Raw genomic sequence first — 144,179 nt, forward strand, 5'->3', positions numbered from 1 at the left:
AAGGCCACATCTAGGCCGAAACGCGTTGACAATTGGTGAGCTTATTTCTTTTAGTTTACATGTTTTTTGTACATCTACACTATGTTTTTATTTTTGGTTTTCTAGGATTTTTTGATACATGGTAAATTTATAAAGAGGAAGTCAGAGGACCACAGGACCTCATTGGAGAGTTAACCATCACAAGAATTTTAGATTTATATATATATATATATATATATATATATATATATATATATATATATATATATATATATTTTGTGCACACTTCAAGTTTTTGTTTTCATTTTTCACTATCCACCAAATGTTTCACATTTTTGGCATTTTCATTTTTTTTCATTTTTTCCTTTTGGATAATCATTTGAACCACAACACATCTTTGAAGATTTATTGACACTATTGACACTATTTTCACTTTGGACTTTTATGTTGGACTTCTATGCACTTTACTTGAGATAGCATTCCTCATTCCTGTTTGGTTATTTACCATCATTTGTTTAATTATGTACCATTTATGATCTTAAATTCATATCTATTGGCCAAGATTTTCATTTCATTCTTTGGATGTTGTAAGAGCTTTGAAATATTATGTTGAAGCTACTAAAAATTTCAGGAATACTTCTAGTCCTTGTTGTCTTCTCTGGTTCTTTGACAGGGCAGAAAGCTTCTGCCATTTCTTTGGCATCTTGGTTGAAGCTTTTGATTCATGAAGCTTATTTGGAGGCGGGACAGTCCCCACCTCAGAGGATCACAGCTCATTCTACTAGATCTACTGAAGCTTCATTCTTAAAAGCCCAAGAAGTGGAGACTGATCAGATTTGAAAAGCAGCAACTTGGTCTTCTTTGCATACATTTACACATTTTTACCATTTTGATGTATTTGCTTCTGCTGAAGCAGTCTTTGGTAGAAATGTTCTTCAGGCAGCTGTTTCAGTTTGATTCTTCTGCTAATGTTTTAAGTTTCTTTCTATTTTTGAGAAAAACTTATTTTTTGTGGATTTAATTTTTTCAGTGGAAAATGGCTGTTTTATTTTATCCCTCCCTCTCTAGTGACTCTTCTGTGGACTTCCACATCTTGGGTATTTCTATCCCATACGTCACTAGCTCATGGACTCTTGCTAATTACATGAAAGAAAACATAATTTATGTAAGAACTTACCTGATAGATTCATTTCTTTCATATTGGCAAGAGTCCACAGGCCCACCCTGTTTCTGGTGGTTATGATTTTTTGTATAAAAGCACAATTATATTTCCAGTTCCTCTTTTTTGTATGCTTTTTTTACTCCTTATTTTATCACCCCACTACTTGGCTATCCGTTAAACTGAATTGTGGGTGTGGTGAGTTGTGTATTTATCGGCATTTTGAGGTTTGGGAAACTTTGCCCCTCCTGGTAGGATTGTAAAGTTCATACGTCACTAGCTCATGGACTCTTGCCAATATGAAAGAAATTAATTTTATCAGGTAAGTTCTTACATAAATTATGTTTCTTTTATGTAATTGGCAAGAGTCCATGAGCTAGTTACATATGGGATATACAATCCTACCAGGAGGGGCAAAGTTTCCCAAACCTCAAAATGCCTATAAATACACCCCCTCACCACACCCACAATTCAGTTTTACAAACTTTGCCTCCTATGGAGGTGGTGAAGTAAGTTTGTGCTAAGATTTCTACGTTGATATGCGCTTCTCAGCATTGTTGAAGCCCGATTCCTCTCAGAGTAAAGCGAATGTCAGAGAGACGTGAAGAGAGTATCACTTATTGAATACGATGATTTCCCTAACGGGGGTCTATTTCATGGGTTCTCTGTTATCGGTCGTAAAGATTCATCTCCTACCTCCCTTTTCAGATCGACGATATACTCTCAATTTACCATTACCTCTACTGATAACTGTTTCTGTACTGGTTTGACTATCTGCTATATGTGGATGGGTGTCTTTTGGTAAGTATGTTTTTTATTACTTAAGACACATCAGCTATGGTTTGGCACTTTATGCATTTATATGTATTGTACTTATATTTGCCATGAGTCAGGTTCATATATTTCCTTGTGCAGACTGTCAGTTTCATATTTGGGTAATATAAACATCTTTTATAGAAATTTTTTTCTTACCTGGGGTTTAGTCTTTTTTCAATTGACTACTTCTTGCAAATTGCGGGTGGCATTAGGCCCGCGTGTGCGTCAAATGCTAAACTTTATTGCGTCATTCTTGGCGCGAAAATATTTTTGGCGCAGATAAATATGTCTATGACGCAACTTCGTCATTTCCGGCGTCATACTTGACGCCGAGACCTTTCACACGGTTGCGTCATTAGTGATGCGAGTGTGTCATTTCCGGTTATTTTTTGGCGCCAAAAAGTTTACGTTATGTTGTGCGTCATACTTGGCGCCAAACTTTTTCATTATTTCAATACCCCATTGATGTTTGCCTCTTGATTTTTTCTCTATCAGAGGCCTATGCTATTTGCTTTTTTTCCCATTCCTGAAACTGTCATATAAGGAAATAGATAATTTTGCTTTTTATGTTGTTTTTTATCTTACATTTTGCAAGATGTCTTTATCTGATCCTGCCTCAGAAGTTTCTGCTGGAACATTGCTGCCTGACATCGGTCCTACCAAAGCTAAGTGCATTTGTTGTAAAATTGTTGAAATTATTTCGCCGAATGTCATTTGTAATAGTTGTCATGATAAACTTTTACATGCAGTTAGTGTATCCATCAGTGAGAGCACATTGCCAGTTGTAGTTCCTTCAACTTCTAATGTGCATGATATACCTGTAAATTTTAAAGAATTTGTTCTAATTCTATTTTGAAGGTTTTGTCTGCATTTCCACCTTCTAATAAATGTAAAGATCTTTTAAAACTTCTCATTTAGTTGATGAAATTTCAAATGACTAACAACATAATTTATCCTCTTCTGATGAGGATCTATCTGATACAGAAGATCCTTCCTCAGACATTGACACTGACAAATCTACTTATTTATTTAAAATAGAGTATATGCATTCTTTATTAAAAGAAGTGTTAATTATTTTGGATATTGAGGTAACCAGTCCTATTGACGTTCAGTCTAATAAACGTTTAAATGCTGTTTTTAAACCTCCTGTGGTTTCTCCAGGGTTTTTTTTTTCCTATTCCTGAGGCTATTTCTGTTATGATTTCTAGGGAATGGAATAAGCCAGCTACTTATTTTATTCCTTCTTCAAGGTTTAAAAAATTGTATCCTTTACCAGCAAAATCTATAGAGTTTTGGGGAAAAATCACCAAAATTGATGGGGCTATTTCTACTCTTGCTAAACGTACCACTATTCCTACTTCCTTTTAAGCATCCTTTAGATAGGAAGCTTGAATCTTATCTAAGGAAGGCCTATTTATATTCAGGTCATCTTCTCAGACCTGCAATTTCTTTGGCTGATGTTGCAGCTGCATCAACCTTCTGGTTGTAGAATTTAGCGCAACAGGAATTGGATTCTGACTTATCTAGCATTATTCGCCTATTGCAATATGCTAATCATTTTATTGTGATGCAATTTTTGTTATTATCAAAATTGATGTTAGATCCATGTCTTTAGCTATTTTAGCTAGAAGAGCTTTGTGGCTTAAATCTTGGAATGCTGATATGACATCTAAATCTACATTACTATCTCTTTCTTTCCAAGGTAATAATTTATTTGGTTCTCAGATGGATTCTATTATTTTAACTGTCACTGGGGGAAGGGAGTTTTCTCCAACATAGGTGTGTCCGGTCCACGGCGTCATCCTTACTTGTGGGATATTCTCTTCCCCAACAGGAAATGGCAAAGAGCCCAGCAAAGCTGGTCACATGATCCCTCCTAGGCTCCGCCTTCCCCAGTCATTCTCTTTGCCGTTGCACAGGCAACATCTCCACGGAGATGGCTCAGAGTTTTTTGGTGTTTAAATGTAGTTTTTATTCTTCTATCAAGAGTTTGTTATTTTAAAATAGTGCTGGTATGTACTATTTACTCTGAAACAGAAAAGAGATGAAGATTTCTGTTTGTAAGAGGAAAATGATTTTAGCAACCGTTACTAAAATCGATGGCTGTTTCCACACAGGACTGTTGAGAGGAATTAACTTCAGTTGGGGGAAACAGTGAGCAGACTTTGGCTGCTTGAGGTATGACACATTTCTAACAAGACTTGGTAATGCTGGAAGCTGTCATTTTCCCTATGGGATCCGGTAAGCCATTTTCTTAATTTTCAATATAAGAATAAAAGGGCTTCACAAGGGCTTTAAAGACTGGTAGACATTTTTCTGGGCCAAAACGATTACTTTATAAGCATATTTAATGGTTTATAACTTTGGAGAGTTATTTTAATCTTGGGAATTTTATTAAAAAAACGGCAGGCACTGTATTGGACACCTTTTTCACTGGGGGCCTTTTCTAGTCATAGGCAGAGCCTCATTTTCGCGCCACTAATGCGCAGTTGTTTTTGAGAAGCAAGGCATGCAGATGCATGTGTGAGGAGCTCAGATCCACTGAAAAAGCTTATTGAAGGCGTCATTTGGTATCGTATTCCCCTCTGGGCTTGGTTGGGTCTCAGCAAAGCAGATACCAGGGACTGTATAGGGGTTAAATGTAAAAACGGCTCCAGTTCCGTTATTTTAAGAGTTAAAGCTTTCAAATTTGGTGTGCAATACTTTTAAGGCTTTATGACACTGTGGTGAAATTTTGGTGAATTTTGAACATTTCCTTCATACTTTTGCGTATATTCAGTAAAAAAGTGTGTTCAGTTCAAAATTTAAAGAGACAGTAACGGTTTTATTTTAAAACGTTTTTTGTGCTTTGTTATCAAGTTTATGCCTATTAACATGTCTGAACTATCAGATAGACGATGTTCTGTATGTTCGGAAGCCAAGGTTCCTCTCCATTTAAATATATGTGTTGAATGTGACAAACAAAGTAGGGACAATGATGCCACTGATAATAATGTTGCCCAAAATGATTCCTTAAGTGAGGGGAGTAAGCATGGTACTGCATCATCTCCTTCTATGTCTACACCAGTCTTGCCCACTCAGGAGGTCCCTAGTGAATCTAGTGCGCCAATCCTCCTTACTATGCAACAATTAACGGCTGTAATGGATAATTCTATTAAAAACATTTTAGCCAAAATGCCCACTTATCAGCGAAAGCGCGACTGCTCTGTTTTAGATACTGAAGAGCATGAGGACGCTGATGATAATGGTTCTGACATGCCCTTACACCAGTCTGAAGGGGCTAAGGAGGTTTTGTCTGAGGGAGAAATTTCAGATTCAGGAAAAATTTCTCAACAAGCTGAACCTGACGTTATTACATTTAAATTTAAATTGGAACATCTCCGCGCTCTGCTTAAGGAGGTGTTATCTACTCTGGATGATTGTGACAATTTGGTCATTCCAGAGAAATTATGTAAGATGGACAGGTTCCTAGAGGTCCCGGTGCCCCCTGAAGTTTTTCCTATACCCAAGCGGGTGGCGGACATTGTAAATAAAGAATGGGAAAGGCCCGGCATACCTTTTGTCCCTCCCCCTATATTTAAGAAATTATTTCCTATGGTCGACCCCAGGAAGGACTTATGGCAGACAGTCCCCAAGGTCGAGGGGGCAGTTTCTACTCTAAACAAACGCACCACTATCCCTATAGAAGATAGTTGTGCTTTCAAAGATCCTATGGATAAAAAATTAGAGGGTTTGCTTAAAAAGATGTTTGTTCAGCAAGGTTACCTTCTACAACCAATTTCATGCATTGTTCCTGTCACTACAGCAGCGTGTTTCTGGTTCGAGGAACTAGAAAAGTCGCTCAATCAAGCATCCTCTTATGAGGAGGTTATGGACAGAGTTCAAGCACTTAAGTTGGCTAACTCTTTTACCTTAGACGCCACTTTGCAATTAGCTAGATTAGCGGCGAAAAATTCAGGTTTTGCTATTGTGGCGCGCAGAGCGCTTTGGCTGAAGTCTTGGTCAGCGGATGTGTCCTCCAAGAACAGATTGCTTAACATCCCTTTCAAGGGGAAAACGCTGTTTGGCCCTAACTTGAAAGAGATTATTTCAGACATCACTGGGGGAAAGGGCCACGCCCTTCCTCAGGATAGGTCTTTTAAGGCTAAAAATAAAACAAATTTTTGTCCCTTTCGCAGAAACGGACCAGCCTCGAATTCTACATCCTCTAAGCAAGAGGGTAATTCTTCTCAAACCAAGCCAGCCTGGAGACCGATGCAAGGCTGGAACAAAGGTAAGCAGGCCAAGAAGCCCGCTACCGCTACCAAGACAGCATGAGATGCTGGCCCCCGATCCGGGACCGGATCTGGTGGGGGGCAGACTCTCTCTCTTCGCTCAGGCTTGGGCAAGAGATGTTCAGGATCCTTGGGCGCTAGAAATAGTTTCTCCTGGAATTCAAGGAACTACCCCCAAGGGGAAGGTTCCACAGGTCTCAATTGTCTTCAGACCAAATAAAAAGACAGGCATTCTTACATTGTGTAGAAGACCTGTTAAAAATGGGAGTGATTCATCCTGTTCCATTAGGAGAACAAGGGATGGGGTTTTACTCCAATCTGTTCATAGTTCCCAAAAAAGAGGGAACATTCAGGCCAATTTTGGATCTCAAGATCCTAAACAAATTTCTCAAGGTCCCATCGTTCAAGATGGAAACCATTCGGACAATTCTTCCTACCATCCAGGAAGGTCAATTCATGACCACGGTGGATTTAAAGGATGCGTATCTACATATTCCTATCCACAAGGAACATCATCGGTTCCTAAGATTCGCCTTTCTGGACAAGCATTACCAGTTTGTGGCACTTCCATTCGGACTAGCCACTGCTCCAAGAATTTTCACAAAGGTACTAGGGTCCCTTCTAGCGGTGCTAAGGCCAAGGGGCATTGCAGTAGTACCCTACTTGGACGACATACTGATTCAAGCGTCGTCTCTACCACAAGCAAAGGCTCATACGGACATTGTCCTAGCCTTTCTCAGATCTCACGGGTGGAAAGTGAACGTAGAAAAAAGTTCTCTATTCCCGTCAACAAGAGTTCCCTTCTTGGGAACAATAATAGACTCCTTGGAAATGAAGATTTTTCTGACAGAAGCCAGAAAATCAAAGCTTCTAAGCTCTTGTCAAGTACTTCATTCTGTTCTTCTTCCTTCCATAGCGCAGTGCATGGAAGTAATAGGTTTGATGGTTGCGGCAATGGACATAGTTCCTTTTGCGCGAATTCATCTAAGACCATTACAACTGTGCATGCTCAGACAGTGGAATGGGGATTATACAGATTTGTCCCCGACGATCCAAGTAGATCAGAGGACCAGAGATTCACTCCGTTGGTGGCTGACCCTGGACAACCTGTCCCAAGGGATGAGCTTCAGAAGACCAGAGTGGGTCATTGTAACGACCGACGCCAGCCTGGTGGGCTGGGGCGCGGTCTGGAAACACCTGAAGGCTCAGGGTCTATGGTCTCGGGAAGAATCTCTTCTCCCGATAAACATTCTGGAACTGAGAGCGATATTCAATGCTCTCAAGGCTTGGCCTCAACTAGCAAAGGCCAAATTCATAAGGTTTCAATCAGACAACATGACGACTGTTGCATATATCAACCATCAGGGGGGAACAAGGAGTTCCCTGGCGATGGAAGAAGTGACCAAAGTAATTCAATGGGCGGAGCTTCACTCCTGCCACTTGTCTGCAATCCACATCCCAGGAGTGGAAAATTGGGAAGCGGATTTTCTGAGTCGTCAGACATTTCATCCGGGGGAGTGGGAACTCCATCCGGAAATCTTTGCCCAAATAACTCAATTATGGGGCATTCCAGACATGGATCTGATGGCGTCTCGTCAGAACTTCAAGGTTCCTTGCTACGGGTCCAGATCCAGGGATCCCAAGGCGACTCTAGTAGATGCACTAGTAGCGCCCTGGACCTTCAACCTAGCTTATGTGTTCCCACCGTTTCCTCTCATTCCCAGGCTGGTAGCCAGGATCAATCAAGAGAGGGCTTCGGTGATCTTGATAGCTCCTGCGTGGCCACGCAGAACTTGGTATGCAGACCTGGTGAATATGTCATCGGCTCCACCATGGAAGCTACCTTTGAGACGGGACCTTCTTGTTCAAGGTCCGTTCGAACATCCGAATCTGGCATCACTCCAACTGACTGCTTGGAGATTGAACGCTTGATTTTATCAAAGCGTGGGTTCTCAGATTCTGTCATTGATACTCTTATTCAGGCTAGAAAGCCTGTAACTAGGAAAATTTACCATAAAGTATGGAAGAAATATATCTGTTGGTGCGAATCGAAAGGATTCCCATGGAACAGGGTAAAAATTCCTAAGATTCTATCCTTTCTACAAGAGGGTTTGGAGAAAGGATTATCTGCAAGTTCTTTGAAGGGACAGATTTCTGCTTTATCTGTTTTACTTCACAAGAAGCTGGCGGCTGTGCCAGATGTTCAGGCTTTTGTTCAGGCTCTGGTTAGAATCAAGCCTGTTTACAAACCTTTGACTCCTCCTTGGAGTCTCAATGTAGTTCTTTCAGTTCTTCAAGGGGTTCCGTTTGAACCCTTACATTCCGTAGATATTAAGTTATTATCTTGGAAAGTTTTATTTTTGGTTGCAATTTCTTCTGCTAGAAGAGTTTCAGAGTTATCTGCTCTGCAGTGTTCTCCTCCTTATCTGGTGTTCCATGCAGATAAGGTGGTTTTGCGTACTAAACCTGGTTTTCTTCCGAAAGTTGTTTCTAATAAAAATATTAACCAGGAGATAGTTGTGCCTTCTTTGTGTCCAAATCCAGTTTCAAAGAAGGAACGTTTGTTGCACAATTTGGATGTAGTTCGTGCTCTAAAATTCTATTTAGAGGCTACAAAGGATTTCAGACAAACATCTTCCTTGTTTGTTGTTTATTCTGGTAAAAGGAGAGGTCAAAAAGCAACTTCTACCTCTCTCTCTTTTTGGCTTAAAAGCATCATCAGATTGGCTTATGAGACTGCCGGACGGCAGCCTCCTGAAAGAATCACAGCTCATTCCACTAGGGCTGTGGCTTCCACATGGGCCTTCAAGAACGAGGCTTCTGTTGATCAGATATGTAAGGCAGCGACTTGGTCTTCACTGCACACTTTTACCAAATTTTACAAATTTGATACTTTTGCTTCTTCTGAGGCTATTTTTGGGAGAAAGGTTTTGCAAGCCGTGGTGCCTTCCATCTAGGTGACCTGATTTGCTCCCTCCCATCATCCGTGTCCTAAAGCTTTGGTATTGGTTCCCACAAGTAAGGATGACGCCGTGGACCGGACACACCTATGTTGGAGAAAACAGAATTTATGTTTACCTGATAAATTACTTTCTCCAACGGTGTGTCCGGTCCACGGCCCGCCCTGGTTTTTTAATCAGGTCTGATGATTTAATTTCTCTAGCTACAGTCACCACGGTATCATATGATTTCTCCTATGCAAATATTCCTCCTTTACGTCGGTCGAATGACTGGGGAAGGCGGAGCCTAGGAGGGATCATGTGACCAGCTTTGCTGGGCTCTTTGCCATTTCCTGTTGGGGAAGAGAATATCCCACAAGTAAGGATGATGCCGTGGACCGGACACACCGTTGGAGAAAGTAATTTATCAGGTAAACATAAATTCTGTTTTTCTGCCTCAGGATTAAAAACCTAAGGAGTTTCATTCCTTTCGTCAGAATAAGGAACAAAAACTCAATCTTCCCCCCAAGGAGTCTGCTTCCAATTGGAAGCCTTCCTCAAGTTGGAATAAATCCAAGCCATTTAGGAAACCAAAGTCAGCCCCTAAGTCCGCATGAAGGTGCGGCCCTCATTCCAGCTCAGCTGGTAGGGGGCAGATTAAGGTTTTTCAAAGATATTTGGATAAAATCTGTCCAAAATCAATGGATTCAGAGCATTGTCTCTCAAGGGTATCGAATAGGATTCAGAGTAAGACCTCCTGTGAGAAGATTTTTTCTCTCACGTATCCCAGTAAATCCAGTAAAAGCTCAGGCTTTCCTGAAGTGTGTTTCAGACCTGGAGTCTTCAGGGGTAATCATGCCAGTTCCTCCTCAGGAACAAGGTTTGGGGTTTTATTCAAATCTATTCATTGTACCAAAGAAGGAAAATTTATTCAGACCAGTTCTGGATCTAAAAATTTTTGAATCGTTATGTAAGAGTACCAACTTTCAAGATGGTGACTATAACGACTATTCTGCCTTTTGTTCAGCAAGGACATTATATGTCCACAATAGACTTGCAGGATGCATACCTTCATATTCCGATTCATCCAGAACACTTTCAGTTTCTGAGATTCTCTTTTCTAGACAAGCATTACCAATTTGTTGATCTTCCATTTGGCCTAGCAACAGCTCCAAGAATCGTTTCAAAGGTTCTGGGTGCCCTACTCTCTGTAATCAGAGAACAGGGTATTTCGGTGTTTCCTTATTTGGATGATATCTTGGTACTAGCTCAGTCTTTAAGTACTGCAGAATCTCACACGAATCAACTAGTGTTGTTTCTTTGGAAACATGGTTGGAGGATCAATTTACCAAAAGTTTCTTGATTCCTCAGACAAGGGTCACCATTTTAGGCTTCCAGATAGATTCAGTGTCCATGACTCTGTCTCTAACAGACAAGAGACGTTTAAAATTGGTTGCAGCATGCCGGCACCTTCAGTCTCAGTCATTCCCTTCAGTGGCTATGTGCATGGAAGTTTTAGGTCTCATGACTGCAGCATCGGACGCGATCCCCTTTGCTCATTTTCACATGAGACCTCTACAGCTTTGTATGCTGAATCAATGTACAACACTCTCTGACATGGTGAATAGATCACCATCGTTTAGTTCAAGGGGCATCTTTTGTTCGGCCAACCTGGACTGTGATCACAACAGATGCGAGTCTTTCAGGTTGGGGAGCTGTTTGGGGATCTCTGACAGCACAAGGGGTTTGGAAATCTCAAGAGGCGAGATTACCAATAAATATTTTAGAACTCCTTGCAATTCTCAGAGTTCTTCAGTTTTGGCCTCTGCTAAAGAGAGAACCGTTCATTTGTTTTCAGACAGACAATATCACAACAGTGGCATATGTCAATCATCAGGGTGGGACTCACAGTCCCCAAGCTATGAAAAAAGTATCTCAGATACTTGTTTGGGCGGAATCCAGCTCTTGTCTAATCTCTGCGGTGCTTATCCCAGGTGTAGACAATTGGGAGGCGGATTATCTCAGCCGCCAGACTTTACATCCAGAGGAGTGGTCTCTCCATCCAGATGTGTTTTCTTAGATTGTTCAGTTGTGGGGTCTTTTAGAGATAGATCTCATGGCCTCTCATCTAAACAAGAAACTTCCCAGATACCTGTCCAGGTCCAGGGATGTTCAGGCAGAAGCAGGGGATGCGCTGACACTTCCTTGGTGTTATCATCCTGCTTACATTTTCCCGCCTCTAGTTCTCCTTCCAAGAGTGATCTCCAAAATCATCATGGAACAATCATTTGTGTTGCTGGTGGCTCCAGCATGGCCACACAGGTTTTGGTATGCGGATCTGGTTTGGATGTCCAGTTGCCTGCTTTGGCCACTTCCGTTCGGCCAGACCTACTATCTCAAGGTCCGTTTTTCCATCAGGATCTCAAATCATTAAATTTGAAGGTATGGAAATTGAACGCTTAGTACTAAGTCATAGAGGTTTCTCTGACTCAGTGATTAATACTATGTTACAAGCTCGTAAATCTGTTTCTAGTAAGATTTATTATAGAGTTTGGAAGACTTACATTTCATGGTGTTATTCTCATGAATTCTCCTGGCATTCTTTTAGAATTCCTAGAATTTTACAGTTTCTTCAGGACGGTTTAGATAAGGGTTTGTCTGCAAGTTCCTTGAAAGTACAAATCTCCGCTCTTTCTGTTTTATTTCACAGAAAGATTGCTATACTTCCTGATATACACTGTTTTGCACAGGCTTTAGTTCTTATTAAGCCTGTTATTTAATCAATTTCTTCTTCTTGGAGTCTTAATTTGGTTCTGACGGCTATACAGGTTCTTCCATTTGAACCTAAGCATTTTTTGGACATTTAACTACTTTCTTGGAAAGTGTTGTTCCTTTTGGCCATCTCTTCTGCTAGAAGAGTTTCTGAGTTATCTGCTCTTTCTTGTGAGTCTCCTTTTCTGATTTTTACATCAGTATAAGGCAGTTTTGCGGACTTCTTTTTAATTTTTACCTAAGGTTGTGAACTCTAACAACATTAGTAGAGAAATTGTTGTCCCTTCCTTGTGTCCTAATCCTAAGAATTCTTTGGAAAGTTCCTTACATTCTTTGGATGTGGTAAGAGCTTTGAAATATTATGTGGAAGCTACTAAAGATTTCAGGAAGACTTCCAGTCTGTTTGTTTTATTTTCTGGTCCTAGGAAAGGTCAGAAGGCTTCTGCTATTTCCTTGGCTTCTTGGTTGAAACTTTTGATTCATCAAGTTTATTTTGAGTGGGGTCAGGCCCCGCCTCAGAGAATTACAGCTCATTCTACTAGATCAGTCTCCACTTCATGGGCTTTTGAGAATGAAGCTTCAGTTGATCAGATTTGCAAAGCGGCAACCTGGTCCTCTTTGCATTCATTTACTAAATTCTACCGTTTTGATGTATTTGCTTCTTCGGAAGCAGTTTTTGGTAGGAAAGTTCTTAAGGCAGCTGTTTCAGTTTGATTCTTCTGCTTTTGATTTAAGTTTTTTTCTTTCAAATGAAATAAACTTATATTTTTGGGTTGTGGATTAATTTTTTTCAGCAGATTATGGCTGTTTTTATTTTATTCCCTCCCTCTCTAGTGACTCTTGAGTGGAGATCCACATCTTGGGTATTGATATCCCATATGTCACTAGCTCATGGACTCTTGCCAATTACATGAAAGAAAACATAATTTATGTAACAACTTACCTGATAAATTCATTTCTTTCATATTGGCAAGAGTCCATGAGGCCCACCCTTTTTATGGTGGTTATGATTTTTTGTATAAAGCACAATTATTTCCAAATTTCCTTTGTTGATGCTTTCTACTCCTTTCTTTATCACCCCACTGCTTGGCTATTCGTTAAACTGAATTGTGGGTGTGGTGAGGGGTGTATTTATAGGCATTTTGAGGTTTGGGACACTTTGCCCCTCCTGGTAGGATTGTATATCCCATATGTCACTAGCTCATGGACTCTTGCCAATATGAAATTAATTTATCAGGTAAGTTCTTACATAAATTATGTTTTTTCTTCTAAAGGAGGTTCTGTCGACATTAGAGGTTCCAGAGGCCAAGTTGCCTGACAAACCTGTGATACCTAAACAGAGTGTACAAGGACAGGGTAGCCCTGCTAACTTTTCCTGTCCCTGTAAAAATGGCAAATAAAAACGAATGGGATAGCATTGGATCTTCTTTTTCCTGTTCGTCTGCCTTTAAAAAATTATTCACGGTCCCGGACTCTCAGCTGGAGTTGTGGGGTTCCGTCCCTAAGGTGGATGGTGCTATCTCCACATTAGCTAAACGTACTACTATCCCTCGTGAGGATAGCTCGTCTTTCAGAGAGCCGATGGATAAAAAGATGGAAATTTTTCTCAGAAAAATGTTTCAGCATACAGGATATTAATTTTAAACGGCAGCAGCTGTTGCCTCAGTTGCTGGAGCTGTGGCCTACTAGGTATTAGGAGCTCTCCTGGCTGTTGCGAGAACCCAAGGTATAGCAGTAGCGCCCTACTTGGATAACATTCTGGTTCAAGCACCATCCTTTCGGCTAGCAGAGGACCATTCGGTATCTCTTCTCTCTCTTCTTTGATCACATGGATAGAAGATCAACTTTGAGAAGAGTTCTCTTATTCCAAGCACCAGGGTAGAATTCCTGGGTACTATAATAGATTCAATATCCATGAGGATATTTCTAACTGACCAGAGACGGTGCAAGCTAGCTTCGGCATGTCTTGCCCTCTGGACCTCCTTAAGGCTATCTGTGGCTCAGTGTATGGAGGTAATTGGTCTCATGGTGTTCAGCATGGACATAATTACTTTTTGCAGGTTCCGTCTCAGACCGCTACAGCTGTGCATGCTGAGGCAGTGGAACAGTCTCAACAGATTTCCCTGGACAACCGGTCGAGAGAATCACTCTCTTGGTGGCTCTCTCCAGACCATCTGTCCCGAGGGACATCCTTTCTCAGACTATCCTGGGAGATTGTGACTATGGACGCGAGCCTCTCAGGATGGGGAGCTGTTTGGGGTGCCAAGAAGGCACAGGGCCTGTGGCCTCAGGAGGAACGCTCCTTCCCGATCAACATTTTGGAGCTTTGAGCAATCTACAATGCTCTGAAGGCTTGGCCTCTTCTGGGTTCGTCCCGGTTTATCAGATTCCAATCAGACAATATAACCTCGTGGCTTACATCAACCATCCTGGGGAACAAGAAGCTCCCTAGCATTGAGGGAAGTATCTCGGATTCTGGAGTGGGTGGAGGCCCACAGCTGTTCACTGTCAGTGATCCACATTCCGGGTGTGGACAACTGGGAAGCGGATTTTCTCAGCAGACAATCCTTTCATCCGGGGGAATGGTCTCTCCATCCCGAAGTGTTTGGGGAGATATGCTACAGGTGGGAGAGGCTGGGAGGTTTCTGTCCTCCCTGAGCTCGCCTTAGGACACCTGCATTACAGTTTGACAGATGTACCGCGTCTCTCTCTCGAGTGCAGGGGCGGTCCTGCATGGCACTCCATGTAACCAGGTTTGGCCTCTAACTTCCTCTTTCTTGACCTGCGTTCAGAGGAGATGAAAGCTGTTTCTTGTCCGGGTCATAGGAGGTGGTGAGTGCCCCAGTCCTTGGGATATAAAGGTGCCATTTATTTTTTAGATCAAGTCTGTAATAAAGGTGCAAGCTAAGGAGGACTCTGATATGTTAGAGGATACTCCCTCTTTATCTAAACCTATTAACTGTGTATATTGTGAGGAGGTTCCAGTCAACTCACCTACGCAACTCTGTTCCACATGCTTTGACAATATTGTTATATCCAAGTAGAATAAAGTATTTAGTACGACTGAGCCTTCCACCTCTGAGGGTTCTCCGCCCCATGAGGTGCGTTCCCTACAATCATCTCCGTTTACACAAGCAGTTCCCCAGGGCACTACTAATCCTCTAGCAAGAGGGGCCCTTTGGCCGCCACACTTTGCTGATCAGTTACAGACGGCAGTTTCTGAGGTCATTAATGCGATGCCTCACCCTACTAAGCGCAAGCGGAAGGTACGGCACTGCTATCCGTCTCAGGGGTCTTCGACTCCGCTGGATGTCTCAGGTAGATTATCCGCTGAGGAGGACAACTCAAGATTATCGGAGGATGTCGCTTCTGGGTCGGAATCGGGTCTAGGCCTCCTTCCACGGAGGAACCAGATTTTAAGTTGGAGTGTTTGCGCTTTCTGCTGAAAGAGGTGCTGGTTATGTTAGAGGTTCTGGAACCAAAGCTACCAGAGGAACCTTCGATCCCTTAACTGGATAGGGTTTACAAGGACAGGGTAGTGCCTCAGGCCTTCCCGGTTCCAGTCAAGATGGCTAACATTATTAAGAATGAATGGGAGAAACTTGGTTCGTCCTTTTCCCCCTCTTCTTTTAAAAAGCTTTTCCACGTGCCGGACACGCAGCTTGAACTGTGGGGAACCGTCCCTAAGGTGGATGGTGATATCTCCACACTCGCTAAGAGAACGACTATTCCGCTAGAGGGTAGCTCCTCTGTCATGGAACTCATGGATAAAAAGATGGAGTCCATGTTGCGTTAAATATTCCAACTCACGGGGTTCATTTTTTTAAACCGGCAGCGGCGTTCGCTGCGGTGACTGGTGCGGCTACCTACTGGTGTGACGCTCTATCAGCAATGGTCGAGGTGGAGACTCCCCTCGATGAGATTCTAGAAAGAATCAAGGCTTTAAGGGTAGCACATTCGTTAATTTGTCATGCTAACATGCAGATTATTCGCCTGAATGCTAAGATATCAGGTTTTTTTGGTTTTAGCCCGCAGGGCTCTGTGGCTAAAGTTGTGGTCTGCTGACATGACTTCCAAGTCTCGCTTGCTTTCCCTCCCATTTAAGGGGAAAGTTTTGTTTGGCCGGGGCCTGGATTCTATCATATCTATGGTCACGGGTGGCAAGGGTGCCTTCTTGCGTCAGGAGAAGAAGGCCAAACCTAAGGGGTCTACTTTTCTTCCCTTTTTCCTGCCGCAAAGTCTGAGCAATTCAAAGGATTTTGGAAGCTAGCTAACTCTTGGAACAAGTCCAAGCAGAAAAAGAAGCCCGCCGAGTCAAAGTCGGCATGAAGGGGCCTGGAGAAGAGACATTATAGACCCTTGGGTTATGGAGGTCGTAGCCCAGGGTTACAGGATAGGTTTCAAGTCCCATCTGCCCAGAGGCAGATTCCTCCTGTCAAACATATCTTCAAGACCAAAAAAGAGAGATGCCTTCCTGGGGTGTGTGTGGGATCTCTCATCTCTCGGGGTATTATTCAAACCTTTCGTGGTCCCAAAAAAGGAGGGCACGTTTCATCCAATTCTGGACCTAAAGGCCCTGAACAAGTTTCTGTCAGTTCCATCATTCAAGATGGAGACAATCATGTCAATTTTGCCCCTGGTTCAAGAGGAGCAATTCATGACAACTATAGACCTGAAGGATGCTTCACGTTCCAATCCACAAGGATCATTTCAGGTTTCTAATATTCGCTTTTCTAGACCAGCACTTCTAGTTTGTGGCCCTTCCGTTTGGTGTGGCGACCGCCCCATGAGTCTTTACAAAGGTTCTGGGAGCTCTTCTTGCTGTAGCGAGAGCAAGAGGGATTGCAGTGGCTCCTTATTGGGATGATATCCTGGTCCAGGCTCCGTCCCACAATCTTGCGGAGGATCACTCGAGGGCTCTTCTCCTTCGGTCCCGCGGGTGGAAGATAAACAAAGGAAAGAGTTTGTTGGTCCCCAGCAACAGGGTGGAATTCCTGGGAACGATAATCTCTCAGCAATCCACATTGGACAACTGGGAAGCAGATTTTCTGAGCTGACAGACGTTTCATCCAGGGGAATGGTCTCTCCATCCCGAGATGTTCGCGGAAATCTGCAGCAGATGGGGGATGCCGGCGATAGACCTCATGGCATCCAGACTCAATTGCAAGCTACCCAGATACGGGTCACGATCCAGGGATCCCCAGGCGGAACTGATAGATGCCTTAGCGGTATCCTGGGACTTCAACCTAATATACATATTTCTACCGTTGCCTCTTCTACCTCGTGTAGTGGCCCCTATCAAGCAGGAGCAAGCTTCAGTTATTCTGATTGCTCTGTCGTGGCTGAGGAGGATGTGGTTTGCGGATCTGGTGGGGATGTTGTCATCTCCGCCGTGGAAGTTACCTTGTTGCAGGTATCTGCTGGTTCAAGGTCCTTTTCTACATCAAAATCTCGATTCTCTGAGGCTGACTGCGTGGATATTGAATGTCTAGTCTTAGCCAAGAGAGGATTTTTGGAAAAAGTGATTGACACTCTCGTTCAGGCCAGGAAGCCGGTCACGTGATGCATCTATCACAAGGTGTGGAGGACCGACTTGTCCGAGTGTGAGGAACGAAGATATCCCTGGCATATGGTCAGGGTATCCAGGATTTTGGCTTTTCTCCAGGACAGTCTGGAAAAGGTAAGGGTCTTGCCACCAGTTCCCTAAGGGGACAGATCTCGGCTTTATCTGTACTGTTGCATAAGAAGCTTGCAGAGATTCCTGACATTGTCTTTTGTTTAGGATCTGGCCTATCTTCAGGAATCCGGCTCCTCGTTGGAGCTTAAACTTGGTTCTTAAGGTTTTGCAGAGGGCTCCATTTGAGTTGGCGGTCTTGCAATGGGAGCGACCTTACTTAGTTTTTCATGTAGATAAGGCTGTTATTCGCACTGGATTGGGATTCCTTCCCATGGTGGTGTCAAGTCGTTACAACAATCAGGAAATAGTTGTTCCTTCTTTGTGTCCTAACCCTTCTTCTTCGAAGGAGAGGTTACTTCATAATCTGGACGTGGTTCGGGCTTTGAAGTTTTATCTTCAGGGCATGAAGGAGTTCAGACAGACTTCGTCCTTGTTGTGTACCCAGGGAAGCGCAGAGGGCAAAGGGCCTCTGCCACTTCTTTATCTTTTTGGTTGAGGAGTATGATCCATCTGGCATATGAGACAGTGGGACACAAGCCTCCTCAGATGATTATGGCTCACTTGACTAGAGCTGTGGCCTCTTCTTGGGCCTTTAAGAATGAGGCTTCTATGGAGCAGATTTGCAAGGCTGCCACTTGATCTTCCTTACATACTTAAGCAAAATTTAGTAAATTTGATGTCTTTGCGTCAGCGGAAGCAGCTTTTGGGAGAAAGGTTCTGCAGGCTGTGGTGCCCTCAGTTTAAGGTCCACTTCCTTTTGCCCTCCCGTTTTTTTTCATTCAGTGTCCTCTAGAGCTTGGGTATTTGTTCCCTCTCCTCCCATTAAGATGGAAAACATAAATTATGCTTACCTGATGATTTCATCATCTCCATCTGTGGGAGGAGAGTCCACTGCCCCCACCCGTTTCTCTGGTGGGCGTACCTAAATTTAGTTTATTCTTCTAGCACCATTTATACCCTGATATTTCTTCTACTGTTCCTTGTTCCCTTGGCAGAATGTCTTAGGGATGAGGCGAGTGGGGGAGGTATTTAAGCCTTTGGCTAAGGTGTCGTCCTTGTGGCCAGGTTCTTAATTCCCACAAGTAATGAATGAAGCAGTGTACTCCCACAGATGGAAATGAAATTATCAGGTAAGCATAATTTATGTTTTTCCTTGGCATAAAGTTAAGGTTGCCAGGATTCTGCTGTTTCTCCAGGATGGTCTGGAAAAGGGACTTCTGGACAGTTCCTTGAGGAGACAGATTTCGGCCTTGTCAGTTTTACTGTACAAGAGGCTCTCTGAGTTTCCAGATATTCACTCTTTTGTTAGGGCTCTGATTAGGATTAGACCTGTGTTCAGATCTTCGGCTCCACCTTGGAGTCTGAATTTGGTTCTTAAAGTTTTGCAAAGGGCTCCGTTTGAGCCTATGCATGAAATTGATATTAAATTGTTGTCTGGGAAAGTTATCTTTCTAATGGCTATTGCCTCAGTGTGCAGAGTACCTGAGATTGCCGCCTTGCAATGTGACCCTCCTTATCTGGTGTTCCATTCGGATAAGGCTGTTCTACGTACTAAGTTAGGGTTTCTCCCTAAAGTTGTGTCAGACCATAACATCAATCAGGAGATTGTGGTCCCTTCTTTGTGTCCTAATCCTTCTTCTTCAAAGGAACGTTTGCTTCATAATTTGGACGTAGTTCATGTTTTGAAGTTTTATCTTCAAGCTACTAAGGAATTTAGACAAACTTCTTCCTTGTTTGTGGCATATTCTGGGTAGCGTAAGGGTCAAAAGGTCTCTTTGACTTCCTTTTTGGTTGAGATGTCTTATCCGCTTAGCTTATGAGACAGTGGGACATATGAGAATTACGGCTCATTCTACTAGAGCAGTGGCTTCCTCTTGGGCCTTTAAGAACGAGGACTCTATGGAGCAGCTTTGTAAGGCGGCTACCTGGTCTTCCTTACACACTTTTTCTAAATTCTACAAATTTGATGTTTTTGCTTCTGCTGAAGCCGCCTTTGGGAGAAAGGTTTTGCAGGCTATGGTGCCCTTAGATTAGGGTCCGCCTCTTTTTGTCCCTCCCATTATTCAGTGTTCTCTAGAGCTTGGTTATAAGTTTTCCTACAGTAAAGAATGAAGCCATGGGCCCCTATTTATAAAGGTCTTGCGGACCTGATCTGACAGTGTGGATCAGGTCCGCAAGACCTTGCTAAATGCGGAGAGCAACGCCGCCCCCTGCTGACTAGGGCGGTGTCAATCTACCCAATCGTTCTCAATCGGGTTGAATTGTGGCGATCTTTGTCCGCCTGCTCAGAGCAGATGGATAGGTTATGGAGCAGCGGTGTTTAGACCGCTGCTTCATAACTGGTGTTTCTGGCGAGCCTGCAGGCTCGCCAGAAACACAGGGCCTCAAGCTCTATCCGGAACTTGATAGATAGGCCCCATGGACTCTCCTTGTATTAAGAATGAAAACATAAATTATGCTTACCAGATAATTTAATTTCCTTTTGTACAAGGAGAGTACACGGCTCCCGCCCATGTTTCTCCGTTGGGCGGACCCCTAAATTTTTGTGTTTTTTTCTGGCACCTTTTATACCCTGATATTTCTCCTACTGTTCCTTGTTCCCTCGGCAGAATCACTGGGGGATAGGGGAAGTGGGGGAGGTATTTAAGCCTTTGGCTGTGGTGTCTTTGCCTCCTCCTGGTGGCCAGGTTTAGTATTTCCCAACAGTATGGAATGAAGCCTTGGACTCTCCTTGTACAAGAAGGCAATGAAATTATCTGGTAAGCATAATTTGTTTTATAGACCTTTGACTCTGAAAAGGCAAATATTTCTTTCCAATTAGTAGTGGAAATATCACTCCTGGCCAGCAGGAGGATGTAAAGAGCACCACAGCAAAGCTGTTAAATGTCACTCCCCTTTCCATAATCCCCAGTCATTTTCTTTGCCTCTGTTAATGGATGAGGTGAAGTTCTGGTGTCTGAAATTTTTTTTGAACTACAAGCAAGTTTTTGGGTTAGCTGTGTCCACATCAATCTCTTCAGTAGAGTAGTGGTGGCTTTTAAGCAGTTAGAAAGTTGTGAGGTAGTCCTTGCTTGGTTTTCTAACATATTGCTGCCCTTGGTATAGAAAGCCAGAGTTGGTTATTCTGCTTTTTCTACAGGTCTCTGTAAGGAGTATGTGTCCTTTCATGCCTTGTGAGCTTTCTACCTGCCGGACAGCTGGATTTGTGGGTAAGTGCTTTTGTCTTCTAGGTCTGGGAGACTTGCACTTAAGAAAATGTATCTGCATATTATTGGGGACATATTGAATCATTGGTTAAAGAGTTTAATTTTGGCAGTGTGCAGGTGCATCAATTGTATGTGAATTGAGACTTAAGGGTTAATCCTTCATTATGGTCATGAAGGAGTTAACCTTATTTATGTTGCTCATTCTTTATTCAAGCAATAGTATTCCTGGGGTCATTATTGTTTTTTATTACTCTGAGGTGTTTATTATATGCAATGAGTGCCGGACTTTGAATGTTCAGGAGTAATGGTTTCAAAGGGTAGGCAGTTTCAGTCTGAAACAATGTCATGTAACGAAGCATATTATTACAGTCTTATTTGCTGTTTGTTTTGCTCAGCTTTGTCATACTCTTTTCTTATTTGCGCAATTTACTTTTGGCCGATCACATGACCTACACGCTTCTGCTCTCAAGATTTAATTCGAGCGGTGTCAACTGTGCCTGCTAGACCGGAAATATTTCTCCTGATATAACCCTGTGTCTGAGTAGATTTTCTATACTCTGAAGGGGCAAATAGGCACCTCAGTTCTGCTGAGGTGTAGAGGTCCTTAGTTAGGGGTATCATTTTGATCACAATTCCGCTTTAAAATATTTAAAGAGACTGTCATTTAAAAAATAATATATATATATATATATATATATATATATATATATATATATATATATATTGTTTGTTTGTTTCTTGTCATTCTGGGGAATACTGTGTTATATGGATATGGAGCAGGAGTCTGTTGCTATGGGCAAATGCTTATTGTGTCTAGAGAACCAGATTGTGTTGCCTATGCAATTTTGTACCTCTTGTCTAGATAAAACTTTAAAATTTAGAGATAACATTTTTATTTCTGAGCCTAATGTCTCTCAGGGTGATGCTGTTCAGGCTATGCCACAGCTTTCTCCTCAAACGTCCCAAGCCTCTATGGTGTCACATACAGTGCCCTGCAGTTCCTCTCAGCCTCCTGAAGGAGTTAATTTGCCTGCAGATTTTACTGCACAGGTATCTTCTGCGGTATCTGCGGCATTATCTGCTTTTCCTATGCTTGGAAAATGCAAGATGAAAATTAGACTTTCAGATAGTAAGTTTTCTGTTCCATCTACTGATACGCTGGTTGCCCTCCCTCATAAGTCTGATGAGGAGAATATGTTGGTAGCCTATGAGGGTGAAATCTCAGATTCGGACAGTATAATTCCTTCATCTGATACTGAAGAAGTAATCTTCAGATTTAAGCTTGAACACCTTTGTGTACTGTTAAAGGAGGCTTTGGCTACTTTGGATGACTCTGATACTTTTGTCATTGTCAACCCCAAGAAGTCTAGTAAACTTAATAAATACTATGATGTTCCTTCCTCTGTGGAAGTGTTTCCTGTTCCAGACCATGTGACAGAGATTATTTCACAGGAATAGGATTTTTCCCGGGCTATTTCTACTCTGGCTAAGAGAACTACGGTCCCTATAGAGGATAGCTGCTCCTTTAAGGATCCCATGGACAAAAAGCCTGGAGGCTTATTTGAAGAAGATGTATGTTCATCGAGGTCTTCAATGGCAACCTGCGGTTTGTATTGCTACAGTGGTGAGTGTAGCATCTTATTGGTGCAACGCCTTGTCTGAATTTATTTTAGTAGAAACTCCATTGGAGGAGATTCAAGATAGGATTAAGGCTCTCAAACTAGCCAATTCCTTTATTTCTGATGCTAACATGCAAGATATTAGACTGGGAGCCAAGATGTCTGGCTTCACTGTCCTAGCCTGCAGGGTGTTGTGGCTAAAATCTTGGTCAGCAGATGTTACCTCTCAGTCCATGCTTCTGGCTCTTCCTTGCAAGGGTAAAACCTTGTTTGGACCTGGTCTGGCAGAAATAATTTCTGATATTACTGGTGGAAAAGGGTCTTTTCTACAACAAGACAAGAAGAACAGACTTAAAGGACGTCAAAGTAATTTTTGTTCCTTTCGTAACTTCAAAGGAAAGTCTTCCTCTCCCTCTTCCAAGCAGGAGCAGTCCAAGTCCTCTTGGAAGCCCTTTCAGTCTTGGAACAAGAGGAAGCAATCAAAGAAACCCGGAGCTGAGTCTAAGTCGGCATGAATGGTCCGGCATCGGATCAAGTGTGGGGCAGACTTTTCCCTGTTTTGTCAAGCTTGGATAGAGATGGCCCAGAACCTTGGGCTGTGGACATAGTATCTCAGGGTTACAAAATAGAATTCAAAACATTTCCTCCCAGGGGCAGATTCCACCTCTCAAGATTATCTGCAGACCAGGTAAAAAGAGTGGCAATCTTGAACTGCAATCAAGATCTTTCCTCCCTGGGAGTGATTGTTCCAGTTCCTGTAAGGGAACAGGGTCTAGGATTCTATTCAAATCTGTTCGTGGTTCCCAAAAAAGAGGGAACTTTTCGACCCATTTTAGACCTAAAGTGCCTCAACAAATTTCTCAGGGTTCTGTTCTTCAAAATGGAAACCATTCATTCCATTCTTCCTTTCGTCTGAGAGGGTCAATTCATGACAACCATAAACCTGAAGGTTGTGTATCTTCATGTTCCCATCCACAGGGATCATCACAAGTTCCTGAGATTCGCCATTCTAGACACTTTCAGTTTGTGGCTCTTTCGTTTGGCCTTGCCTCAGCACCCAAATATTTTCTAAAAGGTTCTGGGGGTTCTCTTAGCAGTGATCAGGTCTCGGGGAATTGCAGTAGCACCATACCTGGATGACATATTGGTTCAGACGCCATCTTTTCAACAAGCAAACTCTCATACAGAGATCTTGTCTTTTCTACGTTCCCATGAAGTGAATCTGGAAAAGAGTTCTCTTGTTCCAGCTACAATGGTGGTTTTCTTAGTGACTATAATAGATTCCCAATCTATGAAATTTTTTCTTACGGAGGTCAGAAAGTCCAAACTTCTCTCCTCTTGCCTCTCTCTGCAGTTTACTATTCGGCCATCAGTGGCTCAATGTATGGAGATAATTGGTCTGATGGTCGCTTCCATGGACATCATTCCATTTGCTCAATTCTATTTGAGAGCTCTGCAGTTATGTCAGGGTTTTTTCCCTGTTGTTTGCCATGTGCTGCTGGCAGCCATTTTACTCACCTCTCTTCCTGACTATGGTGCATTGTGGGGGATACTGCTCATTTCCTACACTTCCTTTTATGGCCAGACTGGTGTGCATCATCCATGTGAGACAGGATGCAGTCTCAGAATTGTGATGTCATCACTTATTATTTAAAGGGCCTCTGTTCAGTATGCTTTGCCTTTGCATTGTCTCAGACCTGTTTGTGAGAGTTCAAGTGTATTACCTGGCTGCCTGACGTCCTTCCTGGTTCTTGATCCCTGGCTTGTTCCTGACTCTGCTGTTTTCCTTGTTCCTGATTCCAGCTCATCTGACTATTCGCTTTGGCTCCCGACTCAGCTCGTCTGACTACCAGCTATGGTTTTGACTCCTGGCTTGTTATTTCACTTGTGGACTTTTTATTATTTTTTGCTATGAATAAAGGTGTGATGAATCCTGATGGCCATGAATCCTGATGGTGCTAATAATCCACCTTTACCTGCCATCATTTCCAGGATGGATGAACAGGATCACCTCTTGGATCAATTTGCACTAGCCCTGCAAACCCTGCTGACTCGCACTGCACATTTGGACCAAAGTCCAAGTTATGGCTGCTCCTGTTTCTGCTGCTGCACCTATGCCTACCAGGAGCATGTCCGGTTCTGCACCTCTACCTCAGCAATATGGAGGCGATCCAATTCAGTGCAGAGGGTTTTTGAACCAGGTGGGCATTTACTTTGAGATGTTACCTCAGAAGTTTCCCTCTGACAGAGCTAAGGTGGGATTTCTCATTTTGTTACTCTCTGACACAGCTCTTGCCTGGGCTAATCCCTTGTGGGAGACTAATAAACCTGTGATTTCAAATTACCCTGAATTTGTGGCCTCCTTTCGAAGGGTATTTGATTTTCCGGCTCTCTCCTCCTCTGCTGCTAAACGACTCATGTCCATTCAGCAAGGTACAAAATCTGTTGCTCAGTAATGCTATTGAGTTCTGTACGCTTGCCGCAGAGGTAGGTTGGAACAATGAAGCCCTTGTTGCCGCCTTCTTTCATGGGCTCTCTGATGCGATTAAAGACGAAGTTGCTGCCAGAGATTTACCAGAGGATCTCGAGGCATTGGTGTGTCTTTTGATCCTAATTGACATCAGACTCAGAGAGAGGCCCACTTTCAAGGAGCGCTTGCAGAAGCCTCCTGTTCCGTTGTCTCCTACGTGTTCGTTCCCACCCATGCCTCCCTCTCCTCCCATGCCTCCTGGTCCCGAGTCACCAGGTACTGCTGAGCCGATGCAGTTGGGATTCACGTGTCTCTCCGCGGCGGAGAGGGCCTTTAGGAGGAGGGAGGGGCTTTGCCTCTATTGTGGGTTACAGGGTCACCTTTTGAAGTCTTGTCCTACACGGCCGGAAAATGCTCACACCTAAGGTCCTGTCGGGGGGCAGACCTTGGGTGGTTTATCCTTGTCCCTGGAACCGCTTAAGGAGAAATCTTTTGTCACGGTTGTCCTTTTCTGGGTGGACTCCTCCATAGTCACTCAGACTCTTGTTGACTCCGGTGCTGTGGGCTATTTCATTGACAGTGCTTTTGTATCAAAGCACTCCATTCCTGTTTTGCCTCGGTCCGTTCCGCTTGCTATTGAGGCCATTGATGGCAGGCCCCTTCAGCCCGCACTTGTTACTCACGAAACTGCTCCGTTGTCCATGGCTGTTGGGGCTCTCCATTTTGAAACCTTCCAGTTCCAGGTGATAAACTCTCCGCAATCCCAGTCTCGACTGGCACAGGTCCGAAATGTTGTTGTGGTCCCCGCAATGTATTTCCGCTTGTCTTCGGAAACCAGTTAAAGTCTTGTGCACTTCTTCGGTATCTCAATTGCCAGAGGAGTACCGAGAGTTCCTAGACGTGTTTGACAAGGTGCGTGCCGGTACGTTGCCTCCTCACCGGTCTTACGATTGTGCCATAGACCTGCAACCCAGAGCCATTCCTCCTCGGGGCCCTCTGTTGCAGAGAATTATGCTATGGAGTATGTTGCCGATGCTCTGTCGTGGGGAATCATCCGCAAATCCTGCTCTCCTGCAGGGGCTGGCTTCTTCTTTGTGAAGAAAAAGGGTGGTGAGTTAAGACCATGCATCGATTATAGGGGTCTTAATTATCTTACCATTAAGAATGCTTACCCTATTCCGCTCATTACGCAACTCTTTGACCACCTCAAGGGAGCTACGGTCTTTACTAAACTTGATTTGAGAGGAGCGTACAATCTGGTTAGGATTAAGGAGGTTCACGAATGGAAAACAGCATTTAACACCAGGAGCGGGCATTATGAGTATCTTGTAATGCCCTTTGGCCTGTGTAATGCTCCTGCTATTTTTCAGTAATTTATTAATGATGTCCTATGACATTTGTTGCAAAAGTGTGTTGTGGTGTACTTAGACAACATCCTCATACACTCACTCACACTTGAGGCTCATCGTTCTGATATTACACAGGTTTTTCAGAGACTACGTGAGAACGGCCTGTTTTGTAAACTTGAGAAATGTGAGTTCCATCAGACTCAAGTAACCTTCCTAGGTTATGTTATCTCCGTTGCAGGGTTCTCCATGGATCCTGACAAGTTATCTGCAGTTCTGCAGTGACCTAGCCCAGTTGGTCTTCGGTCTATTCAACGTTTTTTGGGGTTCGCCAATTACTATAGAGAGTTTATTAAAAACTTTTCTTCCTTGGTCAAACCTATCACAGACATGACCCGTAAAGAGAATGATCCACTCCATTGGTCACCTACTGCCATTAAGGCCTTTGATAGTCTTAAGGCTGCCTTTGCTGCCGCTCCAGTTCTGGCTCATCCTAACCCTGTCCTGCCTTTCGTTCTTGAGGTTGATGCCTCTGAGACTGGAGTAGGTGCCCTCTTGTCTCAACGTCCTACGCCTGATGGTTCCTTGCATCCGTGTGGTTTCTTCTTTAAGAAATTGTTTCCATCGGAGTGCAATTATGAAATTGGCGACAGGGAATTACTGGCCATAATTTTGGCACTCAAGGAATGGAGGCATCTTCTCGAGGGTACTAGCGTGCCAGTGCTCATTCTTACTGACCACAAGAATTTAACTTATCTATCTGAAGCAAAACGTTTGTCGCCCGACAGGTCAGATGGGAGCTATTTTTGTCTTGGTTTAATTATGTGGTCTCCTACCTGCCTGGTAGTAAGAATGTTAGGGCTGATGCCCTCTCTCGACAATTTTTGCCTCTGTCCAAGGAGGAGTCTGTACCTACTCCTGTTATACCTCCTGACCATATTTTGGCTACCATACGTACTAATTTGACTTCTCCCTTGGGGGAGGAGATCCTGGCTGCACAAACCAATGCACCTCCTTAGAAACCTAGTGGTAAGTGTTTTGTTCCTGAGAATCTTCAAACTAAACTTTTGCACACTTACCACTATCCTAAAGCCGCAGGTCACCCAGGCAAGAAACAAATTATATGGTCTGTCACTCGACAATTCTGGTGGCCAGGTCTTCGTTCTGATATTGCTGCGTATGTTGCCTCCTGCTAAGTTTGTGCACAGAATAAGACTCCTCAACGTCTTCCTGTGGGTCTTCTTCAACCTATTGCTAATGGTGAGCGTCCTTGGACACATCTTTCCATGGACTTCATTGTCGAGCTCCCTGTTTCCAATGGCAATACTGTTATCCTTATGGTGGTTGACTATTTTTCTAAAATGTCACATTGCATTCCCTTGATGAAGCTGCCTACCGCTCAGGAGCTTGCTTTGATTTTTGCCCGGGAGGTCTTCCGTTTACATGGGTTACCCAAGGAGATAGTGTCAGACCGGGGTAGCCAGTTTGTCTCCAGATGTTGGCGTTCCTTTTGTGCTCAAATGGGGATCCAGCTTTCCTTCTCCTCGGCATATCACCCTCAATCCAATTGGGCTGCAGAATGGTCTAATCAAGCTCTGGAACAGTTCCTCAGTTGCTATGTCTCAGATCACCACAATAATTGGTCTGAAAGGTTACCTTGGGCAGATTTTGCTCGTAATAGTGCTATTAATGCTTCCTCCAAGTTATCCCCGTTCATGGCGAATTATGGGTTTCAAGCATCCTTGTTGCCCGATTCATTCATGTCTCAGGGTATTCCGGCTTTGGAGGAGCATCTCCGGCAACTCCGTTCCACGTGGGTGCAGATTCAGGATTGCCTTCATTGTTCTATGCAGCGCCAACAGATCCATGCTGATCGTAGGCGTCTGCCCGCACCTTCCTACCAGGCTGGTGAGTTTGGCTGTCCTCCCGCAACTTGAACCTTTGTGTGCCTTCCAATAAATTGGCTCCCCATTATGTTGGTCCTTTTCGAATACTCCAACGGGTTAATCCTGTGGCCTACGCTCTTGACCTTCCTCCAGCTATGCGCATCTCCAATGTTGAAACCATTGGTTTGTAATCGGTTTACCACTGTGTTACCTCGTCCCCGTCCTATCTTTGTTGACAACCATGAGGAGTATGAGGTCATCAGCATTATTGACTCTCATATGTCCAAGGGCCATGTACAGTATTTGGTTCACTGGAGGGGCTACGGTCCGGAGGAGCGTTCTTAGGTTCCCTCCTCTGATGTTCATGCTCCTGCCCTCCTCCGTGCCTTCCATGCCCGTTTCCCCAATAAGCCTTTTGTCCTCTCGCAGGGGAGGGGTCGTTGAGGGGAGGGTACTGTCAGGGTTTTTTCCCTGTTGTTTGCCATGTGCTGCTGGCAGCCATTTTACTCACCTCTCTTCCTGACTATGGTGCATTGTGGGGATGCTGCTCATTTCCTACACTTCCTTTTATGGCCAGACTGGTGTGCATCATCCATGTGAGACAGGATGCAGTTTCAGAATTGTGATGTCATCACTTGTTATTTAAAGGGCCTCTGTTCAGTATGCTTTGCCTTTGCGTTGTCTCAGACCTGTTTGTGAGAGTTCCTGTGTATTACCTGGCTGCCTGACGTCCTTCCTGGTTCCTGATCCCTGGCTTGTTCCCGACTCTGCTGTTTTCCTTGTTCCTGATTCCGGCTCGTCTGACTATTCGCTTTGGCTCCTGACTCAGCTCGTCTGACTACCAGCTCTGGTTTTGACTCCTGACTTGTGGACTTTTTATTATTTTTTGCTATGAATAAAGGTGTGATTATTTTTGCACTTCTCGTCTCAGTCTGATTCCTGGCACCCTGACAAGTTATGCATGCTCAGACAATGGAACAGAGACCATTCAGATCTGTCTCACAGGATAGATCTAGACTAGTCAACAAGAGACTCTCTGCCTTGATGGTTTTCTCAGGAGCATCTGTCTAAGGGCACATGCTTCCGGAGACCTGCTAGGCTGGGGAGCAGTCTGGGAATTGGTAAAGGCACAGGGACCATGGTCTCGGGAGGAGTCTGCTCTTGGCCTTAGTTGTCCTTAGCCCGGTTTATCAGGTTCCAGTCGGATAACATCACCTCAGGTGCTTACATCAATCACCAGGGAGGAACTCAGAGTTCCTTAGCCATGATGGAGGTGTCTCAGATTATTCAGTGGGCGGAAGCTCACAATTGTTGTCTGCCATTCACATTCCAGGAGTGGACAACTGGGAGGCAGATTTCCTGAGCAGACAGACTTTTCATCCCAGGGAGTGGGCTCTCTATCTATAGGTGTTCTCCAGGTTAACCCTCAATTGGGGGGTGCCGAAGTTGGATCTGTCGGCGTCTCAGCAGAACGCCAAGCTTCCAAGGTACGGTTCAAGGTCAAGAGATCCTCGGGCCACTCTAATAGATGCTCTGGCGGTTCCTTGGGACTTCGGTCTGGCATACCTGGCCTCGCAGGATCTGGTATACAGACCTAGTGAAGATGTCATCTCTACCTCCTTGGAGGTTGCCGCTAAGGAAGGATCTTCTAACGCCGTGTCCATTCCTCCATCCAAATATTGTTTCTCTGAAGCTGACTGCTTGGAGATTGAACGCTTAGTTCTGTCTAAGCATGGTTTTTCTGAGTCGGTCATTGAGACCATGATCCAGGCTCGCAAGCTTGTTACTCAAAAAAATTTACCATAAGGTATGGTGTAAATACATTTATTGGTGTGAATCCAGGGGCTACTCTTGGAGTAGGGCCAGGATTCCTAGAATTTTGTCTTTTCTTTAGGAAGGTCTGGATAAAGGATTGTCAGTCCGTTCTTTGAAACGTCAGATGTTCATTCTTTTTGTCAGGTCCTGGTCAGAATCAGGCCTGTGTTTAAACCTTTTGCTCCTCTTTGGAGCCTTAACCTTGTTCTTAAAGTTTTGCAGCAGGCTCCGTTTGAACCAATGCATTCCATAGATATAGAGGCCTATTTATCAAAGGTCTTGCGGACCTGATCTGACAGTGCGGATCAGGTCCGCAAGGCCTCGCTGAATTTCGGAGAGCAATACTCTCTCCGTATTCAGCATTGCACCAGCAGCTGCTGGTGCAACGCCGCCCGCTGCAGATTCACGGCCAATGGGCCGCCAGCAGGGTGTGTCAATCAACCCAATCGTACTTGATCGGGTTGAATTGTGGTGATTCCTGTCCGCCTTCTCAGAGCAGGCGGACAGGGTTATGGAGCAGCGGTCTTTAGACCGCTGCTTCATAACTGCTGTTTCTGGCGAGTCTGAAGACTCGCCAGAAACACGGGCCCACAAGCTCCATATGGAGCTTGATAAATGGGCCTCATTAAGTTATCTTGGAAGGTTTTGTTTCTTATTGCTATCTATTTTGCTCAGAGAGTCTCGGAACTCTCGGCTTTGCAATGTGATTCGCCTTACTTTATCTATCATGCTGATAAGGCGGTTCTTCGTACTAATTGAGGTTTCTCCCTAAAGTGGTTTCGGATAGAAATATTAATCAGGAAATTGTTGTTCCTTCTCTCTGTCCTAATCCTTCTTCTCATAAGGAACGTCTGTTGCACTACTTGGATGTTGTGTGTGCTCTAAAATTCTACCTACAGGTTGAGAAGTATAATTCATTTTGCTTATGAGACTGCTGGTCAGCAGCCTCCTGAGAGAATTACAGCTCATTCCATTAGGGCTGTCTCCTCTTCTTGGGCTTTCAAGAATTAAGCTTTTGTAGAACAGATTTGCAAGGCTGCAACTCCTCTTTGCATACTCTTTGCATACTTTTTCCAAATTTTCCAAATTTGATACTTTTGCCTTGGCTGAGGCCTCGTTTGGGAGAAAGGTTCTTCAAACAGTGGTGCCTTCTGTTTTGGTCTGCCTATCTTGTTCTCCCTCCCTATTCATTCCATGTCCTCTAGCTTGGGTATTGGTTCCCACTAGTAATTGCAATGACGTTGTGGACTCTCCATATCTTAGGAAATAAAACAAAATGTATGCTTACCTGATAAATTTCTTTCTTTCAGGATATGGAGATATGGAGAGTCCATGACCCCACCCTTAGTTAAAGTGATGGTAATGTATGACTAACTCTAGTTAGCGATCATAATTGAAGTAATAAAATAATGTGACTTTCATTCATGATATACCCATATTCATTGTAATTACATATATATTGATGATTTTTATTTAACCTTTTTTATATCCATCCTCCTCCCGTCGATCGTCCGCCATTGTTTTAGAGCGGTCACGTGTTTATATCATCCAATGACAGAGCAGGCCACTCGGCGACTCACCCCTAACAAAATACGCCCTTCCTGAATTCTGCGCATGCCCTAGCTCGGGAATCTCATCATAACTATTCTCTACCCGCGATTTTTGCGCATGCTCAAGATCAAGCTAAGAAAATTTGGTACATTGTACTCCGGACCACATTTGCTGCAACATTGTATACAGCAAGTTTTTTACTTATTCTTTTCACTGGAATCGTTTATTACACGCTATTTTTAAAACCATATTGTTCTTATATCGTGCTGCAGCTTTATTTAACATTTACTCAACATCTAGAAATACATATAAATAAATAAATAAATATAAAGAATTAATATTTATTAGTATTATTTCTAAAATTCAATTATAAAATTTATACTTTCGATGTTAAAAACCATATTTCATATAATTTTATTATTACATTCACTCAATAACGTTTGTAAGTATTCTAAAATGTTATTTTTTATTTGTTATTAACTTAAACAATATAATATATGACTTTCAAACAATAAATACAATTTCATTAAAGTACTTTTTGATAAAACTTAATAATTTTTTTAATTTGATATATAACTTAATAGAATTGTATACTACTTTTAAAGAATAAAATTACAATTCAAGTTAATCAAATAATTAAATTCATTTATAAATATTTTAGTCTTTATTTAAGTGACTTTTTCTCTAATACACTTTTGATAGGAATAACAAATAACCATTAATTATTAATAGCTAATAGTATTATTTTTAATTTATAATTAAAATTAAATGTATTAATTATATTTGATTTTTCTAATCCATGTGACCGTTGTGAATATGCGCTAGTAAATTTGGCCATTCTTTATGTTATTAATTTCAAGATGATTAATCATCACAACATGTACCCCGCTTCTCTGTTCAATGGTACATTGATAGATGTTTGTAGCATAACCACAATGCCACAGCTCCATATATTGTATCACATTACAATAATTATGTAAAATGATAAATGTTGATATCGAATTATACTTATTCATCATTGTAAGCTCTATTTTCAATTTATTTTACATGATGATATTACAATTTAAAAATGTCTATGGTTAATACAATATTTTAAATGATTACATTTTATTTAATGTTTGATAATAAAGAAGAAACTGATAATCTGATATCCCAATATAAAATAACATAGAATTTAAAAATTATTAGTCTACTAATTAGTCAGTTTCATTCAAAAATATAGCATGCTCTACCTTTATTATCAACTTATATATTGACATAATATGTATGACATAGAATTTAATTTATCCTTTACTTGGATCGTTTTAAAATATGTATGAACAAAAATGTAATAGAATTCATAATGATAAGCTTTTAAATGAATTATAAGATGTATTTATTTATTTATAAAATCAAGTTTAGGTATCAATTATACATTTTATAAACAATAGAGGTCTTTAGTTAATGTGTATCACATAGATAACATTGAGCTAATGCATGTGAATCTCCTAGGATTCGGCACTGATAGTGTTAAATGCAATTTTTTTTTATAAAAAAATTAAAATAAGGTTGCAGTTTTCAAAGCCTTAGATACAATGTCATTACAGAGGTACAATGTATATTAATATTACATTATCGTTTATGCAAAAATGAGTAATGTTTAATAAAGGTATTTTATATTTTTAGAAAAATCAAAAATTTTGGTCTTGATTTTCCCTTTAACACTATTTAGAATGGATCTCAAATGAGCTTCACATGTTGTCAATATATACATTTTTCAATTCTTCATTGAAAACCTAATGTAGTGATTTGCTGTTATAGAAATTGTACTTCTGCAACTTTTTTTTAAAAGTTTTTAACATATGTTAAATATGGTGTATGTTCTGGAGACATGTTTGTCATGTCCATCAATTGTAGACTCTGTTTATTTACAAAGGGAGAGCTCATCTTTGAGGACTTTTAAGGCTCGTTAACATTTTTTAATACAGACATGATTTACATTCTTCAAAATGAGGGTATCATGCTCTTCTTCATTTCACAATAATTGTTGGCATTCATGTGGGCCTCAAAGAACTGTATCTCCCCAGTGGCGACAGCACACATGCAGACCAAGATCATGACACTCCCACAAACATGCTTCAATTTAGTCAAGACACACGTCTTTGTACTCCACACACACACAAAAAGCCAGCCCACACACACACACACACACACACAGCCAGCCCCCCCACACACACACAGCCAGCTCCCCCACACACACAGCCAGCCCACACACACACACAGCCAGCCCACACACACACAGCCCACCCACACACACAGCCAGCCCCCCTCACACACACACAAGCACACAAACACAGTCAGCCCACACACACACACACACAGCCAGCACACACAGACACACACAGCCCCCCCCCACACACACACACACAGCCAGCCCACACACACACAGCCCACCCACACACACACACACAGCCAGCCCACACACACACACACAGCCCACCCACACACACAGCCAGCCCCCCTCACACACACACAAACACACACACACACACAGTCAGCCCACACACACACACAGTCGGCCCCCCCACACACACACACAGCCAGCACACACAGACACACACAGCCCACCAATACACACACACACAGCCAGCCCCCACACACACACACACAGCCCACCCACACACACAGCCTGCCCACACACACACACAGCCAGCCCACACACACACAGCCCACCCCACACACAGCCAGCCCCCCCATCACACACACACAAACACACACACAGTCAGCCCACACACACACACACACACACAGCCAGCATACACAGACACACACAGCCCACCCCCCCCACACACACAGCCAGCCCACACACACAGCCCACCCACACACACAGCCAGCCCACACACACACACACACACACACACAGCCAGCCCACCCACACACACAGCCCACCCACACACACAGCCAGCCCCCCTCACACACACACACAAACACACACAGTCAGCCCACACACACACACAGTTGGCCCACACACACACAGCCAGCACACACAGATACACACAGCCCACCCACACACACACACAGCCATCCCACACATACACACAGCCCACCAACACACACAGCCAGCCCACACACACACACACACACACACACAGCCCCCACACACACACAGCCAGCCCCCCCACACACACACAGCCAGCCCACATACACACACACAGCAAGCCCCCCTCACACACACACACACACAAACACACATACAGTCAGCCCACACACACACACAGTTGTCCCACACACACACACACACAGCCATCCCACACACACACACAGCCCACACACACACACACACACAGCCCACACACACACACAGCCAGCCCCCCCCCACACACACAGCCAGCCCACATACGCACACAGCAAGCCCCCCCTCACACACACACACACACACACACACAAACACACACATAGTCAGCCCACACACACACAGCCGGCCCACACACACACACACATACACAGCCCACACACACACACATAGCCCACACACACACACAGCCCACACACAGCCAGCCCACATACACAGCCAGCCCACACACACACACAGCCCACCCACACACACACACAGCCCACATACACAGCCAGCCCACACACACACACAGCCCACACACACACACACACACAGCCCACATACACAGCAAGCCCACACACACACACAGCAAGCCCCCCTCACAAACACACACACACAAACACACACACACAATTAGCCCACACACACAGCCGGCCCACACACACACAGCCAGCACACACAGACACACACAGCCCACCCACACACAGCCAGCCCACACACACACACACACACATCCAGCCCACACACACACAGCCAGCCCACATGCAAACAGCCAGCAAACACACACATACACAGCCAGCCCACACACACACAGCCAGCCCACAGACAAACAGCCAGCACACACATACACAGCTAGCCCACACACACAGACAGCCCACATATTGCAGCAAAGTGTCATTTGTTCAGTCTTGTCACATAGAACGATATAATTTTTTTTTATTAAATGTGTGGCAAATTTTTTGGTGTGGCACCCCTAGTGTTGCAGAATGGGCAATTTATGATCAATAACAGACAATGAAAAAGACTGACCGACGGTAGGTGTTTGATGATCTTTCAGTGATATATACAGAAAACAAGAGTGGCTATATGGCCTACTATTGTTTAGACAAGAGAGTTATAATACAGTAAAAATACACTCGCAAGTAGTAGAGCACCTCCCTTGGTACAATAGAAGTGTAATGGTTTTCAACAAAGTCAACCAATAGACTGATATCCGCAAATCATTAACTACCAGCAATCCATAGATGGGGTGTAGTTAGAGATATTAAAATAGTACATAAAAAAGTGGTAAGTGTATAATACTTATTTATTAAAAAATTATCAATTATTATCAAATATTTTCTCATCCAACCAGTGGCTGTTTCACGTGGAGCCTAATGAAACAGACACTGGTTGGCTAATAAATGCGTTGCTATTAATTTTTAAAAAATAAATAAAAATAAAGTTATAAAAAATTAAAACTTTCTGCCGTACATTATTATATCTCTACCTACACCCCATCTCTTGATTGCTGTGATTAATTTATTTCTGGATATCAGTCTACTAGATTAATTCTTTGAAAACAATTCTACATCTACTGTACAAAGGGATTTGCTATACTACTTTTTAGTGTAATTTTAATGTATTATACCTCGCTTGTCTAAACAATACTAGGCCATATATACACTCTTGTTTTCTGTATATATCAACGAAAGATTATCGAACACCTACCGTAGGTCATTTGTCTTGTTGTCTGTTATTGATCCGTAATTGCCCCTTCTTCACCAATAGGGTTGCCACAAAGAAAAGTAATGTATCTATCACATTTAATTTACTCATTGTATCAAAAAATATTGGCCCATGTGGTGCTTCTGTCTTCTTATATTGTATACAGATCATTCATCCTGGATTGTGGCCTTGATCCTTTCACAGACAGCTACCTTGACCTGCACTAACATTCACTGGTCACATCAACACATTTAACTGTATTTTATCACTGTTATAGTCATTGATAAATATTGAATAATAATTCTAATATTTTTTTTTTTCAATAGGGCTTATAGGAAACTTGCGTACAGAGCATACACATGCTTCATTCATGATTACCTTGGTCCGAAAAACCGCATACCTATACCCTCTTGTGTGGTCAATAGTATAAGAAGGGCATTTCCTGCCCCTCATAACATTTATGTCGAATTCCATTATCCTGAAGATGATGGACCAGCTTTTGAAATGATTGTTGATTGAAAAAAAAAGTTACAATACCTATAGTTTAGATTTTCTTCTTATCTGTTTTTTATTTTTTTATGTTAAAAAATGTATTTAGATATTTATTATGCAAAGAAAATTATAATTGTTCAATGTTTTAAAGAATAATAATGTTAGTTTTATTTAAAAAAAAATAGTTATATCTTGAATTTCAAAATTATGTGATGTGTGCATGACATTTATTGAATGCATGTCTGGGTTGTATTACGGCAATAAAAATAACAATTACCTAAGTATAGACTCCTTTTTTTTCAATCTATTTTCATTGAATAAAATTGATATAATATGTAAAGTTCATTCAATAAAGTTTGAATTAAATAATCAATCATTAAGTAAAGAACGTTAAAGTGACACGGAACACAATTGTTTTCTTTCATGATTCAGATAGAGCATGCAATTTTAATCAACTTTCTAATTTACTACTATTATCAATATTTATTTGTTCTCTTGCTTTCTTTATTTGAAAAATAAGGCATATAAGATATTTGTTGCGTTATGAACCCTGGAAAGCACGTGTTCATTGGTGGATGAATTTATCAACCAATCAGCAAGAAGAACCCAAGTTGTTCAACAACAATGGGCCGTCATCTAAACTTACATTCTTGCATTTCAAATAAAGATACCAAGAGAATTAGAAAAATTGATAATCGTAGTAAATTAGAAAGTTGCTTAAAATTGCATGCTCTATATGAATTACTAAAGAAAAAGAATGGTTTCAGTGTACCTTTAAAAATATTAACAGAAAGATAATATATGAGAGTACTATCTCTTTTAAAAATATTAAATAAATAAATGAACATAAATAAATAGAGCAAATAAATATTAATCGTTCAGAAAAACATATATTTTAATAGAATTTTTCTTTTTTAAAAGTTTTAAATGTCAAATGTTTTAATTTCAAACATTAACCAAAAATTAAATTAAAAAAAAATACAGATAACAATAATAAAGTTTAAGTATTCAACCAAAAACAAAAACAATATGGTTTTATTCAATTTTTTTTTGCAAATCTAGTTTTTTTTTTTTCTCTAAAAGTTCTTTTTTAGGTGTTCTCGGAGTTGATGGAATATTGGGTGGCATGGTTAAATTTTTAGAAACCTAATCATGATCAATTGACCCATCAACCAGATCAAGTACATAGGTATTCATTTAAAAAATATGACTCATGTCCATTTCCTCATACACTGGTCTTAGAAGCCATTCCTTTACTTTTTGGAAAATAAAAATTATACCTCAATTCTCCAAAACTTTCACTTTTTTCATTTGGATAATTTACTCTTGCTTGTACCCTAGATGAGTTCTTATTGTGAGCAATTGCAGCTAGTTTAGTTCTGACATCCATTTTAAAATGGACACGTTTGGTTCTATATTTCAACACAAAGCTATGGAAAGCTTCCAATGATCCAGTGTGGCAAAAAAAATGCAGATGGTATAAATCTTTATCAATTTGATCATTACTAATTTTTGTAGTTCATGGAACACCTCAGCATTTTTTTTAAGCCACTTTCTTTCCCGTACCTCATTATTATTTATAGTGTCGTGAAGGCAACATTTCTCATCCTCACCTTCCTTCCAAGAATGGAGGTTGATGACATGATATAAAGTCGATTTCCACATCTGCGTCAATTTTGAGATATCTCATTTGTATAACATGCAACATGTCCAAAGATGATTGGCCAATGAATTAATCCATGGTAAAAGTCCCTTGCATTTTTATTTTGGTGCTGATGTTGATAATTTTTTTCTTTAAACTTTTAGTATAATGCCACATATCATATTGATGATGGATCTTTGTATATTCTTCTCTTAGAATCTTGCGAATACTCACATGTCTGTCTGTGGCCATTATAAAACAGAATATTCCTTCCATCAACAGACTATTTAAAGACCTTCTAAAAGCTTGGTGAGGCCTGTCTGTGCATGTCTATATCTGTTACTTCTTGTTTGTGCATGTTTATATAGGTTTGTGCATGTATGTACATGTATATGTATTTTAATGGCTGTTTGTGCATGTATCAGTCTTTTACTGCCCGAGTGTACCCCTAACTTGGTGGCCGGTTACACTGCCCTGGACCAGGGTGGCCATGCTGTGTCATCAACCCCTCGGCCCTCGTGTTCCCTACCTGAACTCCTTCAATATGGCGAACCTACTACTAGCTGCTACAGTGACCGAGCTGATTATGAGGTGGGCACAGTTACGGAGGCTGTGATGGAAGATTGCCCTGATAAGCCTGCTAAGCTAGACATCGGAAAAGACTGCACCTCAATCCCGAACACACACACAGCTGCGGGATACACGGTGATTGCAGCCGGCAGCCATGTGTGGAGAGCTCCCCTCTTGCTCAATACCGCAGCTGATGAAATGAGCAAGTCTATACTTACTAATCTAACTGCAGGCCATCCTGTGCACACAAACGGTAAACGACTTCTGCCAGAAAGGTATACGAGGGAGACTCATTATGAAAACACTGAGGCCAAAAACATGGAAACACTGGGTTCCGTACTTACTGGGAAGCTAGCCTTTCACAGGTGGGGCTTGATTGATCTGACAGGCATCGGTTAGTCTAACCATCGTTTCAGAACCCACAGCAGGAGAATTTTTTGGGGTTACAGAGACAGATCGAAGACTCGCATTGCATAGGTACCCAGCCCTAGCTCATGAATATATATTGCTCATATGTTTTAATACCCACTACAGATATATATGTATCCTATGTATCCCACCATCCTGCTGTCTAATAATGTGGTTATAGAGACATTCCAAAGACTTGCATTGCATAGGCACCCAGCTTTAGCTTATGTTTCTATGTTGCTCATATATCTGGACACTCACTACAGATCTTCTAATGGCCCATGATATATCAAGTATGCAGGATACTACTACCGTTGTTACAGCTACCAGACTTTACTTATTTATCTCCAAGAACTGCATCCTTGACTTAACGGTCACTTTATGATAGTCAATAGACTCGAAAACAATGCAGCTGTTTTGAATATTGAAATTTGCCCACAATTGAGCTAAAGGATATTTGTTCCTGCTTGTCTTTTTGCTGATTTTTATCCCTCACAGGTTTCTCTTAGAAGTGGAGATACTCTTATAGTCACATACAATAAGGCTTATATTCAATTTGCCACTTGCATTGTAGAAACTTCCCTATCAGATAGCACTCTAACAGCTTTGATATCTATTTAAATTGCTCAATGACCCTATATATACATGTATCTAGGTAACTCCTGTTGGGTTCACAATATGCTATAGATTAGCCCTCTCCTGGCACACTATATAACTTTTCTAAGTCAGCAGCTACGTGCGCTATCTTACACACATAGATAACCCCAACATAAAACCTTTCTAATAATCAGGCTAGAGACATGGAACAGCTTTTTATTTGGTCCTACCTACCTCTTTATTTAACTGATTTACCTGCTCGGGGGCATAGGGCCCATGCCCAGGTGCAGGTTCTCATAAGGTACTACTGTCTTACATGAGCTAATTTCGAAAGTACAGCTATTTTCCAGTTGGGATGCTTTCTATGTCCCTATCTGCCCTTGTGGAAGGTTGCTGCAAAAGTTTAATTTTTCTTTTTCATTCTCTTTATTTCAGTGAGAGCTTAGAGAAACCCTACTGTGCACATGTAGTCCTGTAGTCATGTATATTCCTAACCCCTACAATAAACACAAACTGTGTGGCTATAGAATCACACTTAGGTTATTATTGGAGTTACATGGATACTATGTCTTTGCATATTTTCCATCCCACTCGTCAACACACCATGACTTTTGTAATTATGCCCTGAGGGTTCCAGTATGAGCACATTGGAAAACAGCACTAGAGAAGGCTGGCCCTACACTGGTGCTATTATGTATAGTTCTCTTCATCATAACTTTATTAATGAGCTACTCAATCGTGGCCAGGGCTACCACCATGGATTTATTGATTCTCTTATGTAAGGTGCAGTATTGGCCCCTCTGTTAATGAACTTGTTCCAATATATTTCCGGATCATCCAGGAGCCCTTAAAATTTTTCAAATAGACATGGCGTTCTGACTACAAATCTGCTTACCATCTACAAAATACCACCTTCTCCCCCCACTCTCTATAATGTATCCCCTAGTTTTAGGAGAACTAAATACGCGGTTTTTCTTATCCATATCGCACCTTTCACTACTTCATTAGTATTTTCTCCCTCTCCACATAACATCACAACATATCTATATAACATCACAACAAGGATCCCATCTATTTCATTCAGACCAGTAGGTCTGCTTAAATAGTTCCTACTAAGTCTTTCTCCCCACAACATATTTTAGGGGCTTTTATGAGTCCAGACCAACAGCAGCGAATGCCTTGAGGTAGTGGGGGGTAGGCTCCACTGTGGATCCTACTTACTATTAAGGGAGTCCAGAACATATTATGATACACTATTTTACCTTGATTTTGATATTTTACATATATTATGTTACCTTGTTTGGATTCAAATTATTATTAAGGGAGTTTAGAACATATTATAATATACTATTCTACCTTGATATTGATATTCTATACGTATTATGTTACCTTGTTTACACAATTCAATGTGCATAAAAAAAAAAATGTGGTTTCCTGGGAGACCCAAGAGCGGTCTACCTTGTTTCAGATATACCTTCTATAACACTAGAGTTTTCACCAAGTTGGGAGGTCCAAGAGAGGCCTCATGAGCCTATGGGGTAGGTATACCATAATATCTGGCAAACATTGTCTTTTACTTCTCTTATTTTATGTCATGTAAGGGAGCTTTATATACATATCTCTTCTTTTTATCCTAGTTATGATGTTAGCTTTGAATATCCTTTTGTTCTTGCATTTTTTGTAACTAGAATCATAATGACATTCAAATCTGTATGCCTGTTTTAAAACCACAATAAAAATATTTAAAAAAAAAAAAAAGTGTTTTTAAAAAATATTATGATATTGTTCGTTCCCAGTTTGATCACTTTTCTCATTTTTTTAATTTAAAATATAAAAATATTACTTTTTATTAGTGCATGTCTAACTATGAGTGAATGTGTGTGCATATCTCTGCCTATTACTGTCTGTGTGTGCATATTTATCTCTGTTATTGCATGTGAGTGCATGTCTATGTGTATTACTGAGTGTGAGTGCATGACTGTCTATGACAGTCTGTGACTGCATTTTGCTCTCTATTACTGTCTGTGATTGAGTGTTGCTGTCAATAACTGTCTGTGAGTGCATATCTCTGTCTATTACTGTCTATGTGTGAATTTCTCGGACTATTAATACCTATATGTATTCTATATATTAAAAATCAACATTTCTAACATTAAAAAACAAATTTTTTAAAAAAAAATATAATAATTTAGATAAATAATTGTTATAGAAACCAACATATCTTTCAAATAAACATTTATAAAAAAGAAATCCTTTCTACAATGTTACATGATTCATTTTTTAATAAGTTCAACTGTAAATTTTACTTGAATTGTTGGACATACATTTTGAATAAGAATGTTAATGGATTGATATGCATTAAACAAAAAATTATTCATAGATATAATTATAAGATACATTTTATTGCAAATAGTAAAATATATAAATAATTTTTGTAGATAATATGAACATATTTTTCAAAAACATTGTAGGAGATAAATAAGACATTAAAATTTATAAAAATGAATTATGTATAAATATAACATTTTTAGGAGTATTATATTAAAGGGACAGTCTACACAATAATTTTTATAGTTTTAAAAGATAGATAATCCCTTTATTACCCATTCAACAGTTTTGCATAAGCAACCCAGTTATATTAATATAATTTTAAACCATGGCATTATGTTATATCTAAGCCTCTGCAAACTGCCTCTTAATTTCAGTTCTTTTGAAAGACTTGCAGTTTAGACAATCATTGCACGCTCATAGATAACTTCACGTGCACGAGCACAGTGTTATCTATATGAAACACGTTAATCAACACCCAAATGTTAAACTGCATTCTCACAAGAGGTGTCCTTCAAGGTCTAATAAATTAGCATATGAACATCCTAGGTTAAGCTTTCAACTAAGAATACCAAGAGAACAAATCATAATTGGTTATAAAATTAAATTTATAATTTTTTTAACATTACATGCTCTATCTGTATAATGAAAGTTTATTTTTGAATAGACTGTCCCTTTAATATTTTTTTCTTGGTATCCATTGTTGGAAAGCATTTTAACATATCCTTAAAAGAAAAAATACACTACTATGATCAAATTGGTGTTTGGACGCAACACAAATATTTATTTGGTCTTTACTTTATCCAGATGTGTTCAGCTATGTCCCATTAGTGCACTGCTACTTTTGATATGATCTCTAAATGACAGAGTGACTTGCAATGTATAGGATATTGCAATTTATAATCTGTGATTGTGGTACATGATTTAATTTTGAACAGGTAGCCATCTTATCTATAAAAATTCACTGACCTCAAGTGTCTATTCAATTGGCTATACACTTCTCAAACTATGTTGACTCATAGTGTAAACATATATATTTTAATTAATTTAAATATCTATGCTATGATGATGACACTACAAAAAAATTATAAAATTTTGATATATAGTATTAATTTTATTTTTTAGATTTATAAACGTAACTAGAATCATGTATGGACTGTTAAGAATTAAAAATTAACATATCACAATATAATATTCTTATAATCAACTATTGTAATTAGACTGTATATTTTAAACAACATTCTTATTTTTTGCAGCATTTATTTTATTAAATTAATAATCATTAAATAAGATTTGCACTTATCAAACAAATAAATATATTCATTAACACCTTTGCAAAATAAATATAATTATATTCATGTTTATAAACATAGAGTTCATATTTTATACAAGGTACTGGTACAACTATTAACAATGATTATTAGTTATAAATGTTTATTGTTTGTTATTAGTGGGTTGTGGTTTATTGATTTGTTAGCCATAGTCATAGTAGGATCCTATTTTATTCATTTATAAGTAATAAAGCATTCTCTCATTCTTAATCTTATGCACTTTTAATTAGAAACTAATGTTATAAACTACATAATAATTTTAAAATCATTCTTTTTGCTGTATCTATAACACTTTTAAAAAATAGATAAAACATTTACTAATAACGATTATTAACATTAAAAATGTATATATATATATATATATATATATTAACTTTATAGATTTATTCAGTTATTGTTATTATTATTATTAATAGAATAGAGTAGATTTATAAAATAAAACATTGGTATTTCAAAATCTTTACAAATTCACAAATAAAGATGCATTATAAAAACTGAACATATTTTAACCATCACTTGCAAAGAAAAAATAATTGAAAGATTGAACTGCAAGTATAAAATGTAATATTTTATTTATTTTATAATCAATACTATTGAATAACATATACTTTGGATTATAGCTATTAATATATCACATAGTATACGATATTACATGTCATAATGGCAATAAAATGTTGCATCCATTAACATCTATTCAAAAAATTCTAATATTTCATTTTGAAATATTTGTCCATTAATGAAATAGAAAAGTATATTTTAAAAAAAATCTATAGCATGAACTTATATTTAAAATCATTATGTGATATTTAAAAGCTTGAATACAATTATAAAAAAAGTTCAATGTTGTTTAGAAGCATGATAAAGAAAAACATTGCCAATTAATATATATGGTTATCTGTGAACTCAAAAGGATTAATCAAAAAATTTGATAGTTTTAAACATTGCTAAATCAAATAGAATAATCGTTTCAATCCACAAAAAATTATAAATTGAAATAAAAGTTCTGATTTATATATATACAAATTTTGCATATAAGCATTACAAAATAAAGTAATTTTTTATTTATAAATAGTTTAATAATAAAATGACACTTACTATGACGATTGCTCGTTTGGTCCAGGAGATATATACTCGCAGCTATGAGAATCCTTATAGTTTTGAAAATATAACAGGCATACTGTCGCTCGCAAATCCGGCGTTTAGAATTAATACAAAGTATCCAATACATTACATACAATGTATTGAATACAGATTTCTAACGCATGCGTAGAGAGCGTAACGAAGGTTGTTATGCCAGTGCTGTGACGTGGAGAGGGGTGTTTCAATCAGTCGCCGGGAGGAAGTGAATTCAAGGAAGTGATTCATGGGGAGGAGCAATGATCGTTACGAGTAAGAAAGTAAAATAAGAATTGAGATACATAAAAAGAACGTAATTTAAAGGTTATATGTGCGAATTGTATTAACAATACATGGGGAATACAAATGACTGGGGATTATGTGTAGGGGAGTGACACTTAACAGCTTTGCTGTGGTGCTCTTTGCCTCCTCCTGCTAGCCAGGAGGGATATTCCTACTAGTATTGGAATTACGTTGTGGACTCTCCATATCCAGAAAGAAACTTATCAGGCAAGCATAAATTTTATTATCTAGTTCTGATGGGGAAGTATCATCAGAGGAACAGGAGCTTGTGTCTTATACTGAATATGACAATGCCTTTAGATTTAAGGTGGAGCATATCCACAATTTATTGCAGGAGTTATTAAAGACTCTAAAAACTTCTGAGGGAAAGAAAATGCTCAAAACAAGCCTGATAATCAGTTAAATATTGTTTTAAAAGCTCCGCCAAAATTTCCACTGGTGTTTTAGGTGCTTAATTTGGTATCTGACTATATTGCTAAGGAATGGAAAAAGCCAGGCGTACCTTTCACCCCTTCCACAAGATTTAGGAAAATGTACCCCATTCCAGAACAGAATGTGGAAGTTTGGGAAACAATCCCTAAGGTTGATGGTGGTATTTCCAATCTCGCCAAATGTATGAATATCCATATGGAGGGACGGCACTTTGTTTAGAGACCCAATTTAGAGTCCTTCTTAAAGGGATTCTAACCTACTTTTTAATTGAATCCTATTATCAATTTCTTCTCTATGGCATTAAGAGTCCACAAATCATTCCAATAACTAGTGGGATATTCACTCCTGGCCAGCAGGAGGAGGCAAAGAGCATTGCAGCAGAGCTGTTAAGTATCACTTCCCTTACCCATAACCCCCAGTTATTAACTTTGCCTCTGTCAAGGGAGGATGTGCGAAGACAGTGTCTGAAGATATTTAATCCTTTAATGGGTACTTTTCCCTGCAAGCAAGGGTTTGGGTTTATGCTGTGTCCATGTCAATCTCTTTAGTAAGAGTAATGGTGGCTTTTAGCAGTTAGAAGACGGCAAAGTAGTCTTTGCTTAAACTTCTAACAACAATGCCACCCCTTTATAGAAAGCCAGGGTTCGTTGCCCTGTTCTTTCTTTTTCTACAGTTCCCTGACAGCTGTGGAGATATTTGTCACACCTTAGAAGATATTCTCTGCCTGACTGCAGCATCCACAAGTAAGTGCTTTCCCTTCTAGGTTAGAAGGTACCGACACTCCAAGGGTCAATCTCCCTGTGGATTTTTCATTTTGAAAGCAGGGTTAGCACAATGGGATCTAACCTGATTACACAGATCCTAAGATCTTTTCTAGGTGGTTGTGTTACATTGCTGGGGGCACTGCATATACCTAGGATTATGAGGCTGATATAATATTTTTGAAATGGTGTTTTCAATTATTTTTCTAGCGCTTTGAGAGACATTATTTGGGGCATTTTTATTGTGTTTTTATATAAGGCATTATATGACAGCCGTTTGCAATACGGTCAGGTAACTGTTTAAGTAGTATAATCGCAAGTAAGTAATTTTTGTCTTTTACTTTTTGCGCCCATTTTAGTATTGGCACATTTTATTTTTAGCTGCGGTCAGGTGACCGTTTTACTCCGCTCTTCCGCTTTTTGTTCCTGTTCAGAGCGGAGTTCGGAGCGGTGTTTGTGGAGGCTTTCAGTGTTGCTCCTGCTCGTATCTTCTAATACGGTCCTCTATTTAAGAAATGCTAGTGGGATGGATCGTCCGTCGTAGGAGTGGTAAGCCCTCAGTAGAGCTGAGATATTTTGGTGCTGGTTCATATCGTTTTTAATAATATTTGAACCAAATTTCTTATAGTATATTTCTGGTGGCTTCCAATTACCTGTCAATTATGGACATTAATGCAGTTATGGGGGCATATTTATCAAGCTCCGTATGGAGCTTGAAGCCCCGTGTTTCTGGCGAGTCTTCAGGCTCACCAGAAACACAAGTTACAAGTAACCTGTCCGCCTGCTCTGAGGAGGCGGACAGAGATCGCCGGAAATCAACCCGATCGCATACAATCGGGTTGATTGACACTCCCTGCTAGCAGCCGATTGGCTGTGAATCTGCAGGGGGCGGCATTGCACCAGTAGTTCACAAGAACTGCTGATGCAGTGCTGAATGCAGAGAGCATATTGCTGTCCACATTCAGCGATGTCTGTCGGACATGATCCGCTGATCGGATCATGTCGAACAGACATTTGATAAATAGGCCTCATGGACTCTAATGATAAAGATAGGTCTTTTGAAAAATGTTTGTTTTGCCTGGAGGCAAAAGTTTTTACTCCTGTGCAGTTTTGTTTAAATAAGACTTCATTATTTAAAGATAACATAACTCTCTCTGAGCCTACTGTCTCTCAGGATAGTACTGTCCTAGCTTTGTCTCAGCCTTCGCCCCCAAACATCCCAAGCTTCATATGCAGTTCCCTACTGTTCCTCTCATCAACCTCCTGGGGGTGTTTATTTACATGGGGATTTCACTGCACAGATAACATCTGCTTTTTCAGCAGCCTTATCAGCGCAAGAGGAAATCTAAAAATATTGATGTTAATAAGGGGTCTGACTCCACTAAATTTGTCTCAGTTATCTGATGAGGATGATACCTCAGTGGCTTCTGAGGGAGAATTTTCAGATTCTGATACTGTGGTGACCAATTCTACAGATTCAGAGGAGATTAATTTCAGATTTAAATTGGAACACCTCTGGGTACTTTTAAAGGAGGTTCTTGCTACTTTGGAAGAATCTGACTCATCTGTCACGGAGAATCCAAAGAGGTCTAGTAAACTTATAGGGTATATGATGTACCCTCATCTGTGGAAGTGTTTCCAGTTCCAGACCTTATGGCAGATATCCTAACTCAGGAATGGGATAAACCAGGGATTCCTTTTTTCTCGTCCCCTGGTTTAAAAAGATGTTTCCTGTTGCTGACTCTATTCGTGACTCGTGGCGCACAGTGCCCAAGGTAGAGGGAGCTATCTCTACTCTTGCTAAGAGAACTACTTTTCCTATTGAAGATAGTTGTTCTTTTAAGGATCCCATGGATAAGAAGCTTGAGGCTTTTTTGAAGAAAATGTACATTCATCAGGGATTACAGTGGCAGCATCTTATTGGTGCGATGACTAATCTAATTTTAGAAGAGACTACTATAGAGGAGATCCAAGACAAGATCAAGGTTTTAAAGCTAGCCAATACTTTTATTTGTGATGCCAACATGCACATTTTTAGGATGGGAGCTAAGATTTCTGGTTTCACTGTTTTAGCTTGTGGAGCTCTGTGGTTAAAGTCTTGGTCTGCAGATGTCACATCCAAGTCCAAAATTTTATCTTTGCCTTATAAGGGTAAAACCTTGTTTGGTCCAGGTCTGGCTGAAATAATTTCCAATGTTACAGGTGAAAAGGGCTCTTTCCTACCTCAGGATAAAAAGAATAGGCCTAAGGGTTGCTAGAATTCTAATTTTCATTCCTTTCATAACTTTAAGGGACAAAAGTCTTCCTCTTCCAAGTCGGAACAATCCACGTCTTCTTGGAGGTCCAGTCAGCCTTGGAATAAAGGAAAGCAAGTAAAGAAGCCTTACGCTGATTCAAAATCAGCATGAAGGGACCGTCCCCAATCCGGTTTTGGATCAAGTAGGGGGCAGGCTCTCTTTCAGCAGGCTTGGCTACGCAATGTCCCAAATCCTTGGGCCATAGACATAGTATCCCACGGGTACAGAATATGGTTAAAATCTTGACCTCCCAGGGGGAGATTCCACCTGTCAAGGTTATCTGTTGACCATATAAAGAGAGAGGCCTTCTTACACTGCGTAAAGGGAGTGATTGTTCCAGTTCCTCTAGAGGAACAGGGTCTAGGATTCTATTCAAATCTTTTTGTAGTTCCCAAAAAGGAGGAAATTTTCCGTCCCATACTGGATCTAAAGTGTCTCAACCGATTTCTCAGTGTTCCATCCTTTAAAATGGAGACCATCCATTCCATTCTTCCTTTAGTACAATAGGGTCAGTTCATGATGACCATAGATCTGAAGGACGCATATCTTCATGTTCCCATTTACAGGGGTCATTACCAGTATCTGAGGTTTGCCTTTCTGGGCAAACATTTTTAGTTTGTTGACCTTCAATTTGGCCTTGCTACAGCTCCCAGAGTTTTACAAAGGTTCTGAGGGCTCTGCTGGCAGTGGTCAGGTCTCAGGGCATTGCTGTGGTGCCTTATCTGGACAACATCTTATTTCAAGCGCCATCTTTTCATCTAGCAAAATCTCATACTGAGATGTTGTTGTCTATGTTCCCATGGGTGGAAAGTGAATCTGGGAAAGAGTTCCCTTTTACCAGATACAAGGGTGTGTTTCTTAGGAACAATTATAGATGGTCTGTCTATGAAGATTTTTTTGAAGTACGTCAGAAAATCCAAACTTTTATGCTTCTTGCCTTTCTCTCAAGTCTGCTATTCATCCATCAGCGGCTCAATGCATGGAGGTAATTATTCTGATGGTTGCCTCCATGGATATTCCTTTTGCTCGGTTCCATCTGAGACCTCTGCAACTATTCATGCTCAGTCAATGGAACGGGACCATTTAGATCTCTCACAGAGGATAAATCTGTACTCCCCAACAAGAGTTTCTCTCTCGTGGTGGATTTCACAGGACCATCTGTCTCGGGGAATATGCTTCCTGAGGCCTTACTGGGTGATTGTGACCACGGATGCCAGCCTGTTGCGCTGGGGAGCAGTTTGGGGTTCCTTAAAAGCACAGGACCTGTGGACTCCAGAGGAGTCGTCCCTTCCAATAAATATCTTGGAGTTGAGAGCAATCTTCAATGCTTTGATAGCTTGGTCTCAACTAGCTTTGGTCCGGTTCATCAGATTCCATTCGGACAACATTACTTTGGTGGCTTACATCATCCACCAGGGAGGAACTCGGAGTTCCTTGGCGATGAAGGAGGTAACTCACATTCTCCAGTGGGCGGAGTCTCACAATAATCATCTCTCTGCAATCCACATCCCAGGAGTGGACAACTGGGAAGCAGATTTTCTGACCTGACAGACTTTTCATCCAGGAGAGTGGGCTCTCCACCCAGGGGTTTTCACAATGATAACCCTCAGGTGGGGGGTTCTGGAGTTGGATCTGATGGCTTCTTGTCAAAACACCACACTTCCAAGGTACGTTCAAGGTCAAGAGATCCTCAGGCCGCTATGATAGACGCTCTGGTGGTTCCTTGGAACTTTAATCTAGCATACCAGTTTCCTCCGTTTGCTTTCCTTCCATGAGTAATTGCTCGCATCAAACCAGTAGAGAGCTTCTGTGATTCTAATATCTCCTGCATGGCCTTGCAGGTTTTGGTTCGTGGATCTGGTGACGCTTTGGAGGTTACCTTTGAGGAAGGACCTTCTACTTCAGGGTCCCTTCCTTCATCCAAATCTGGTTTCTCTGATGCTGACTGCTTGGAGATGGAAAGTCTAGTTTTGACTAGACGTGGCTTCTCTGAGAAAGTAATAGATACGATGCTTCAGGCTCGTAAACCGGTTACTCATAGAATTTACCATAGGGTATGGTGTAAATACCTTCATTGGTGTGATTCAAAGGGTTTTTCTTGGAACAAAGTAAGGGTTCCTCGAATTTTGGCTTTATATTAGAAGGGCCTAGAGAAAGGTTTGGCAGTCAGTACTCTGAAGGGTCCGATTTCTGCATTGTCTATTCTTTTGCATAAACGTATGGCAGATCTGCAAGTAGTTCAGTCTTTTGTTCAGGCCTTGGCCACAATCAGGCCTGTGTTTAAAGATGTTGCTCCTATCTTGGAAGGTTTTGTTTCTTATTGCTATTTCTTCTGCTCACAGAGTCTCTGAACTTTCGGCTCTGCCGCGTGATTCCCCTTACCTTATTTTTCATGCTGATAAATCGGTCCTCCATACTAAGCTGGGGTTTCTCCCTAAGGTAGTGTCGGATCGCAATATTAATCAGGAAATTTTTGTTCCCTCTTTCTGTTCTAATCCTTCTTCCCAGAAGGAATATCTCTTGCATAACTTGGATAATATTGTGCATGCTCTAAAATTTTACCTTCAAGCAACTAAAGATTTTCAGCAGACATCTGCCCTGTTCATTGTTTTCTCTGGTAAGCATAGGTGTCAAAAGGCCACTTCTACCACTCTTTCTCTCTGGTTGAGAAGTGTTATCCGTTTAGCTTATGAAACAGCTGGACAACAGCCTCCTGAGAGAATTACGGCTCATCATCTTCATGGGCTTTCAAAAATTAAGTTTCGGTGGAGCAAATTTGCAAGGCGGTCACATGGTCCTTTATTCATACTTTTTCCAAATTTTATACTTTTGCCTCGGCTGAGGCTTCTTTTGTGAGAAAGGTTCTTCAAGTGGTGATGTCTTCGGTTTAGGTCTGCCTGTCTTGTTCTCCCTCCCTTTCATTCTGTGTCCTCTAGCTTGGGTATTGGTTCCCACTAGTAATTGGAATGATTCATGGGCTCTCCATGCCATTGGAAAGAAAACTAAATGTATGCTTATCTGATAAATGTATTTATTTCCAGGCATGGAGCGTCCATGACCCGCCCTTATTTACATTCAGGCAGTAGTTTTTTTTTTGTAAAAACCTCAGGCACCTCTATACCTTTATGTTATCTTCTTTTTCCATTTTCCTGAAATTCTCCTTTTTTTCAGAAACCTGAGCCCTCCAAGTCAGCCTGAAAGCCTGGTTCTTCGTGGCCAAAGAATAAGCAATCCAAAAAGTCCAACAACATCACTTAATCCGCATGAAAGTGTGGCCATTGAATCAGAATCTGTTTCGGTAGGGGGCAGAGTGAGTCTCTTTCAGAAGGCCTGGTGCAGGTCAGTCCAGGACCCCTGGGTTCAAACATAATTTCTTAGGGTTAAAGGATAAGCTTAAGATCCAGACCTTCTTGAGGCGATTCCTTCTGTATCATGTTCCCAAACTTCAGTTAAAGGCGCCTGCCTTTCTACAGTGTGCTCAGAAATTAGAGGATATGAGGGTAATTATCCCAGTACCTGTATCTCAATAGGGTCAAGGGTTTTACTCTAATCTGTTTATTGTTCGAAAGAAGGAAGAGACCTACAGATCTGTCTTAGACCTAGAGACATTAAAAATGTTTGTCAGGGATCCCACTTTCAAGATCGAAACCATTTGCAGTCTTGCGCTTAATTCAACAGGGTAAATTTATGACTACAATTGACCTCAAGGATGCATACCTGCATGTTCCCATCCACAGGGATCTCGCTCAGTTCCTGAGGTTTGCTTATATGGACAAACACTACTAGATTGTCACTCTTCCGCTAGGTCTAGCTACAGCTCCACGCATTTTTACAAAGGTGTTAGGTGCCCTGTTAGCAGTGATCAGAGCTCAGGGGATCTCAATTGCACTGTATCTGGAAGACATACTGGTGCAAGTTCCTCTGTCATTAGCGATCACTCATACTCACAAACTTCTATTATTTCTTCAAAACCATGGTCAGAAGATAAATGTTCCAAAAAGCTTGTTATATCCTGCTACAAGGGTAACATTTTAGGAGTCATAATAGATTCAATCTGTACGCATCTGTTCCTGATGGAGCCGCACAGCTTTAAACTCCAGAGAGCATGTCTCTCACTGCAGAGTACTCCATTGCCGTCTGTAGCTCAGTGCATGGAGGTAGTGGGTCTGCTTCAGATGTGGTTCCTTCAACTATAAATGCTCAGTCAGTGGTCAAAGAATTATCTATATTTGGAGCAACAAACAGCTATGGATTCATCCATCAGACAATCACTGACTTGGTGGATGCAAAGTCCTTCTTTGACCCTTGGGGCATCTTTTATTTGTCGGTCATGGGCCATTCTCATGATGGGCTGTTAGGCTGGAGGGCAGTTTAGAATTCTCGAAGGGCACAAGCAGCTTGGTCTCCTTTAGAGGCAAGGTTACCGATAAACATTCTGGAACTTTGATCGATTCTTCAAGCTTTTCAGGCCTCTGTTGAAGGAGGAGAAATGTATCTGTTTCCAGTCAAACAATATCACAGCGGTAGCCTATATCAATCATCAATGAGGTACACGCAGTCCACTGGCAAAGCAGGAAGTCTCTCAAATTCTGTCCTGGGAAGAGAGGAATCAGTGCTCCCTATTAGCAATTCACATTCCGTGTTGGAACAATTAGAATCTCACCCGTCAATAACTCATTTGTTCCTGCAAACTCACATGAAAAATACAGGGTCTCAGTGGGACTCCTTTAGTATCTTGGAATCAAGGGTTAATATCTCCTGAGGGGATTATTGAACAGGGTTTTTTAATCATGTTTATGTGATTCAATTTGCTTATGTGTAGTGTAAACTGTGTTTGTGGCTTTTTGGAACATAACAGCCTTTTGAAGTAACACAACCTTATGGTTGCACTCGCTTTTTTTGGACGTGTTTACGTTCTGGTCTCCCATTTCTGCATTCCTGACTGTGTGGTGAAGGATAATTCTAGTCCGCTGGTGTCTGGTTCATAGGAGGTGGTGAGTGCCCCAGCCATTGTGGGTGTCAGGTGCCGTTTAAATTGTTTTATATATTGTCCATTTTTTGGTATCCTTTATCCAGTTATGGAGGATGCTGATGTTGAGATTGTTCAACTTTCTGATTCAGATTCTTTGTCCTGTGACAAATGCAAATTTGCCCCATTGGTCAGTCAGTTATGTTCTTTAGGCTGTCCTAGAGCTCCTTGTTCCTTGGGCTTGGGGATTCAAGGGACTGCTGAGCCATCCGCACCGGGGAGCCCTGTCCTCCGGACGGCGAGTTCCCCACTGCTCCATACTAATACTACACATGCGGTAACCCAGGTTATGTTTTTTCCTCCTCGGAGGGTGGATTGTTTCCCCCAGAGGTTGTGGCACATTTTCGCTTTTACATACTTTTGGTGCTTGCTCATCTACAAAGTCCAGATGTTTCTTTGCGATTGTGCTCCTGCCTGATTGCCCCAGGTCTCTCGCCACAGGAGGGCATGTGCAGTTCCCTGCAGGTGTAACTGTTCCTGAGTGTTGTGCCTTTTGTTACAGGCTGGCTCGCCTTCATGTTCTACTCAGACACATTTTTGAGCTGTTTGGGGACCCTATCCTTCTCGGATATGGGACTCATCAGTCTCCTCCTTTGAATGGCTCACCTCGTTAGACATGGGGGGATGATGTAATCTCCTTTAAGTCTTGTTATCGAGATCCTTCCCATTTTTGTTGGAGGAACAGGGTTTCAGTTAGGCTGGTCCTGCGGATCTTTCTGTTCTTCTTGGGCGTTAACCCTCGGGTTCCCTGTCATTTTATTTTATCCGGTTAGGATGAATTTTATTTTTCATACTATTGTTTCCTGCGGAAACTTTCTCTGGGATCGATACTCGCTGTTTGCTTCTACGGAAGTTGTTTGGGACATGTTAGTCCCATGTTTGTCTTCCTCCCTCTCTGAGGGCGGGTTTAACCAGGTTGGCAGTTATGACCCTGGTTGCAGGCTGGTCCTGCTTGGGTTCAGATCTTCTGTCTCATGGCTTATTCAGACATGTGGTGCCTATTATACCTTGCTGGTCAGGTTATATTATTTATGTTTCTTGTTATTTGTTTTACAAGTTTCAGCTAAGCATTCTCAAGAGAATTAATGGGTCTGTTCAGCTCTTGGGATTGTTTCAGTCCTTAACTAGCCGTCTCTCTGGTGACTGGGTCAGTGAATTTTGCTGCGTCACTCTCTGTTGCTTCCGATACGGGGAACCTAGAGTATTCCTTCCCATGTGGTGGGAAGGTTAGAGGGTTTAGTGCCTCTTTTCCGACGGTCGGGGCGGTTTTGCCTTTAGGATGCCCTGGGAATTGTCCTTTTTGGACTAGTTCCTTTAGTGGTTCTCTTCTTCATTGAGATCTTCTTGGACTTTGTCCTTTTCTCCTTGTGGATTGGGTCACCTTCGGGGGACTTGGACTCCCTTCGGTAGTTGGTTGTTCCTTTTTCGGGACATTAGACAGTGAGGTCTTTTTGGGCTCTGGTTAGGGGTTCTTCCCCGGTGTTGGGAATGCTCTGCATCTCCTTCTTGGGATAGAAGAGGTCCTAGGGGTTTTCCACTCATATGGTTCAGGTATTGCGATCCAGGTGGCATCCAAACACATGTTTTACTGTCCACTGACTTTGAATCTGAGGTAATGTGGAGGCTTGCTGTTATTCTGTTCGGGTGACTTGTCTTCACTGTTCCCCTTGTATCTGGAGCTTGTGGCTAGCTGGACAGCTAGCTCAGCATAGTAATGCTCTGTGACTACTCTGTACTGTAGCAAACCGATGGTTGCTAGTTTGATCCCCGGCGAGGTCTACTCAGCCTTTCCTCCTTTCGAGGTTGATAAAATGAGCAGCACCTTGTGTCCCTTAAGGGGGATTAGCCGAGCTTTTCAATCATGTTAATGTTGCTTGGACGCCTGTTAGCTCTAGTGTCCTTTTATGGCATTGGGAGGCCTTGGCTCTTTGGAGTTTTGGGCTCCTGCAAGGGGTGGTCTCTTCCCTTTGGGTTGGGACTTGCAAGGGCTTCCGAGTTATTCTGAATTTTTCCCTGGGATGTCTGTTTTTTATATCAGACAAAGGATTTATGTTCCTGGAAGATTGTTTAATCTAAATATTAAATATTTGTGGGGCCCGGGCTTCTTGTCCTGATTTTCCGGTTGTCGAGGGTTTTACTCAGTGTTTTCTATTTGTGGATCCCGCTGTGGGATGTTACCGGACCTTATGATCCTAGGACTGACCTGGGAGTTCCAGTTTCCGGGGTACTTGGGCTTAGCCCTTGTTCTGGCTGATCTGTTTTACAACTTGGCCAGATTTACTGAGAGCCGGGGCTCCTTGGGGCTTATCTTGTGCCGGATGATACAGTTCCCTTCGGACAGCCAACTAATGTGACCTGATGGTGGGCTTTCCTGCTTAGCAAGCAGGAAGGTTTGCGTTTGCTCAGCTGTCACTCTTGCACCTGGTATGTGTGCTAGCATGATGGTGTTTTAAGGGGTTCTTTCCGTGTTCATCAGTGACATGGCCTTGTGTTCTCTTGGTTCTTCCTATGGGCAGGTGTTTATTGATGCTCTCCTCTTCAGGGGACTCATTGTCCTTCTTATGGAGGTGTGGTTCCTTTTTTAAGGGGCCTCTCCTGTGTTTGGGAGGTTGGAACAGATGTTTTATCTGGTTCGGGGATTGGTCTGCTCTTTGAGTTGTTCCTTTTCATCTGGGTTGCTGCTGGCTCCACATTGAGACTTTAGTTGGGTGACTTTGCTAGATATCCTTGGGTCTAACGCCTGCTTGATTGTCTCTAGGTTGAAGTGGCTGTGTCCATTCTTCTGCCCTTTTGGGGGCCGATCTTGGGGTTCCTTTTTGTTCCCTTGCTTTCAGATCTGCCGTTGCTTGGGCTGGTCCTGCTAGGTGTAGGATCTGAGATCCGTTGTTCATCCTCAGGTCTTGGGGGTGCCAGTGGACCTTTTTTTTTTTTAGAGGTTCTGTGCCTCTCCCCCTTTGAGATCTGTGAGTAGGCCTAGCGGCCTGGATTGCCTGGAATGTGTCCTCTGTCTTGGAGGTTGGGCAATCTGCTATTTTGTTCTGCCGTTTTTTCCTTAAGGATAGTGTTTTATCTGTGTCTTCCTATGGATGGCAGCGTGTTACTGGACTCAGATGTTTATCTTTCTGAGTTTGCCACTTGTAATTTTTCTGTTTGCTCAGTCTCTGAGTTCTGATGTTTTGAGGACTTTGTCTTCAGCTGCCTTTTTCGGTGCTGTTGCACAATGTTTGGGAGATGTTTCTTCTCCTTGATGATGCCCGGTTGCTCCTTGGGGGTTGGGCTTTGTCTCCCCTTGTTCTCGGGATCCATTCGGGTCTCTGTGGACTTGGCCTTCTTTTGAAGGGGGGTTTTCCTTTATTGGTTCTTGCTGTACCTTTTGGGTATCCCTTTTGCTCACTCTTGTTCTCTCCCTTTTGGGGATTTTGGTACTGTACTAGTAAGGGTTGTGTGGGGAACGACTGCTGGGTGACGGTTCTCCTGGAGGAGTGTTGGCTTTGTGAATCTGCTTTGAGGTCTCTAGTTAGGCTTTCAGGCTATCTGCGGGTCAGTGTCCTTGAGCCCTTTTCCTTCTAGTTTTTTTGCCCGGCTCCGACGAGGCGGGGTTTGGTTGGGTTGTGGTTTTTTCAGGCCTGGTGCCCTCAGAATGGGCTGCCTATTGTACCCTCCCATTTTTGCATTCAGTGTCCTCTATAGCTTAAGTATTGTTTTCCCAAAATTAATGAATGCAGCTGTGGACTCTTTCCATTTATAAAGAAAAACTTAAATTATGCTTAGATTAGTCCACAGCTCCCTACCCATATTTTTTCTGTGGGGTGTCTCTTATTTTATATTCTTCTGGCACCTTTTCACCCTGGTATTTCTTCTACTGTTCCTTGTTCCTCGGAAGAATGACTGGGGGATGAGGGAAGTGGGAGGAGAACTTAAGCCTTTGGCTGGGGTGTTTTTGCCTCCTCCTGGTGGCCAGGTTCTTATTTCTCATAAGTAATGAATTCAGCTGTGGACACTTACCATCTGAAGAATAGAAAATTATCAGGTTAGCATAATTTTTTTTTTAGAAGCATTGTGATGATTTTCAGACTCCTAACCAAGCCCCAAAGTGTCAGATGTATACATGCATTTGCAGACTACTTTACTTTCATATGCAGGGGGGGGGGTCTGCTCCCAGCCCCTTTCACTGGGTGTTTCAGCTAGCCTCATCAACAGTGCTAAACTTTGAGCTTCTAAGTAAGTTTTTAAAAGGTTTTATACTGGAATTTTAGATCATTATAATATATATGCATCTTCTTCTTTATAGTAGCATCTATTACATGCATGTTATATTAAAATTGGTGTATACTAACACTTTAATTGCTCCAGCTTGTCCCCGCAGGACATGGTATGTCAACAACCCTTCTATGTGGTCTTCCTCTGAGACAAGGCCTGTTATCACAAGGTCCTCTTATCCATCAGGATCTAAAGTTTGACGGTGTGGAGGTTGAATGCCTAGTTTTGATACACAGAGGATTTTTACCCCAAAATTTGTAAAGAATATTTTTTGTGGTGTTCCTCTAAAGGATGTTCTTGGTATTACTTTCGGATCCCAAGAATTCTTAAGTTCTTACAAGATAGCCAGTTGTAAAACCTATTTCTCCTCCCTGGAATTTGACTCTCAGCTTGAGCTATGGGGGACCGTCCCTAAGGTGGATCTCTGCGCTTGCAAAGTGGGCAACAATTCTTTTCGAGGATAGTTCATTGTTTATAGAGCCCATGGATAAAAAGTTAGAAAACATATTGAGAAAAATGTTTCCGCACATAGGGTTTGTTTTTCAGCCGGCAGTGGCGGTAGCTGCGGTTGCCCGGAGCTGCGACATATTGGTGCGAGGCTCTGTCTGACATGGTCGAGAGGGAGACTCCCCTTGACGAGATACAGGAGAGAATTAAGGCCTTGAGGGTCGCTAATTCTTTTATTTGTGATGCCAATATGCAAATTATTCGCCTGAACGCTAAGGTGTCAGGTTTTTTCCGTATTAGCCTGCAGGGCTCTATGGCTAAAGTCGTGGTCTGCGGACATGACCTCTAAGTCTAGACTGCTATCCCTTTCATTTCAGGGAAAGATCCTTTTCAGTCCAGGATTGGACCCGATCATATCCACGGTTACGGGTGGCAAGGGCGCTTTCCTACCGCAAGATAAAAAGGGTAAGCCTAAGGGATCTACTTTTTGTTCCTTTCGTGGGGACAAGGCACCAACATCAACAACCCGTCGCGAAGGTAGATCAGTCCAAGGGCACTTTGAAACCAGATCAGTCTTGGAATAAGTCCAAGCAGAACAAGAAGCCTGCCGAAACAAAGTCGGCATGAAGGGGCGGCTCCCGACCGGTCTCCGGACCATGTATGGGGGCAGATTATCTCTCTTCTCAGAAGCCTGGTTGCAGGATGTTCAGGACCCTTGGGTTTGGGAGGTTATTGCCCAAGGATACAGGATAGGGTTTATAACTCATCCGCCCAGGGGCAGATTCCTCCTGCCAAATCTGTCTTCCAGACCAGAAAAGAGAGACCCCTTTTTAGAAACCTTTTCGTGGTCCCAAAGAAGAAGGGCACATTCCGCCTGATTCTAGACCTAAAATGTTTAAATAACAAATTTTTGGCTGTTCCATCGTTCAAAATGGAAACGATCAAATCTATTCTGCCCCTAGTTCAAGATGATCAGTTCATGACAACAATAGACTTGAAAGATGCCTACCTTCATGTGCCAATCCACAGGGATCACTTCAGGTTCCTGAAATTTGCATTTCTGGACCAACATTTCCAGTTTGTTGCCCTTCTTTTTGGTCTGGCGATGGCCCCAAGAGTCTTCACAAAGGTTCTGGGGGCACTACTTGCAGTGGCCAGATCCAGAGGCATTGCTGTGCCGCCCTATCTGGACAACATCCTAGTCCAGGCTCTGTCATTCAGTCTCACAGAGGATCACTTGAGGGCCCTTCTTCTTTTGCTCCAATCCCACGGTTGGAAGATAAACTCAGGAAAGAGCTCCCTGATTCCCAGCAACAGGGTGGAGTTCCTGGGAACGATAATAGATTCTATATCCATGAGGATATTTCTCACAGATCAGCGACATAGGAAGATTGCGTTCACCTGCCTTGCCCATTAGTCCTCCTCCAGTCCCTCGGTGGCTCAGAGTATGGAGGTGATCGAACTCATGGTGTACAGTATCGATGTCATTCCATTGGCCAAGTTCCATCTCAGACCTCTTCAGTTATGCATGTTGAGACAGTGGAACTGCGATCATACAGACCTATCCCAACAGATTTCTTTGGATGATTGGACGAGGGAATCCCTCTCTTGGTGGATCTGTCCGGGACAATTGTCCCAAGGGACATCCTTCCTGAGACCGTCCTTGGAAATTGTGACCACAGACACAAGTCTGGCAGGATGGGGAGCTGTTTGGGGTGTCAGGATGGCACAGGGAAAGTGGTCTCGAGAGGAGTCTCTCCTCCCGATCAATATTCTGGAACTTTGAGCGATCTACAGTGCTCTGAAGGCGTGGCCTCTACTGGGGTCGTTCAGCTTCATCAGATTCCAGACAGACAACTTTACCTCGGTGGCTTGCATCAACCACCGGGGGGGGGGGGAAGAAGCTCTCTGGCAATGAGGGAGGTTTCTCGGATATTGGAATGGGCAGAGTCCCACAACTGCTCACTCTCAGCAATCCACATTCTGGGTGTGGACAAATGGGAAGCAGATTTCCTCAGCAGGCAATCCTTCCACCCGGGGGAATGGTCTCTCCATCCCTAGGTGTTTTCTGAGATTTGTCTCAGATGGGGGACATCGGAGATAGACCTCATGCCATCCAGACTCAATTGCAAGCTACCCAGATACGGGTCGCGGACCAGGGATCCCCAGGCAGAGCTGATAGATGCTTTAGCGGTGCCTTGGGGGTTAAACCTAGTTTACATTTTTCCACCGTTGCCACTTCTACCTTGTGTAGTGGCACGCATCAAGCAGAAGCAAGCTTCGGCTATTATGATTGCTCCGTCGTGGCCACAGAGGAAATGGTTTGCAGATCTGTGGGGATTTCATCTACTCCTCCATGGAGGTTACCCTGTCACAGGGATCTGTTGGTCCAGGGTCCCTTTCAACATCAAAATCTAGATTCTCTGAGGTTGAATGCTTGGATATTGAATGCTTAGTCTTGGCCAAGAGAGGCTTTTTTGAGAGAGTGATTGATACTCTCGTTCAGGCTAGGAAGCCAGGTGCTCGTTGCATCTATCATAAGGTGTGGAGGACTTACTTGTACTGGTGTGAGAAGCATGGATATCCTTGGCACAATGTTAAGGTATCCAGGATTCTGTCCTTTCTCCAGGATGGTTTGGAGAAGGGACTTGCCACTAGTTCCTTGAAAGGACAGATTTCGGCATTATCTGTTTTGTTGCACAAGAGGCTTGCTTAGCTTCCTGATATTCAGTCTTTTGTTCAGGCTCTGTCTAGAATCAGGCCTGTCTTTAGACAGTCCGCTCCTCCCTGGAGCTTGAACTTGGTCCTGAGGGTATTGCAGAGGGTTCCGTTTGTACCTATGCACTCTATTGACATTAAGATTCTTTCCTGGAAGGTTCTCTTTCTGTTGGCTATTGCATCGGCTCACAGAGTCTCTGAGTTGGAGGCCTTGCAGTTTGAGCCTCCTTATTTGGTCTTTCACGCTGATAAGGCTGTTCTGCGCTCTGGCTTGGGATTTCTTCCCAAAGTTGTGTCTAACCGTAACATCAATCAAGAAATAGTAGTTCCTTCTTTGTGCCCTAACCCCTCTTCTCCTAAGGAGAAGTTACTTCATAATTTGGACGTGGTTTGAGCCTTGAAGTTTTATCTTCAGGCTACAAAGGATTTCAGACAATCTACATCTCTTTTTGTGGAGTATGCAGGGAAGCGCAAGGGGCAGAAAGCCTCTTCAACTTCTTTGTCCTTTTGGTTGAGGAGCTTGATTTGCTTAGTCTACAAGACAGCGGGACATAAGCCTCCTCAGAGGATCACGGCTCATTCGACTAGAGCTGTGGCTTCTTCTTAGGCCTTCAAGAATGAGGCCTCTATGGAGCAGATTTGTAAAGCGGCTACCTGGTCCTCCTTACATACCTTAACAAAGTTTTACAAATTTGACGTTTTTGCTTTGGTGGAAGCAGTTTTTGGGAGAAAGGTTTTACAGACTGTGGTGCCCTCAGATTAGGGTCCGCCTTCTTTTGCCCTCCCGTTTTTCATTCAGTCTCCTATAGAGCTTGGGTATTTGTTCCCACAAGTAATGAATGAAGCCGTGGACTCTCCTCCCCTTTAAATGGAAAACATAAATTATGCTTACCTGTCGAGGGGAGGAGAGTCCATGGCCCCTGCACTTTGCTCCGGTGGTCAGACCTAAATTTAGTTTTTGTTCTTCTGGCACCATTTATACCCTGATATTTCTCCTACTGTTCCTTGTTCCCTCGGCAGAATGACTGGGGGGATGAGGGAGATCGAGGGAGGTATTTAAGTCTTTGCCTCCTCCTGGTGGCCAGGTTCTCAATTCCCACAAGTAATGAATGAAGCTGTGGACTCTCTTCCCCTCGATGAAAACAAAATTATCAGGTAAGCATAATTTATGTTTTTTCTTAAGGTGGTTTCAAGAAATTGTTGTTCCTTCTCTTTGTCCAGACCCTGCTAACTCTATGGAAAGATTGTTACATAATCTGGACATAGAGCTCTGAAGCTCTATCTCCAAGCGACTAGTGTCGGAAAATATATCCCATATGTTATGGAGGAATGTGGACCAACATCATTCCAAAAGAAAAGAATTTATCGGGTAAGCATAAATTTTGTTTTTTTTACCACCAATGGAGACCATTATTGCAGGCAAATAAAAAAGTTCCAGTTGTATGACTTTTATTAAAGGGATATTGAAGTCAAAATTAAACAGCATACATTTTAAACAAAAACAAATTTACTTCTGTTATTAAATGTACCTATTATTAACTCAACACTCAATTTAAACAATAAATCAAATGATCCTATAACAGTGTCACCTGCTATAGTTATCATACAGTGGTAACCAGACTGGTTATTTGTAATTCTATTTTGGTAATTTGTAAGAGCTCCAAATAGACAATAACACAAACTAACCTATAACAGTGTTACCCGCTATAGTATCCTGCTGTTATGCGGTTAAAGGTTGCTTTTATGAAAACTGGGCAGGTACCTACTAGAGTCCCTCCCACTTGAACCACAGCGTTGGTGTCTATCTGGAACTAGAATTCCTAAATAGGTTTATTTGGGTTGAAGCCCCAACTTGTACTTAATCCTTGTGTGCTGTGGGCTGATGGGATAAGGTCGATCCACTGTACCTCTCACGGGGTTCAGTGACCATCCTCCGCTAGCGGAATAAGATGGAACTTGGTGCTAAATATACACTAAATTTGTGAAGGTGGATAAAAATGTGTTGGCTAGTGAAATAAAAATAATGAGATTGGATAGGTGCTACTTTCATAATCCTATATAAAAAATTAAGTGAAAATTGAAACACTCTGCTAAACGATGTATAAAACCAAATACAAAAATTCAAAAATTAGCAATGAAAAAAACAAATGAGAGACAAAACTCAAAACAAAAATTAGTCTCCCAGTTATCACAAGTGAGTCAGTGAATTATGCAAATCAAATAAAAGTCATTCCTCAAATGTCACTAGTGACCAGCATGCTTGCAGCCGAAAAATTGACAAACAAAAGTGTGAGATGTTTGAACCAATAATTCGTAATAAAGTACTCCAGGTAAAAAATTCCTCTTTCTGTGAATAAACAGTCTAAGTAAAGTATTATTGCCTGTAGTGAGGATAGGGCTTCAACGTCAGTAGACCGTTTGTAGCTCCAGCGTCACCCAGGTATATATTCCTTCTGCCGAAAGAAATAATAATAGTGCAGATAGTTTTTCAAATGGATTTATAAATTAGAGTGCAACTCACCAGTCGACGCGTTTCGGTCAAACATAGACCTTTTTCAAGACTGGTTTAATGTAAATTTCAGGGTCTTTAAATACCCCTTACTTAAATTACCTGTATCATGATCTCGGAATGGAATTTCTAGTAGTTCCGGGTCATTGGGCTCAAACCACTTATTACCATTATACATTCGTATCTACTTGATAAATTGTCTGATTTTGCAATATAATATCTTGTTTATTAATACATTGTAAACTTAAAAGGTTCTTTTACTTCTAATCTGTTATCTCCAATATTCACCTTATTTCATTGGTTCATACGTTATCCCTTTCTTATTGGTTCAAAACAGTGGAGGTGTGTACCGTATGCCGTGCCTTATTGGCTCAGAATTTACTATGTATGAAGGAGTTACGGCCCACTTTCTGTGCTATTGCTGGCTGTTTTTTTACTGGCTGTTTCTTTACCGTGATGTGTCACTTCTATTTTGGGAAAAGTAATATGTGCTATTACCTCCCAATCGGATTTTAGCTATAGTGGAGAGAAACATATAGTTTACGGCCATCCGATTAGCCTGATGTAATGCGGTACTCCGGTTGGTCGCATCTTGAAAACAGTACTTCAATTGTTATATGGTGTATTAGTGCTATATTCTTTTCATCTAATCGATTGTGTACTGTAAAGTGCAAACTATAATTTTCAGTTAATTAACGGTTATCCGATTGCACTGATGTGCTATGTTACTCCTATGTGCTATATTCTTTTCTTCCAATCAATTGTGTGCTTTAAAGGGGGAAACATATATCTAGGGTTATTCGTTTGACTTAATGTTCTATGTCAATCCTAATACTCGCATCTGGGGTACAATACTGTAAGTGATTCCCTTCCTGCAGAGTATATGCAATAAATTAGAAGAACATATGATTTGCGCTATCTGATTGGCTGGATGAAGTGTGTTACTCCTATTAATCGCATTTTATATACAGTGCTTTTTGTTATTACCTTCCTGCAGATTATGTACATCAAAGGAAAAGGCCATGTAATTTACGGCTGTCTGATTATTCTGTCCATAGTTAGAATTACGGCTATATATTAGACTGTAGGTCACCTTGGTTAGTAATCGCAGCCTTATTTGAATCCTTTGCCATTATAGACATTTATTGCCATTGTGAAAATTCCCTGCCAATATAAAAATTCAGTTAGTTTTGAAAAATTTTTGGTATTAAAAATGTTTTGGTATTGAAATTTTTTTTAAAAAACTATTGATCAAAAACGACTTTTTTGTTGGTAGACTTTTGTCAGATTCTTATTACTATGTTAAATTTAGAGCTCGTGCGCTTGCTTTATTTTCTGATTTTCCTAGGTGGAATTCTATTCCTTGATACTTATTGGTTCACTTCGCTCTGGGAATTCTATTAACTCCTATATTTCGAGTTGAGGAAAAAATGTGAGTTATTTATATGTATCTCTCATAGAGTCTTCAGATTTTTTATGACATATACTGCTTCTTCATATGTACACTAATATTTGTTCCAATTCTATATGAATGAGGCAGTGGTTTGCAATATATACAACTTCGTAGTTCCCTTTGAATCTGGTAATTATTCTATTTCTATATAGGAAATCTATATAAATAAATAAATAAATGAAACAGTGGTTTGTATAAAAAACTTCATAGTCTACTGTTACGGACCATAACGTGGATTTCAAAATTATATTATTCCTTACTCAGGATTACCATTTTTAAATTTTTTAAATTAATTTATTTCTCTAAATCCCTATTAAGGATATTTTCTGGTCTACAGATTTGTTTCTATACGCTTGTTATACTGAGTATATTGTTCTTGCTCCAGATTCCCTCATACATTGTCGATTCCAAATTGGTTCATGTCTCTGGAGCCTTGGTGAGAATATTTTCTAATTCATTTGGGAGACTTAATAGATCTAACGTATCTGCTTAATATAGTCATGGTGGTACTTAATATAGTCATGGTGGTCTTGATGTATTAGAAATATTTCGAGGATGTCCTTTATTATTTCGAGGAGATCCTCTAATGTTGTTTAGACAAATACATGGGTATATAGAGGGTTATTTGCACTTTATAATTCTAATCTCAAGGTCAGAGAGATTAACATGGAGAGAGATAGGAGATGGAATTAGTGATCCTAGTTCTTTGTATTTTCCATCTCTATTTTTCTATAGAGTTGTAGTTTCATCAATTATAAAAAATAATTCACTTATTGAAAAGGAGATCACTCACTTATTGATTATATCAATATTATATTATTATAAATTAAATTAAATTATATCAGTGGTGTTCAAAGATTATTTTAATTGTTCAAGAATTGTTTATAAGCAATCCTATAGGCCGTGCTTAAGGAGTTTTTCATAAACTATTCAACAATTTGAATAAATACTTTATTTTATGAAGTTGTGAAGGAATTGGTTTCACATTTTGAACCCTGCCGGATAGCTGGCGCTTTGATATTTTCTGATTTTCCAATCAACTGTTATTATTGTGGAAGCATCCATGAACAACAACAGCACAGCCACAAAATGGTAGGCTACAATTAAGAGGTTGGGGCTGCTGAGTGCTTAAGCATGTAGCACATGACAATTGCCTATTATATGCTGTATCACTCACTACAGAGTTCCAAACTGCTTCTGGAAGTAGCATAAGCACAAAAACTGTGCATCAGGAGTTTTATTAATGGCAAAGCAGCTGTACACAAGTTTAATATCAAAATGCGAAATGTCAGCTATCAGATGGAGTGGTGTAAAGCACACAGTCACTGGTCCATGGAGCAGTGGAAATGTGCTATCTGAAGTGATGAATCACTTTTCACTATCTGGCAGTCTGATGGAAGAATCTAGCTGTGGTGAATGCCAGGACAATACTACCTACCAGAATGCATACTGACTACTGAAGTTTGGTGGAGCAGGGATAATGTTCTGGGGGTGTTGTCCAGAGATTGGCTTCCAGCAAATGGTTATCTTAATGCTACAGGCTACAAAGACATTTTAGATAATTGGGTGCTTCCAACTTTGTGGCAACAGTTTGGGACAGCCCTTTCTTGCTCAGCATGACCGTGCCCTAGTGCAATAAGTGAGGTCCATAAAGATATGTTTTTTTTTATTGAAGTTTGAAATAAGGCATACACACTTCTTGAAACCAAGATAAGCAATAGTTACAGTACAATATCAAAATATAGTATATAATATATATAACATGCCATACAATCTTTGAGCCTTTTGGTGAACACAAGGGGCCACTTTTGGACCTCCAATAAGACATAGAAAGGGCAGAAGGCTTCTTGGAATATAGGAGACCACTCATGGATCTCAACTGATAAACCTCACCTTTATAATAGAATATTTGAACAAATGTTAATAATACTTGAACAAGTAAGGTAAAATAATGTTGCTATTATACATCATAATAAATAAAAAATTCTGTGCTGACCATTGTGGAAGAAAGAAATGATCTCAGGACATTTTGTGGAGCATATTTAAAGCATAAGCGGCAAATGTATTACTCAACATTGATATGTAATGTCCAACTTAGAACCTGCTAGGGAAGCATATTTTTTGTCTTTATAGTAATTAAACAAACTAGCATTAGCATATAATATACAAAATGATCTTAGGAAATTAAAAAAAAACTGTACATGGTTACATAGCTTAGATACCTGTTAGAAATTTTAAGATAAATAAAAGGGTCTATCATTTAGCCACAGTAGGCCCCAAACTCTAAATAAAATCTGATAGCAGTTCCCATCTGGAATAAAAGGACTGAGAGAGTGTATAGGGGGTGGCCGCTGTGTACTATAAGAAATCTATAGTTGTGCTCTCTCAAATCACCCGCTAACTGAACAGTAGTTATATTATAGAGGCTGGATTAATCAGCACAGTGAAGGGGCATACTATGATAGAAGCCACCAAGTTATTTTAGATACCTCGATTAGGGATGCTGGTCTGCAAAAACAGTATCATTAATTAAGTTAAAAGTGCTTACATACTCGGCTTAAACTTAGACTAAGCATTGCTCCAAGTTCCCTGCAAGATTTAAAGGCTAGTCATGTAGCTACACACATAGTGCACCGCCTCGGCCGCAGACAGCGCAGTACCGTGCAGTGAGTTAATAATAACAGTAGGATAAATATTGAGAAAACACTTATCTTGAGGGTTGCTTAGCCTGTGGAAAACAACTTACAGTACTTACCCTGATAAACATCAATATAATACTGCCATTTGCTAACTATCAAGAAAAGATAAAGCTACCCCTATCAGGCTATTTTTATGTAACTCTGCAAGGAGCAAGTATAATTGTGGCCTAAGGTAGCAAACTGCAACCAGTCAGAGTTTGGTGGAAAAGTCTCTATGTCAAGATAAGCATGCTATGTGGAGCTTCCTGACCATACAGGCATGGGTACAATTATGGAGAGAGATACAAACCTATATGAACCTAGGAGTAAGACAACAACAAAGTTAAAGGACCACTAAGAAATTTAACCTGTATCTCATATTAATAGTTTAAAGGGTAGTAACAGAGGAAATCACAAATGGAGCTGCGAATGAAAATAAAGTATTTAGCATAGTTCTGTTTACTCCCTGCAAGTCACAAATCTAACCAACTCCGGTGCGAGTCCCCTGAGAGATTCAATTTGACCAGCCAGCTGCAGGGTCATCAAGAGTGTAAGCCATAAAGATGTGATGGCAGAATGGCAACGTCCCCGCTCCTGGATAGCCTCCCAATGAAACAGCGGCAGCAGATCTGTGCAACAAGAGATCCTTGAAAGCTGCAAAGTCACTAAGGAGCATGCTTTCTGTGGTCGTGTCTCCCCTCGGTCTTGGGGTGCATTCCGAGTAGGGGCTCTCTTGCATTTGTTTTCCCAAGTAGGTAGAGAGGCAGATCAGGTCACTGCTGTGACATTTTTACTGATCCATACCGAAGCTGTTCTGTTGATGGTATCCCATTCGGTATTCACAGCCGCGATCGTCATATCTCCTGTCGCTGGCCTCGTGATGGCGGATGCCTTATCCTTGTCATAGTTGACCAGAGTAGTTATAAAGTGCTGGGGCCCCAAAGCGCTATTGCTTAGATGCACCGCTAAAACAGGCCTGGTTGGAGTTATTTGCTGGGATGCTTTTAGAACTTCAGGTTTAAATGCCATGTTCAGCATTTCTTCTAGGGCAGCATGGTGATCTGAGAGAAGATTGCGCAGTGCTTCTAAAATGGTAGCGGCACACTTCATATCCATAATGATCTTCTTTAGAAATCTTTTAGTCAGCACATTGAATAGGATATTATAGATGCTTTCACGGTGCTAACGACAGGAGCCGAAGAGCGTCCTGCCGGGGGGTTTCACATGGCTAATGTTGGATGCCACAACTTCAAAGTCCAACTTTTTAACAAGTTTGTTGTGGAGGAACTAGAGTGACCAGTTTAGAGGCCTGACCTCAACCTTACTGAACACCTGTAGGATCAATTGGATCGTTGATTGCAAGCCAGACCTTCCGATCCAACATCAGTGAATGACCTAACAAAATACTGTTTCCCACAGACATACTGCAAAATCTTGTGAAAAGCCTTCCCAGAAGAGTGGCGGCTGTTATAGAGACAGAGGGGTGCCAACTCCATATTAATGCTCTTGGTTTTGGAATGGGATGGATGTCTTACAAGCTCATATAGGTGTGATGATCTGGTTTCCACATAATTTTGGCAATATAGTGTATTTGCATATCTGGTTTGTTATGGTTAATAAATTCAGGTGCTCTAGACTTGTGACTGGGATTAATCACCTAAAATCTTGACTCAGTATACTGAATTTATAAAAACTGTATTGCACCTGTGAAGGATCATGTCTCATGATTGTGTCTTTCTTGCTATTTCAAGGCTGAAAGATACTTTTTTTTTTTTTATTTCTTTTTAATGGTTGTGAATTTAAGTCAGTGTTTGTAACAATGTTTGTATGGGTTTTTTTGTTTTGCCTTTTTTTGGGCTTTTTTTTGGAAGTTAACGTCTATGAGATTTTAATTCTGACAATTCAGGTACACGCACTAGATCTTAGTTAGAGTGTTAAAATACATATATTTTAATTATGAAACAAAACATGACACAATATTAAAAAAGATGGCCCTGCTCTTGAAAATGTTATAAATTTAGATATTCATCTTTAAATTTATATTATAACAGTGTACTGTAAAATTGGTTTTCCCTTAATGCTTCTTTATGTTTATTATTGCTCTTTGAAACCACAACCCATTAAAATTAACTGATCTTGCAGGGAGAACATATTACATTATTACTCTATATAAGCACAAAGACTTCCTTATCTTTGTCTGAAATAACACTTGATAATGAATATTGTAGCATCTATCTTTCCCACCCTTCAACGCGAGTGTGATTTCTTCTGCTGGATCATGTTAACATAGCTTCTCTGTAGCCATTACTGTAATATTGAACTTTTGAGTATAAGTGGTGGTTTTACTAGCCAAATAACAAAATAAAGGTAAATGAGCTATTTGTAAACATTTTAATACTCCAGCAGGTAAAGTGGATCACTGGAAACACTTTAAAGGGGAGACAATTTTACAAGACTTTGTCCCTTTAAATATTGATAGAAGAAAAGATAATGATGTACATTGATTGAGAAATGTATTGAACTACTTACAGTCTAATTAAATAACGGTGATGTACTGTCATTTTAGGAACATCTGGATAAATAATATTTCAGTTGAGCTGCCATAAACCACCTTTTTTCTCATTGTTTCCTGTCTAGCTGAGAATAAAATGTGCTATATGTGAAAAATCAGTACAACACTGTTATCATATCTCATGACCTATAAAACAGTATGCTCTGCCATCTGTTTATCATTCTTCACCTGCAAGTTCTGATACCAATAGCAATATAACGTCCAAGTCATAAATAATATTAACATATTCCATAAAGATACATTTAAAGCTAGGTTTTATCCTCCTGAAATATAGAAAAGAGTTTACATTTTTACTTAGAAAATGCTGTAAAATTCCTCAGAATTTCAGATCTCTCGCTGAAAATTCAAATCATATCTTCCCAATATCCTGTGTACATGCACGACTAAATATTCACATCACCACCTTACCCAAGAGCTCTTTATTTTAAAGGTCATTGTACTAAAACAAAATTCTACTAATCTTCACTGGCTGATAATGACAACTGTCTCTGCTTTACTAGTACAGCGGGACACACCTCTGCAAATATGACAAGAAAACTAGACAGGAAAATTAGTTTTAGATAAACATATTTCGGACGAATACACATTCTTTATGAAAATTGAATTTTCATTTTGTTTTAAAACTAAACGAAAATCCAAATGAATGCAGCAACAAAAATAGAGAAAACGAATAAATACTGATGAAAAACAGTATTCATTTGATTTCTTTATTGTTTTTCTTCTTAAATGGGAAGAGTTCACAGCTGCATTCATTACTTTTGGGAATTCAGAACATGGCCACGAGGAGGAGGCAAAGACACCCCAGCCAAAGGCTTCAAATACCCCCCCCTTCCCTAATCCCCCAGTCATTCTTTGCTTTTCGTCGCAGGAGGTTGGCAGAGAAGTGTCAGTCTGTTATGGAAGGTAGTACTCTTCAAAATTGGACTGGAGTTTTAAGTAATCCTATCAGCCTTTCAGTGAGAGCATGGATGAAGGTTAGAGTCCGGAGATGCAGGGAGATTCTTTCTGCGAAACCACCCCTACTCATATTAAAATCTCCTTGGCAATCAGCGTTGACGAGTTTCGCTGCCTGCCTTTATTCACTCAAGTCCATGTCAGAAGCGAGGCTACTATCTGTCACACTTGAAGGGCCGTGTTCCTGTTCCACGGTGCAGATTACGGTAAGATTGTTTCATTTTATTTCGATATGTGAATGTAATGTTAATGAAAGAAGGTAGGGTCCCAGTGGGACTCCTTTTATCTTAAAAAGGAATCATGAGGGGAGTTATTGAACAGGGGGGACTTAATCATGTTTGTTATATGGTTCTATCTGCTAATGTGTAGCAATACTTAGGCTCATGGCTTTTATGGAACATAACGGCCTTATCTTAATGGCGCGATCTCTTGAGATTGTGCACCTTTTTGTGACTGGCATAGTGCACCTCATGACGGGTGCAGTTATGTTGTTACTCACTTCCGTATGCTGACTGTGTGGCGACAGAGAGAGCCTGCTCGTGGGTTGTCTGGTTCACAGGAGGTGGTGAGTGCCCAGCCATTGGGGATGTAAAAACGCTGCCAGTTAGTGTTTGTCATTTTTGTAAACCCAAGATTATGGAGGATCCTGATATCTTAGATATGGATGTCTCCGATACAGAGAATGCGTCTTGTGATGAATATGAAATGGCCCGGGTTATCCATGCCCATCAGTTATGTTCTGATTGCCGTTCTAGAGTACTCTCTTCTCCCAAATCAGGGACCTTAGAGTGCGTTGAGCCTTCCACCTCCGAGGTCTCCATATCCCGTGAGGCGCGTGCCCCAGACCCTTTCTTGGCTACGCAAGCAGGTGTCCCTATGGCCTTTACTCTTTCTCCGGAAGGTGTCTTGTTTCCTCCAGAGGTTACGGCATGGTTTCACATGGCCATTTCTATGGCGCTGGCTCATTTATATCTCCCAAGTGAAATATTTTTAAGATACTGTCCATGTTCTGTTAACCAGAGCCCGTCGTGCGTGGGATCGCCTGATTCAGTTCGGCCTCCTGGGGAAGCGTTGGCCTCTGAGGCTTTAGGGGCCCCAACTTCGGGGCCGGGGTCTTTCATTGATCCGGTGAGTGATGATTTTGCCTTCCGTTATAGGCTGGCACGTCTTTGTGTCCTTTTAAGACATGTTTTGGTGATGTAAGAGGATTCCAGTCCTAGTGGGCCGAGGAATCCAAGGCCTTAGATGCTGGATGGCAAGCTGGATTAAATATTTGGGGATAAAGCTAATCTCCTTAACGTCTCTGTTTTTTCTTTTATGTTTCGGTTCCAGTTCTGAGCTTGGGTAGGCATTCCCATTCACCTTGGGAGTTCACCCGCGGGTGCTGCCTTCCTTTTATTTTGATCCGGAAAGATGTGTTTGATTTGTTTTTCTTCAGCTCATGTCTGATATACTTCCGTTTTGGGAACGTTCTTCTCTGGAACATATACTTGCTATTTTGTGGTCGCATGGGCACTTCCACGGAAGTTGCACAGTTTTGGAACAGAGTTATGTTTTTCTAGTTCTTTTATCAAACCTTCAGGTCGATTTTTTTGGACGTTAGACAATTTTGGAGTGTCCTTATACCAGGCAGGTACTGGTCGGGCACTTTCTGCTGTTACTTGGGTTCATGTCACCCTTATGGTGTTGATTGAATCCTGTCGGATTCTGACTGTCATTTGGCTTATTGATATGGACTCCGGGTTTGGATCCTATTCGAAGTATGGGGCCTAGTGTGTAGATTCAACGCTTCCGAATGGAGGGTTGTGAGTTCCGATCAAAGGTTGGCTTTTATGGCTATTCACCTGGGATACGGGTCTGATTTTCAAATGTTATCATGGTTCTTAAAGGTCCCTGGGGATTCCAAACCGTAGTTTCCATTCCTTTGGAGTTGGGAGATGTGAATGACCTCCGTGGTCTAGTTTTCCGAGTGGTAAATGATTTGCCTCCTCACTTGTTGACTAATAGCATTACTTGCGGTGGCGGAGTCTCCTTCCTTCCCGTCTGGGTTGGGTCATCTGGTCTGGAAGTACTGGCCTGTCCTTCCTTTGCTCAGCATTGTGTTTGCTCTAGTAGGTGGAGTGCATGGGTTACCCTGCCTTCTGTGAGGAGCTGCGAGGCTCCCAGCCTTTACCCTGTTAAAGGGGTTTTTGGGAGACCGATCCTGCAAGGATCTCTGGAGACTGTGGTCTCTTCCATATAGGATCTACCGTTGGTCTTACCATGGTCTTTTAACACTTAGTGGAGGGTGTTTTTCCATTTATTTCACTGGGATGGCAAGCAGAAGGTCCCTAATGGTCTTCTGGGGCACTTGATGTTCCTTGTAGTCTCCAGGTGTCTTTTCATCTAGGCTGGCAATATTGGCCGAGGGGTCTCGCCTCTATGGTAGGGTGGTTTCAGTTGCTTTAGTTCCCTTTTCTCACCTAGAGTGGAGGATGGGTTCTTGTGTGTTTCCTTGATTGGAGTTACCTCAGTATCTGTGATGACCTATGGGTCCTTGCGTCTCTTACCTTGTAAAGGTTTTTTTCCCCTTCTTGCATTCTCAGAATCTTGGAATTGGGAGATGTGGAGTAGTGACTGGCTCCACCGTTCCTGAAACAGGGGGGCTGTGGGTTTAAACTCAGGTAAGGCTCCTGCTATTTGTGGGATTCTTATATTTAGATGCTGGGGGCCTGAGAACTTTCTTCCCTTGGGAAGTGTTCCTCTTTATGGAAGACAGCTGTGTAGGGGGTCTCAAACCCGAGCACGAAGTCTGTCTTGACTCACAGTAGCATGCCGGTTTTAGTAGTGGTCAGAGTTCTACTCAGGGGTTTTGCTCCTCATAGATCCATCCTTTTTTCTTCCAGAGGTCTGGGACTCTTGTCTTCGGTCTTTGACTAGTTTTTGGGCTGGGACCATTACGCTGTAGGGAAGGTCGGGGATCAGTTACTCTATGCAGTGTTGACCGTTTTCTTTCTTGAGTCAGTCCTCCTCTCTTCTGACGGAGCTGCTGCTGGGAGGGGATGCTTTTTGGTGCCCGGAATTCTGGTCGGGAGCGTTTTCAAGATTCTCAGCTCTATTTGGTGGTTTGAGTTCCATGATGGCTGGGTCAGCCTTCCTACCTGGAAGCTGGTCATTGCAAGATCTTTTTTCAGGTGGCTGGTGTTCTCTTGGAAAGATCTTTGTTAGCTGCTGGGTTAGTTATCCTGTCTCTGCTGTTCTTCTAGGGAGTTCGTCTCCCTGGGCGATAGTTTTGTGACAACCTTGGGTTGTTCTCAGTTTGTTTTGAGCCCGTGTGGGATGGTCTTTTGGATCTCTTCTGGGGCTCTATTCTCCCTCTCTGGGCCAGATAGAGGTCCTTGACCTTTAGGCTGGGGGTACTCTTCGTGGGAGTCGAAAGGCACGGGGCTGGCTCTTTGGAGGCTGTTGTGCTCAGCTGACTCTGGGACTGAGTGGTCTCTAGCACAGCTTTGCTGGTTGTGTAACTGATGTGCAGTTGCCTGGGCTCTGAGTTTTTTACCCGTGTTGTATATTATTTTTATAGGGTATTGGGTCATTTCAGTCTGTGGTGCCTTTCGAAGAGGCCGCATTTTTGTACCCACCCTTTGTTTGCATTCAGTGTCCTCTAGCTTGGGTATTGTTTTCCCAAAAGTTATGAATGCAGCTGTGGACTCTTCCCGTTTAAGAAGAAAAACATAAATTATGCTTACCTGATAATTTTCTTTTCTTCTGACAGGAAGAGTCCACAGCTCCCGCCCGCGTTTTATCCATGATGCGGCAGTAAATTTTTGGTTCTTCTGGCACCTTTTTCACCCTGATATTTCTCCTACTGTTCCTTGTTCCCTTGGCAGAATGACTGGGGGATGAGGGAAGTGGTGGAGGTATTTGAAGCCTTTGGCTGGGGTGTCTTTGCCTCCTCCTGGTGGCCAGGTTCTGAATTCCCAAAAGTAAAAAAAATTGTGAAGATGGGGGGGGGGGGGAATAACAGTGCATCGTATATAGTGCATCGTATATATGTTCTATTGTAGAGATTAGCTTCTATGATGGAGCTCATGCACAGTGAGTACATTTTTGATCAGGCTGATCTGACAAACTTGCGGCAATTGTAATGTGATGCACTGGAGAATGCGTTGAGGCAGGGGAGCCCATGCATACTGAAGGAATTTGCGGTCACACAGCTGATTCCACATCACCAGAAGTGATGGAATTGGCTAATCTGAGTAATTGGCTAATATTTCACAACACAGGCAACAAATTTCCCTGAATATCCAAAACAAAAATTTCGTCTGAAACAAAATTTTCTTCCCTGCACATCTTTAACATATAAACGTTTTGAAATTACCTTCTTTTAGAAAGAAAAATGTTGTCTACAATGTTCCTTAAACAAATGAAGGCTCAAATGGTGGTAAAGCAGAGTTTTAAGTCTAGAATTTCCATTAAGAGGGAGTTGAAACCAGGAATTTTATACCTCCCAGCATTTCCCAGAGGCTCTCAGGGAAAGAAGTGTGAGGGAATATTTTGTGGGTGGAGTCATGTCAGTAGGGTCAGGTGTGGCCGTGGCCAGTCATGTTGTGGGCAGAATCAGTGGTATCTAGCATAACTATGAAAAAGCAGAATCTACACATGAAAAAAAAATTTTAGTGTCTGAAAAAATATTTAAGTAAAAGCTATTTAAATTAAAACACATATGACGTATTGCTTTTGTATTTTCTACGAATCCTTACTGGCTGATAAAGACAGCTGCCTGTGGGGAGGGACACGTCACTGCAACATGACCAAAAACCATGATTTATTCAGGGAAGGCAAATAAATCTTTGAAGAAATTTAAATACATTTTGAATTTCCCTCTTTTAGATTAAAAAAGGTAAACAATAATGTCCCTTTAAGGTTACTTCAGGTAAGAATTTTCTACAAATAAGCGATAAACACAAACATTTACGCTACGTGTTCTGTATTTTGGGTACCTTGCATTCCTATTGGCTGAAATTTTGAAATCAGCCAATAAGATAAGAGCTACTGAAATCCTATTGGCTGATTAGCCTATAGGATTCCAGTAGCTCTCATCCTATTGGCTGATTTCAAAATTTCAGCCAATAGGAATGCAAGGTACCCCAAATATAAAAGGGGTACATTGCATTCAATCCTCAGTGTGCGGCAACAATTGTATGCAGAGGATCCTTCACACTGGATGGCTTTGCGGTGGCCGGTCCTGTTCCGCGGTCACCTCTGCTCCATGTCACCTAGAAGAGGTCCCTACGCTGGAAGAAGATATTGCCGCCTGGAAGAAGACCTCCGTTGGACTTCAGGAACAGTGAGTACCTATTTGGAGGTTAGACTTAGGCTTTTTTTATTTTTTTGGGGTGGCTGCAAAAGAGCTGATTGCCCTTTTAAGGGCAATGCCCATACAATGCCCCTTTAGGGGCGATGGGTAGTTAAGGTTTTATTGTGTTAGATTTTTTTATTTTGCTGGGTGGGGTGGTTTGACTGTTAGAGACTTAGTATTTTTTTAATCTAAAAGAGCTGTTTAACTTAGGACAATGCCCTACAAAAGGCCCTTTTAAAGGGACAGTCAACACCAGGATTTTTGTTGTTTAAAAAGATAGATTATCCCTTTATTACTCATTCCCCAGTTTTGCATAACAAACACAGTTATAATAATACACTTTTTACCTCTGTAATTACCTTGTATCTAAGCCCCCTTATTTCAGTTAATTTGACAGACTTACACTTTAGCCAATCAGTGCTCACTGCTCGGTAAATTCACGTGCGTGAGCTCAATGTTATCTATGTTAAACACATGAACTAATGTCCTCTGTTGGTGAAAAACTGTCAAAATGCTTTCATATTAGAGGCGGCCTTCAAGGTCAAAGAAATTAGCATATAAACCTTTTAGGTTTAGCTTTCAACTAAGAATACCATAGAGAACAAAGCAAAATTGGTGATAAATGTAAATTGGAAAGTTGTTTAAAATGACATGCCCTATTTGAATCATGAAAGTTGTTTTTGGACTTGACTGTCCCTTTAAGGGCTATTGGTAGTTTAGATTAGGGGTGATTTTATTTTGGTGGGCTTTTTTACTTTCATAAGGGTATTAGATTAGGTTTAATTGTTTTATTTTTAATGATTTGATTTATTTTTTTCTGTAATTTTAGACTTTTTTTTTTTTTTAATTTTAGATTTATTTATTTTAATGTTAGGTTGTTTTTTTTTTTAAAGTAATATTAGGTTTTATTTTAATTGCAACAGGAAATAGTGCTGCCATCTAGTGCCCCTGCTAATGTATAACATTTTTGCAAAACTGCTGCTATATAGTGCTGCAGACACGTGCACACTCTTGAGCTTACATTTCTGCTTTTCAACAAGGATAACAAGAAAACTAAGATAATTTGATAATAGCAATAAATTAGAAAGTTGTTTAAAATGTTATGTAAATCTAAATCATGAAAGAAAAAAATTTAGGGGGTGTTAGTTTAGGGGGCTTAGTAATTAAATTAGTTATTTGCGTTGTGGGGGGTTGGTGGTTTAGGAGTTTATAGGTTAATTAGGTTATTTGCAATGTGGGTAGTTGGCAGTTTAGGGGTTAATAGTGTAATTAGGTTTATTGCATTGTGGGAGGTTGGCGGTTTAGTAGTTAATAGGTTATTTAGGTTTATTACGATGTGAGGGGTTGGCGGTTTAGGGGTTAATATATTAATGAGATACTTTGAGATGTGGGGGGGTGGCGGATTAGGGGTTAATACATTTATTAGGTAGATTGCGATGTGGGGGTTGGCGGATTAGGGGTTAATAGGTTAAATAGATATTTTGCGATGTGGGGGTTGGCGTATTATGGGTTAATAGATTTTATTTAGTTATTGTGGTGGGGGGTGACGGTTGACAAGTAGATATTGCGCATGCCTTAGGTGTTAGTTAGAACTTCCATGGAGTTACTGTACTTATATATTCAGCGCAAGGCTTGCTGCGCCTGCCTATGTGTGGCGAGGTGAAAATAAGTCCTTGCGCTCAATATGTGATATCGATTTGCAACGCGGTTCTATGTTAGTTTATGGGAGTAAAATTAGCGGGTGACGGGTGAAATATACACGCTGCATTTACATGCAGCGTCATAAATGTGATTGCAATACCGGACTAAAAACTGGCAACGCCAGCTTTTGCGGGTGATGCCACATATGTAATCTCGCCCCATGTGTCTAACACATAAATAAGGCATTAAAAGGACAGTAACACCTTTTAATTACAATATATTTCTGTTCTGTTGCTATAGAATAACATATTAACCAGGTCTAAATGTTTGTAAAACAAAATAAGATCCTTTTAACTGCAATTGTTTTTAAATAGCCAAACTCCACCCACAATTTGTTTTATTTGTAAGAGCCAATGGACTTGATTCTTCATACATCATGTAATTTGAATGAATAAAAGGGCATTCAAACAACAAGGAACTTACTCATAAAATTTGCAACACTACCTTGTGCCAGCAAGAACAGGCTGGGTCCTCTGCAGTGAAACAGGAACTATCTCCAATGAGAGCAGAAAGGAGAATTCATCATATTTAAGGGACCCTTATTTATCTGTAGCAGAGTCCAATAGGTAGCAACCGAGACTCAGATAAAATTAAAAATGTATAACACCAATCACAATAATCAAGACATTAACAAATGCTCCCCATTAACCCTAGGTGCTCTGAAACTCTAAAAAAATAAAGAAACAAGAAACCCACATCTTTATTTAATGATTCAGACAGGGCATACAATTTTTAAAAAGTTTCCAATTTACTTCTGTTATCAAATTTGCTTCGCTCTCATGGTATTCTTTGTTGAATAGATATCTAGGTAAATAGTGTGCAGATGTCCTGAGAACTACATGGCAGAAAAAAGTGCTGCCATCTAGTGCTCTGGCAAATGTATGACATTCTTGCCAGACTGCTGCCATATAGTGTTGCACATGCAGACTCCTGAGCTCCCTCCCTTCTTTTCAACACATGATACAAAGAGAATGAAGAAATTTCCTAATAGAAGTAAAATTGAAAGTTATTTAAAATCACATGCTCTTTTTGTATCGTTAAAGAAAAAGTTTGGGTTTCATGTCCCTTAAACCCCTTAACGACCAAGGACGTACCCTGCATGTCCTCAGGGGTTTCAAGTGCTGTAAGCGATCATGATCGATTTCAGACGCTTTCAGGGTATTGCAGTGATGCCTTGATATTGAGGCATCCTGCAATACCCTTTTTATAGCCACTGATGTAGAGAGAGCCACTCTGTGGCCCTCTCTGCATCGGCCAGCGATGGTACCAATCATTGGTCGGTGGGAGCCATAGCAGGGAGGCGGGTAGGCGTCCCATCGCTGGATCAGTTCCGGTTTGAGGTCCGGTGAACGTGCGCACGCGCTATCATTGCTTTTTATGGGAAGGAGGGAGGGGGAAGTAAGGAGTTATTAGTGTTGGCAAAGGGATCTGGGAGGGGGTATGATATTGAGGTGGCAGCTACACTACCGAAAATGGGGTCTTTTTATTAATTTTTTTTAAAAATAAAGCAAATATCTAGCAAACTGAGTACTGCCATACAGCTGCCAGTCCCCAAATGGCAGCAAATAGGTAGGGGGAGGTTAGAGAGCTGTTTGGGTGGGATCAGGGAGGTTGGGGGTTAAGGGGGGAATCAACACTGCAGAATAAATATAAAAAAAAATGTGTTTTATTTTAGTACTGGCAGACTTTCTACCAGTACTTAAGATGGCTGTGACAATTGTGAGGTTGGGGGGAAGTGACAGTGTATTTAAAAAAATTCTACAATTTGTGGAATTTTTTATTTAGTATTATGGACATGGACCAAGACTCTGGTTGTTTTGCCTATGTTTTGCCTTTGCAATTCTGTACTGCATGCTTAGCTAGAACACTTCAATTTAAAGAAAAATTGTTGCCCTCTGAGCCCAATGTCTCTCAGGATGATGCTGTTCAGGCAATGCCACAGCTTTCTCCTCAAACGTACCAAGCCTCTATGGTGTCACATACAGTGCCCTGCAGTTCCTCTCAGCCTCCTGGAGGAGTTTATTTGCCTGCAGATTTTGCTGCACAGGTATCTTCTGCAGTATCTGCGGCATTATCTGCTTTTCCTATGCTGGGAAAACGCAAGAGGAAAATTAGACATTCAGATAGTAAGGTTTCTGTTCCACCTACTGTTACACAGGTTGCCCTCCCTCATAAGCTTGATGAGGAGGATACGCCGGTAGCCTCTGAGGGTGAAATCTCAAGTATTATTCCTTCATCTGATTCTGAAGAAGTAAACTTCAGATTTAAGCTTGAACACTTTTGTGTACTGTTAAAGGAGGTATTGGCTACTTTGGACGACTCCGGTACTTCTGTCGTTGTCAACCCTAAAAAGTCTAGTAAACTTAATAAATACTATGATGTTCCTTCCTCTGTGGAAGTTTTTCCTGTCCCAGACCGTGTGACAGAGATTATTTCACAGGAATGGGAGAAGCCAAGAATTCCTTTCTCCCTGTCTCCCGTATTTAAAAAGATTTTTCCTGTTGCTGACTCCATTAAACATTCTTGCCGCACGGTGCCTAAAGTAGAAGGGGCTATTTCTACTCTGGCTAAGAGAACTATGATCCCTATAGAGGATAGCTGCTCCTTTAATGATCCCATGGACAAAAAGCTGGAAGCTTATTTGAAGAAGATGTATGTTCATCAAGGTCTTCAATGGCAACCTGCAGTTTGTATTGCCACAGTAGCAAGTGTGGCATCTTATTGGTGTGATGCCTTGTCTGAATCAATTTTAGTAGAGACTCAGTTGGAGGAGATACAAGATAGGATTAAGGCTCTCAAACTAGCCAATTCCTTTATTTCTGATGCTAACATGCAAGTTATTAGACTGGCAGCCAAGATGTCTGTCTTCACTGTCCTAGCTCGCAGGGCAATGTGGCTAAAATCTTGGTCAGCTGATGTTACCTCTAAGTCCAAGCTTCTGGCACTTCCTTACAAGGGAAAGACCTTGTTCAGACCTTGTCTGGCAGAAATAATTTCTGATATTACGGGTTGAAAAGGGTCTTTTCTACCGCAAAACAAGAAGAACAGACTCAAAGGAACCCAAAGTAATTTTCTTTCCTTTTTTTTTTTTAACTTCGAAGGTCAAAAGTCTTTCTCTCCCTCTTCCAAGCAGGAGCAGTCCAAGTCTTCTTGGAAGCCCAATTAGTCTTGGAATAAGGGAATGCAATCAAAGAAACCATCAGCTGAGTCTAAGTCAGCATGAAGGGTCTGCCCCCGGTCCGGGTTCGGATCAAGTTGGGGGCAAACTTTCCCTGTTTTGTCAAGCATGGAGACGAGATGTCCCAGATCCTTGGACTGTGGACATAGTATCTCAGGGTTACAAAATAGAATTCAAAACTTTCCCTCCCAGGGGCAGATTCCACCTCTCAAGAATATTTGCAGACCAGGTAAAAAGAGAGGCATTCTTGAACTGCGTTCAGGACCTTTCCTCCCTGGGAGTGATTGTTCCAATTCCAGTAAGGGAACAGGGTCTAGGATTCTATTCAAATCTATTTCTGGTTCCCAAAAAAGAGGGAACTTTTCAACCCATTTTAGACTTAAAGTGCCTCTACAAGTTTCTCAGGGTACCGTCCTTCAAAATGGAAACCATTTGTTCCATTCTTCTTTTGGTCCAAGAGGGTCAGTTCATGAAGCTCATAGACCTGAAGGACGCGTATCTTCATGTTCCCATCTACAGGGATCATCACACATTCCTGAGATTCGCCTTTCTAGACAAACACTTTAAGTTTGTGGCTCTTCCGTTTGGCCTTGCCACAGCTCCCAGAATTTTCTCAAAGGTTCTGGGGGCTCTCTTGGCAGTGATCAGTTCTCGGGGAGTTGCAGTGGCGCCCTACCTGGATGACATATTGGTTCAGGTGCCATCTTTTCAACAAGCAAACTCTCATACAGCGATCTTGTTGTATTTTTTACGTTCCCTTGGTTGAAAAGTTAATCTGGAAAAGAGTTCCCTTGTTCCAGCTACAAGGGTGGTTTTCTTAGGGACCATAATTGATTCCCTATCTATGATTTTTTTTCTGACGGAGGTCAGAAAATCCAAAATTCTCTCCTCTTGCCTCTCTCTTCAATCTACGTTTTTGCCATCAGTGGCTCAATGTATGGAGGTAATTGGTCTGATGGTCGCTTCCATGGACATCATTCCCTTTGCTAGATTTAATTTTAGAGCTCTGCAGTTATGCATGCTCAGACAATGAAACGGAGACCATTTGGATCTGTCTCAGAGGATACATCTAGACCAGTTGAAAAGAGACTCTCTCCCGTGGTGGCTTTCTCAGGACCATCTGTCTCAGGGCACATGCTTCTGGAGACATTCCTGGGTGCTTGTGACCTCGGACGCCAGCCTGCTAGGCTGGGGAGCAGTCTGGGCCTTGTTAAAGGCGCAGGGACTATAGACTTGGGAGGAGTCTGCTCTCACCATAAACATCTTGGAGTTGAGAGTGATTTACAATGCTCTGATGGCATGGCCTCAATTGTCCTTAGCCCGGTTTATTATGTTTCAGTCAGACAACATCATCTCAGTGGCTTACATCAACCACCAGGGAGGAACTCAGAGTTCCTTAGCCATAAAGGAGGTGGCACAGATTATTCAGTGGGTGGAAGCTCACAATTGTTGTCTATATGCCATCCACATTCCTGAAGTGGACAACTGGGAAGCGGAATTTCTGAGCAGACAGACATTTCATCCCGGGGAGTGGGCTCTCCATCCGAAGGTGTTCTCCAGGTTAACCCTCAAATGGGGGGTGCCAGAGTTGGATCTGATGGCGTCTTGGCAGAACACCAAGCTTCCAAGGTAGGGTTCAAGGTCAAGAGATCCTCAGGCAGCTCTGATAGATGCTCTGACGGTTTGTTGGGATTTCGGTCTAGCATACCTGTTTCCTCCGTTTGTGCTCCTTCCAAGAGTTATTGTTCGTATCAAACAAGAGAGAGCATCAGTAATTCTAATAGCTCCTGCATGGTCTCTCAGGATCTTGTATACAGACGTAGTGAAGATAATTTATTGTGCGCCTTGGAGGTTGCCTCTAAAGAAGGACCTTCTAACTTAGGGTACATTCCTCCATCCAATGCTCCTTTCTCTGAAGCTGACTGCTTAGAGATTGAATGCTTAGTTCTGTCTAATCATGGATTTTCTAAGTCGGTCATTGAGACCATGATCCAGATTCGCAAGCCTGTTACTCGAAAAATTTACCATAATGTATGGCATAAATACCTTTTATTGGTGTGAATCTAAGGGCTACTCTAGGAGTAAGGTCAAATTCCTAGAATTTTGTCTTTTCTCCAGGAAGGTCTGGAGAAAGGGTTGTCAGTCTCTGACAAGGTCAGATTTTTGAAAGGTCAGATTTCTGCATGTACTATTTTGTTACACAAGCGTCTGGCGGATGTGCCAGATGTTCAATCTTTTTGTCAGGCCCTGGTCAGAATCAGGCCTGTGTTTAAACCTGTTGCTCCTCCCTGGAGCCTTAATCTTGTACTTAAATTTTTGCAGCAGGCTCCGTTTGAGTCACTGCATTCCATAGATATTAAGTTGCTATCTTGGTAGGTTTTGTTTCTTATTGCTATCTCTTCTGCTCGGAGAGTTTTGGAACTCTCGGCTTTGCAGTGTGATTTGCCTTACCTTATCTTTCATGCGGATAAGGCAGTTCTTCGTACTCAATTGGAGTTTCTTCCTAAAGTGGTTTCGGATAGAAATATTAATCAGGAAATTGTTGTTCCTTCTTTCTGTTCCAATCCTTCTTTTCTTAAAGAACGTCTGTTGTAAAACTTGGATGTTGTGCTTGCTCTAAAATTCTACCTAAAGGCGACTAAGGATATTCTCCAGTCTTCTGCCCTGTTTGTTTGTTTCTCAGGAAAGCGTAAGGATCAGAAGGCTACTTCTAATTCTCTTTCCCTTTGGTTGAGAAGTATTATTCATTTTGCTTATGAGACTGCTGGACAGCCTCCTTAGAGAATTACAGCTCATTCCACTAGGGCTGTCTCCTTTTCTTGGGCTTTCAAAGATAAAGCTTCTGTGGAACAGCTTTGCAAGGCTGCAACTTTGTCCTCTCTGTTTGTACATTTTCATCTACTTAACTGCAAAGTGCTCCAGTGCACTTATACAGTATCTCACAAAAGTGAGTACACCCCTCACATTTTTGTAAATATTTTATTATATATTTTCATGTGACAACACTGAAGAAATGACACTTTGCTACAATGTAAAGTAGTGAGTGTACAGTCTGTATAACAGTGTAAATTTCCTGTCCCCTCAAAATAACTCAACACACAGCCATTAATGTCTAAACCTTTGACAACAAAAGTGAGTACACCCCTAAGTGGAAATGTCCAAATTGGGCCCAAAGTGTCAATATTTTGTGTGGCCACCATTATTTTCCAGCACTGTCTTAACCCTCTTGGGCATGGAGTTCTCCCGAGCTTCACAGGTTGCCACTGAAGTCCTCTTCCACTTCTCCATGACGACATCACCAAGCACTCCCCCACCTTCCGTTTGAGGATGCCCCACAGATTCTCAATAGGGTTTAGGTCTGGAGACATGCTTGGCCAGTCCATCAACTTTACCCTCAGCATCTTTAGCAAGGCAGTGGTCGTCTTGGAGGTGTGTTTGGGGTCGTTATCATGTTGAAATACTGCTTTGCGGCCCAGTCTCCAAAGGGAGGGGATCATGCTCTGCTTCAGTATGTCACAGAACATGTTGGCATTCATAATTCCCTCAATGAAATATAGCTCCCCAGTGCCGGCAGCACTCATGCAGGCCCAGACCATGACACTCTCACCACCATGCTTGACTGTAGGCAAGACACACTTGTGTTTGTACTTCTCACATGGTTGCCGCCACACACACTTGACACTATCTGAACCAAATAACTTTATCTTGGTCTCATCGGACCACAAGAAATGGTTCCAGTAATCCATGTCCTTAGTCTGCTTGCCTTCAACAAACTGTTTGCGGGCTTTCTTGTGCATCATCTTTAGAAGAGGACGACAGCTATGCAGACCAATTTGATGCAGTGTGCAGCATATGGTCTGAGCGCTGACAGGCTGACCCCCCACCCTTCCAATCTCTGCAGCAATGCTGACAGCACTCATACATCTATTTCCCAAACACAACCTCTGGATATGAAGCTGAGCACATGCACTCAACTTCTTTGGTCGACCATGGCGAGGCATGTTCTGAGTGGAACCTGTCCTGTGAAACCGCTGTATGGTCTTGCCCACCGTGCTGCAGCTCAGTTTCAGGGTCTTGGCAATCTTCTTATAGCCTAAGCCCTCTTTATGTAGAGCCACAATTCTTTTTCTTTCATGTAATTGGCAAGAGTCCATGAGGTAGTGACATATGGGATATACAATCCTACCAGGAGGGGCAAAGTTTCCAAAACCTCAAAATGCCTATAAATACACTCCTCACCACACCCACAATTCAGTTTTACAAACTTTGCCTCCTATGGATGTGGTGAAGTAAGTTTGTGCTTAGATTCTATATTGATATGCGCTTCTCAGCATTTTGAAGCCCGATTCCTCTCAGAGTACAGTGAATGTCAGAAGGATGTGAAGGGAGTATCACCTATTGAATGCAATGGTTTTCCTTGCGGGAGATCTATTTCATAGGTTCTCTGTTATCGGTCGTAGAGATTCATCTCCTACCTCCCTTATTCAGATCAACAATATACTCTCATATTCCATTACCTCTACTGATAACTGTTTCAGTACTGGTTTGGCTATCTGCTATATGTGGATGGGTGTCTTTCGGTAAGTATGTTTTCATTACCTAAGACACTCTCAGCTATGGTTTGGCACTTTATTCATTTATATAAAGTTCTAAATATATATATTGTACTTATATTTGCCATGAGTCAGGTTTATGTATATTTCCTTTTGCAGAGTAACAGTTTCATATTTGGGAAAAAACATACGGCTAGATTACGAGTTTTACTGTAATCTGAAAAAGCAGCGTTAACAGGTCCTAACGCTGCTTTTTCACTACCGCTGCTATTACGAGTCTTGCAGGTTTAGGGGCTCCGCACACTTTTTTGGCCTTACCGCAAACCGACTTACTTAAAGTTCGTAAACCCTTTTTTCTATGGGACTTCCATAGCGCTATTATTAAGAGTTTGTCCTGGGAGGCCAAAAAGTGAGTGGTAGACCCTCTACCTCCAAGATTCCTAACGCATTCTAAAGTCAACAGTTATGAGTTTTACACTACAACGCCGTAGCATAAAACTCATAACTAAAGTGCTAAAAAGTACACTAACACCCATAGACTACCTATTAACCCCTAAACCGAGGCCCTCCCGCATCGCAAACACTATAAATGTTTTAACCCCTAATCTGCCGCTCCGGACATCACCACCACTAGCATAAAAATATTAACCCCTAAACCGCCGCACTCCCGCCTCGCAAACACTAGTTAAATATTATTAACCCCTAATCGGCCGCCCCTAACATCACCGCCACCTACATTATACTTATTAACCCCTAATCTGCCGCCCCTAACATCGCCGTGACCTACATTATATTTATTAACTCCTAATCTGATGCACCCAACATCGCCGCCACCTACCTACATTTATTAACCCCCTAATCTGCCGTCCCCAACGTCGCTGCCACTATTCTAAATGTATTAACCCTTTAAACCTAAGTCTAACCCTAACACCCCCTAACTTAAATATAATTTAAATAAATATAAATAAAATTACTATCATTAACTAAATTATTCCTATTTAAAACTAAATACTTATCTATAAAATAAACCCAAAGCTAGCTACAATATAACTAATAGAATAGGTAGAATAGTTATTAAATAGTTATTAACTATTTAATAACTACATAGCTAAAATAAATACAAATTTACCTTATAAATAAAACCTAACCTAAGTTACACTAACACCTAACACTACACTACAATTAAATAAATGCCCTACATTAAATACAATTAAATAAATTAAATTAGCTAAATCACAAAAAAAAAATACAGAAAATAAAAAACAAATTACAAGATATTTAAACTAATTACACCTAATCTAAGAGCCCTGTCAAAATAAAAAAAGCCCCCAAAATAAAAAAAAAACAGCCTAAACTATCAATAAAAAAGGGCCTTTTGTGGGGCATTGCCCCAAAGAAATCAGCTCTTTTACCTGTAAAAAAAAATACAAGCAACCCCCCAACAGTAAAACCTACCACCCACACAACCAACCCCCCAAATAAAAGCCTAACTAAAAAAACCTAAGCTCCCCATTGCCCTGAAAAGGGCATTTGGATGGGCATTGCCCTTAAAAGGGCATTGAGCTCTATTGCAGGCCCAAAACCCTAACCTAAAAAATAAACCCACCCAATACACCCTTAAAAAAATCCTAACACTAACCCCCGAAGATTCACTTACCGGGAGAAGTCTTCATCCAAGCGGCAAGATGTCCTCAAAGAAGCCGTCAGAAGTGGTCCTCCAGACGGTCAGAAGTGGTCCTCCAGATGGGCAGAAGTCTTCATCCAGACGGCATCTTCTATCTTCACCCTTCCAACGCGGAGCGGCTCCATCTTCAAGACATCAGACGCGGAGCATCCTCTTCTTCCGACGGACTAACGACGAATGAAGGTACCTTTAAATGATGTCATCCAAGATGGCGTCCCTTAGATTCCGATAGAATTCTATCAGCCAATCGCAAATAAAGGTAGAAAAAATCCTATTGGCTGATTGGATCAGCCAATAGGATTGAGCTCACATTCCATTGACTGATTGGAACAGCCAATAGAATGCGAGCTCAATCCTATTGGCTGATCCAATCAGCCAATAGGATTTTTTTCTACCTTTATTCCGATTGGCTGATGGAATTCTATCAGCCAATCGGAATCTAAGGGACACCATCTTGGATGACGTCATTTAAAGGTACCTTCATTCGTCGTTAGTCCGTCGGAAGAAGAGGATGCTCAGCGTCGGATGTCTTGAAGATGGAGCCGCTTCGCGTCGGAAAGAATAAGGTAGAAGATGCCGTCTGGATGAAGACTTCTTCCCGTCTGGAGGACCACTTCTGCCCATCTGGAGGACCACTTCTGCCGGCTTCGTTGGATGAAGACTTCTCCTGGTAAGTGAATCTTCTGGGGTTAGTGTTAGGATTTTTTTAAGGGTGTATTGGGTGGGTTTATTTTTAAGGTTAGGGCTTTGGGCCTGCAATAGTGCTAAATGCCCTTTTTGCTAGATACAATGCAACTATTAGTTATATTGTAGCTAGCGTAGGGTTTATTTTATTGGTAAGTATTTAGTTTTAAATAGGAATAATTTAGTTAATGATATTAATTTTTATTTAAATTATATTTAAGTTAGGGGTTGTTAGGGTTAGACTTAGGTTTAGGGGTTAATAAATTTAGAATAGTGGCTGCGACGTTGGGGGCGGCAGATTAGAGGTTAATGGTGTAGGTAGGTTGCGGCGATATACCTGTGAATATAAAAGATTTTATTGCTGATGCGATTCAGAAGGCTTTGTCTGCCATCCCGCCTTCTAATAAACATAAAAGGTCTTTTAAATCTTCTCATAAAGTTGATGAATTTTCAAATGACTGACAACATACTGAATTATCCTCCTCTGATGAGGATCTATTTGATTTAGAAGATCCTTCCTCAGATATTGACACTGACACATCTACTTATTTATTTAAAATGGAGTATATTCGTTCCTTGTTAAAAGAGGTGTTGATTACATTGGATATTGAGGAAACTAGTCCTCTTGATATTAAAACTAGTAAACCTTTAAATTCTGTTTATAAACCCCCTGTGGTTACTCCAGACGTTTTTCCAGATCCTGATGTTATTTCTGATATGATTTCTAAGGAATGGAATAGGCATGGTACTTCTTTTATTCATTCTTCAAGGTTTAAAAAGTTGTATCCTTTGCCAGCAGTTAGATTGGAGTTTTGGGAAAAGATCCACAAAGTTGATGGGGCTACATTTCTACTCTTGGTAAATGTACTACTATTCCTATGGAAGATAGTACTTCTTTTAAAGACCCTTTAGATAGGAAACTTGAATCTTAACTAAGGAAAGCTTATTTATATTCTGGTTATCTTTTCAGGCCTGCCATTTCTATGGCTGATGTTGCAGCCGCATCAACTTTTTGATTGGAAAGCTTAGTGCAACAGGAAATGGATCCTGATTTGTTTAGCATTGTTCGCTTGCTTCAACATGCATTTTATCTGTAATGCCATTTTTGATATCATCAAAATTGATGTTGAATCTATGTCTTTAGCTATTTTAGCTAGAAGAGCTTTGTGGCTCAAATATTGGAATGCTGACATGTATCTAAGTCTAGATTACTATCTCTTTCTTTCCAAGGTAATAAGTTATTTGGTTCTCAGTTGGATTCGATTATTTCAACTTTCACTGGGGGGAAGAGAGTTTTTTGCCTCAGGATAAAAGACCTGAGGGTAAATCTAAAGCTTCTAACCGTTTTCGTTCCTTTCGTCAAAATAAGGAACAGAAACATAATCCTTCCCCCAAAGAATCTGGTTCCAACTGGAAACCTTCTTCAAGTTGGAGTAAATCCAAACCGTTTAAGAAACCAAAGCCAGCCCCCAAGTCTGCATGAAGGTGCGGCCCTCATTCCAGCTCAGCTGGTAGGGGCAGATTAGGTTTCTTCCAAAACTTTTGGGCATATTCTGTCCAAAATCAATGGATTCAGAATATTATCTCTCAAGGGTACCGAATAGGATTCAGAGTAAGACCTCCTGTGAAAAGATTTTTTTCTCACATGCATCCCAGCAAATCCAGTAAAGGCTCAGGCTTTTCTGTAGTGTGTTTCAGACCTGGAGCTTTCAGGGGTAATTATACCAGTTCCGTTTCAGGAACAGGGTCTGGGTTTTATTCAAATCTATTCATTGAAAGAAAATTCATTCAGGCCAGTTCTGGATCTGAAAATTTTGAATCGTTATGTAAGAGTGCCAACTTTCAAAATGGTGACTTTAAGGACTATTCTGCCTTTTGTTCAGCAAGGGCATTCTATGTCCACAATAGACTTACAGGGTGCATATCTTCATATTGCTATTCATCCAGACCACTATCAGTTTCTGAGATTCTCTTTTCTAGACAAGCATTACCAAAATGTCGCTCTTCCATTTGGCCTAGCGACAGCTCCAAGAATCTTTTTAAAGGTTCTCGGTGCCCTACTCTCTGTAATGAGAGAACGGGGTATTGCAGTGTTTCCTTATTTGGACGATATCTTGGTACTAGCTCAGTCTTTACATTCTGCAGAATCTCACACAAATCAACTAGTGTTGTTTCTTCAAAGACATGGTTGGAGGATTAATTTACCAAAAAGTTATTTGATTCCTCAGACAAGGGTCACCTTTTTAGGTTTCCAGATAGATTCAGTGTCCATGACTCTGTCTCTAACAGAGAAGAGATATTAAAATTGGTTTCAGCTTGTCAGAACCTTCAGTCTCGATCATTCCCTTCAGTAGCTATGTGCATGGAAATTTTAGGTCTCATGACTGCAGCATCGGACGCGATCCCCTTTGCTCGTTTTCATATGAGACTTCTCCAGATCACCTTCGTATAGTTCAAGGGGCCTCTTTTGTTCATCCAACCTGGACTGTGATCACAACAGATGCAAGTCTTTCAGGTTGGGGAGCTGTCTGGGGATCTCTGACAGCACAAGGGGTTTGGAAATCTCAAGAGGCGAGGTTACCAATCAATATTTTAGAACGCTGTGCTATTTTCAAGGCTCTTCAGGTTTGGCCTCTGTTGAAGAGAGAACCGTTCATTTGTTTTCAGACAGACTATATCACAACTGTGGCATATGTCAATCATCAGGGTGGGACTCACAGTCCACAAGCTATGAAAGAAGTGTCTCGGATACTTGTTTGGGTGGAATCCAGCTCCTGTCTAATTTCTGCGGTTCATATCCCAGGTATAGACAATTGGGAAGCGGATTAACTCAGCCGTCAGACTTTACATTCTGGGGAGTGGTCGCTCCATCCAGATGTGTTTTCTCAGATTGTTCAGATGTGGGGTCTTCCAGAAATAGATCTGATGGCTTCCCATCTAAACAAGAAACTACCCAGGTACCTGTAATGGTCCAGGGATCCTCAGGCGGAAGCGGTGGATGCGTTAGCAGTTCTTCCAATCTGCTTATATCTTCCCGCCTCTGGTTCTTCTTCCAAGAGTGATTTCCAAGATCATCATGGAACAATCATTTATGTTGCTGATAGCTCCAGCATGGCCTCACAGGTTCTGGTATGCGGATCTTGTTCGGATGTCCAGTTGCCAACCTTGGCCACTTCCATGGAAATTGAATGCCTAATGCTTAGTTATAGACGTTTCTCTGACTCAGTAATTAATACTAAGTTACAGGCTTGTAAATCTGTTTCTAGGAAGATTTATTATTGAGTTTGGAACACTTACATTTCATGGTGTTTTTCTCATAAATTCTTGGAAAGTGTTGTTCCTTTTGGCCATCTCTTCTGCTAGAAGAGTTTCTGAATTATCTGCTCTTTCTTGTGAATCTCCTTTTATGATTTTCCATCAGGATAAGTCAGTTTTGCGGACTTCACTTAAATTTCTACCTAAGGTTGTGAATTCTAACAACATTAATAGAGAAATTGTTGTCCCTTCTTTGTGTCCTAATCCTAAGAATTCTTTGGAGAGATCCTTGCATTCTTTGGATTTGGTAAGAGATTTGAAATATTTTGTTGAAGCTATTAAAGATTTCAGGAAGACTTCTAGTCTATTTGTTATCTTTTCTGGTTCTAGGAAAGGTCAGAAGGCTTCTGCCATTTCCTTGGCATCTCAGGCTTATTTGGAGTCGGGTCAGGGCCCGCCTCAGAGAATTACAGCTCATTCTATTAGATCAGTCTCCACTTTGTGGTCTTTTAAGAATGAAGCTTCAGTTGATCAGATTTGCAAAGCAGCAACCTGGTCTTCTTTGCAGACATTTGCTAAATTCTACCGTTTTGATGTATTTTTCTTCTTTGGAAGCAGTTTTGGGTAGAAAAGTTTTTCAGGCATCTGTTTCAGTTTGATTCCTCTGCTTATGTTTAAGTTTTTTATTTTCATTATGAGAATAAATTTATATTTTGGGTTGTGGATTAATATTTTTCAGCGTAAAATGGCTGTTATTATTTTATCCCTCCCTCTCTAGTGACTCTTCTGTGGAGTTCCACATCTTGGGTATTACTATCCCATACGTCACTAGCTCATGGACTCTTGCCAATTACATGAAAGAAAACATAATTTATGTAAGAACTTACCTGATATTTTCATTTCTTTCATATTGGCAAGTCCATGAGACCCACCCTTTTTATGGTGGTTATGATTTTTTGTATAAAGCACAATTATTTCCAAATTCCTTTGTTGATGCTTTTTACTCCTTTCTTATCACCCCACTACTTGGCTATTCGTTAAACTGAATTGTGGGTGTGGCGAGGGGTGTATTTATAGGCATTTTGAGGTTTGGGAAGCTTTGCCCCTCCTGGTAGGATTGTATATCTCATACGTCACTAGCTCATGGACTCTTGCCAATATGAAAGAAATGAATTTATCAGGTAAGTTCTTACATAAATTATGTTTTTTCAGATCCTCAGAGAGTTCTTTGCCATGAGGTGCCATGTTAAACTTCCAGTGACCAGTAGGAGAGAGTGTGAGAGCGATAACACCAAATTTAACACAACTGCTCCCCATTCACACCTGAGACCTTGTAATACTAACAAGTCACATGACACCGGGGAGGGAAAATGGTTAATTGGGCCCAATTTGGACATTTCCACTTAGGGGTTTACTCACTTTTGTTGCCAACGGTTTAGACATTAATGGCTGTGTGTTGAGTTATTTTGAGGGGACAGCAAATTTATACAGGCTGTACATTCACTACTTTACATTGTATCAAAGTGTCATTTCTTCAATGTTGTCACATGAAAAGATATAATAAAATATTTACAAAAATGTGAGGGGTGTACTCACTTTTGTGAGATACTATATATATACCTATATATGTATACATATGTATTTATGTGTTTATATGTGTATACATGTCTGTAAATACTTATGTACACACATATATACATATAAAGACATATATACAGGTGGCCCTCGTTTTACAACGGTTCAATTTACACCGTTTCAGAATAACAACCTTTTTTTCCAGTCATGTGACTGCTATTGAAAAGCATTGAGAAGCAGTGCATTTATTAAAATAGCCAGTAGGTGGATCTATCCGCTTGTGTTGCAGCAAAGCCAAGCAAGCTGAAATTAATCAGTTTAACCAGACCTGAGCTATCGAGCAGATTTCAAAGGAACAAGATCTTCCTGTCTATAAATCAGTCCCGATTCGAATGCATAGAAAGAACTGTTTGCAGAAAAATGCAAGTGAAGTCTTTGTTGTGTGATTATTGTATTAGTTTTATAATGCTATTTAGCAAATGTTTTTGTTCATTTAACTTAGTTTAATTATATATTCTGTGTTGTGTGATTATTTTATTAGATTTATAATGCTGTTTAGCATTTAAAGTCTTCATTTCAAAGCTTTAAAAATAATGTATTGGTGTTACTTATGCCAATTTTGAGAGGGGCCTGGAACCTAACTCCCTCACTTCCTTTTGACTTACATTATAAACTGGGTTTCAATTTACAACGGTTTCGATTTACAACCATTCCTTCTGGAACCTAACCCCGGCGTAAACTGAGGGCTACCTGTATATATATATATATATATATATATATATATATACACATATATAGATATACATCTTTAGACATGTACATTTATATGTATGTATCTCTATGTTAAAGTCCTTTGCCTGCTTGAGACCTTATATTTTTGAAGACATAACTTTTTTGTGCAATATCTTTTTTAATAATTTATATTAGATGGTGTTATTATGAGTGTAATACTCGACTGTTGATAACAAATAAATGCCTCAACTCTAGGGGGTGCTAAAAACTTACAAACGATCAGACTAGGATTAACACTTTATTGTTAGAGCATACATATTACTCGGTTTATACTGAGACTATATTAAAAAATAAAAATTATAATAAAAATATTAAAAAATAAAAAGTGGATAATAAAAATTGGCAAAAAACTAAATTAAAATTAAAAATGACCAGATAACAAAAACACACAAATTAAACGTGTATGTGTTTACACCTGTATACATATACAAACAAGCTTGTAGTTGCAAAGTCTTATCTGATTGATTATCTGTTGATCTTAAATGGACTCCATATGGATTCCTTCCCTGGATCAGGCACTTCCGAATGATCTTGTGTAGATAAACTGCACACTCCAATAGACTTCTCTGAAAAAGAATCACAAACAAGGGCGCCTCTTCGTGTAACACTGGTGATATATAGAATTAATGCACACTATAAAAACATACTCACAAGTGTGGCAGCACCCAATTGTGCTAAGTGGGGCATTCTGGGAACTCTCAGTGTCACAGCTCACTGATCCAAAGAGCAGGGATTCACCTTTTGGCCGCTCCTAGTGCTGTGAGCTAGATAATTAAAGCTCAGAGTTCCAGAAATCTCAAAAATTAAGATTTTAATGTACAAATTCGTATATAAACATTGGGGACAACATGTACCCAAAGTGTATTTAAAAACAGTAGCGCAACGAGTTTCTCAGCTCTCCTCGCTGTTTCCTCAGGCTTCTGTTAATATTCTGAAAGTGCTGACTTTTAAATATGGAACTATCCAAGACACATTCAGAGACACCACCCTTTAAGACCAGTGTTACCTTACTTGTTTCTATCCTTTAAAACTACTGATCCCATATTACATTCATAACATTGGAACATTGTAGCTAGGTCTCTTTGTGAACAATACTACAAAATTATTTAGCAAAAGAAAACGTTGGTGACATCAAAACTGTCAGCAAGCTCAACCACCTATTGACCACAGTATATATATATATATATACACACAAATAAATGTTTCCTCCGATGTAACAATCATGACCCCCACAGTGTAGTTATTGTCTATCAAATGAGAAGCCCCTTTGTTGCCATGATCAATGTTATATATAAGCTAGAAATTATGTACCGATACCTGTAAAGTACTTCTATGTCAGGATCTGTTGAATATCGGGTGTCTATAATCCACTCCACTTTCGCATTCATTAGCGGTGATGTAATCCGCTTAACCTTTTTACACTAAAGAGGCGTGTCTAGTCTCTGCGTGTGAGATTTTTAACCTCATAGACGAACCATATAAGAACTAGGAAAAAATGACCATCTATATACTATGGGGCCCATTTATCAAAGGGCTTGCGGACCTGATCCGACACTGCGGATCAGGTCCGCAAGACCTCGCTAAATGCGGAGAGCAATACGCTCTCCACATTTAACATTGCACCAGCAGCTCACAAGAGCTGCTGGTGCAACGCCGCCCCCTGCTGACTCGCGGCCAATCGGCCGCCAGTAGGGAGCTGTCAATCAACCCGATCGTATTCGATCGGGTTGATTTCCGGCGGTTCCTGTCCGCCTGCTCAGAGCAGGCGGACAGGGTTATGAAGCAGCGGTCTTTAGACCGCTGCTTCATAACTTGTGTTTCTGGCGAGTCTGAAGACTCGCCAGAAACACGGCCCTTCAAGCTCCATACGGAGCTTGATAAATGGGCCTGTAAGTCTCTATGTCGGGATCTATTCTACAACAGGTTTCAATATAATATGATATATGTTATATATAATATGATATATATTATATCATATTATCATAATATATAATGAATGTGGCTAGAACGGATCAACTAAGTATTTCCAATTCTACCACAGATAAGATTGAGTTATATGCCGAGAACAATGTAGCAATTTTAGGGTTCACAGCGCATTCACACCGCACTTAATAAAGTAAAATTTATGGTTTACAATAATCACAATATATAATGAATGTGGCTAGAAAGGATTAATTAAGTATTTCCAATTCCATCATAGATAAGAGTTATATGCCAAAAACAAAATGATCATATGTGTAACCAGGGCACTCAATCTAATATAGGAGGTCCATCTTCCTAATGTAGAATTGCATATATAGTTTTTGAACAAGCCCTTGATAAATTGCATCAGGTGTGCTTGAGACAACACGTGTTTTGCATATTTGTGCTGTTGTAAGGGATTCTATTCTGGGGGTTGAATAATTTTGAGACCGCAGAATTCATTAAAAGTTGCATTTTCAGTTAAAGCATTCATTGTGTTGAGCTATTTCAATTGCTTCTGTAAATTTTGACAATAATATGGATATTTATATGTATGTGTGTGTGTGTGTATATATATATATATATATATATATATATATATATATATATATATATATATAGTATATACATACACACACACATAATAAAGCCTAAACATTTACAGATTTCAACTTTTAGCTTATGTGTACAGCACATTAAACATAAAATTATAGTGCTAGTGAAAAGTATTAGATATTGGTATACAGCCAAGAGGAGCTACTTCAGCCTGCAACAGTTTAACATTGATTTGAGGTACTATAGCCTCTGGTCCCTGAGTATTGGATGATGATGTAGAGTTGACTGCACCCCTAAATGCCTTCTTTTGAAAAATTGGGAAGCAATGGGTGCAATGATGGTTGTTTTAGGTTTATATGCTGGCTTAGACGATAGCCAGTCACTTAAAATTCGGTCACTAGACAATAGGGTTCTAGCTGCTAGTCCTCAAGGCCTTAGTCTTTACTTTGCCTCTGCTGGAGGTGGTTGAAGAATGGAGATATGCGTTTGATTTTTCAGTCTATATTGAGGCCCGGTTTCCCCTCAGAGTGCAGTGCTTGTCAGAGGGATGAATATGGGGTATGGTTTGTGATTCTTTTTCACCTCATGGGAATTCATAAACCCTCTATAATTGGTCGCAGGGACTTGTCTTTTGCTTCCCTTTATGGATCCACAATATATTTTTCACTACTGGTTTGGCTGTCTTCATTTCCAGTTTCTGAAGTTTGCCTTTCTGGACAGGCATTTTCAGTTTGTTGCGCTTTCATTTGGACTGGCTACAGCTTTATGAATTTTCACAAAGGTTCTGGGTGCTCTTATATCTGTGATCAGGTCTCAGTTTATTGCAGTGTTTGCATACCTGGATGATATTTTGGTTCAAGCTCCATATTTTCCTTTAGCAGAATTTCACACCAACTGGTTCTTTGGAACTTCAGACAAAGGTAACTTTCTTGGGTTTTCAAAAAAATTCAGTATCCATGAGTCTTTCACTAACAGAGCAGAGAAGGTTAAAGTTTGTGTCAGCTTTTCTGAACCTTCAGTCTCTCTTGTTTCCCTTAGTGTCTCTGTGTATGGAAGGCCTAGGTTTCATGACTGCAGCCACAGATGCAATTCCATTTGCTCAATTTCACATGAGGCCTTTTTAGCATTGTATGCTGTGTAAATGGTGCAGGGATCCGTTGTCTCAAAAGATATTTTTGGATTCCAGTACAAGTCAGTCTCTAACTTGGTGGCAAGATCATCAGTTTATTATTCATAGGCCTTCTTTGTCAGGGTGCCAGGAATCAGACTGAGACGAGAAGTGCAAAAAATCACACCTTTATTAATAACAAAAAATAATAAAAGTCCACAACTCAAATAACAAGCCAGGAGTCAAAACCAGAGATGGTAGTCAGACGAGCCGAGTCAGGAGCCAAAGCAAATAGTCAGACGAGCCGGAATCAGGAACAAGGAAAACAGCAGAGTCAGGAACAAGCCAGGGATCAGGAACCAGGAAGGACGTCAGGCAGCCAGGTAATACACAGGAACTCTCACAAACAGGTCTGAGACAACGTAAAGGCAAAGCATACTGAACAGAGGCCCTTTAAATAATAAGTGATGACATCACAATTCTGAGACTGCATCCTGTCTCACATGGATGATGCACACCAGTCTGGCCATAAAAGGAAGTGCAGGAAATGAGCAGCATCCCCCACAATGCACCATAGTCAGTAAGAGAGGTGAGTAAAATGGCTGCCAGCAGCACATGGCAAACACAACAGGGAAAAAACCCTGACAGTACCCTCCCCTCAACGACCCCCCCACTGCGGGAGGACAAAAGGCTTATTGGGGAAACGGGCATGGAAGGCACGGAGGAGGGCGGGAGCATGAACATCAGAGGAGGGAACCCAAGAACGCTCCTCTGGACCGTAGCCCCTCCAGTGAACCAAATACTGTACACGGCCCCTGGACATACAAGAGTCAATAATGCTGCTGACCTCATACTCCTCATGGTTGTCAACAAAGATAGGACGGGGACGAGGCAACACAGTGGTAAACTGATTACAAACCAATGGTTTCAAGAGGAAGACATGAAAAACATTGGAGATGCGCATAGCAGGAGGAAGGTCAAGAGCGTAGGCCACAGGATTAACCCGTCAGAGTATTCGAAAAGGACCAACATAACGGGGAGCCAATTTATTGTAAGGCACATGAAGGTTCAAGTTGCGGGAGGAGAGCCAAACTCTCTCACCAACCTGGTAGGAAGGTGCGGGCAGACACCTACGATCAGCCTGGAACTTTTGGCACTGCATAGAACGATGAAGGCAATCCTGAATCTGCACCCACGTGGAACGGAGCTGCCGGAGATGCTCCTCCAAAGCCGGAATAACCTGAGACATGAATGAATCAGGCAACAAGGCTGGTTGAAACCCATAATTCTCCATGAACGGGGATAACTTGGAGGAAGCATTAATAGCACTATTACGAGCAAACTCTGCCCAAGGTAACAGTTCAGACCAATTATTGTGGTGATCTGAGACATAGCAATGGAGGAACTGTTCCAGAGCTTGATTAGACTGTTCCGCAGCCCCATTGGATTGAGGGTGATATGCCAAGGAGAAGGAAAGCTGGATCCCCATTTGAGCACAAAAGGAATGCCAAAATCTGGAGACAAACTGGCTACCCCAGTCCAACACTATCTCCTTGGGTAACCCATGTAAACGAAAGACCTCCCGGGCAAAAATTGAAGCAAGCTCCTGAGCGGTAGGCAGCTTCATCAAGGAAATGCAATGTGACATTTTAGAAAAACGGTCAACCACCATAAGGATAACAGTATTGCCATTGGAAACAGGGAGCTCGACAATGATGTCCATTGAAAGATGTGTCCAAGGACGCTCACCATTAGCAATAGGTTGAAGAAGACCCACAGGAAGACGTTGAGGAGTCTTATTCTGTGCACAACCTGAGCAGGAGGCAACATACACAGCAACATCAGAACGAAGACCTGGCCACCAGAATTGTCGAGTGACAGACAAAATCATTTGGTTCTTGCCTGGGTGACCTGTGGCTTTAGGATAGTGGTAAGTGTGCAAAAGTTTAGTTTTCTCAGGAACAAAACACTTACCACTAGGTTTTTCAGGAGGTGCATTGGTTTGTGCAGCCAGGATCTCCTCCCCCAAGGGAGAAGTCAAATTAGTACGTATGGTAGCCAAAATATGGTCAGGAGGTATAACAGGAGTAGGTACAGACTCCTCCTTGGACAGAGGAAAAAATTGTCGAGAGAGGACATCAGCCCTAATAGTCTTACTACCAGGCAGGTAGGAGACCACATAATTAAACCAAGACAAAAATAGCGCCCATCTGGCCTTTCGAGGCGACAAACGTTTTGCTTCAGATAGATAAGTTAAATTCTTGTGGTCAGTAAGAATGAGCACTGGCACGCTAGTACCCTCGAGAAGATGCCTCCATTCCTTAAGTGCCAAAATTATGGCCAGTAATTCCCTGTCACCAATTTCATAATTGCACTCCTCTGGAGACAATTTCTTAGGGAAGAAACAACATGGATGCAAGGAACCGTCAGGCGTAGGACGTTGACACAAGAGGGCACCTACTCCAGTCTCAGACGTATTGACATCAAGAACGAAAGGCAGGACAGGGTTAGGATGAGCCAGAACTGGAGCGGCAGCAAAGGCAGTCTTAAGACTATCAAAGGCCTTAATGGCTGTAGGTGACCAATGGAGTGGATCATTCTCTTTACGGGTCATGTCTGTGATAGGTTTGCCCAAGAAAGAAAAGTTTTTAATAAACTTTCTATAGTAATTGGGGAACCCCAAAAAACGTTGAATAGACCTAAGACCAACTGGGCGAGGCCACTGCAGAACTGCAGATAACTTGTCAGGATCCATGGAGAACCCTGCAACGGACATAACATAATCTAGGAAGGTTACTTGAGTCTGATGGAACTCACATTTCTCGAGTTTACAAAACAGGCCGTTCTCACGTAGTCTCTGAAGAACCCGAGTAACATCAGAACGATGAGCCTCAAGTGTGGGTGAGTGTATGAGGATGTCGTCTAAGTACACCACAACACACTGTTGCAACATATCTCATAGGACATCATTAATAAATTCCTGAAAAACAGCAGGAGCATTACATAGGCCAAAGGGCATTACAAGATATGAGAAAAGAAAGGAGCAGGCACTGCATACATGGTTTGATGCAAAAACGTCCCAAATTTATTGGATAATAAATACAGTAAAAACCAATCCAAAGAAGTAAGGGCAATCCATCAAAGTAACTCCAAGACAGGTAATGGTGTGGACAATGGTAATGATCTGACGCGTTTCGCGCCCCCTACAGGCGCTTACTCATAGATCTGTTACATGTCTAAACAGTGTGCTTTATATATGCTTTCCTTAATTGAAATTTTAACCCTATTGTGACCTTTAAAAACAGGAAACTGGAAAAACACTTGATATTAAAAGAAATTACACAAGCAATATATATGTAAGGGACAGTTTAACTATGTATTCGTCAGTTGAAAACTTACAACTTACTATTCCAGGCTGACATGCATATTTTATACTAAGCCTAAGTATGGAAATAAAAAATGTATTAAGACCTCTATTTACTAATACACATTTAGATCTTAGTAGCAGATTTAAGATATTAGAGCAGGTCTATATACCAAAATATACCATAACTATATATAGGACTTAGTAAATGGACAACAGAAGACATTACTAGATACTCATAATGCCCGCTCCTGGTGTTAAATGCTGTTTTCCATTCGTGGCCATCCTTAATCCTAACGAGATTGTACGCTCCTCTCAAATCAAGTTTAGTAAAGATCGTAGCTCCCTTGAGGCGGTCAAAGAGTTCTGTAATAAGCGGAATAGGGTAAGCATTCTTAATGGTAAGACAATTAAGACCCCTATAATCAATACATGGTCTTAACTCGCTACCCTTTTTCTTCACAAAGAAGAAGCCAGTCCCTGCAGGAGAGCAGGATTTGCGGATGATCCCCCATGACAGAGCATCGGTAACATACTCCTCCATAGCACAATTCTCTGCAACAGACAGAGGGTACACCCGGCCCCGAGGAGGAAGGGCTCCGGGTTGCAGGTCTATGGCACAATCATAAGACCGGTGAGGAGGCAACGTACCGGCATGCACCTTGTCAAACACGTCTAGGAACTCTCGGTACTCCTCTGGCAATTGAGATACCGAAGAAGTGCACAAGACTTTAACTGGTTTCCAAAGACAAGTGGAAATACATTGCGGGGACCACAACAAAATTTCGGACCTGCACCAGTCGAGACTGGGATTGCGCTTTTGGAGACAGGGATAACCCAGAACAACCTGAAAATGCGGAGAGTTTATCACCTGGAACTGGAGGGTTTCAAAATGGAGAGCCCCAACAGCCATGGACAACGGAGCAGTTTCGTGAGTAACTAGTGCGGGCTGAAGGGGCCTGCCATCAATGGCCTCAATAGCAAGCGGAACGGACCGAGGCAAAACAGGAATGGAATGCTTTGATACAAAAGCACTGTCAATGAAATAGCCCGCAGCACTGGAGTCAACAAGAGCCTGAGTGGCTATGGAGGAGTCCACCCAGGAAAGGACAACCGTGACCAAAGGTTTCTCCTTAAGCGGTTCCGGGGACGAGGATAAACCACCCAAGGTCTGCCCCCGACAGGACCTTAGGTGTGAGCGTTTCCCGGCCGTGTAGGACAAGACTTCAAAAGGTGACACTGCAACCCACAATAGAGGCAGAGCCCCTCCCTACTCCTAAAGGCCCTCTCCGCCGCAGAGAAACGCATGAATCCCAGCTGCATCGGCTCAGCAGTACCTGGTGACTCGGGACCAGGAGGCATGGGAGGAGAGGGAGGCATGGGTGGGAACAAACACGTAGGAGACAACGGAAGAGGAGGCTTCCGCAAGTGCTCCTTGAAAGAGGGCCTCTCTCTGAGTCTGATGTCAATTAGGATCAAAAAAGACACCAATGCCTCGAGATCCTCTGGTAAATCTCTGGCAGCAACTTCGTCTTTAATCGCATCAGAGAGCCCATGAAAGAAGGCAGCAACAAGGGCTTCATTGTTTCAACCTACCTCTGCGACAAGCGTACGGAACTCAATAGCATACTGAGCAACAGATCTTGTACCTTGCTGAATGGACATGAGTCGTTTAGCAGCAGAGGAGGAGCGAGCCAGAACATCAAACACCCATTGAAAGGAGGCCACAAATTCAAGGTAATTTGAAATCACAGATTTATTAGTCTCCCACAAGGGATTAGCCCAGGCAAGAGCTGTGTCAAAGAGTAACGAGATGAGAAATCCCACCTTAGCTCTGTCAGAGGGAAACGCCTGAGGTAACATCTCAAAGTAAATGCCCACCTGGTTCAAAAACCCTCTGCACTGAATAGGATCGCCTCCATATCGCTGAGGTAGAGGTGCAGAACCGGACATGCTCCTGGTAGGCATAGGTGCAGCAGCGGAAACAGGAGCAGCCATAACTTGCGGGACACTTTGGTTCAAATGTGCAGTGCGAGTCAGCAGGGTTTGCAGGGCTAGTGCAAATTGATCCAAGCGGTGATCCTGTTCATCCATCCTGGAAATGATGGCAGGTAAAGGTGGATTATTAGCACCATCAGGATTCATGTCCTTTGCGTAATGTCAGGGTGCCAGGAATCAGACTGAGATGAGAAGTGCAAAAAATAATCACACCTTTATTAATAGCAAAAAATAATAAAAGTCCACAAGTCAAATAACAAGCCAGGAATCAAAACCAGAGCTAGTAGTCAGACGAGCCAAGTCAGGAGCCAAAGCGAATAGTCAGGCGAGCCGGAATTAGAACAAGGAAAACAGCAGAGTCAGGAACAAGCCAGGGATCAGGAACCAGGAAGGACGTCAGGCAGCCAGGTAATACACAGGAACTCTCACAAACAGGTCTGAGACATTGCAAAGGCAAAGCATACTGAACAGAGGCCCTTTAAGTAATAAGTGATGACATCACAATTCTGAGACTGCATCCTGTCTCACATGAATGATGCACACCAGTCTAGCCATAAAAGGAAGTGCAGGAAATGAGCAGCATCCCCCACAATGCACCATAGTCAGGAAGAGAGGTGAGTAAAATGGCTGCCAGCAGCACATGGCAAACACAACAGGGAAAAAACCCTGACATTCTTTTGTTCATAATACCTGGACTGTGATCACTACAGATGCAATTCACTCAGATTAGGGAGCTATTTGGGGGTCTCTGACAGCACAGGGAGTTTGGGATCCTCAAGAGGCGAGGTTACCAATCAATGTTCTAGAATTTTCAGGGCCCTTCAAGCTTGGCCTCCATTTTCAGTCAGACAGTGTCACAGCAGTAGCTTATGTCAACGGTCAGAGGGAACATCTGGGAGGCAGACTTTCTAGGTCATCAATCTCTACATCCAGGGGAGTGGTTTCTTCACCAGGATGTATTCAATCAGATTGTGGATCTTTGGGGTCTCCCAGAGATAGAGCTGATGGCTTCTCGAACAACAAACTTCCCAGGTCCACCGATCCTCAGGCAGAGTTAGTGGATGCTCTAGTAGCTACTTGTACAAAAAAGGGGTGACTAATACTACACTCTAACCCTAAAAGAGCTATTTGAAGAAATGGTCTCACACCCAGAACAATAGAAAATAGATTTAAAAAAGGAAATTACAATAGTGCTAAAAAGTACTCAGAAGTAGTAGAAAGCTTAGGGTTAAACTTCAAATGAGGCAACATGGTTAAGAGAGCAAAGTATATCATATAACAAAGCAATGCGGAAAAAATGGAATCCTACATACTGGTGACTGTTAATATACTGTTTAATAAATCTGTAATATTCAAAAGAGTTAGAACAATATAAAGCAACAGTAAAGCAAAGTGGTTAATGAGGATGTCTCCTCTAAAAACATATATCCGGATAAATGACCTTAGACACCTATAGCTTAAAACATTTAATGGGCTCAATACCACCTTAATAAAAAAAATGTAATAATATATCCAAAAAATAAAAACATGTAGAGAAACGATCTCTTGAACTATTTAACTCAATGCTGAGGGTGTCAGTTGCTTATATAGTAGCGGAATATAAAATTAGCAACATAAATGTCAATGTTTATATTTTCTAACAAGTTTTCAACAATCCAGTATATGGCAATTATGTTACCTCCAAGTACCCGTTCTTAGATACTATACCGATCCCTTTGTCAATCTTTTAATCTCGTCCCAACTCTGTGTCCTCCAGTTGTTACCCAGTGTTCGATGTGTGCAATACATAATGCGTGTCTTTCCTTCACACTTCTGGTCTCAGTTAGACCTCTAAATTGTGACTACGTCACGTATTAGGTAGGACGGATCTTTCTGTGAATGACAGTTCTCCAGGGCTACCGGTACTTTGTAATCTTGGTTTTCGGGTACTTCTCTGTACAATTATTAGATGACAGCAATTCCTTTCTACTCTGCGCAGAGTGTTAGTTTTTAAAGTTTGAGGTCATTTATCCGGATATATGTTTTTAGAGGAGATGTCATCATTAACCACTTTGTTTTATTATTGCTTTATATTGTTCTAACTCTTTTGAATATTATAGTTTTATTAAACAGTATATTAACAGTCACCAGTATCTTGGTTTCCATTTTTTCCACATTGCTTTGTTATATGATATACTTTGCTCTCGTAAACATATTGCCTCGTTTGAAGTTTAACCCTAAGCTTTCTAGAACTTTTGAGTACTTTTTAGAGCTATTGTAATTTCTTTTTCTAACTCTAGTAGTTACTTGGCCTTTTAAATCTACTTCTCCGTTTCCACCTCTGGTTCTTCTTCCCGGAGTAATTTACAAGATAAGGCTAGATAAGTCATCTGTAATCCTTATTGCCCCACCATGGCCTCACAGGATCTGGTATGCAGATCTGGTTCAGATGTCCAGTTGCCCTCCTTGGCCTCTTCCTCTGCAGTCAGACCTTCTATCACAAGGTCCATTTTCCCATCTGTATCTCAAGTCTCTTAACTTGATGGAATGGAATTTTAAAGTTTAGTCCTTAAACATAGGGGTTTCTCTCATTCTTTGATTGAAAACTTGATTCAGGCTTTATAACTGTCTCAACTTGGCCACAGCAGAGACGGTAACCTCAGTTACAACAAAGCAGCTCCCATTGTTTTATAGACACATTGGGGCATATTTATCAAAGTGCGAGTGGACAATGTAGCGTATCATGTCCGCTGCACATTGATAATTATCATTGCACAAGCAGATCACCAAAACTGCTTGTGCAATACCGCCGCCTGCAGATTCGCAGGGGGCAGTATAAGGAGAAAGTCTTCAGAGGCTTAGGAACCAGGTAATCGCAGAGGTAAAAATGATATTACTATAACAGTATTGGTTATGCAAAACTGGGGAATGGGTAATAAAGGGATTATCTATCTTTTTAAACAATAACAATTCTGGGTTAGACTGTCCCTATAATTTGTCAATATTTAAACAGCCAATTAAATTTTAAAAATAAATCTACATGTTATTCTCAGACCAATCTTTTCTTTGAAAGCATCATTCTATCTAGCATTTAGTTAGTGTTTAATGTCCCTTTAAGGGTTATGCAGGCTCCCCCTTTTGAATCTATGTGACAGGGATAAGGGTGTGTGTGGAACAGATACACAGAACAAATGAAAGTCTTTCTTAAAAGTTTTACTGATTGAAAACTAGGAAAAGCAGATTTAAGATCACAGAAAAGGCCTTATGCAAATCACTAAAGTCTTTTAGCAGAAACAAAGTCCATTAGACAATGGTGTTTAGTTAGAGCAGTAAAAGGTGAGGTAACACAGAACACTTATTTGGTACATCAGGCACAGCTGGTTTGAAGAAGGCTGTCAATGGTATGGTAGACACAGGTTTCTCAGCAGGCACAGGATACCCAGCGGGTACTGTTGAAGAGACTGTCACAGAATTGCAGGTAGGTGCAGTAGACACAGCTTCAGGAACAGGGTGAGCATACACCAGTATCAGGTTATTCTGCTTGACTTTCGGGACCCAGGTGAGCATACGTGGGAGCAAGGTAAGTATGCTTAGTCTCAGGAGCTTGAATTGAGCGATAACTCAGCCCAGAGTGATGGGCTGGGTGAGCTCTTATAGGAACTCCCACACCCCAGTCCTCCATGGTGGGAGTTCCTATAATCAGAGGATGGCCCTTTAAATTTAGGCAGTGCATGCCTAGAGAGCTGCAGCCGCAGCTTATTCAGATTGATCTCAGCGTCCCTCCATGTGGGACGCTGAGAAGGAGCGCGGCACCCTCAGTGTTCACCGAGACCAGGTCCTAACGACCCAGTTAAGGTAAGTCTCCTGACACTATGCATAAAATGGACATTAAACTACTTCTTTTTGCTTTTTCTTCTGCTAGAAGAGTTTCTGAGTTATCTACTGTTTCTTGTGAACCTCCTTATCTGATATTTCATCAGGATAAGGCTGTTTTAAAGACATCAAGTTATTTCTTCAGACAAAATTAGCAGAGATTATGTTTTTCCTTCTTTGTGTCCTAATCCGAAGAATGCTTCAGACAAATCTTTGTATTCTTTGGATGTTGTTAGGACATTGAAATATTACTTTGATGCTACTAAGGACTAGAAAAACTTATAGTTTGTTCAATCTTTTTTCTGGCCCTAGGAAGGGTCAGAAAGCCTCTGCTGTTTCTTTGGCCTTGTGGTTGAAACTTTTGATTCACAAAGCTTATTTGGAGGCAGGTCAGCTACCTACGCAGCATAATAATGCAACTACTTCGACTTTCAAGAATGAGTCTTCAGTTAATCAGATTTGCAAAGTAGCGTCTTCTTTGCATACAAAGAGCATAAAGCCTTTAGTAGAAAGGTTCTTCAGGCAGCTGTCCCAGTTTGATTTTTTTTTGCCTGTTTGATTTATTTTAAGTGCATTAAAAAAATTATATATATATATATATATATATATATATATATATATATATATATATATATATATATATATTACTGGGGTTGTGGGTTTAATTTCACAGTGAAAAAATATATATATTTAAATCCCTCCCTTTTTGTTATTACTTGTGGACCCTTTATGCTATTACTCATGGACTCCACAGCTTGGGTATTAGTTCCCAAGAGTAATGGATCATGGGCTCTCACCACCTGTATGAAAGAAAACATAATTTATGCTTGCCTGATATATAATTTATTTCATGGTGGTGAGAATTATTGTTGCAATTAAAACAATAAAACATTATTGACTGTTAAGCAGCAAACAAGTTCTTGTAGGCTTAGTGCCTTTCAGAATTCTCATGTAAGACCAGCAAAGGCACATTTTTGGACTCTTGGAACCAAGCAGAGAGATTTTGTTTGAGAACCTTCTTCCAGCACATACTCAAAGAAGAGCTGCAAGTTTTGATCTAAGAGTAGATAAAGGCAACTGGAATAACCAAGATTCAAGTCTTCCAGTAAATGTCATGGAGCTTCTAACCAACACAATCTAAATGACTTATATACATAGGCTATACATTATATAAGGCAAGAATTGAGGTACGAAAACATTTCAAACTCCTAGTGTAAATTAATGAAGGGCTAGATTTTATCCAATCACAATTATTAAATTCCTGATTATTAACTAATCAGTAAAGAGCTTCTGACCAACACAATCTAATTGAATTATAAACATAGGCTATGCATTATATAAGGAAAGAATGGAGGTACGAAAATATTTCAAACTCCTATTGTAAATTAAGAAAGGGCTAGATTTAATCCAATCACAATTATTAAATCCCTGATTATTAACTAATTAGTAAAGTGCGGGGCTCAGTTATTAATTGTTTAAGCAAAGAAAAAAAGAATCATATAAAAAGGAGGGAAACCAGATTAGGTCTAGACCTAAATTTGTCCTACTAGCTTGCAAACATAAAATCCAATATGACATAAACATCCAGAGTCTCTGGCTTTGGAGTCTGAGTGGTGTAGCCAAAAGGAAGCAGGATGTCCATTTTCTACCTTGCTTAAAGGAAAACATACCACAAATGAATCAACATATTTTAATGTTTTCATTCTGATTAAGACTGTTGCTGTACAGCATGTTATTTTATTCCTGCATATACTTATCTGGGCATTAATTATCCAGGTGCCAGCATTACCTATATTCATTGCCATTTATATATGTTTTAATTACTAGTTTCTCTAGAGAAATGGTAAATTATAAAAGGTTTCCTATGGAGTAGTTAGAACCTCTCCTATATTTAAACTAAACATGCTGCCCCACTGAATGAAAAACTGACATCACTGTCGTCGGTGGAAGAAGATGGCTCCGCGTAGGCTCGTCTGAAGATGGCTCCGCTCCGGATGGATGAAGATTGAAGACGCTGCCTGGATGATGACTTCAATCGGATGGAAGACTTCTTCAGCGCCCCTTGGATGATGACTTCTGCCACTCCGGATCTCCTCTTCGGTTCCATCGGTGGTCGGCTGGCTGAAGACTGCTAAAGGTAGGATGATCTTCAGGGGGGTAGTGTTAGGTTTATTTAAGGGGGGTTTGGGTTAGAGTAGGGGTATGTGGGTGGTGGGTTTTAATGTTGGGGGGGTTGTATTTTTATTTTACAGGTAAAAGAGTTGTTTTCTTTGGGGCATGCCCCACAAAAGGCCCTTTTAAGGGCTGGTAAGGTAATTGAGCTGGTAACTTTTTAATGTAGAATAGGGTAGGGAATTTTTTTTATTTTGGGGGGATTTGTTAATAGTTAATAACTATTTAATAACTATTCTAACTAGCTAAAATAAATACAAAGTTACCTGTAAAATAAATATAAATCCTAAAATAGCTACAATGTAATTATTAATTATATTGTAGCTATTTTAGGGTTTATTTTAAAGGTAAGTATTTAGTTTTAAATAGGAATAATTAATTTAATAAGAGTTACATTTATTTAGATGTATTTAATTAATATTTAAGTTAGGGGGGTGTTAGGGTTAGACTTAGGTTTAGGGGTTAATAATTTTATTATAGTGGCGGCGGTGTAGGGGGGGCAGGATAGGGGTTAATAAATGTATTATAGGTTGCGGCGGTGTAGGGGGGGCAGGATAGGGGTTAATAAATGTATTATAGGTTGCGGCGGTGTGGGGGGGCAGGATAGGGGTTAATAAATGTATTATAGGTGGCAACGGTGTAGGGGGGGCAGATTATGGGTTAATAAGTTTAATATAGGTGGCGGCGGGGTCCGGGAGCGGCGGTTTAGGGGTTAAACAATTTATTTAGTTGCGGCAGGGTCCGGGATTGGCAGGATAGGGGTTAATAAATTTATTATAGGTGGCGGCGGTATAGGGGGGGCAGGATAGGGGTTAGTAGGTATAATGTAGGTGGCGGTGGGCTTCGGGAGCGGTGGTTTAGGGGTTAATACATTTATAAGAGTTGCGGCGGGGTCTAGGAGCGGCGGTTTAGGGGTTAATAACTTTATTTAGTTGCGGGGGGCTCCGGGGGCGCCGGTATAGGGGGTAGAACAGTATAGTTAGTGTGGGTGCTTAGTGACAGCTTGTCAATAAAGCTGTCAAAAAGCCGAAGAGCAGCGAGATCAGATGAGGTATAACTATCACAGTCTGCTGCTCATCGCACCGTACTTGGTGCGCAGCTTTTTGACAGATTTATTGATAACTTTGGCGAGATTTTTCAGGTCCGCGGCGGCGATGGTAGGTAGGTTAGGCGGCGTATTGGTCCGGCGAAGGCAGGTAAAGTAGACACGTTGATAACTAGAGGCCATAGTCTAATTACCCCTAAACCGCTGTCCCCCACATCGCAAACACTAAATAAAACTATTAACCTCTAAACCGCCACTCCCCCCCTACATCGCTAGCACTAAATAAAGCTATTAACCTCTAAACCGCCATCCACCCACATCGCCCACACTAAATAAAATGATTAACCTCTAAGCCACAGTCTCCTCACATCGCGACTACCTAAATTAAACTATTAACCCCTAAACCTAACACCCCCTAACTTTAAATTACAATATATTAACTACCTTAAAATAAATAAAAACTTACCTGTGAAAAAATAAATAAAACCTAAGCTTAAACTACAAATAAAAACTAACATTACCGAAAATATTAAAAATCTAAAATTACACAAAATAAAAAAATTTAACATTTCAGAAAAAAAAACATTACAAAAAAATATTACATTAAAAATAAAAAACCTAACATTACAAATCAACCAATAGGATGAGAGCTGCTCAGTAGCGTATTAAGGCATAGGCCAACAAGGCCCGTGCCTAGCGCGGCAAATTTTAGGGGGCGGCACTTGCCCCCGGCCGCTTTATTGACTATGGAGCTAAAAAAAATATACAAAATTGCGATCACCAGCTTTCCGCCGACGTTAAACACCAGCCGCCTGCTGTCTACATTTCAGACTGACCGCGCGCAGTTAACAGCAGGAGAAGCACAACACACACGCTGTAGATGAGTGAACTGGAAACTACACCTCAGACTGACCAAGCGCAGCACTTAGCTTGGTAACTGGCACTCGCCTCTGCCCGCCCTACTTTTATTTATAAGTGCTATGTGCGGTCAGTCTGAGGTGTAGTTTCCACTCACCTACAGCGTGTGTGTTGTGCTTAGCTTGTTAACCGGTGCCTACACTATGGACATAGTAAGTGGTGACAGTGGAGGGCGTCCGGTATTCTCCTGAGAGGTCTGTGCCTGGTTTCCCTTTCAGGGAGCACGGCATCACCAAACCAGAGTATTATTAAAGAATTAAGAAGCTGCAAACTGTCCAATGACAAGGACGTTGATCTGAGGTACCGGCACATTTCTCCTTTAGACTTTAAGCAAGTTAGGTAATGTTTTATAATAACTATAGAATTGTTCAGATCATTATGCAAACAGTAAATCAGTTATTTTTATGAAAACACTATCTGTGTGTGTGTGGTACAACACATGAGTGATGATGTCAGAGTGGCCATGTATGTTTACTGCACTGTACTGAAACTACAGCAAGTGCAGACATCAATTAAAAATTGTATGAAAACTCTCATGCCCTCTTGCATTTCCTCATTATATACTGTCTTGAAGGCTTTCCATAAAATATGTTCTATAACAGCATAATTCCTCTAGTATATCCCCATATCCCTCTCTCACACTAAAACAGAAATGCATAAAAATGTCAATGCCTATATATATATATATATATATATATATATATATATATATATATATATATATATATATATATATATATATATATACAGGGAGTGCAGAATTATTAGGCAAATTAGTATTTTGACCACATCATCCTCTTTATGCATGTTGTCTTACTCCAAGCTGTATAGGCTCGAAAGCCTACTACCAATTAAGCATATTAGGTGATGTGCATCTCTGTAATGAGAAGGGGTGTGGTTTAATGACATCAACACCCTATATCAGGTGTGCATAATTATTAGGCAACTTCCTTTCCTTTGGCAAAATGGGTCAAAAGAAGGACTTGACAGGCTCAGAAAAGTCAAAAATAGTGAGATATCTTGCAGAGGGATGCAGCACTCTTAAAATTGCAAAGCTTCTGAAGCGTGATCATCGAACAATCAAGCGTTTCATTCAAAATAGTCAACAGGGTCGCAAGAAGCGTGTGGAAAAACCAAGGCGCAAAATAACTGCCCTTGAACTGAGAAAAGTCAAGCGTGCAGCTGCCAAGATGCCACTTGCCACCAGTTTGGCCATATTTCAGAGCTGCAACATCACTGGAGTGCCCAAAAGCACAAGGTGTGCAATACTCAGAGACATGGCCAAGGTAAGAAAGGCTGAAAGACGACCACCACTGAACAAGACACACAAGCTGAAACGTCAAGACTGGGCCAAGAAATATCTCAAGACTGATTTTTCTAAGGTTTTATGGACTGATGAAATGAGAGTGAGTCTTGATGGGCCAGATGGATGGGCCCGTGGCTGGATTGGTAAAGGGCAGAGAGCTCCAGTCCGACTCAGACGCCAGCAAGGTGGAGGTGGAGTACTGGTTTGGGCTGGTATCATCAAAGATGAGCTTGTGGGGCCTTTTCGGATTGAGGATGGAGTCAAGCTCAACTCCCAGTCCTACTGCCAGTTTCTGGAAGACACCTTCTTCAAGCAGTGGTACAGGAAGAAGTCTGCATCCTTCAAGAAAAACATGATTTTCATGCAGGACAATGCTCCATCACACGCGTCCAAGTACTCCACAGCGTGGCTGGCAAGAAAGGGTATAAAATAAGAAAATCTAATGACATGGCCTCCTTGTTCACCTGATCTGAACCCCATTGAGAACCTGTGGTCCATCATCAAATGTGAGATTTACAAGGAGGGAAAACAGTACACCTCTCTGTACAGTGTCTGGGAGGCTGTGGTTGCTGCTGCACGCAATGTTGATGGTGAACAGATCAAAACACTGACAGAATCCATGGATGGCAGGCTTTTGAGTGTCCTTGCAAAGAAAGGTGGCTATATTGGTCACTGATTTGCTTTTGTTTTGTTTTTGAATGTCAGAAATGTATATTTGTGAATGTTGAGATGTTATATTGGTTTCACTGGTAAAAATAAATAATTGAAATGGGTATATATATTTGTTTTTTGTTAAGTTGCCTAATAATTATGCACAGTAATAGTCACCTGCACACACAGATATTCCCCTAAAATAGCTATAACTAAAAACAAACTAAAAACTACTTCCAAAACTATTCAGCTTTGATATTAATGAGTTTTTTGGGTTCATTGAGAACATGGTTGTAGTTCAATAATAAAATTAATCCTCAAAAATACAACTTGCCTAATAATTCTGCACTCCCTGTGTATATATGTATATATATATATAATGTATATATATATATATATATATATATTATATATATGACCTAGGTCTATGCAAGTGTGTTGCATGTCCTAATGAATATTTCCTTAAAAAAACATGTTATACCCTGACCAAAAATATAATGGCCAAATTCAGCCTCAAACCTAGGGGTGGGGTGGGGGGCTCAGCAGAAGTCTGAGTGCCTAGGGCAGCACTAATCCTAAATACGCCACTGGAGCTGCTTACATCCTATTGGCTGATTTGAACAGCCAATAGGATGTAAGCAGCTCTCATCCTATTGGCTGATTTGATTTTTTTTGCCAATAGGAATGCAAGGGTACCCCAATATAAAAGGGGTACGTTGCATTCAATCTTCAGTGTGCGGCGGACGATTGCATAAAGAGGACCCTCCACGTCGCTGATGGCCGCTGCCAGCGAGGACCACTGCTCTGGTTCCGTGCCTCAGAAGACCGCTCCGCACCTCAGGCAAGAAGATAGAAGATGGTCTCGTGATGGAAGAAGATGGATCCGCCCGGATGAAGACTGTTCGTCGCCTGGAAGAAGATGCATCGCCGGACTTCAGTAATGATGAGTACTTATTTCCGGATTAGAGATAGTTTTATTTTTGGTTGTTTTGTTTTTTTAGATTAGGGCTTTTTTATTTTTATGGGCAGTAAAAGAGCTGATTGTCCTTTTAAGGGCAATGCCCATTCAAATGCCCCTTTAGGGGCAATAGGTAGATTAGTATTTTTTTAGTTAGGTGTTTTTGATTTAGGGGGGTTGGGTGGGTGTTGGGTTGTAATTTTACGGGGGACTTTTTTTTTAAAAAAAAAAGCTGATTTCTTTAGGGCAATTTCCTACAAAAGGCCCTTTTAAAGGCTATTGGTAGTTTGTTAGAATAGGGTTGTTTTTTTTTATTCTGGGTGGCTTTTTTGTTTTTAAGGGGGTATTAGATTAGGAATAACTTTCGGCTAGATTGCGAGTTTTGCGGTATGGGTGAAAAAGCAGCGTTAAGGCTCTTTTTCACTACCACTGGTATTACGAGTCTTGCAGGTATTTCTGCACCGCACACTTTTTTGTCCGTAACGCAACGTAATTACCGCAGCTTTCAAAAAGTCCTTTTTCAATGGGACTTCCACAGCCCCGTATTACAAGTCTGCCTGGGAGGCCAAAAAGTGAGCGGTACAGCCAATACCGTCAAGATCCATAACGTAAACTGAAAGCCAGTAGTTATGAGTTTTACGCTACAAAGCTGTAACATAAAACTCATAACTAAAGTGCTAAAAAGTACACTACACCCATAAACTACCTGTTAACCCCTTAATCGAGGCCCTCCCGCATTGCAAACACTAAAATAAAAGTATTAACCCCTAATCTGCCGCTTCGGACATCGCCACCACTATAATAAACGTATTAACCCTTAAACCGATGCACTCCCGCCTCACAAACACTAGTTAAATATTATTAACCCCTAATCTGCTGTCCCTAACATCGCCGCAACCTACATTACAGTTATTAACCCCTAATCTGCGGTCCCCAACATCGCCGCCACTATACTAAAGTTATTAACCCCTAAACCTAACCCTTACACCCATTAACTTTAATATAATTAAAATAAATCTAAATAAAAATTCATATAATTAAATAAATAATTCCTTTTTAAAACTAAATACTTACCTGTAAAATAAATCCTACGATAGCTACAATATAACTAATAGTTACATTGTAGCTATCTTAGGTTTTATTTTTATTTCACAGCTAAGTTTGTATTTATTTTAACTAGGTAGAATAGTTAGTAAATAGTTATTAACTATATACTAACTATCTAGCTAAAATAAATACAGTTACCTGTAAAATAAAACCTAACCTGTCTTACACTAACACCTAACCTTACACTACAATTAAATAAATTAAATTAATTAAATACAATTAACTAAATTACAAAAAAAAATAACAAACACTAAATTACTCAAAATAAAAAATTATCAGTTATTTAAACTAATTACACCTAATCTAATAGCCCTATCAAAATAAAAAAGCCCCCCCAAAATAAAAAAAACCCTAGCCTAAACTAAACTGCCAATAGCCCTTAAAAGGGCCTTTTTGCAGAGCATTGCCAAAGAAATCAGCTCTTTTACCTGTAAAAAAAAATACAAACAACCCCCAACAGTAAAACCCACCACCCACACAACCAACCCCCCAAATAAAAAACTAAACTAAAAAAAACTAAGCTCCCCATTGCCCTGAAAATGGCATTTGTATGGGCATTGCCCTTAAAAGGGCATTAAGCTCTTTTTCAAATGCCCAAACCCTAATCTAAAAATAAAACCCACCCAATAAACCCTTAAAAAAACCTAACACTAACCCCCGAAGATCTACTTACAGTTTTGAAGACCGGACATCCATCCTCAACGAAGCCGGGAGTAGTCTTCATCCAAGCGGCAAGAAGTCCTCAACAAAGCCGGGAGAAGTCTTCATCCAGCCGGCAGAAGTGGTCCTCCAGACGGGCAGAAGTCTACATCCAGACGGCATCTTCTATCTTCATCTATCTGGTGCGGAGCGGCTCCAACTTCAAGACATCTGGCGCGGAGCATTCTCTTCTTACGACGACTCTTCAAGAATGAAGTGATGTCATCTAAAATGGCGTCCCTTGAATTCCGATTGACTGATAGAATTCTATGATGCAATGATTCTATGATGCAATTAGCCAATAGGATTGAGCTTCAATCCTATTGGCTGATCCAATCAGCCAATAGGATTGAGGTTGCATTCTATTGGCTGTTCCAATCAGCCAATAGAATGTGAGCTCAATCATATTGGCTGATTGGATCAGCCAATAGGATTGAAGCTCAATCCTATTGGCTGATTGCATCAGCCAATAGGATTTTTTCACCTTTAATTCCGATTGGCTGATAGAATTCTATTAGCCAATCGGAATTCAAGGGACGCCATCTTGGATGACATCACTTAAAGGAAACTTCATTCTTGAAGAGTCGTCGTAAGAAGAGGATGCTCCACGCCGGTCTGGAGGACCACTTCTGCCGGCTTGGATGAAGACTTAGTTGAGGAGTTCTTGCCACTTGGATGAAGACTTCTCCCGGCTTCGTTGAGGATGGATGTCCAGGTTTTTTAAGGGTTTATTGGGTGGGTTTTATTTTTAGATTAGGGTTTGGGCATTTGAAAAAGAGCTAAATGCCCTTTTAAGGGCAATGCCCATACAAATGCCATTTTCAGGGCAATGGGGAGCTTAGTTTATTTTAGTTAGGATTTTATTTGGGGGGTTGGTTGTGTGGGTGATGGGTTTTACTGTTTGGGGGTTCTTTGTATTTTGTTTTTTACAGGTAAAAGAGCTGATTTCTTTGGGGCAATGCCCAGCAAAAAGCCCTTTTAAGGGCTATTGGCAGTTTAGTTTAGGCTACGTTTTTTTTTATTTTGGGGGCTTTGATAGAGCTATTAGATTAGGTGTAATTAGTTTAAATATTTGATCATTTGTTTTTTATTTTGTGTAATTTAGTGTTTGTTTGTTTTTGTAATTTAGTTAATTGTATTTAATTAATGTAATTTATTTAATTGTAGTGTAAGGTTAGGTGTTAGTGTAACTCAGGTTAGGTTTTATTTTACAGGTAAATTTATATTTATTTTAGCTAGGTAGTTAGTAAATAGTTCATAACTATTTACTAACTAGTCTACCTAGTTAAAATAAATACTAACTTAGCTGTGAAATAAAAATAAAACCTAAGCTGGCTACAATGTAACTATTAGTTATATTGTAGCTTGCATAGGTTTTTTTATTGGTAAGTATTTAGTTTTAAATAGGTATTATTTAGTTATTAAGAGTAGGTTTTATTTAGATTTATTTTAATTATATTTAAGTTAGGGGGTGTTAGGGTTAGACTTAGGTTTAGGGGTAAATACATTTAGTATAGTGGTGGCAACGTTGGGGGCGGCAGATTAGGGGTTAATAAATGTAGGTAGGTGGCGGCGATGTTAGGGGTGGCAGATTAGGGGTTAATAATATTTAACTAGTGTTTGTGATGCGGGAGTGCAGCGGTTTAGGGGTTAATATGTTTATTATAGTGGCGGTGAGGTCCGGAGCGGCAGATTAGGGGTTAATAAGTATAATGTAGGTGTTGCGATGTCGGGGGCGGCAGATTAGGGGTTAATAAGTGTAAGATTAGGGGTGTTTAAACTCGGGGTTCATGTTAGGGTGTTAGGTGTAAACATAAATTTAGTTTCCCCATAGGAATCAATGGGGCTGCGTTATGGAGCTTTACGCTGCTTTATTGCAGATGTTAGACTTTTTTCAGTCGGCTCTCCCCATTGATGTCTATGGGGAAATCGTGCACGAGCACGTAAAACCAGCTCACCGCGGCTTTCAGCAGCGCTGGTATTGGAGTGCGGTATGGAGCATAATTTTGCTTTACGCTCACTTCTTGCCTGATAACGCTGGGTTTTTGTAAACCTGTAATACCAGCACTGTAGGAAAGTTAGCGGTGCAATAACTTGCAAGTTATTACTGAGCAGCTCTTATTGCAAAACTCATAATCTAGCCATTTATTATTTTGTATAATTTTGTTAGTTATTTTCTGTAATGTTAGCTTTTTTTATTTTTTTTAATCTTAGCTATTTTATTATTTTTGTAATGTTAGGTTGTTTATTTTTAATGTAAAAACAAACAAAAAACACAGTGCTGAAAAGGCAACCAGGAATCTAACAGTATAGGATAAATATAATGCTTAATATATAAGAAGAAGCACAAATGGATATTAGTTGAAATCACTATTAGCCTTTAGAAATGTGTGTATACAAAATATATGTATAAGAAAGGTATTAGAAAATGTCCATAAATTAGAATAGGACAAACAGAGTCATAGTCACCAATGTGGTATAATGCTTTAAGGAAAGCTCCAATTCTGAGATTATGATATCCAAAAGTAGATATGTCTGATCAATTGCAGTATTTTCAATAACAATATTATCCAATGGACTTTTCCCTGGGTGCTGCTTGAATTAGGAAACAAGTTGCTGCTGTTTCATCAAATGAAACAAACTCTGGGGAAAAAACACAAGCGCAACCCAGATTCAAGGAAGTAAAATATAATTTATTAAAACACACGGCTAGATTTGGAGTTTGGCGGTAGATGGGTTGCTAACGCCACGCGTGTTTTATGTCTAACGCACGGCATTGTTTGACTCCGGTATTTCGAGTACAAAAAAGACCATCTAACGATGCTCCTAACGCGTGTATGTCACACGTGGAATCCTGCCCGCGTTAGACAGTCTCCCATAGAGATCAATGGAAAAGCAAAATAATAGCTTTTTTCACCTAACACTCGATCTCGCGAGAATACGCACAGCTCGGTCATATGACGCATACCACATCATGCACAACAATAACACGCCGCAAATGTCACAACAACAATCAATCAACAAAGCACACAAGCATTACACATTCACAAGCGGGGGGATTTCAAAAAAAATTTAATACGGGGAATACGCATATACTTTAAGATGCGGAAATTCGCAAAATAACAACAAGGAATAAAAAATATATACATACACTAGAAAATTAATCGCATTCAATATCACTATATATTCGGACAAACATACATATACAACACTTCCCTAATACCACACCATCGCAAATTCACATTTAAACAGAATACTATTGGACAATGTTAGAGAAAACGACCACTATGACATCATCGCATTCTACACATTCCACAAATACTAACTCCAAATGAGCATGCGCAAATTCACACACCTAATACACATTGCACAAATATTAATTGCTAATAAAGCACACCTGAACACAATTTACAACGGAAATTGGTACATCATTAAACATTTACACAGGGTATATAAGCACCACACAAGCATGGCTTCTTTGACTGTGTTGCTGGTGGGTCTTTGGAGATTGGAGGTTTAAGATTAGAGAGTTTGTGCATTATTGTAAGTGAGTTAGTGTTAGCGTGAGAGAGTCAGTTGTTAGTGTTATCGTGAGTGAGTTAGTGGGAGTGGGAGAGAGTCTGTTAGTGGGAGCGTGAGTGAGTTAGTGGTAGTGGGAGTTGTTAGTGAGAGTTGTTAGTGGGAGCGTGAGTTAGTGGTAGTTAGTGAGAGTTAGTGGGAGTGTTTGTTAGTGAGAATTAGTAGTAGTGTGTTAGTGAGAATTAGTAGTAGTGTGAGTTAGCGAGCGAGTGATTTTTCTGTACACTTAACACATTTACACGCAAACACATTCAATACATACATACACTTATCAATAACACTACATACACTCCATACCCCCTACCCCCTCATACTACACTCCATACCCCATTCCCTGTAGTCCCATTCCCTTTCATCCCATTTACTCTTATCCCATACCCCATCCCCATCCCCTAGTTACTTTTAGTCTTCTTCTTCTTTTGGTTTATTTAAATACTCCTTACCCTCTTTGTTTTTTTACATCCCTCTCACACTTCCAGCACTTTTTTTGTCTTTTTAGTTCTTTATTTTGACCCCCTTTCATTTCATCACACTCACTTTTTGTTTGATTATTTGGGGTTTAGTTTAGGGAACAGATGGAGGGCAGGCAGGGGAGAGGTAGAGGGGGGAGGAGAGGGAGGGGGAGAGGAACAGGGCAGGAAGGGGGGCAGGAAGCGGGGGTGGAAGCGGTGGGTGGACCCAGCCACTTGGTTCAAGATGAACAAGTGGCTGGGCCCAGTGGCGGACAGAGTAGGGCTTCACAGTCCGGGAAACAGAGGGCATCGTCACAGGGGAAGGCCAAGGCGACTAGGGAGGCGAGGTTTTCGATGGAGGAGAAGGAGGCCCTCGTAGAGGCCTATATGGCCAGGTATAGGAGGCTGCAGCACCAGAAGACTACCCCGACTGACAAGAGGAGGCTCTGGAATGAGATAAGGAATGCAGTCAATGCAGTGGGTGGCCGGAACAGAGATCTGGATTCGATAAAACATCGCTACCGGGACTGTAAGATGGATCTCAAGAAAAAGTTAAGCCTGGAGGCCCGACATTTCGCAGGAACCGGTGGTGGACCTGCCCTGGAAATAGAGTACTGCCGATGGGAGGAAATGTTGCGGCCCAGCATCTCCGAGGTGTATGTAGTCGGTATCGGAGGAATTGATACCGGGAACCTGCCATTCTCATCTGACGGTAAGCTCATTGAACAATAAATTCACATACAAATGTATTTCAAGGGACACTATACGCAAACCTTTACTTTCATGATTGAGGTAGCGAATACAATTTGACAAAACATTCAAATGTACTTATATTACCTAATTTGAATCATTCTTGAGATATATTTTAATGAAGAAATAGCCATGCACACGGTGAAACAATCACAGGAGGCAGCTATATTCATCTAACAATCAGCATCTTATAAGCATATTTAGATATGCTTTTCAGCAAAGAATATCCAGAGAATGAAGCTAATTAGATAAGAAAAGTACATTAGAAAGTTGATTATAAATGTATGCTTCTAAATCATGAAAGATAAAACATTGGGTTTCATGTCCCTTTAAGGATCAGATTAATGCTATTACGCTGTTTACACGCATTCACAATTACTTTTCGGTTACATCAGTATCTAGGCTATAGGTTAGGTGTGCATTTAAACAGACTGAAAACAAACGCTAAAACATTCAGATTGACCAGAGATATCACAAACACGGTTTAGAAAATGCGGAAATCGTATTGATTGTTAGATTTCAAAGTGGATTAATGATTCTGCATTTGTAATTGTATCGTAAGCTAAGTCATTTAAAGCTTGATTTGCAAATATGCTAATATATAAAAAAAATTATTTTTCTAATATACAGAGTCTGGGGAGGAGGCAGCACAAGAAATACAGCCTCCTCCATCTCCCCGGGATGAGAGTGGTGGGGAGGAATTTCCACTTCGGAGGGAAGAGGCCCCCTGTGACGAAGAGGGCACGGAAGCAGATGAAGAGGCCCCGGAAGCAGAGGAGGAGTCTGCAGAACCAGAGGCCCCTCAAGGACCCGCACACCGCACACGGGTACCCCGCCAAGCACAACAAGAGGAAATAGCGGAGCTGCGGGTTCTACTGGACTACATAGACCAGATGCGTAACTCCCGGATACAAAATATCGAAGGCCGAACTCGAATTATTGATGGACAAAATCAAATAATTGAAGGCCAAAACCAAATAATAAACATACTTAATAGAATCGAACAAGGGCAAAACAGAATCATTAATCTACACCAAGAGATGTTCAATTTTTTCCGGGAGGCGCATGCTGGTCTGCCTCCTGGTCCGCCTCCTGCTGCTGGGCCTCCTGCTGCTGGGCCTCCTGCTGCTGGCCCATCTCCTCCTGCCGGCCCATCTACTCCTCTTCAGCCATCTTCTCCTCCTCAGCCATCTCCTCCTCCTCAGCCATCTCCTCCTCTTCAGCCATCTTCTCCTCCTCAGCCATCTTCTCCTCCTCAGCCATCTTCTCCTCGTCAGCCATCTTCTCCTCCTCAGCCATCTTCTCCTCCTCACCTTGGTCATCCCAGTACTCTTCCTTCCACTCTTCCCACAACATCTCCAAGGAGAACTCTTCGGAGTCGGCAGTTGCCCCTCCCAGAGCCTCAGCCCCGTGGGAAGAGGGGAAGGAAGAGGAAGTAAGTATTTTTTTCATCTTTAATGTTTTTTTTATTTAATGTGTAATGGATAGGTATGTGATGATGTGGTTTTCATACACTTGTGGACCACACTCTGTATATAATCTACTTCTATGGGACCGGGTCCATGGAGGCAGATTGTTTGCAGAGTGTGGGTTATAAGTGTGTGAAAACCACATCATCACATACCTATCCTTGTTCATGATATTGATTGGTTTCTGTGATGTGATGTCCAAACTGTTTCCCGAATCGCAAACAAAATTACCATTACAATTATCCATGATGGTATATTACTGTTTGAATGCCAATAACACAGCTTAAAGGGACAGTCAGAAAATTATTGATTACAAAGAAAACACTGTATTATGCATTATCAAGTTGGAAACAACAAAACATGGAGAAATACGTGTGACTTATGTGCTTACCCTTGTATCTATGACTATGAAAAATGACCACTTATTTGTTGTTCTGACATAACAACATTTTAGATATCAATGATCAATACATGGTAAATAATATGCTGTATGAGCACAAGGTTTTACATATACAAATGCTATCCAAATGCCCTCTAGTGGTCAAATTGCATAATGATTACATGCACTCTTCAAGCTCGAAGAAATGAGCACACGAACCTCATAGGTTTAGCTAGCAAATTTAAATAAACACAGACAAATGATTAATTGGTGAGAAACATTTGATATTACAAAATTGACTTTTAGAATAATGCTAAACATTATTTGTTTTCTAAACTGTCCCTTTAACAAAATTACATATGCTAACATATATTTGAAGATTGTTGGTATATCTACATGTACTTGTTCAAACAATAAATATTGAAATCAGATTTATATTGACGTGTTAAATGAAGCCTATTTTCTTAAAGAGACATTATTGTGTTAATTTTTTTTAGAAAGACATTTGTTTTAACAATGAATATGGTTTAAAGTCCTTTTAGGAGTGGGGGGTGAAAATATGCTAACAATAATATATTTGAAGATTAACCAATGTGGAACTCATACATGATACAAAAATCAACATTTGCATTAAAGGGACAGTATACTATATTTTTAACAGAACTGTATGTAATAGACACTACTAGAAACAACAAGATTAACATATACTGATATCAATATTACAAAGCTTCAAACACTTTCAAAGAAAATCGGGTTAGCTCTATTGAAAATATAGATGAACCACCATTACAACCGTAAAACAAGAGAATACACCATCATACACAAAACAGGAGAAAGCTGGAGATGGTACTCACATGAAACTTAGAGGCTTGGCGAGGAGTCTGATAATTAATTACATTTTATTTGAACAGAAGCAAAATGAAACGTGTATTTGTTAAACAATGGACTATCTAACTAGAGACCAAATTAAAAGATTTCATTTATAATGTGAGTGTCTAATGAACCTTTAATAAAATATACAACGAAATTACATTTAGAAGAAGTCGGCATCATATTTTTAGCATATGATAAAGCTAAATGCATATTGATTACTTTATTCTAACACAATAGCGCATATTTATTAATTAGATATCTTTAACATTAAACACAACAGTCATTTTTCTGAAAAAGGAACATATTGTTGACAAACATATTAAACAACATGGACTATAGAGATTTGCACTTGCCTCGAAATATCATATGCATGAAAACATTTTGCTTTCGTTCGTTTATTCAACCAGACATCCAGCAAAAGAGAATGTGGTGGTCTTTATCAGCTACGGGTCAACAATGTAACATGATGCAAATAATACATATTCGCAAGGTTTTTAAAATTGGCTGCAGTCACAAACGTGTTTAACGTGCACAAACAAATATTGCGGGACTACGTAATACAATCAGACGTTTTTTTACCTTTGCATGTGACGTCTTAACATGGCGCTTCCTTGATCACGTAAGAACGCCATCCAATAAAAGGCACATTCTTGATCACGTAAGAACGCCCCAAAAAAAAGGCGCATCCTTGATCGCGTCAAAACGCCATCCAATAAAAGGCACATTCTTGATCACGTAAGAACGTCAGTCAATACAAGGAATCATTGGACAGCCTGGCAGGTGACGTCTTAAGCAACATGGCGCATCCGAGATCGCTGAAAAACCGCAGCCAATCCAAGGACTCAGTTGACAGCTTGGCATATCACTAAGAAACGTATTTATATTTTAGGAACTAGTATGTGTCTAGATTGCTATCTAGGAATGTCACGAAATCATGAATCATCTTTTCGGACTTGACTGTCCCTTGAACTATAGCTATGGTGTATATCTTTAACATTTAAAAGATACACATGAGAAATACATATGCCATTGATGTTTTAAGATATGTTTTGATTGTTTTGGAATAACAATAATGATACATGTATTGATTAAACGTGTCATTTATTCAAGTTTAAATATGGTCAGCCTACCTATAGCCATATATGGGAGGAGAAGTATTTTGTTAACATATTTGATAAAAAATATTCATCATCTAAAATATTTGCATTACACACAGAGATTTATTTGGTTACACTTTTACAATAAGATAGAATTGAAAATGAAATACATGTGCTGTCAACATTACAATAAGATTGTTTATTAATAAGATTATATGTCCTTGTTCATGTAAAAAGGACAAAAACACTTTAGAAATGGAAATACATTCATTAACAATTGTGCTCACCATCACTCAATTAAAGGGACATGATTTTGTTTTTAAAAAGAGGATACACATAGACAATACTATTTCAATAAAATGAACACTTTACAGGGATTATATCATTGTATCAATCCTCAGATCATTTGTTAAAGGTGCATCAATTCATGCAGAGTTTCTAAATACACACATGGATGTGAAAATTTAAATATACATATATACACAAATAACAATCTATATATACATATATAAAACAATTACTATGCTAATCATAATCATGCAATGATAAAGCTTTGAGAAAAATATATAAAGACAAATAATAAGATTACATTGGAGATGTTAATCTTAAAGTCATTTACAATTGTCTTACATATATGATTTTTGAAAAACCATTATTTTTGGTAGGTCCCTTTAAGGATCAACCAGATAAACTAGAGCTTTCAAAAAATAACATGAAGAATGAGGACAAAGAATCGTGCAATGACATGTCTTTTATTAGTATGTAAGAAAACATCAACAACGTTTAGAAATAATCTTGTAAAAATAAGGAATATTTGAGCCATATGACAAGGTAACAGAGTGCATCACAGTCCATGAAGAGAGTTGCCAAGGGCCATGTTACAGAAGCATTAGTTATTTTGTTGTGAAGAGCTTATTTCCCAGCAGCAATGCCTGAACCAGCAAGCCAGCGCCTAAGAAGGGCTCCAAGAAAACCGTAACAAGTATCATTTCATAAAGAGTTAACTCTTTTTTTTCAGCTTTTAGAAACTATTGTCTAATCACCTCTGGAGCCAGACTGCTAATTGATAAGATGAACTTGTAAACTTGTTATCTTAAGTACTGTAATCCTATTGTGGCCTGTCAAAGGACAGTGCTCTCTATCTAAATGTGTGATGGGGGATTTTGTGCTTCCCCCCCTCTCCCCCTGGGAGTGCCCTGTGTGCATGTAACCTTAATAAAAAGCAGGCTGGGCATCCCAGTCCTGAGTTCTTGTTTGACCCTCAATCGCAGCGTTGACTCGTTTTTGTGGGCAGAAGGGTATCCTAGCTGTACTGCAGCTAAGGGAGATTATTCTATATTTGCGAGACTCATATAGAATACTATGGAAAGCAGCTTCTCCCCTCTTTAGCAATAGGGATCCAGGCTACTAAGCGGTCCATCTCTCAGCGAGACTAAGGGTAACCGTAACATTTGGCGGCAGCGGCGGGATTTTCCTGGATTTCCTAGGAGAGGTACAGAACGGATGGAGAGCGCTTACGAAAAATTGAAGCGTACAACCCTAAAAGATTTACTTGAAAGCAGAGGGGGGTACGCCAGCAACCGGCCGAGGAGAGAGCTGATCGCAGAATTGACCGAACTGGATCAGAGCTTCACAATGGCGGAAACACCGACCACGATTAGTGACGAAAAAACCAGGATTGTTCGGGAAAGGCTCTCATTATACGGGCCGAACCCCTCCATGGAATTGGTACAGCAGTTGATGGCGGAGGCGGACGAGGATATACGAGAGACTCGAGCCCACGAACTCAACCTAGCGAACGCACACCGCAATGCTGAAGCCCCGCAGGTAATCATCCCTGTCGAAAATGCTGGGAGGCCCAAGATACCCTATGCGGCATTTCGACCCTTCCTAGAGAGCGAGACAGGGATTGATGAATATTTGGCGGACTTCGAAAGGCAATGTGCCCTGCACCAGATTCCCAACAGAGAGTGGCCCACGATATTGTCTGGGAAACTATCCGGGCGAGCCCTGGAAGCCTTTCGTACTCTGGGTGCTGAGGAAGTGACACAGTATGAGCTAGTTAAGGAGACACTGTTGCGACGGTACGCTGTAACTCCGGACACGTATCGCCGACAGTTTCGGGGCACGGAAAAGAAGCCTAACGATACCCATATGGAATGGGCGCACCGAATGCGGAGAGCGGCAAATCACTGGCTGAGCGGAAGTAAAGCGGTGACTGGGGAGGAAATTTTACAATTGTTTCTCTTAGAACATTTTTATAATGGCATGGAACAGCAAGGGAAGGAATGGCTGCGAGACAGGCGGCCTTCTACCTTAGAAGAAGCAGCCAAATTGGCCGATGAACATTATGACTCCCGTCTTCACGAACCCATGAACTACCGAGCTCCAGCACGGGTCGAACCCAGAGAGGTTTACCGTGCACCCCCTCGTGCTGAATTCCGAGCCCCGGTGCCCACAGGGCCCGTCCGACACTCAGGACCACCCAATAACAGCTCTGAGCGTCCCAGACCGACTTGCCACCGATGCAAGCAACCAGGGCATTTCATGGCTAGCTGCCCCCTTAATACGCACCAGATACCCAGGAATTACAATTACCCCTCTGGGTCCTATCGTCCAGCCCGGGCCCTCTGTGTTAACCAAGAGGCCCCTATGGAGGGATATGTGGGGCCGCTTCACGAGGCAGACCCTGTATATGCTGCCTCAGATAACCGCCAGCACCATCGGCAGAGGGTATGGCTCGAGGGGCGATCTACCGAGGGATTGCGAGACACAGGGGCTACTATCACGCTGGTACAGAGTCATTTGGTGCCAGAGCACAAGCGATCCGGACAGACTGTGGCCGTTAGAGTGGCGGGGGGGGATGTGTACAAAATTCCAACAGCTAAAGTGCATCTTGATTGGGGAGCGGGAAAGGGGGCTGTGAACGTGGGCCTAATGGATAATTTACCTGCCGAAGTACTACTGGGCAACGATTTGGGCCCCATGACTTCTGCCTATGCTCCAGTATGCAACAACGAGGCGGACCCAGTGACTACACGGGCCCAAGCCCGGACGGAGCGAGAGCTCTCACCAGTGCGGGAGACACAGGTAAGACCTACCCCGACCTTGCCTGACAGGTTAGGCCCCATACCCTGGGACACCCCAGATGCTTTCGAGGCAGAGTCTAAGACTGACCCGACCTTACAAAAGTACCGGGAACGAGCAGAGACCGGAGGGGGCGGGGCAGATAACGAAACATTCTTATGGGAAAAAGGGAAACTATACCGCTGGACAGAGAAAAGGGGACAGCGTAGGCGACAGCTGGTAGTGCCCCACAAATACCGTCAAGAAATCCTCAAAATAGGCCACGACATCCCCTTAGCAGGCCACCTAGCCGTTACCCGTACCCTACACCGCATTACTCACACGTTCTTTTGGCCAGGGGTGCACGCTGACGTTAGAACTTACTGTAACACCTGCGATGTGTGTCAACGAGTAGGAAGGCGAGGCGATCACCCTAAAGCCCAGCTAGTAAATATGCCCATTGTAGAGGAACCCTTCAGCCGGGTTGCTATTGACCTAGTGGGACCACTGGCTACCCCTAGTCCCTCCGGTAAGCGATACATTCTTACCGTAGTGGACTACGCTACCAGGTACCCAGAGGCTGTCGCCCTATCCAACATACAAGCGGATACGGTAGCGAATGCACTAGTACAGGTGTTCTCCCGGGTAGGATTTCCAAAAGAAATCCTATCCGACCGAGGCGCCCAATTTACGGCTGAATTGACCCAACAACTCTGGCAGGTTTGCAAAATTAAGTCCCTCCTGAGCTCCCCATACCACCCCCAGACGAACGGGCTGTGTGAGAGGTTCAATGGGACCCTCAAGCAAATGCTCAAGACGTTCACTCAGGAATACCGAGACTGGGAACGCTTCCTGCCGCACCTCCTATTTGCTTATCGGGAGGTGCCCCAGGAAACGACAGGGTTCTCTCCCTTCGAGTTGCTCTACGGAAGAAAGGTACGGGGACCCCTAAACCTGATCCGGGAGCACTGGGAGGGAGAGATGGAGGCTGACGGTGTCCCAATTGTGCCATACGTGCTGGAACTCAGGGACCGAATGGAGCAATTAGCCAAATCCGTGCGGGCTAATCTCCAGTTGGCCCAGAGAAGACAGAAAGTATGGTACGATCGGGGGGCCCGAAAGAGAATCTTCACCATAGGACAAAAGGTGTTAGTACTTAAGCCGGTGAAGACAGACAAATTGCAGGCGTCCTGGCAGGGTCCCTACCAGATCGTAGAGAAAAGGGGAGACACCACTTATGTGATAGCTAGCTGCCACGACAACAATCTTAGAAAGACATTCCATGTAAACATGCTCAAGGAATATTTTGAGCGACCAGAGAACGTGACGGCCGTATGTTGTTCCCCTCAGGAAGACCCCGACAGTTTACCCATTCCAGACCTATTAGAAAAGAGCCTCCCCACAGGTATAGTGGCGCAGGTTCAGATAGGGGACCGACTTAGCCCCACTGAAAGGGAGCAGCTCAACCAACTCCTCCAGTCCAAACACCTCACCTTCTCCCCGAAGCCAGGGTACACTACTTTAACCACCCACCAGGTAGATACTCCGGGACAAGCTCCCTTGCGCCAGGCTCCGTACCGAATCCCCGAAGCAGTTAGGACAGGAATGAAGAAGGAGATCGATGAGATGCTCCAGCTCAGGGTAATTGAGCCCTCCGATAGTCCCTGGGCCTCCCCAGTTGTCTTGGTGCCCAAGAAAGATGGGACCACCCGGTTCTGCGTAGACTATCGGAGGCTCAATGAAAAGACCGTGACGGACGCTTACCCTATGCCCAGGGTAGACGAGCTACTCGATCGTATAGCCAGGGGAAATTACCTGACCACTATTGACCTCTGCAAAGGTTACTGGCAGATTCCCCTGGCCCCGGAGGCTATCCCCAAGTCGGCATTCGTCACTCCATTCGGCTTATATCAGTTTAGGGTAATGCCGTTTGGGATGAAGAATGCCCCAGCTACATTCCAGCGCTTGGTGGATAGGCTCCTGGATGGCTTCCAGAGTTTTGCTTGCGCCTACCTGGACGACATAGCGATCCACAGTGAGTCCTGGGAGGACCACTTAGCTCATGTGGGAATGGTTCTGGATCAGATCCGGGCTGCTGGCCTGACTCTGAAGCCAGAAAAATGCCACTTTGGGATGGCCGAGGTACAGTACCTGGGTCACCGGGTGGGGTGTGCAAAGCAGCGACCAGAGCCGGCCAAAATAGAAGCTGTCGCCAATTGGCCCACCCCCATCACTAAGACTCAGGTCCTAGCCTTCCTGGGCACGGCAGGGTACTATAGACGGTTTGTACCAGACTACAGCACACTTGCCAAACCCCTGACTGACTTGACCAAAAAGAACTTACCTTGACAGGTCCTGTGGTCTCCCCACTGTGAAACGGCTTTCCAGGCTCTCAAAAATGCTCTAATTAACGCTCCTGTCTTGGCGGCCCCAGCCCTTAACAAACGTTTTATCGTCCATACAGATGCTTCCATGTTCGGGCTGGGAGCCGTCCTCAGCCAAGTAGGCGAAGATGGAGGGGAGCATCCAGTTGCCTACATCAGCCGGAAGCTCCTGCCCCGCGAAGTCAGCTATGCAGCGGTCGAAAAGGAGTGTTTGGCTTTGGTGTGGGCATTAAAGAAATTGACTCCCTATTTATATGGTCAGGAGTTCACTCTGGTCACCGACCATAACCCGTTGGTGTGGCTGAACCGGGTCTCTGGAGATAACGGCAGGCTATTACGTTGGAGCTTATCGTTGCAACCCTTCAATTTCACCATTACTTACAGACCTGGGAAACAGAATGGCAACGCCGATGGGTTGTCCAGACAAACCGACCTCAGCCCCGCATAACCAGTGGTCTGGACAGCCTTAGTCTGCCCCGAAAAGGGGTCAGACCGTGTCTGCCAGAGTGTTCCACAGAAAGGGAGCACTGTTACAGAAGCATTAGTTATTTTGTTGTGAAGAGCTTATTTCCCAGCAGCAATGCCTGAACCAGCAAGCCAGCGCCTAAGAAGGGCTCCAAGAAAACCGTAACAAGTATCATTTCATAAAGAGTTAACTCTTTTTTTTCAGCTTTTAGAAACTATTGTCTAATCACCTCTGGAGCCAGACTGCTAATTGATAAGATGAACTTGTAAACTTGTTATCTTAAGTACTGTAATCCTATTGTGGCCTGTCAAAGGACAGTGCTCTCTATCTAAATGTGTGATGGGGGATTTTGTGCTTCCCCCCCTCTCCCCCTGGGAGTGCCCTGTGTGCATGTAACCTTAATAAAAAGCAGGCTGGGCATCCCAGTCCTGAGTTCTTGTTTGACCCTCAATCGCAGCGTTGACTCGTTTTTGTGGGCAGAAGGGTATCCTAGCTGTACTGCAGCTAAGGGAGATTATTCTATATTTGCGAGACTCATATAGAATACTATGGAAAGCAGCTTCTCCCCTCTTTAGCAATAGAGATCCAGGCTACTAAGCGGTCCATCTCTCAGCGAGACTAAGGGTAACCGTAACAGGCCACCATAGCCCCATTGGAGACATATGACAAGGTAACAGAGTGCATCACAGTCCATGAAGAGAGTTGCCAAGGGCCACCATAGCCCCATTGGAGACATATGACAAGGTAACACAGTGCATCACAGTCCATGAAGAGAGTTGCCAAGGGCCACCATAGCCCCATTGGAGACATATGACAAGGTAACACAGTGCATCACAGTCCATGAAGAGAGTTGCCAAGGGCCACCATAGCCCCATTGGAGACATATGACAAGGTAACAGAGTGCATCACAGTCCATGAAGAGAGTTGCCAAGGGCCACCATAGCCCCATTGGAGACATATGACAAGGTAACAGAGTGCATCACAGTCCATGAAGAGAGTTGCCAAGGGCAACCATAGCCCCATTGGAGACATATGACAATGTAACAGAGTGCATCACAGTCCATGAAGAGAGTTGCCAAGGGCCACCATAGCCCCATTGGAGACATATGACAAGGTAACACAGTGCATCACAGTCCATGAAGAGAGTTGCCAAGGGCCACCATAGCCCCATTGGAGACATATGACAAGGTAACACAGTGCATCACAGTCCATGAAGAGAGTTGCCAAGGGCCACCATAGCCCCATTGGAGACATATGACAAGGTAACAGAGTGCATCACAGTCCATGAAGAGAGTTGCCAAGGGCCACCATAGCCCCATTGGAGACATATGACAAGGTAACAGAGTGCATCACAGTCCATGAAGAGAGTTGCCAAGGGCCACCATAGCCCCATTGGAGACATATGACAAGGTAACAGAGTGCATCACAGTCCATGAAGAGAGTTGCCAAGGGCCACCATAGCCCCATTGGAGACATATGACAAGGTAACACAGTGCATCACAGTCCATGAAGAGAGTTGCCAAGGGCCACCATAGCCCCATTGGAGACATATGACAAGGTAACACAGTGCATCACAGTCCATGAAGAGAGTTGCCAAGGGCCACCATAGCCCCATTGGAGACATATGACAAGGTAACACAGTGCATCACAGTCCAAGAAGAGAGTTGCCAAGGGCCACCATAGCCCCATTGGAGACATATGACAAGGTAACACAGTGCATCACAGTCCATGAAGAGAGTTGCCAAGGGCCACCATAGCCCCATTGGAGACATATGACAAGGTAACACAGTGCATCACAGTCCAAGAAGAGAGTTGCCAAGGGCCACCATAGCCCCATTGGAGACATATGACAAGGTAACACAGTGCATCACAGTCCATGAAGAGAGTTGCCAAGGGCCACCATAGCCCCATTGGAGACATATGACAAGGTAACACAGTGCATCACAGTCCATGAAGAGAGTTGCCAAGGGCCACCATAGCCCCATTGGAGACATATGACAAGGTAACACAGTGCATCACAGTCCATGAAGAGAGTTGCCAAGGGCCACTATAGCCCCATTGGAGACATATGACAAGGTAACACAGTGCATCACAGTCCATGAAGAGAGTTGCCAAGGGCCACCATAGCCCCATTGGAGACATATGACAAGGTAAAAGAGTGCAACAGGCACAACAATAAACTTTGAAAAAAGCCAAATGGCAACAATAAAAAAAACATCAACATGTGGACGGAGGATTCTTATCTGCGACCTTGGAGCATCTCCAGATCCTCCACTTACTGGTCATCCTCTTCATCGTCCTGTGCATGTCCAGCTCCAGATTCAGGCCTTGAAGTTAATCGCATGATTTCACGCAGAGTCAAGTCCTGAACCCGGAGCTGGGCCTGCATGGTGTCGTTCATCGCTCTCAGGACAGCTGCGTTCCTCAACACGGCCTGCTCTACTCGTGCTATACCTTCTAGCATGAGCCATGCTGAGTCACAGCCTAAAATAAAGAATAAATAAAATATTAAGGATAATTACACAACAAAAGAAAAAATAAGCAAAGATACATTGTCATCATAAAGACAAATCATTCTTTACATCAATTAGTTTAAATTGATTCTTTACACATGAAATATGTTATTCAGACAGACCGAAATCATTAAAGGGACAGTTGACTCAAACATGTTGTCCCCTTTAATTGGTTTTCGATGATCCACTTATACAGCTTGAGTGTATCAAATCTTGTTAAAGGATTTACATTGTACTTACATTAGCAATTTAAATATTTTAATTATACTGTGGTAGGCACACCTATCCTTAAACATTTTGGCGTTGAGGACAAGCTGTGTAAACATAGCAACCTGAAGTAATTACATTCCCACTGGGTTAGACAAGAGATAATGTATCAACATTTGTACATAAATTGTTGGATCCAAGTAGTGGTGATTGGTATATGTAGTGATATCAAATTAAAGGGACACTGAACCTAAATATTTAATTGACTGATTCAGATAGAGTATGACATTACAAATATTAAAAAATTAAACATATTCTTTAAATGTTAGAATTCTCTAGCTAGATTTTGAATGCAAGAATGTAGATTTTTAGGGCAGGCCATATTTGTTTATCAACTTTGGTTGTCCCTGCTGGTTGATGGATACATTCATCCAACAATAAAGAAATGATGTCCACAATTATTTTCAATTTAAAATTAATTCTAGGCATTTCTTTGTTTCAATAAAGATAGCAAGAGAATGAAGAATAATTCATAAGAGTAGTAAATTATAAATTTGATTAACATTGCATGCTCTATTTGAATCACAATAGAAAAAATTTACCTTCAGTGTACCTTTAAGTATCTTATAATGTTGATTTTGAATGATACTTACAGCTGTGCCTGGGAAGGACAATCCGACACCCAGGACAATGAAGGTTGAGACAGAGGGGAGGGATGGGATTGTGTTGGGGAGGGATGGGATTGTGTTGGGGAGGGATGGGATTGGCTTGGGGAGGGATGAGCTGCTGCTCTGGGGTAGGCCGTACAGCTGGGGAGTGGTGAGTTGGGGTCTGGGCAGCTGTACGGCCCATAATACGGGGAGAGCGGCGAAGGGGGGTGAAGGGGCGTTTTTTGGGAGGGACAGGAAATGACAAATGGGAAGGGCCGGCAGGGGTCTGGGCCTGGGCAGGGGTCTGGGCCTGGGCAGTGGTCTGGGCATGGGCAGGGGTCTGGGCCTGGGCAGTGGTCTGGGCATAGGCAGGGGTCTGGGCCTGGGCAGTGGTCTGGGCATGGGCAGGGGTCTGGGCCTGGGCAGGGGTCTGGGCATGGTCAGGGGTCTGTGACTGGTCAGGGGACTGGGCAGGGGCGGAAACCAGATGACCAGAGGTGGAGGATCCATCTGAAAAAAAGAATCAAAATATATTAACATCTCATACATCATGAAATCAAATCAACGCATTTCAAATTGATTATGTTTTCAATATACTTCGAAGTGTGTTTGAATTTCCAAACAATAATGAAATGAGGATATGGTATGCATATAGGCACTCAGATGAATATCAATGACTGTCTGTACAATTATAACATTATTATTGTGTTTTGGCCTGGACTATGCATGTGACATAATGATGGCATGAATTTTAAATTTAAAAATTAAATAAAATAAAAAAAATTGTCATGCTGCCTGATATAGAAAGGGGGCAGTAGTGTATTTGAGCAGACAAATAATCTTCCATTTTAAAGTGCAAAAGCTGTAGACTTTGAATGTCTTCAATAAAATGATTTCCAATAAAGCAACATGTTGGAAACATGATAGATATATTTCACATACCATCAGACTTCAAGGCAGCCTCTTCCTCCTCCATCACCCATGTTACATCAATCTCTGTAAAACATAACATGTTGTGTACACGTTAAGATCAGATATAATAACATATGTTACTGTTGATCAAAGACACACATCAATGTTGCATTAAAGATATACACACCCAAAGTTATGATTTACATCATTTTGATGGAGCATACAAATTACATTAGATTTGTTATTCTCAATGATTCATATTTTCGATGTATTGTTTGTATTAATTTAAAAATCATAAAAGCATAGTACATAGAACATTTAAGATTTCTCATGTGTGTATCACTTGATGACTGTTGTCAAAAATGAACATGGAAACAAACATATGCTATACATCTTCTGAATAACAAATGTGTAGACTAATAAAGTTTTAATTATTAATCTTTCAATATTCAAAGAAAATTAATATATAATCAGAGGAGAAAATTATATGTTTGTTTCAAATGTTATGCTTCATCAGAATCATGCTCATAATATTGATTACCAATACACCTTCAATGACATATAAATGAGTCAATGGACTTACCAGGAGACCGCAAAGGCGGCTCTGTGTCACTGCTGGATTCCTGTGGGCTCCCCACACCAACTCTCTCTATGAATGATATAGATATATATTAGTGAACACATTTGGGATATCACTAAATCACATCTGTAGCGAATTTTAAGAATAATCAACTTGAAAATGTGAAAAATAGAGCAGTCATTAAACCAAAAAATGCTTGATTGAATCAAGGGGATTCTGTTAAAAATGATGTATTGAACATATGTTTAATTTCTGACTATATTAGACATCAAACTCATCTCATACGATGCTATTGCATATCTAAATATACCCATTGATCAATGTTCTTAAAAGAATACACACAAACCACATTTTGAAGAACAGCTGTTGACAAATATAAACAAAGACATGTGGCACATCGAGCCATTTGTGCAATGTACAGTAATCTTGTTTAGGACACAACACATATTTATCACAATACAAAACCAAATTGATTAGTACAAATATGTAATCATGGTGCTGTTAGAGTATGCTGATATCTATAAAGTAACTCCAACAGTGAATATGTGAATTATATATCAATATTGTTTAATCCAAAGAATGTAAAGATGAATGAATCTATTGTTTATTAAAGGGACACTGACATGATTTATTTAAATCATTGATTTCACTGTTCAAACTGTTCCAAATGATTTAACATTGACTCCTTTTATAATTTGAATGTTGCTACATTTTAATCTTAAAGGCAGATAAGCAATATTGGATTCAATAAATATTGTTTGTTGAAGGTATCCACCAATCATCAATCAAAACCCAGGTTGGTCAACCAAAATTGAGATGCAGATAAACGTACATTCTTGATTTTAAAATACATTTAGCAATAGAATATTTCACATATGATTATAGTATTATATTTAAATGTTTATTAATATTGCATACTCTATCTGAATGACAACATTAATAATTTTAGCTCAGTATCCCTTTAATATAAAATTATATTGATTTGACAATGTTGGTGTTAATGAATTCTCTACTCCATATGTTGATGTAATGAATGGGATTGAGCATGCAATTCCAATCTAATATGTTATTTAAGGATATCCGAAGAATTATTTAATTTTCATCTATTAAAGGGACATTACATATAAATATTGAACAATGTGGATTTAGTATGTAATGTTCTGTCCATGTTTCTAAGACAAATGTCAATTAAAATGAGACATACCATACTGTGACAAGCCCTGCCTTAAGGATCCAGCAGCAACATCCATATCTGTAATATATTAAATGAGGATTGGATATCATTAATACAAATCATGCCATGTTTAAAATCTTTACATTATTAGCAAATCAATTTAAAAATATTAATCCTTTGGTAGTCCCATGAGTTAATTGTTTCCTCAATTCAATTCATGATAAATATATTCTGTACTCTTATTTTCAATCAGTTGTGTTGTTTACTGTAGCTTTAATTATTTTTTGGTGTTATTTCATTCTCATCAATTGATGGGCATATGTTATAATTTATTTGGATTCTTCTTTTTTTATTATGTATAATATTGAAAATAAGAATACTGTATTCTTCACATATATAATAATTCACATTTCATTTTGACCAACATGTATAAAGCAATGCCACTTACAGCAAACCCATGTTAACGTGTATGCGAAATTCCATTTTCGCGATCATTGCGCAATGATTCCATGCGGGATTACGCATCCGTCATTTGACCAACATATATAAAGCAATGCCACTTACAGCAAACCCATGTTAACGTGTATGCGAAATTCCATTTTCGCGATCATTGCGCAATGATTCCATGCGGAATTACGCATCCGTCATTTGACCAACATGTATAAAGCAATGCCACTTACAGCAAACCCATGTTAACGTGTATGCGAAATTCCATTTTCGCGATCATTGCGCAATGATTCCATGCGGAATTACGCATCCGTCATTTGACCAACATGTATAAAGCAATGCCACTTACAGCAAACCCATGTTAACGTGTATGCGAAATTCCATTTTCTCGATCATTGCGCAATGATTCCATGCGGAATTACGCATCCGTCATTTGACCAACATGTATAAAGCAATGCCACTTACAGCAAACCCATGTTAACGTGTATGCGAAATTCCATTTTCGCGATCATTGCGCAATGATTCAAAGCGGAATTACGCATCCGTCATTTGACCAACATGTATAAAGCAATGCCACTTACAGCAAACCCATGTTAACGTGTATGCGAAATTCCATTTTCGCGATCATTGCGCAATGATTCAAAGCGGAATTACGCATCCGTCATTTGACCAACATGTATAAAGCAATGCCACTTACAGCAAACCCATGTTAACGTGTATGTGAAATTCCATTTTCGCGATCATTGCGCAATGATTCAAAGCGGAATTACGCATCCGTCATTTGACCAACATGTATAAAGCAATGCCACTTACAGCTAACCCATGTTAAAGTGTATGCGCTATTCCATTTTCGCTCTGTGACGCATATTCTGTAGAGCGCAAGACACATCATTCCTATTTCATGTGTCACTAATCTAAAATCAGATATCTAAACATCATATGTAGTGTATGTTGTGAGATCTGTATAGGTTTAGTATCTGACTATATACACATTTTTTTTTCAAAAAACAAATATTAAGATATTATATGAAGTTGGATAATTACCTGGTTCAGATTCTCCATCTCCTCCCAGGCCACCGGACGGAGAAGCAGCTGCCCTGGCCCCCGCGTCAGGACTTTCAGATCCCGCAGCTGGGAGGGAAGAAGAGGAGGCCGAGGATGGCGAGGATCTAAATCTTTTGGGGACCTGGAGATTGAGGAGCTCGCATAAAGTCACCTCATAAGGGAGTAGGTACAGTTTCCGCGGGGCCTCTCTTTTGCCACCTCTTTTACGGGCTTGTACCCAGTCCCTTATGAGGTTGACTTTTTTTGTTAACCGCAACCTCATATCTCCGAATCTTCTCATGATCTGATCCTGGGTCCTCTGGACGTCACACACCAATCTAACCGCATTGGTGATAGACTCCCAGAGGGCCGTCTTAACATGCGCATCTGTCAACCTCCTCTTGTTCCCAAACAGCTGGGGATAAAAGTCCTTGACGGCGTGGACCAGTGCAGCGCTCTCCTCCTTGGTGAACCTGGGAGCTGACATGCCTGCTGGGTTGTAGATTTTTTTGTATAACAAAATCAGATATACTGCCTGCAGGCATTAGAGAACTGACAAAGATGGCAACGTGTAATGGACTTTTATATGGTGAAGTAAACATGAGATGCATCATGGGACAAGTTATCTGTACATCTGATTGGATAAAATTTTGAAATATTGTTAGAATGTCTGTGAGACCATCCTGACTCAAGTTGTGTTTGTGTGATGAACTCTGATTGGCCGTTCCTTAATGTTTCATATCTTATTAACTTCCTTACACATACCTCATGGTGGTGCTATTACTTCATTTTTCATGTAGACTTATTTGTAACTCATGGGCCTGTCATGCGGATATGTGTGACGCAGATTTAATATCCGTGATCCGTTAAATATTAATGATTAAATTCTCTTTAAAATCTAATACTGTCACATTATTAAATGTTGTAGACATTTCTCGGTTTGATAACGGTCTGTTTCTTTAATACAAATACACATTTAATATTGTATGTCTTTATTGTTCATAAAATCCATTTATTGACTTATTGTGAAGTATTGATATTGCTCTATTAAATGTATTTCATAATGCACATTGATTGTGTGCTATTGCGTGACATTAGACTCTAATGTTTAAAGATGCTAATCTGGTGTTTCAAGATGCGTTTCCCACGCAATATTTCTGAATGTTCAAATTCAGGTTATAATGTCAGTAACTTGGATAATCTGTTTATAGATGTTAAACTACAGGTTTGTTTGTTATTAGTAAATAAACCTCAAGCTTGTATTTGTCTAAAGTGCTCATATATGTTATTGTGCAATGGCGTCTTTATTTTTAAATAGACATTACAAACAAACAATTGTATCAAATGATCTGTAGAGATAGAAAATTGTTTAGACTTTAAAATGTAAATCAATTTATATTAGTATTTAGATATCCTCAACAGAGGAAATTTAAATGCACATGGTTGAGCCAATCACATAAGGCATCTCTGTGCATCCACCAATCTTCATCTACTGAGCCTATCTCGATATGCTTTTCAAGCAAAGTATGTCAAGATAGGAAGAGAAGTAAATACACTATTTAAATCTCTTAAAGGGACACTGTCCAAACAAATTTAGCGTTGGTGATTCAGATTGAGCATGAAATGTTAATCAACTTTATAATTTAATCCGATTCTCAAATGTTAAGAATTATCTTGTTATCTTTCTTTGCAAATCAATAATGATATTTTAGATTACGGACAATTGTTGCAAAACACCTGGGTTGTCCTTGATGATTGTTGGATAAATTAATCCACCACAAAAAAACAAGTTCTGTCCAGAGTACTGAAGCAAATAAATTATCTATTTAATGCCTTATTTTTAAAGTAATGATAGCAACATCACAAGGAGCATTCATAATATGAGACAATTTTTAAAGTTGCTTAAAATAGAATACTCATTCAGAATGTATAAATCATTAATTTTTTAACTGTCTCCCTTTAAGTATATTTTGAGTTCATGTCCCTTTAAATAAACATTTCACAATAATGCTTGAAATATCAGAAACCAAGGCACCTTCCTTTTGCTAAATTAGTATAACATATGAGTAAAGCAAATTTAGATTAACTTCTGGATTGTTTTACACACTGACTGAAATATATATTGTAAAAGAGGTATTTCGGAGTTTTCAGCTTACAGGGACATTAAGCTATATGTTATGTGTGCATTTTGGATAAGATTATAATATTTGAACAACTTAATATGTTTTGGTATTCAATTATTAGATTGTAATTATATATATTTTTGGATTAAATACATATCTACATAGGCTATTTTGATGCTGATTGTTGTTTGCACATAGATGCCTTATGTAATTGACTAAGATATGTGCATTGATGTATTTTTTTCAAAGTATATTTAAAGACTGAATGTAATTCTATAGTACTTTCTAAATATGTTTAAATTCTTTTATGAATTATTTAAAAATCAATACACAATATACTTTGTGAATGTCCCTTTAAGGACCAAAACATTTGGAATGTTGATTTAACATTGTCAAAATAAACTAAAGGGGAATGAAAATTATATATAGATATGTGATGTCTAACCCAAGAGGTAAGATTTTAAAAAATACATAATATTAATAACTATAGTTAAATGACTCCACTAGAAAATAAAATCGATTAACCTGGCATCCAATAACTAGCTTGTGAAAAATATCAAGTTAAATGTCCTACCATTTATAAATGTAAAAATTAAAATAATTTAGCAAATAATGTTTTGAGATACCTAAGGAAGATACAAGATCTTATAAAATTAATTTTACATTCAACAACACTGTCACTTTAATGTAATTGAACCACTTCCCCTTCTTAAAAGTGAAAACAAATAATTTATGAGAAATTGACTACATATCCGAAATTATTTTAGCATCTAAGAATTTCAAAAGAAAAGCATTGATGGATCTCAATCCCCAATTAATGTTAAAAATAGATAGTTTAATGTAATATTCTCGGAATCAGTGGATTTTCTAAAATTAATGCATTATTTGATCTCATGGGAGTCAAATTGTTTTTTATTGACAGATTATATGGATATTTATTATAATCTGTTCAAAAGAGTGTATTTAATAATAAAATGTTTATTATTACCATTTAAAAAATTAAAAGTTTTGGAAACAAAAACAAAAAAATATTCCTGGAAGTCATCAGATGCCAATCTGAAATTAAAAAAAAACAAAATTTTAACAAAGTTAATACACACGTTGTCAAATATTCATAAAATACATTTACAATCATCTTGTGTCTATGCTCTAACTTTGTTCAACATTTTTTTAAAGATATTTATTAATTAAATTAAAAAAAAAAATACACCATTATATTGTGTAATAAAAAATAAATTAAAATATCAGATTTTCTAATTATACATAATAATGTATATCACATTTCAATAATATATATGTTGAACATAAATGTCATATTTCATGTCTATTCAAATACCTCTATATCAACTATAATATGTATTCCTTTTTCTGATTGTGATCCCTAAATATCTAATGATGAAATAAGTATGAATAATGTATGTAAGCTACCAATAATCAACATTCTTCCTGTGATTCTTAACTAGCATGCATTGGTACACCAACCTGGATAATGCATGGTCTTTGAAAGTCAATTCAGGGCTAAACAGTTGATCTTCAATAGGTGTCTTATTCATCAGTTCAAAAATAGAGGACTGTGAAATCCCATCTAAAAAAGTAAAATCATCTAAGTGTCTGATTGTGATCCCTAAATATCTAATGATGAAATAAGTATGACTAATGTATGTAAGCTACCAATAATCAACATTCTTCCTGTGATTCTTAACTAGCATGCATTGGTACACCAACCTGGATAATGCATGGTCTTTGAAAGTCAATTCAGGGCTAAACAGTTGATCTTCAATAGGTGTCTTATTCATCAGTTCAAAAATAGAGGACTGTGAAATCCCATCTAAAAAAGTAAAATCATCTAAGTGTCTGATTGTGATCCCTAAATATCTAATTAAGAACTAAATATGACTAATGTATGTAAGCTACTAATATTCAACATTCTTCCTGTGATTCTTAACTAGCATGCATTGGTACACCAACCTGGATAATGCATGGTCTTTGAAAGTCAATTCAGGGCTAAACAGTTGATCTTCAATAGGTGTCTTATTCATCAGTTCAAAAATAGAGGACTGTGAAATACCATCTAAAAATTAGAAAATCATCTAAGTGTCTCCAATAGGATGCCTCCACAGCCTTATTCTATCAAATAGTTGGCACTTACCATGTGAACATGTCTTTGTATGGTTTTCAAGGTCAGCAGATTTGAAAGATAATGCCAGACATGATCCCATTGGTATACTTCAATTTCAATCTTGGCTTTTTCCACTGTCAGTCTGGGCAATCTTCACTGTCAGGCTTCTAATTCTTCCCTTTCAGTCTTTAGATTAAGTCAGCTCCCTAATGGCAGAAAAAGTTTAATAAAAATTACTACAAGTGTGTGAATCATTTCTGTAGCCCTCTCCCACCCCCCATTTCATAAGAAATTTCTGTCACTAGCTTACTAAGCGTGTGTAGCATCTTGTGTTATGTTCTATCAAGTGTGAAGATGAGTCATATTGAGCAGAACAAACCTCTAATGTGTGACATTGAACCATAGTCATGCTAGAGGATCCCATTCTGAGTATTTACATTTTAAGTAATGTGTAAACTAAATACTAGTTTAGAAAAAGTATGCCATATGATGTATTTGTGTACAATTCATGCCAGCAACAGTCCATACATTTATACTTACCAGCTGATGTCCTCTTTAAAAACCAGGTGGCAAAGACTCGCTACAGGACCCAATGCCCAGAGCATCACCTATATTAATAAATGAAACACATTTTTAGCATTTTATGAACAATCCTAACATGTTTGCACAATTCTCTACTTGTCATTTCCCTAGAGTTCACATCTATTGACAATACTCCAGTCTAACTTCTCTTATTTACCGTCTAAAGTTGCGGTTGATGATGTCTGCTCTGACATTGAGCCCCTCGTCCCTGAATGGCCCCTCTAGAACAGGATCATCCTCCTCATCTCTGAGGAGGTTTCTGTCCGGCCGGACGGCCTGCAGCATCCCAGCCCGCTGTGCAATATTATGCAGGACGCTACAGGCTACAACGATCTTAGCCACCTTCTTTGGGTTGCACTGGAGGGCTCCTCCCGACCTGTCCAGGCACCTGAACCTCATCTTCAGGAGCCCGAACATCCGTTCAACCACCGCCCTGGTTCTCTTATGAGCCCTATTGTAGCGCTCCTCAGACACATCAGTCGGGCTAAGCAAGGGGGTAATGAGCCAAGGCCGGCTCATGTACCCAGAATCACCTATAAATTATGAACAGAACATAATTCAAACAGAATCCTCAAAATAGTATTTTGAGTCCAATAAAAAGTTTTGTACACGATAATCCAGTAACAAATGTTTATTTTAAAATGAAAAAATATAGTTCAATATTATTCTCTATCTTCCCATTTCATCCAAGACATGCTACATATGCGTATTTCTCCTAAATCAAGCCTTGTGTAAAATGCAAACTACATGGTTACATTGCATTCTCTATCTGAGCATTTAAGGTAAGACATGCTACATATCTGCATTGAACTAAAAGACATTTGCCGAAAGAGACAATGACATGGTTAAATTGCATTAGCTAATATCTTCCCATTTCAGCTAAGACATGCTACATATGCGTATTTCTCCTAAATCAAGCCTTGTGTAAAAGGCAAACTACATGGTTACATTGCATTCTCTATCTGAGCATTTAAGGTAAGACATGCTACATATCTGCATTGAACTAAAAGACATTAGCGGAAAGAGACAATGACATGGTTAAATTGCATTAGCTAATATCTTCCCATTTCAGCTAAGACATGCTACATATGCGTATTTCTCCTAAATCAAGCCTTGTGTAAAATGCAAACTACATGGTTACATTGCATTCTCTATCTGAGCATTTAAGGTAAGACATGCTACATATCTGCATTGAACTAAAAGACATTAGCGGAAAGAGACAATGACATGGTTAAATTGCATTAGCTAATATCTTCCCATTTCAGCTAAGACATGCTACATATGCGTATTTCTCCTAAATCAAGCCTTGTGTAAAATGCAAACTACATGGTTACATTGCATTCTCTATCTGAGCATTTAAGGTAAGACATGCTACATATCTGCATTGAACTAAAAGACATTAGCGGAAAGAGACAATGACATGGTTAAATTGCATTAGCTAATATCTTCCCATTTCAGCTAAGACATGCTACATATGCGTATTTCTCCTAAATCAAGCCTTGTGTAAAATGCAAACTACATGGTTACATTGCATTCTCTATCTGAGCATTTAAGGTAAGACATGCTACATATCTGCATTGAACTAAAAGACATTAGCGGAAAGAGACAATGACATGGTTAAATTGCATTAGCTAATATCTTCCCATTT

The sequence above is a fragment of the Bombina bombina genome, chromosome 5 (assembly GCF_027579735.1).
Source record: "Bombina bombina isolate aBomBom1 chromosome 5, aBomBom1.pri, whole genome shotgun sequence".
Taxonomy (NCBI): domain Eukaryota; kingdom Metazoa; phylum Chordata; class Amphibia; order Anura; family Bombinatoridae; genus Bombina; species Bombina bombina.